Below are 144,179 nucleotides of genomic sequence, written 5' to 3' on the forward strand. Positions count from 1 at the left end.
ATCACCAACTCCTGGAATTCACTCAGACTCACGTCCATCGAGTCAGTGATGCCATCCAGCCATCTCATCCTCTGTTGTCCCCTTCTCCTCCTGCCCCCAATCCCTCCCAGCATCAGAGTCTTTTCCAATGAGTCAACTCTTCACATGAGGTGGCCAAAGTACTGGAGTTTCAGCTTCAGCATCATTCCCTCCAAAGAAATCCCAGGGTTGATCTCCTTCAGAATGGACTGGTTGGATCTCCTCGCAGTCCAAGGGACTCTCAAGAGTCTTCTCCAACACCACATTCAAAAGCATCAATTCTTCGGCACTCAGCTTTCTTCACAGTCCAATTCTCACATCCATACATGACCACTGCAAAAACCATAGCCTTGACTAGACAGACCTTAGTTGGCAAAGTAATGTCTCTGCTTTTCAATATGCTATCTAGGTTGGTCATAACTTTCCTTCCAAAGAGTAAGCGTCTTTTAATTTCATGGCTGCAGTCACCATCTGCAGTGATTTTGGAGCCCCCAAAAATAAAGTCTGACACTGTTTCCACTGTTTCCCCATCTATTTCCCATGAAGTGATGGGACCGGATGCCATGATCTTTGTTTTCTGAATGTTGAGCTTTAAGCCAACTTTTTCACTCTCCTCTTTCACTTTCATCAAGAGGCTTTTTAGTTCCTCTTCACTTTCTGCCATAAGGGTGGTGTCATCTGCATATCTGAGGTTATTGATATTTCTCCTGGCAATCTTGATTCCAGCTTGTGCTTCTTCCAGCCCATCATTTCTCATGATGTACTCTGCATATAAGTTAAATAAGCAGGGTGACACTATACAGCCTTGATGTACTCCTTTTCCTATTTGGAACCAGTCTGTTGTTCCATGTCCAGTTCTAACTGTTGCTTCCTGACCTGCATATAGGTTTCTCAAGAGGCATGTCAGGTGGTCTGGTATTCCCATATCTTTCAGAATTTTCCACAGTTGATTGTGATCCACACAGTCAAAGGCTTTGGCATAGTCAATAAAGCAGAAACAGATGTTTAGAAAGTGTAAATCCATATTCTGATCCAGGGAATAATATTTTCATGTAAAAGCTGTATATCTACTCTAAAACCTCTAAAATTGGAAAAAAACTCTTAAAAACTTCACGTGAAACTAAACGACTCAGAGCTGTTTGGCAGATGATGTAAATGGGTGAGAAAATGCAAAACAAGTTAACCTGTAGAACAAACTGACCTATAAATTGTTCTGCAAGTTAACACTGCATCAGCTTTAAGGGTGTTTAATATAATGACTTGTATTTGAAATAAGAGTTGTTCCTCAGTCACTTGAACCTTCCAGTCAAGTCTCATACATTTTGATGAACAATAAAGAGGATGACTGCACAAAGGATTCTCAGTCACTGCTGCAAGAAACTGAACCAAGTGGACCAGTTATCATAGCTGCCTCATCCCTAGTCATCACTCCCTTGTGGTGGGAATGGAATATGAGATTCACATGGTCTTTATAAGGCCCTAAAACCTCCTGGACATATAGAGTACGGGAGATGAGAAGGGGTGAAGAGAACAAGGGTTGGAGGACAGAAGTATGTGAGTACATGCTCCCGCTTTCAGTGGGATTAGGACGGGATACCATTTGAGCCGTTCAGAGTTGCCACAAGGTCCTCTTCATCTCACTTGGTACTTCAGGACCTGGAACATTCAACCCATAGGCAGTGCATATATATTTAGTTTCTTCATGTACTGGATGCCAGCCAAGGCATAATTGGCTGATTAAATTTGGCATTTTGTTGATTCTGTGAAGATAGCTTGAAGCTGTCTGAGTTTTGCAACTTTAGAGCTCTCTTGGCACGTGCAGATTGTGTCTCTTTAGCTTCCACTGTTGTTCATTGTTCAGTTGCTAAGTCATTTTTGACACTTTGCCACCCCATGTACTGCTGCACACCTGGTTTCCCTGTCCTTCACCATTTCCTAGAGTTTGCTTAAATTCGTGTCCATTGTGTTGATGATGCCATCCAGCCATTTTATCCTATGTCATCACTTTCTCCTCTTACCCTCAATCTTTTCCAGCATCAGGATCTTTTCCAATGAGTCGGCTCTTTGCATCAAGTGACAAAAGTGTTGGAGCTTCAGCATCAGTCTTTTCAATGAATATTCAGAGTTGATTTCCTTTAGGATGCCTGGTTTGATGTCCTTGCTGGCCAAGGGACTCTGAAGAGTCTTATCCAGTACCACAAATCAAAAGCATCAATTTTCCACTGCCCAGCCTTCTTTATTTCCAACTCTCACATCTGTACATGACTACTGGAACAACCATAGCTTTGACTATAGGTAACTTTTTTGCAAAGTGATGTCTCTGCTTTTTAATATGTTGTCTAGGTTTGTCATAGCTTTTCTTTCTAAGCAGAAAGCATCTTTTAATTTAGAGGCCACAGTCACTTGAAAATGTTTATTTCAATATAGGATGTTCCTTAAAAATTCAAAGATTTCATCTGCAGGTGGCCAATCTTCCAATATTCAGGAAATATCACAGATTAAAAGTATAACCTTGCTTTTAAGGATCTGTTTGAAAACAATTTGGTTATAAACTTGACTTTCTTTTCAGTGATTACAGTCTGAATATTGTTTATTGATTTACAGTAGCTGCTAATATTTAGAGAATTTTGTGCTTATACTCAGGCCATTTAAATTGTGACCCTTTAAAAAGTAATTCAAAAGCAATATCACAATAAGTTTTATGCAAATTCAGCTGTATCTACTATTTACCAGGTCTGTGAACTTGGATAATTATTCACCTTTCTGTGTCTCATTTACTTCTGTAAGATGGAAGTAAGAATACCTTAAGTGTGATTGTGAGAATTTTAGGAGATAATGTCACATAGAAAGTGGTAAATAAATTATGATTTTCATTTTCTCTATGTACATATAGAAATAGAATCTTCTGGTGCTCAATATAAGCACTTTTTTAGAAAGTGTGGAAGAATATTTCAATAGATATGATAAACTATTTATTAAGTATTATGGGATGTATCTCAATTCAGACATCTCAAAATCAGACAATAGCTATAGGTTATCATTGCTTCCAGAGTTTCACAATTAAGTATGACCAAATGGTGCCATTATTTGGCAAACAATCAGATAATTCATGCAATTCCTCATATATATCTATGCATTATTTTGGTAGGAAGAACATGATCTATCAGTTCTTGAAATGAAGATCTACTGATGAAGTTTGGTATTTCACATTTATTTTGAAATAATAGTCTATGAATAAAGACATTCACACAAAACATAATTCATGCTTATGATACATCTTCTATGATTGTAATTTCTCTCTTTTTTCTTTATCATCTTCCAAAATCTCTTCTTCCACTGAAGTTGAGTCTGTTTATAAGTAACATATTTGCAGTATATCCCTCATAGAAAAGAATTCATTGGGATATTGTAATATAACATTTTCAAGTAAATTATTAAAATTTTAATGCATGTATTATCATCTTTTTTATCTTAGTTTACCAGATTATAGATACAAAGCAGCAATGTTCCTGCTATTTAGAGTCAGGGTATGGAAGTTGATATCCCCACTGGTGCTGCTGCTGCTACTGCTACTAAGTCGTTTCAGTCGTGTCCGACTCTGTACGACCCCATAGATGGCCTCCTACCAGGCTCCTCTGTCCCTGGGATTCTCCAGGCAAGAACACTGGAGTGGGTTGCCATTTCCTTCTCCAAGGAAAAAGGAAAATATCTACTGAGGTAGATATCCCCACTACCTCAGTTAATTCACTCCTCCTTTATCCGTTCTCTGATTGTATATTTAGATACGTTGGTGTGATAATTTTAATCCCTCATTTCAACTGGACCTGGATGTCTTTTTTGTTACTCTTTTTCATTCTGTTTTACTTATTTAAGTTTTATTCCAAAAGTATAAGTGGCTCTATAATAGGAAATTTATCATTTGAATTTATCTCATCAAAAGATCTCAGAGAAAAATCAAATGATCAGCTGGAGAGATATGCAGAAGACATTTTATAAAATTAAAATTCATTCTTGATCCAAAATCGTAGTCAGCTAAGCATAGGACATACATTCTTAACTTGATCACACATACTTAACTTGAGTATATACTGGAAAGTAGCAGCCAGCATTACAATGAAGTACAATTTGTTATGTATTCCCCTTTACCAGAAATAGGAAATTAAGTCCTCGAACACCATTATTAAAACAGTGGTCAGGACTGCTCTATGCAGCGTGAGAAATCATGAACTGACAGGGAAAAAATTGTCATTATTTGCTTATAGAATAACTGGCTAGCAGAATCAACAATTTCACAGAAATCAGTTTTTTTTCATATATTTAACTGTTGTTTTGATGTACATGTAAAGGGACCTCATAGACCCCTGAAAAAGGAAAATGATAGAAATTAGGGGCATTGCATTAGAATTAGTACCCTACTATACGCGCATGATATTTTAGTTCCTGCAAAGCTTAGGTTTCCCACCCCCCCCCCCGCCACCCAAAACGTATCCATGTTTAAGCATGGAAGAGAATTTAGGTGCAAATTATTTTGACTCTTTAATATTACTAGCAACATACTTTTTATCCTTAATTGATTCTCATGACTTATCAATATGATCATTAAAATAAATAATGTTTTCTTCCTATTTATAGTCTTTTTCCAAGTTATTTTATGTAGTTTACAAATAGTTTTTAATATTGCTTTGATATAGTTTTTTTTTTTTTTACAAATTAAGACTGTAAGGGAATTCAATCATTATTACCTAATCCACTGTATCATCCTTATAAATGTTTAATAGTTTTCCCAACATAAGAAGAAAATCTCTAACTGCCCCACAAGATCCCCAGCCATCACTAACTTCTCTAGCCTTAATTGCATGAGAGTCCTGGTGGCTCTCTGTATTTTTCTTATTTCCATGTTTCCTCCCACTCCAAGGTATCTGCAAGTATGTCTTCTATGCCTGGAACTCTCCATACCCTCCCCAGTTTAACTCTCTACTTTCTTTCAGAACTTGGCCAATTTTTTATTATTATACCTCATGTCCTTTCAAGTTCAAATTACTTAAAATAGGCTCTCATTTCAAAGCACAATATTCCTAAATCACCTACTTCATGATTATCACAGTTGCAATTTTATATTATTTGATTAGTATTTATATCTACTATGTACTATAAGCTTATTTGTTTAAAAGATATGTGAATACATGCATGAACCTAGTTTACATGTTTCGTAGATCACTACTGGTAAGGACACACAGTGTCTCTTTTACCAATAAATTAGTAAAACCATTGCCATTTTATTGTAGGTCTTGGGTATATCACAAGTGAACTGAACTTTTTCATATTTGCACCCAGTTCTAAAATTCTTTAGTAGTAGATGAGCATCCATAAGTGTTAACTATTTTTTTTAAATGTGCTAAAACTTAACTGTAGATTCATTTGGAAGTTATTTGGACTATGGACAATAAGCTTAACTGACCTGATTTAAATGGTAAAGATTTTCAGGTCAGCATATGAATGTCTGATATCTCTCATGAGCTTTGAAATTTTATTCCCCAAAGATTACTAAACACCATTTATTAATATCCCATAGATGCTTTAATTCTATAATTTCCAAAGCCAATATTGTATTTCTTTTATTCCTCTAATTATTACTTTTCTTCATTTCCCTTCTTTACATCCTCACTGTGACTGTTGCATAGTTGCCCTTTTCCATTTTACCTGACTTATTCTAAAAACCTTGCAACAGATAATTTCTGAGCTTTTTTCCTCCCTGCCCCATGACTACTGAAAGTTATAACATGCTCCCATCAGTAAAGTGGGTTGTTAAAGCAGTATTTACAATAAAAGATGTCTCACTGGGATAGAAAAGGAACACACTAAACACCCACACATACAGCTTTAGAAAAGTCTCACTTGGATATTCATAAATATATCATAAAGAAATATCTACCATTATGAGCAGGGAGCGGCTTCCCCAGTGGCTCAGAAGTAAAGAATCTGCAAGCAGTGCAGGAGACAAACATTCAATCCCTGGGTCAAAAAGATTCCCTGGAGAAGATAATGGCAATCCACACCAATATTTGCCTGGGAAGTCCCATGGACAGAGGAGCCTGGCGGGCTATAGTCCATGGGGTTGCAAAAGCACTGGGTGTGACTTACTGACCAAACAACAGCAATGCGTAAGGAACAAAGAACTGAACATGTGATGACTTAAACAGGTGTTTGCATTTTGTTTTTAACATAAGAATCTTGGAAGAGAGCTTCTGTAAACTACGCAAGAACCTCAGCTCTCAGCAATTTTCTTGGATATTATGGACACACAGTTGTTAGGCCATTTCAGGGGTCACCTTCTTATTCCAGACAGAAAGAATTGGTGAAAGGAAACACAAACAGAATGTCCATTTAATGATGAAAGCCCTCCTAGAAGTCTTGCACAGCCTAATGTTTACATATTACTGGCCTGGACTGTCCGATGTCTTCCACTCATTGCTAGAGAAGCAGGTTCAGTGGGTATAATTTTTATTATCCACTATGGTGGGCTGCCGTCTATGGGGTCACACAGAGTCGAACACGACTGAAGCCACTTAGCAGCAGCAGCAGCAGCAGCAGCAGCATGGTGGATTTAGGAAAAAAGAAAGTGATTAGAAATAAGAACTGAACCGGCTAATTTGTGATATCTGTCGTGTCACTCTAGTGAAATGTGTCTGATTGATGTTGACGACTGCTGAGTGATGGTCTTCATTCCACTCCTGTAACTCACCAGTTCATTTTCCTCACTGCCACCATGGTGTCCTTTCTTTAAAATAATGTAATCATGCACAAACGTACCTAAAATCTTTAGTGGAGCCTTATTTTTAACACAGCAGCAATTTAGAGCACCATGGTTTTAATGGTACATCGATGTGATGATGTGTTAGGCTCACATGTATAGTATGAAAATTTTAGTGAATAGTTTACTTCAGTAAATCAACTTGTGGAGAATAAAAATTGTGGCAGTTCTACATTCTGACTTGCTTATTTTTGGACATGATTTCTTACGCTACCTAGTACAGGACCCACATAGATGAAGTACAAGGAATTACACTAACCTTGGTTCTGCCCACGGCACTGAGTCTTGTACGTAAATATCATCTGTCATAGGTGCCATGCAGAAACATGTGTTGAAAACTGCTAACTTGCAAGAAAACGTTCAAAAAGGTTCATGGGAACCAAAATATTCTTTGCGGCCTGAGACTTACCAATCTTTTCAATAACCCTGCTCCTGCAGGCCCCAGGCTTTTTACTTTCACAGTGCCCTTTGGTCTTTGTGGCCTTGCTTTCTGTTTCAATACATTTTTTTTTCCCTCTGTGTCATGGCATTTCCATAACCTTGTCTAGTCATTTTTAAGAATGACTCTGAGTCATTCTTAACCGTCATTCTTAAAAATGACTCTGAGTCATTCTTAAAACCTCAAGTTAAATGTAATTTCTTTCACAAGCTCTTGACCTCTCAAGTCATAGGTAAATTCTTTTCCTGTCTCTCCCAGGATACCTTATTCATACCGCTGTAAAAGGTTTCAATTAAATTATGTTATGCTTCCCCTCTTTTGACTGTGAAATCTAATGAAAGTTACAAACTATGTTCTATTAATCCATATATTTTAACCACTAATATTTTCTGGCACATAACAGGTGCTTAATCATTTATTCATCCAGTAAACATTTATTAAATCAAAACAAGAAATCTTTATTTTAAAAACCATTTTATTGTGATACTAAATAAGGAATTAACCCTTTAGAATTTCAAAGCTAAATTTTAGTTGTTGCCAAAATTTAGAACAGTTTATAAATGGCTTGATTACAGAGAGCAACACTAACAGTATACAGTTCCCATGTTGCTTCTCTATTCAAGGTACTATAAAAATAACTTCCACTGAATCATTTGTTGACCTAAGTATTTATAATATTGCCACTTGGAAGCTACATAATATCTGAGCTATTAACAGAAAAAAATCTTTATAAAATATAGAAAAAAGATATTTTAAACGTATAAAATATATATAGAAAATATATAAAATCTGTATAACATAAAAATTATATATGTATTATATATAATATATATAAAATCTTCACAATGTATATTCTAAATATCTTACAATTTTATTTGTCAATTATACCTATTAAGGGCTTCTCTGTGGCTCAGACAGTAAAGCGTCTACCTACAATGCCGTTCGATCCCTGGGTCCGGAAGATCCCCTGGAGAAGGAAATGGCAACCCACTCCAGTACTGATGCCTGGAGAATCCCATGGACTGAGGACCCTGGTGGGCTATAGTCCATGGGGTCACAAAGGGTTGGACAGGATTGAGTGACTTCGCTTTCACTTTTATACCTATTAAAGCTGAAAAAAAAAAAAAAGCCCAGGAAATTTTTATGCACATTGAAGCTTAAGAAATGCTGCTTTATTTCACATGCTGAGATGGAAAAGAGGAAACAACAAAAAGTAATCTGTATCTAAACTTTGTGAAGGATAGTCTAGACTGTTGCTTTCAAAATAAACCTGAGACCATACCAGAGGAAGCAGCAGAAGCCAGGAATGGGGCATGAGCATTCCAGGCAAAAGGATCACACGTAACCATCTTAAGACCAGAAGTTGCACTTTGAACTAAAAAATGGCCAGTTTGTCTGGAACATGAGTGACAAGAAATGTGGTTCAGTTCAGTCTCTCAGTCGTGTCTGACTCTGCAACCCCATGGACTGCAGCACGCCAGGCCTCCTTGTCCATCACCAACTCCCAGAGTTTACCCAAACTTATGTCCATTGAGTTGGTGATGCCATCCAACCATCTCATTCTCTGTCATCCCCTTCTCCTCCTGCCTTCAGTCTTTGCCGGCATCAGGGTTTTTTCCAATGAGGCTGTTTTTTGCATCAGGTGGACAAAGTATTGGAGCTTCAGCTTCAGCATCACTCCTTCCAATGAATACTCAGGACTGATTTCCTTAGCATGGACTAGTTTGATTTCTTTGCAGTCCAAGGGACTTTCAAGAGTTATCTCCAACACCACAGTTCAAAAGCATCAATTTTTTGGCATTCAGCTTTCTTTATAGTCCAATTCTCACATCCATACATGACTACTGGAAAAATCACAGCTTTGATTAGATGGACTTTTGTCATCCATGTACCATCTCTGCTTTTTAATATGCTGTCTAAGTTGATCATAGTTTTCTTCCAAGAAGCAAGTGTCTTTTCATTTCATGGCTGCAGTCACCATCTGCAATGATTTTGGAGCCTCCCCAAAACAGTCTGTCACTGCCTCCATTGTTTCCCCATCTATTTCCCATGAAGTGATGGGACCAGATGTCATGATCTTCATTTTCTGAATGTTGAGTTTTAAGCCAACTTTTTCACTCTCCTCTTTCACTTTCATCAAGAGGCTCTTAGATTCTTCTTTGCTTTCTGCCATAAGAGTGGTGTCATCTGCATATCTGAGGTTATTGATATTTCTCCCAGCAATCTTGATTCCAGGATGTGTTTCAGCTAGCCTGGAATTTCTCATGATGTACTCTGCACATAAGTTAAATAAGCAGGGTGACAGTATACAGACTTGACATACTCTCTATTTGGAACCAGTTTGTTGTTCCATGTCCAGTTCTAACTTGCTTCCTGACCTGCATACAGATTTCTCAGGAGGCAGGTCAGGTGGTCTGGTATTCCCATCTCTTTAAGAATTTTCCACAGTTTGCTGTGATCTACACAGTCAAAATCTTGGGGCATAGTCAATAAAGCATAAGCAGATATTTTCTGGAATTCTCTTGCCTTTTCGATGATCCAGTGGATGTTGGCAATTTGATCTCTGGTTCCCCTGCCTTTCCTAAATCCAGCTTGAATAATTATAGAAATTCTCTATTACTAAACTTTCAAAGTAAGAAGTTACTTAAGTGACTTTAAGAGTTAGCAGAAAGCCCGGGAAATCCTGGAGATTTATCCTACCTCATTTTCCTTGTGACTTTAGCCTTCACTGTGAGAGGGTTATGAAGTGAGTGTATGTAAAGCACATTTTGCAATGAGATCCTCTCCCTTTAAATGGCATCCAGTGTTCCTCAGTGTCTCTGGAAGGTATAGAGAGATGTTCTTTTTTCTCTGTTTATAATTATGCTAAAAAACACATATAATGCAAACTACTCTCAATTCATTTGTAAATGTACAATACAGAATTGTTAACTATCAGCACAATGTTGTAGAGTAGATCTCAAATTTAATCATGTTGTGTAACTGAAACTTTATATCCATTTGACAACTCCCATCTCCCCTCCTCCCACCAGCCAAGCAACCTCCATTCTTTTTTCAGCTTTGAGGAGTTTGACTATTTCAGATACCTAATTATAAGCAGAATCATGGAATGTTTGTCCTTTTGTCACTGACTTATTTCATTGAGTATAATGTCCTCAAGGTTATCTATGTTGCAGCATATTATAGCATTTATTTTTGTATATGGCTGAATAATATTTCACTGTATATATAACCACATTTCTGTTATCCATTCACCAATCAGTCGACATTTAGATTATTTCCACCTAATTTAGCCACTGCGAATAATACTTCAATGAATATGGGAGTGCAAATATTTCTTTGAGATCCTTATGTCAATTATTTAAGATTAATATCCAGAGTGAGTAAGGATTATTGGATTATATGTTCTATTTAAAATTTTTTTAAAAAAACATCTTTCTAGAAGTGACACCATTTTACATAACCACCAATGGTGCACAATGGTTTCCAATTTTTCCGCATCCAATTTAACACTTGTTTTCTGTTTTTGTTTTATATAATATTTATTCTAACAAGTGTGAGATAATATCTCATTGTGGTTTTGATGTGCACTTCTGTGACAATTAGTGATGGAAAGCATATTTTATATACCCATGTGCCACTTGCTTGTGTTCTTTGAAGAACTGTGTATTCAAGTCATTTGAATATTTTTAAAACAGGGTATCTTTTGCTAGTGAGTTGTATTGTTTTCTTATAGTTTTTGAACAATAATGTCTTATCAGATAATGGCTCCGTAGCATGCTTTTCACTCTGATTATTTATTTTTCTCTGCAGAAGACTTTGTTTCTTTTTTATTCAGTTGTGTGTGTATATATATATATATATATATGTTCATACCAAACTCTTAATTTATCTCTCTACTCTCAATCCCATATTCCCCTTTAGTAAGCATAAGTTTATTTTCTATGTCTCTGAGCCTATTTCTGTTTTGTAAATAAGTTAATTTGGATCATTTTTTAGATTCCGTATATAAGTGATACCATACCATATTTGTCATTGTCTGACTTCACTCAATATGATAATCTCTATTCATGTTGCTGCAAATGGCATTATTCCATTGCTTTTTATGGCTAATATTTTATTATATATATGCACCACAGCTTCTTTATCCATTCATATCTGAGGGACATTTAGGTTGCTGCCATGTCCTGGCTATGGTAAAGAGTGCTGCAGTGAACGTTAGTGTGCATGTATCTTTTAGAACGATGGCTTTCTCTGGTTGTATGCCCAGGAGTGGGATTGCAAGGCCATATAGTAGGGCTATTTTCAGCGTTTTACAGAGCCTCCATATTGCTCTCCACAGTGGCTGCACCAATTTACATTCCCACCAACAGTGTAGAGGCGGTCCTTTCTCCCTACAATCTTTCCAGCCTTTTAGGTTTTGATGATGGCCATTCTGATTGGTGTGAGGTGATACCTCATTTTAGTTTTGATTTGTGTTTCTCTAATTATTAGCAATGTCAATAATATTTTTCATGTGCCTTTTGGCCATCTGTATGTCTTCTTTGGAGAAACGTCTATTTAGATTGTCTGCCCATTATGGTGGTTGTTGCTTTTTGACATTAAGCTGTGTGAATTATCCATATATTTTGGACACAGACGTTTTTAAGTTTGTAAATTAATTACTACTGGAAATTTTTCCTTTGTAAACTGGGCTTTTGTTGTCGTATCCAAAAAATCATTGCTCAAAAGAATGCCATTATCATTGTTCTCTCCTATGTTTTATTCTAGGAGTTTTACAATTTTGAATTTTACATTTAAGTATTTCATCTATTTTGAGTTTATTTTTTGTGTATGATTAAGGTACAATTTCATTCTTTCACATGTAGATATCTAGTTTTCTCAGCAGCACTTGTTGAAGAGACTATGCTTTCTCCAGCTTTTATTCTTGGCACACTTGTCAGAGATCAACCTTCTGCATATGTATGGATTTATTTCTGGTCTCTCTGTTGTGTTCTGTTGGTGTATATCTTTATCTAGTACCATAATCCTTTGGTATAGCTTCATGATATGCTTTTAAATTAAGAAGTGAAAGCCTCCAGCTTTGTTGTTCTTTTTCAAGATTATTTTGGCTTTTCTGGGTCCTTTCGGTTTCATATGGATTTTAGGATTTTTTTTTTTTTCTATGACAAGGAAATTTGGAGAGGGACTGCATTGAATCTGTGTATTATTCTGGTTAGTATAGACATTTTAACATTAACTCTAATACTCAAAAAACACAGGATGTCTTCCCTTTATTCAGCTCTTCTTTAACTTCTTCCAGCAATGCTATGTAGTGTTAAGCATACAAGGTTTACACCTTCTTGGCTGAATTTATTCCTAAGTATTTTAATTCATGCCATGCTATTATAAATGGAATTACTTTCTTAATTTGATTTTTGGATAGTTCATTGCTAATGTATAGAAACAAAATTGATTTTTGCATTTTGATTTTGTATTCTGAACTGTCCATGAATTTTGTCGTTGTTGTTGCTGTTAATTCTAATAGGCTTTTTTTTCTTTTCTTGATAGAATCTTTAGGCTCTTCTCTATAAAAATATCTTGTCATAGATCTCTACTGTCAAACATTAGTAATAAGTTTAATTTTTCATTTCTGATTTGGATAACTTTCCTTTTTACTGCCCAATTGCTCTCTCTAGGACTTCTAGTACTATATTCAATATAATTTGCAAGAGTGGTCATCCTTGCCTTATTTCTTTTCTAATTGGAGTATAATGACTTTACAATGCTACGTCAGTTTCTGCTGTACAATGAAGTAAATCAACCATATATATTTGTTTACATACACATATCCCTCTTTCTTAAACCTCCCTCCCCATCCCACTCATCTAGATCATCACAGAGCACCAAGATGAGAGAAAGCTTTCAGTTTTTCACCATTGGTTATATTGCTGCTAAGTCACTTCAGTCGTGTCCGACTCTGTGCGACCCCATAGATGGCAGCCCATCAGGATCCCCCGTCCCTGGGATTCTCCAGGCAAGAACACTGGAGTGGTTGCCATTTCCTTCTCTAATGCATGAAAGCAAAAAGTGAAAGTGAAGCTGCTCAGTCATGTCCCACTCTTCGCGACCCCATGGACTGCAGCCTACCAGGCTCCTCCGTTGATGGGATTTTCCAGGCAAGAGTACTGGAGTGGTTTGCCATGGCCTTCTCCCCATTGATTATATTAGCAGTGAGCTATTCATATATGGCCTTAATTATGTTGATGTACTTCCTTTTTATTCCTACTTGTTGAGATATTTTATCGATAGGTTGTTGATTTTTATTTAAAGCTTTTCTGTATGTTGAGATGATTCAGTTCAGTTCAGTCACTTAATCGTGTCTGACTCTTTGCGACCCCATGAATTGCAGCACACCAGGCCTCCCTGTCCATCACCAACTCCCAGAGTTCACTCAGATTCATGTCCATCGAGTCAGTGATGCCATCCAGCCATCTCATCCTCTGTCATCCCCTTCTCCTCCTGCCCCCAATCCGTCCCAGCATCAGAGTCTTTTCCAATGAGTTAACTCTTCACATGAGGTGGCCAAAGTACTGGAATTTCAGCTTTAGCATCATTCCTTCCAAAGAAATCCAGGGCTGATCTCCTTCAGAATGGACTGGTTGGAACTCCTTGCAGTCCAAGGGACTCTCAAGAGTCTTCTCCAACACCACAGTTCAAAAGCATCAATTCTTCGGTGCTCAGCTTTCTTCACAGTCCAACTCTCACATCCATACATGACTACTGGAGAAAACAGCCTTGACTAGATGGACATTTGTTGGCAAAGTAATGTCTCTGCTTTTCAATATGCTATCTAGGTTGGTCATAACTTTCCTTCCAAGGAGTAAGCGTCTTTTAATTTCATGGCTGCAGTCACCATCTGCAGTGATTTTGGAGCCCCCAAAATAAAGTCTGACACTGTTTCCACTGTTTCCCCATCTATTTCCCATGAAGTGATGGGACCGGGTGCCATGATCTTCGTTTTCTGAATGTTGAGCTCTAAGCCAACTTTTTCCCTCTCCTCTTTCACTTTCATCAAGAGGCTTTTTAAAAAGTTCTTCTTCACTTTCTGCCATAAGGATGGTGTCATCTGCATATCTGAGGTTATTGATATTTCTCCCAGCAATCTTGATTCCAGCTTGTGCTTCCTCCAGCCCAGCAGTTCTCATGATGTACTCTGCATAGAAGTTAAATAAGCAGGGTGACAATATACAGCCTTGACGTACTCCTTTTCCTATTTGGAACCAGTTTGTTGTTCCATATCCAGTTCTAACTGTTGCTTCCTGACCTGCATATAGGTTTCTCAAGAGGCATGTCAGGCAGTCTGGTATTCCCATCTCTTTCAGAATTTTCCACAGTTTATTGTGATCCACACAGTCCAAGGCTTTGGCATAGTCAATAAAGCAGAAATAGATGTTTTTCTGGAACTCTCTTGCTTTTTTGATGATCCAGCGGATGTTGGTAATTTGATCTCTGGTTTCTCTGCCTTTTCTAAAACCAGCTTGAACATCTGGAAGTTCACGGTTCATGTATTGCTGAAGCCTGGCTTGGAGAATTTTGAGCATTACTTTACTAGCGTGTGAGATGAGTGCAATTGTCTAATAATTTGAGCATTCTTTGGCATTGAGATGATCATTTATTCTTTATTTTGTTAATTTATTATGTCATGTAGATTGATTTTCATGCATTAAACCATTCTAGTATCACAGGAATAAATTCCACTTGATCATGTTGTGTGATCTTTTAATTTGCTGTTGAACTTGGTTTGCTGATATTTCGTGGAGGATGTTTACATCTACGTTCGTCTAAGATTTTGGTCTATAACCTTTTTTTTTTTTTCTTGTATCTTTTAATGGCTATGGTGTCAGACTAATGCTGATTGCACAAATATGTTTGGATTTGTTCCTTCCTCTGTACATTTTGAAAAGACTTTGAATAGCATATGCATTGGTTATTCTTTAAATGTTTGGGAGAATTCATCAGGGAAGGCAGCCTCTGGATTTTGTTTTCTGAAAGGTTGTTGTTACTTATCCAGTTTCCTTACTCTTTATTAATCTGCTCACATTTTCTATGGTTACATATGTATAGATTTTGTTTCTAGAAATTTACTCTTTTTTTTCTAGGTTAACTAATTTCCTGGCATGTATTTTTAATAGTAATCTCTTATCCTTTATATTTCTGTGGCATCACAGTTGCAATGCCTTATCCTTCATTTCTGATGTTAGATTTAATTTAGTTGAGTCTTCTCTTTTTTTCCCCCGTAGTCTAGTTAAATGTTGGTTAACTTTTTTGATCTTAAAAAACAACCTCAGCTTTATTGCTATTTTTCTTGATTTTCTCTTTTGTTTACTTCTGCTCTAATCTTTATCATTTCCTATCTTCTGCTAACTTTGGTCTTGGCTTGTTCCTTTTCTGGTTCATTGATGTGTAGAATTAAGTTGTTTATTTAATTTTTTTCTTTTAATGTAGATTTTTTGCAATGAAATTTCCCTTTAGTATTGCTTTGCTATATCACAAATATTTTTATATATTTTCATTTTTGTCTCTAGATATTTTTAATATTCTTTTTGATTTATTCTCTGACTTACTGGTTGTTCAAGTGTGTGTTGGCTAATTTCCACATATTCATAAAATTTTCATTTTTCTTTCTCTTGATTACCAGTTTCATTCCTTTGTAACTGAAAAACATATTTGGTGTAGTATCAGTCTTAAATATATTGATATTTGTTTTGTGATTTAACACGAAGACTCTGATGCGGGGAGGGATTGGGGGTAGGAGGAGAAGGGGACGACAGAGGATGAGATGGCTGAATGGCATCACCGACACGATGGACGTGAGTTTGAGTGAACTCCGGGAGTTGGTGATGGACAGGGAGGCCTGGCATGCTGCAATTCATGGGGTTGCAAAGAGTCAGACACGACTGAGCGACTGAACTGAACTGATTCTGGTCAATTCCATATGTACCTGAGAAGATGATGTATTCTATTGATGTTGTATACAACACTGTGTATATTTGTTAGGTATATATGCTCGTTAGTGTTCAAAGTTTATTTTCTTATTGGTCTTCTGTATGGATGTTCTATTCATTATTGAAAGTGGAGTATTGCAATTTCTACTATTATTGTGTTAATGTTTATTTCTTCCTGCAGTTCATCAAAGTTGCTTTATATACTTAGGTGCTCTGGTCAGTGGAGAAGGAAATGGCAACCCACTCCAGTATTCTTGCCTAGAGAATCTTGTGGACAGAGAAGCCAGTGGGCTGCTGTCCATAGGGTCGGTTGCACAGAGTTGGACACAAATGAAGCAACTTAGCATGCATGCATGCTCTGATAAGTGCATTTACACTTATAATCATTATGTTGTTCTGATAAATTGCTCTTTTTATCATTATATGATGCTTTTGTCTCATGTGACAGTTTTTGATTTAAAGTCTGTTTTGACTGATATATATATGACTACCCTGTACCATTTTGTTTCCCACTTACATGACATATCTCTTTCCATCTGTTTCAATTTCAGCATTACATGGGTCCTTGAATCTAAAGACAGTCTCCTGTAGAGAACCCATGGTTGGATCATTTTTTTTTTATTCATGTAGCTTTGTTGTATGTTTTTAATGGGGAGATTAATCTATTTACATTTAAATTAATTACTGATAGGGAAGGACTCATATTGTCATTCTGTTCATTGTTTTGTGTCTATTTTGTAGCTCTTCTGTTCTTTTTGGCTTTTGCCACCTTTGTTTCTATTTTACTGTTGTTTTTTTTTTTTTGTAGTGACAGGTGTTAGTTCCTTTTTCATTTTATATTTTCTTTATGGTTATCACAGGGTTTACATAAAACATCTTTTGGTATAATAATCTAGTTTAAGGTGATAAAAATTTAAATATCTACATTAACTCTATACTTTTACTCCCCATCTCTGAACCCAGAAACACATTATATTTTTAATGGTATTGATTGCATTTTTTAATATAACTTTATTTATTTTAATTGGAGGCTAATTACTTTACAATATTGTATTGGTTTTGCCATATATCAACATGAATCCGCCACAGGTGTATGCATGTTCCCCATCCTGAACCCCCCTCCCACCTTCCTCCCTATACCATCCCTCCGGGTCATCCCAGTGTACCAGCCCCAAGCATCCTATATCATGCATCGAACCTGGACTGGCGATTCATTTCACATATGATATTATACATGTTTCAATGCCATTCTCCCAAACCATCCCACCCTCGCCCTCTTCCACGGAGTCCAAAAGACTGTTATATACATCTGTGTCTCTTTTGCTGTCTCTCACACAGGGTTATTGTTACCATCTTTCTAAATTCCATATATATGCATTAGTATACTGTATTGGAGTTTTTCTTTCTGGCTTACTTCACTCTGTATAATAGGCTCCAGTTTCATCCACCTCATTAGAACTGATTCAAATGAATTTTTTAATGACTGAGTAATACTCCATTGTGTATATGTATCATAGCTTTCTTATCCATTCGTCTGCTGATGGACATCTAGGTTGCTTCCATGTCCTGGCTATTATAAACATTGCTGCGATGAACATTGGGGTACACGTGTCTCTTTCAATTCTAAACAGACATTTCTCCAAAGAAGATATACAGATGGCTAACAAATACATGAAAACTTGCTCAACATCACTCATTATCAGAGAAATGCAAATCAAAACCACAACGGGGTACCATTTCATGCCAGTCAGAATGGCTGCGATCCAAAAATCTACAAGCAATAAATGCTGGAGAGGGTGTGGAGAAAAGGGAACCCTCTTACACTGTTGGTGAGAATGCAAACTAGTACAGCCACTGTGGAGAACAGTGTGAAGATTCCTTAAAAAACTGGAAGTAGAACTGCCATATGACCCAGCAATCCCACTGCTGAGCATACACACTGAGGGAACCAGAATTGAAAGAGACATGATTACATTTTTATAATAGTAACACATTTATGTTTATAGGTATAGTTATGTTTGGATTTGTCTTTTAACTTCTGTAACATAGAAAGATAATTACACACCATTATTATAGAAGTACAGTGTTCTGTGCCTGTCTATAAATTTATCTTTACCAGTGAACTTTATGTTTTCATTTGCTTCTGTGTGCTGCTATTTAGTGGTACTTATTTCAATTTGAAGAGCTCTCCTTTACAATTAATGTAAGCGAAGTCTACTGGTATGAACTCCCTCAGGTTTTTTTTACCTGCAAAAGTCTTTGTTTCTTTATTTTTGAAGTTTTACTAGATATAATATTCTTGGTTGGCAGTATTTTTCAGCACTTAGAATACATCATCTCATTCCTTTCTGCTGAGAAAGCCAGTTACAGTCTTAAGGGGCTTCCCTTGTATTTGATGTTTCTTTTCTCTTGTTGCTGTGAAAAAAAAATTTTTTTAACTTTTGATATTTTGATAATTTGATTGTAATATGTCTTGGTGTGGACTTCACTGGATTTCTCTTACTTGGTTATATAGGGCTTCTTGAATCTGAATGCCCATTTTCTTCTCCAATTTTGGAAAGTTTTCAGCCATTAAAAAAAAATAAACTTTCTGTTCTTTTCTCTCTCTCCTCTTGTTTTTAGGACTATAAAGTGGGTAGTGACATTCTTAATGGTGTCCCATAAATTCTTAGGTTTTCCTTACTCTTTTTTTTGTTGTTTTTCCTCTTCAAAATTTCAATTGAATATTATAAAAGTCTATTGATTCTTTCTTTTGCTTGATCAGGTCTGCTGTTAAATCTCTCAAGTGAATTTTTCAATACAGAAAATATATTTTTCAGCTTCAAAATTTATTGATCCTTTTTCTTTTTAATTCTAATATTCTATCTATTGAAATTCTAGCTTTGCTTATGTATCATTTGCCTGAACTCATTTCTTTAAGCCTGTTTCTAAGAATTATTTTTTAAAAAATAAGTAATTCACAAATTTCCTTCAGGGTCAAATTCCAGATTTATTTTAATGGACCTTATTTCCCTATTTCCTCATGTTCTTTGTAACTTCTCATTATTGATACCCTCATTTGTGAAAAAAAATACACTATCTTCCTATTTATTGACTAATTTCAAATAGAGAAAGACCTGAACCAATCATCCCATGTAGAAATTTGGGGTATTTTTCAAAACTGTTATGTGATGTTCTTTTTCTTGACTTGTGTATATAGATTCCTAATTAAAGAGATTTTCCAGTATTTTTTTTTTCCTTTAAAGAGCTCATAATCTCTTCTTTTGCTGTCTGCCAGCATATTGGGGATCATCTAAAGAAGCATATTGCCAGCTGTTTTCTCAGCAGTCTCTAGGCATCTGTGTGCATGCTCAGTTGCTCAGTCGTGTCTGACTCTTTGCAACCCCATGGACTGTAGCCCACCAGGCTCCTCTGTCCATGGAATTCTCCAGGCAAGAATACTGGAGTGGTAGCCATTCCCTTCTCCAGGGGATCTTCCTGACCCAGGGACTGAACCCAGGTCACTTGTGTCTCCTGTATTGGCAGGTGGATTCCTCACCACTAATGCCACCTGGGGAGCCCCCTGTGGGTATCTAGGTTATGGCAAGTCACAGCCATGCCCAGAGACAGGCTGGACAAAAATAGACCCTCAGACAGAATCACCAAAGCACCAGAATGTTGAACATGTCCTCCCTTTGTTTTCTGTTTCTTCACTGAGGGAGAGTCATCAAGCTGTACTAGCCTCTGTTTGCTATTCTTTAGGTCTCCTGGCCCTACAGAAAGATGCTGAACTTAGCTTTGTCCTCAGTGGTCCCCAGCCATCAAGAATAGGCTGGGTGCTGTCAGTGCTTTAAGACAAACCAATCCCTTAATCGGTAACTCAAAACACCGAAACACAAGACATGTTGCATTCTTCTCGTCCCCATCCTGAAGGAAAGGCCAGTGAGCTATAAAGTCTTTATGTGTAGTATCATGAGGCCTCTGGAACAACAGAATGCCACCAATCTCCTTTTGTTCTCAGGGTCTCAGGCATCAAGATTATGCTGGGTCCCTTCAGTGTTCTGAGATAGGACAGAAACTGGACTCGTAAGTAGCCTCCACCGCTGAAAATTATATGGACTAGTCCTCTGTTTCTTTCCCCAGGGAGAGAACCCAGGAGCTGTGATATTCTTCCTGTTCATGTGTTCTGTGCTGAGAGGAAGAATTTTGGCGAAAAAATTAGATGTATTTTCCTGATGGCTTCAATGAAGCTTATTTCACACTCACTCAGGATGCAGCAATCTCTTACCTAGTTTCTAGATGAATCATTCAAATAATTGTTCCAGTATTGTTATTAAATCAGTGTTTCCATAGGAGGAAGGAAAGTCTGAGGCTCCCTACTCTGTAATCTAGTTGCCATAACCCTGGAATGAAGAGTTTGTACTAACAATTTAAAATATTTATATTCTCATTTTGCATTATATTTATACCTAATTATCCCATCACTTTCCCCTCATTTCCAAAAAAGAGATGACTTTAAAAATGCAAACATCACCATAATGTAAGTTAATATTGCTGCAAGTTTAAAAACACAGTATGTCAGCTACACACAAATTCATTTCCAAGGTAACATAAACAGTACTTCAGAAAATTTTCTGGTATTTTTGATAGTTACACTGAAAAAGACCCCACAGAACTGTAACTTGTATGATGAAGTGAACCATGTCAAAAATATTTCTAGACTAAATATAATGTGGAATTTCATAGGGCATTTTTTTAAACATTTACCTATAGAGAGCAGAATCATCACTTCCAAATATATTATACTATATTCTTTCAGCTGTTTATACTTTGCTCATATTTCCAAAAGAATTTAAAAAGAATAATTAACTTGTGTATTTTAGATAGCTTAAAATTTACATTTTAAAAGGATATAATTTCCAGAAGCTTCAAATATTGACATTTAAAAAGTGGCTACATCCTTTTTTTAAATATGTCCTTTAGAATTTAACTATTCTAGCAATTTGATATTTTCATCATCTACTTAAAAATGTGAAGATAAACTTAGTAACAGTTGGAAATATTATAGCATTTCTCATTCTCCTAAAATTGTATTTTCACTCACCTTTCTCTCAAAATTTTATTCTAAAATATATGCATACTTTATTTTTAAAAGCTTTATTATCACTAAACATGCTTCTGTAAAAAAAGCAGAAGAATTCATATTAACCTTTTAAAATTTCTTTCCTTCTTAGGCTGTAAAGGTTAATTTTCTTTGTTATTGATTTCTTTAAAGGATTATTATATCATTTATTTCATAGATTATTCCATGTTTATTTCATACTTGAATAAGTAGGATTCACTAAGAATTTTATTCTTAAATGTAAACATGCATAAAATTTGTTTAGATAATAAGTACATTTTATTAGCAGCAAGATTTTTATAACACTGTGACTGAATTTTTAAAATTCATATAAAATTATGTATCAACATTCCCATTGGGATTATTTACCAAAAATTAATTAAGATTATCTACAAGTGAAGAACTCTACTAGTTTTTTCTTCACATGTTGTTATTAAATAATCAGAAACCAATAGGGCACAAAAAGATGTAATATTCAATTACTAAAATACTTTAGTTTTACTGCCTAACTCTTTCCCTTCTGAAGGTGCCCCATGGGATTTTCTATCATGAGCACTTCTTCACGGTAAAATTAGCATGAGGCCTAGGATTCTTCTCTTTGTGAACAGTTCCAAATATTACTAAAAAGGAAGAATGGGAAAGGAGAACATGATGGACTGGCAAGTCCCAGATCAGGATACATGTCTACATGGAAAAATCAGTCTAACTGCACATGGAAATGAGCCAAGAGAAAACTAATGTGCAGTTTCTAAAATATCCCCAGAAACTGTCCCATTTCATGAACAGATGGGAGTATTTAATGCAGAACTTTTCTATGTTGCTTTTATCGTGGACATTCAATACTATGGGGACTCTACCTAGGTCATTAAAAATAACTTCTACAAAGCACATATGACATTCAACATGTAATTTGTCTTCATTCAAACGTGTAATTTGTTATGGAATTCTGCCAAAAAAAATGACTACAAAGTGTTTGCTAAGTATCTGAATTTGTTCAGTTTTTAACAGCCTTTTAAACGTTATACCAGAGGACTTCTAACAGAAATGTTGACTTAAATTTCAGGATAATTTACCTTGAATTATTCTTTCTGGTAGAACTGAGAGAACAGACCCATTTAACTTTTAAGTTATCTGTATTTTTGACAATGAAACCATAGTCACACATAAGAAATCAAATGTCTTCTCTATAGAAACAGGCTTGAATCTAGTTCCTGTGAAATATATATAGTTATTTACTTAGTTATCGCATATAAATTTAGTTATATGTTTACCAGTGGGATTTCCCTAGTGGCTCAAATAGTGAAGAATCTGCCTGCAATGCAAGAGACCCAGGTTCTATCCCTGAGTTAAGAAGATCCCCTGTATAAGGGAATGGCTACCCACTCCAGTATTCTTCCCTGGAGACTTCCATGGACAGAAGAACCTGGCAGGCTATAGTCCATGGGGTCTCAAGAGACTGAGTGGCTAACACTTGCACTTATCAATAAGCATATATCAAATATCAACTATATTATAGAGACATAATTCTTGGCATGAGGATTGAGTTGTGAATACACTGGAGTCACTGTCTAAAAGTGACTTACACTTTAGTGGAGGAGACAGACAAAAGAAAACCAAAGACGAACAATGTAATGGTATGTAAGGACAAGAGAAAAAAGAACAAATAAGGGGATAGAAGAGTGAATGGAGAGGATCTACTTTATGTGGGGTAGTCAGGGATGGCCTCTCTTTGGAGATGCCCTTTTGGGCAATACTGCTGAAATTGAGAACCCACGTTCTACTTTCAGCTTTGAATTCCATACGTTGTGCTGTGCTTAGTCGCTCAGTCATGTCCAACTCTTTGCAACTCCATGGACTGCAGCCCGTCAGGCTCCTCTGTCCATGGGGATTCTCCAGGCAAGAGTGGGTTTGCATGACCTCCTCCAGGGGATCTTCCCAACCCAGGGATCAAACCGAGGTCTCCTGCACTGTAGGCAAATTCTTTACCATTGGAACCATCAGGGAGGCCCACAAGTCCTACCTATTAATATCTGCACATTGAGAAATGCTGCCTTAGTCTAATCATCCATCCCAATGAAATGCTATACCCCTGAGAAGGCACAATGCAATTACTTAAAATTTATCTGAATAAATTGCCATCATCTTGTAGCCTTATATGCGAGATCACATTTGGATGTCCTTAATTGAAGTTCTGGCTGTTTTCTAACTCATTTATGACTTCGTTTCACTAGTTGCTAAAGTATTATGGGAGGTGAGACAAGGGGATTAACTCACCTTCATGCCAGTGTATTTCATTACTCTTGTAAACAACAAAGCATCTCACATAAATGATGTTTTTGGCTACCTTAATTTTCAAGTTATAAAGTAACAGCTTTACTTAATGAATGACCCGGCTCAGTGCATAAGATATGAGGTCATTAAAATAGGTTTTAAAAAGGAAGATGGAGGACACAAATCTAATTTAATTGATTTGTCTAGAGAACTTTCCCACTAACCCTTCCTCTCGAGGTGGTATTAAGGTGAAGGTCCTGCATGAACACCAATAACCAGGGCCGATACTGATCTCATAAAGGTTAATCCATCACAGAATCCTGTCCATGAAGTCAAAAGACAAGAGAACATCAACAGAAGCTTCAAAACTGTTTATTTTGTCTCTAATATATTTCACTGCAAGTTGATAGAGGGTGCAGTAGGGGCCAATCGTCAAATAGTCATGCATGCAATTAATCCTCTCCTCACAGAGACTCGTGACTTCACAAGCACAGATTTGCTATTGATCAAAAAGGAAGGGCACAGACGTTAGAGAGCAAGCCCTTTATATGCCAGTAACTTTATAAATTAATTGTTCTTTTTATTAAAAAATAAATGTGCTGGCAACATAAAATTCCCTTTCCTTCCCTCTATAATTCTCTGAAAACATAGCTTCACCTTATATCTCACAGGGTGTTTGCATTTTCCTAAGTCGCTAAGTTACTTTTCACTCAGGGAATATATTTTATTGAGGTTTTACCCATCTCCAGTTGCTGCTGTAGGTGGTGAGGATACATTACTGGGCAAAAGACTGAGACTCTGACTTTAAGGTGGCATTAAAAATAGGGAGGCAAATACTCTAAATACTAATATACTCGAGAGTGGCAATTGGGGTAGGGAATAGACTGGGTATTCAAGAAAGTCCTCTTGGGGGAGGACCTGAGGTAAGACCAGGGGCTAGTGTAAATGAGGGGAAGAGCTTTGTGAACAATGGAAAGGTAAAGGTTATCAGATGGGAAAGAACACGTGTGTTAATAAGCCTATGTGAATGGAGGATGTGGGATGAAAAGCTGAGAAAGAGAGAAGCAGATTGAGACTGTATCATGTAGTCCTGCAACCCATAGTAAGGAGTTTATTGTGGTGGAAAGTGGGAAGCTTTGACTGGTTTTAATATTTGCATCATATGTTCTGATTTATGATTTAGAGAATCACTAGAGATAGTTGATACAATGGGCTTTTGTAAATTTAGTATGCATTAGAGGGAAATCAGAAAGAAAACGCCTGAAACAGTCCAGGAGAGAGAGAATAGATTGGACTTGGATTACTTTTGAAAAGGCAAGAATTGATGGGACTAAGGATGAATGCTACTGGTAGAGTAAACAGTACTTACTGTTCTATAAAATATCAGATATGAAGAAACTAAAGAAATGAATGAGAAGATAACCATATTTTTTTTCCCGCCTTGAGCAATTAACTAGATGTAGAGTTGCAACTAACTGGTTGATCAGTGGTGCCATTTCTAGGAAGCAAAAGTTTGGACAGTGGAGATAAGTTGGAATAAACTGTCCTGTTTCAGCTCTGTTAAGTTAAGAATAGTGTTTGTAAGTGTTGGTAAGATGATCTGAGACAAGATCGGAACTGGTGAAATGGAGAAAGAAAGTTACTCTCTGCCATTAGCATCACATGGATGATGGGAAAACACTGAGTCTTCTGATGGCAGCTGTGTTTGCCCTCTTCTGTTTTTGTCTATCTGAAAGCCTCTTTGCATTGAGTCCTGTGATGAAATGCCTTAGGATATCTGATTTTGGTGTTTTTGAGGACTCTTACCTCAATTTTTTAATACAGAAGTAGCAATGATACTTTTGTTTTTATTGATGTATACTGAAGCATATTTGATGTGCAATAAATTTCCAGTGTAGAAGGAAGGAAATGGCAACCCACTCCAGTATTCTTGCCTGGAAAAGTCCATGGATGGAAGAGCCTGGCAGCCTATAGTCCTTGCGGTCACCAAGAGTCAGATACGAATAAGCGAATTCACCTTCATTTTGCAAGTTTCATGTGTACACATGGTGATTTACATATATTATACTATGTTTAAATTTGTTAAAAACAATGCCTAATTTTTCTCTGTATACAATATATTCTTGTTTACTTTATACATAGGAGGCTGTATTTCTTTAAAAGAAAAACTTTTTATTTTGTACAGGGGTATAACATTAATAATGTTGCGATAGTTTCAGGTGAACAGAGAAGGGGCTTAGATATACAAATCAGTTCAGTGCAGTTCAGTCGCACAGTCGTGTCTGACTCTTTGTGACCCCATGAATCGCAGAACACCAGGCCTCCCTGTCCATCACCAACTCCCGGAGTTCACTCAGACTCACGTCCATCCAGTCAGTGATGCCATCCAGCTATCTCATCCTCTGTCGTCCCCTTTTCCTCCTCCCCCCAATCCCTGCCAGCATCAGAGTCTTTTCCAATGAGTCAACTCTTCGCATGAGGTGGCCAAAGTACTGGAATTTCAGCTTTAGCATCATTCTTCCAAAGAAATCCCAGAGCTGATCTCCTTCAGAATGGACTGGTTGGATCTCCTTGCAGTCCAAGGGACTCTCAAGAGTCTTCTCCAACACCACAGTTCAAAAGCATTAATTCTTCGGTGCTCTGCCTTCTTCACAGTCCAACTCTCACATCCATACATGACCACTGGAAAAACCATAGCCTTGACTAGATGGACCTTAGTCAGCAAAGTAATGTCTCTGCCTTTGAATATGCTATCTAGGTTGGTCGTAACTTTCCTTCCAAGGAGTAAGTGTCTTTTAATTTCATGGCTGCAGTCACCATCGGCAGTGATTTTGGAGCCCCCAAAAATAAAGTCTGACACTGTTTCCACTGTTTCCCCATCTATTTCCCATGAAGTGATGGGACCAGATGCCATGATCTTCATTTTCTGAATGTTGAGCTTTAAGCCAACTTTTTCATTCTCCACTTTCACTCTCATCAAGAGGCCTTTTAGTTCCTCTTGACTTTCTGCCATAAGGTTGGTGTCATCTGCATATTTGAGGTTATTGATATTTCTCCCAGGAATCTTGATTCCAGCTTGTGCTTCTTCCAGCCCAGCGTTTCTCATGATGTACTCTGCATACAAGTTAAATAAGCAGGGTGACAGTATATAGCCTTGACGTACTCTTTTTCCTATTTGGAACCAGTTTGTTGTTCCATGTCCAGTTCTAACTGTTGCTTCCTGACCTGCATATAGGTTTCTCAAGAGGCAGGTCAGGTGGTCTGGTATTCCCATCTCTCAGAATTTTCCACACATCTGTGCAAACTCCCCTTCCATCTAGACTGCAGCAAAACTTTGATCAGAGTTTAAGTGTTATACAGTAGGTCCTCACTGGTTATCCATTTAAAATATAGCAATGTATACATGTCTATCCCAAACTCCCTAACTATCCCTCTCCCCGTCCTCCCTACTCCATAATTGTATGTTCATTTTCTAAGTCTATGAGTCTCTTTCTGTTTTATAAGTAAGTTCATTTGTACCATTTCTTTTCAGATTTCCCATATAAGGGATGCCATACAGTATTTCTCCTTCTCTGACAATTCAGTCAGTATGACAATCTCTAGGTCCATCCATATTGCTGCAAATGGCATTATTTCATTCTTTCTAAGGGCTGAGTAATGTTCCATTGTGTACATATACTGCAGATTCTTTATCCATTCATCTGTTGATAAACACTTAGGTTGCTTCCATATATTGACTATTACCGAAAATGCTGATATGAACATTGGAGTTCCTATATCTTTTCAAACTAGTATTTTCATTTTCTCTGAATATACGCCCAGGAGTTGAGTTGCTGGATCATATGGTAATTCTACTTTTAGATTTGTGAGAAAGCTCTAAACTGTTTTCCATAGTGGTTGTACCACTTTGTACAGTGTACAAATGTACTGCAGTTCCTTTTTTTTAAACATCTTCTCCATTTGTTATTTGTAGACTCTTTGATGATAGCCACTTTGACAGGTGTTAGGTGATATCTCATTGTGTTTTTCACTTGCATTTCTCTGATGATTACTGATGTTAAGCATCTCTTCAGGTGCCTATTGACCATCTGTATGTCTTCTTTGGAAAAATATCTTTTCAAGTCTTCTACTCATTGTTTAATTGGGCTGTTTTCTTTTCAATAATGAGCTGTCTGAGCTGTTTATACATATTTTGGATAACAACTCCTTACTGATCATATTCTTTGCAAATATTTTCTCCCATTCAGAAGGCAGACTATGTTTTGTTGATGGTTTCCTTTCCTTGCAAAGCTTTTAAGTTTAATCAGCCCTAATTTATTTATTTTTGGTTTTGTTTCTTTTGCCTTAGGAGATTGATCCCCCCCCCCAAAAAAAAAATACTGCTATGATTTATGTCAAAGTGTGTTCTTCTTATGTTCCTAGGAGCTTTCTGGTTTCAGGTCTTACATTTAGGTCTTTGACCCATTTTGAGTTTTTGTATATGGTATGAGACAGTATTACAATTTTATTCCTTTCCATGCAGCTGTCCAGTTTCCCCAGCATTACTTATTGAAGAGACTGTCCTTTCTCCATTGTATATTCTTGCTTCTTTTGTTGTAGATTAATTGACCATAAGTGTATACATTTATTTCTGAGTTCTCTATTTTGTCCCATTGATCCATATTTCAGTCCTTGTGCTAGTACCCTGCTGCTTCAATTACGGTAGCTTACTTGTGTAGACTGAAATTGAGGAAGTAATACTTCCAGCTTTCTTCTTTTTTTTTTTTCTTCCCTACATATGAATGAGTTCCATTCTGAAAGCATGTTTATAAGTCCAGTATGTTCATAAGTCCAGCAGTTAGCCTAGGTACCAACTAACACAATTGGCTATATAGTAATAAACTGTAATAGGTTTATTATAAGAACTCTTAAAAGTGATATCTCTTCTTTTTAATATGCTGTCTAGGCTGGTCATAGCCTTTCTTCCAAGGAGCAAGCATCTTTTAAATTCATGGCTGCAGTCACCATTCACAGTGATTTGGGAGCCCAAAGAAGTAAAATCTGTCATAGTTTGCACTTGCTCCCCTTCTGTTTGCCATGAAGTGATGGAACAAGATGCCATGATGTTTGTTTTTTGAATGCTGCATTTTAAGCCAGCTTTTCAGTCTCCTCTTTCACCCTTATCAAGAGGTTCTTTAGCTCCTCTTCAACTTTCTGCCATTAGAATTAGTTTATACTTTCATGAATTTTTGTCAATTTTAATTAATTATTTTAAATAGTAAGAAAAGCAACTAAATGAATAAAATTTATAAAAGCTACTTCTAAACATTTTAAAATTTGGCTTGGAGAGACATGAAGCAGTCATTTATTGCATTTTAAGATAACTATTCCAGTTAATTTAAGGTAACCATTCTAGTTATTTCCAAAATAATGAATAAAAGAACAAATTTTATACAAATATGCCTCTAGGCTACCTAGCTTGTGAATAATGTATTAGAATATAACATTTCAAATAAGGAGTTTTGAGGTACACTGTTTCTTATGCATTACCAAAGAGTCGTGTGTGTATATGCTCCATCACATCTCCCCATGGACTATAGTCCCGCAGGCTCTTTTGTCCATGGGATTTTATAGGCAAGAATGCTGGAGTGGGTTGCCATCTTCCTGACCCAGGGATAGAACTCCTGTCTCCTGAGTCTCCTGCACTGGCAGGTGGGTTTTTTACCACTGTGTCACCTGGAAAGCCTGCCTAAATGCACTTTTAGCGGGCCTGTTGATTGGCTGTGGGTTTTGGTTGTCTGTTGTCATTAGTTTTTATACATGCTTTAGCAAAATGGTTTACAGTCTGCCTCCAGAAAAAGGAAAAGTAAATATGTTACTGAGCACATTTCTGTTGCCATTTTTAAGGTTTTTATTAAGACCTTATGGCTGCAGTTCTACAGAGGAGTTCTCTATAGACTGTCCTCAACATCTTTCAAGAAAACCTAATACTATTCATAAAAGATAATATAGTTTTTTATCTACTTTTTTGAGTGTGAATGAAATATTATTTGGAAATGGTTAAAATCAATATTTATTCCAATGAAATGCCAAAATATATAATTTACCTTCAATTTTCCACAAAAGCATAGGGTGGGAGTTCAAAATATCTAGGCCGATACTGCATTAGTGGCATTATGTTAGCAAGTTTAGTAGCATGAAACAGTTAAACATTAGCAACTATTGACATATGAAACATTTTGAAGTAGCCATTACCCCTGCATTTTTCAAGTGTCATAAAACCTTTGAATTGCACAAAACTCCATCAAGTTTGTGCTCGATGGTGTAGCTCAAGGCAAACACCTTAGTTTGTCTTAAATCTGGGTTGTTCACCCCAATTTTTAAAAAGGACAACCATTGTTGCAGTGTTTCCTGAAATTAGAGATCATGTACAGTATTCAAAAAATGACTATAAATTTTGGTATTGCTTTACTCTAATGGCACATGAATTAAAACTGCATTATAATGAAATTGCTACTGAACATTCCCATTAATATCAAATGAATTCATTATGACCAGCACAGTTACAATGAATACTAAATGAATTAATAATAATGAACCATTTAAAGTGTTGCCTAATTGTTTTATTTCATTTTTATGTATATTTTGGTCCTATTTTAACTGTTGGGTTAATAGAGAATGACATTAAATAATTCATTTTCTTGCCTAATATTGGATAATGTGTTCACACTGTTTTCTGATGATTTCTGTATTTAACCCTCTTTGTTTCACCTCAGACTTCCCACCTATTATCTCCTTATTTGATACCACTAAAGAAACTAGCTGCAGTCCATGGGGTTGCAAAGAGTTGGACACGACTTAGTGACTGAACAACAACAAGAGAAACTAGATGAGAAAATACAAGCTTTAATTTGATACGAAAAAGGAAGCATAAAGATAAAAAGTAACATTGGGCCCCAGTCATTTTCATGATGTCCCTTGGTGAGCCATACAGGTGCCTGAAAATGTGATCTGTTAAGTGATCTGTTTAGATGCTGAAAACAAACAAATCGCCACCAACAAAGGCTTTCAATCATGTTTGGTTTGTTAGTTTTTCTGTCTCTGCCTATAGGCAGAGACCACCATGCAAGGATAGTTAAGTGTGAGGAAATAATTATATAAAATTTCTATAGTTTAAGAAAAAGGCACAAGCTACTTAATTACTATTTATTATCAAATGTTTTAAACCTTGATTAATCATTTGTTTTCTAAAACATCTTTAAAAATGATTTCTTTTTAATTGGAGGATAAGTGCTCCACAACATTGCGTCAGTTCCTGCCATACATCAACATGAATCAGGCCTAGGTACAGGAGCGTCTCCCACCTCCCACCCCATCCCACCCCTCCAGATTATTATAGATCATCAGTTTTGAGCTCCCTGCATCATACAACAAATTTCCACTTGCCATCCAACTCCACACATGGCAAGGCACATGCTTCAGTGGCCCCCTCTCAGTTCCTCCCACTCCACCCCACGTCCTCAAGGCCACACTCCAGATCTCTGCCTCCACTGCTGCCCTGCAGACAGGTTCATCTGCACCATCTTTCCAGATTCCATGCATATGTGTTAACATACAGTATTTGTCTTTCTCTTTCTGACTTACTTCACTCTGTATGATAGGTTCTAGGCTCATCCACCTCATTGGAACCAACTCAAATGTGTTCCTTTTTATGGCTAATATTCCATTGTGTGTATACACAACTTCTTTATCCACTCATCTGTTGATGAACATCTAGGTTGCTTCCATGTCCTAGCTATTGCAGCGCTGCAATGAACGTTGGGGTACACATGCCTTTTTCAGTTATGGTTTCCTCAGGGTATATGCCCAGTAGTAAAATTGTTGGGCCATACAGTAGTTTTATTCCTAGTTTTTAAGGACGCTCCATACTGTCCTCCATTATGGCTGTGTCAATTTGCATTCCCACCAACAGTGCAGGAAGGTTCCCTTTTCTCTATACCCTCTCCAGGATTTATTGTTTGTAGAATTTTGTGTGTGTGTGTGTGTGTGTGTGTGTGATGATGGCCATTCTGACTGGTGTGAGATGATACCTCATTGTAGTTTTGATTTGCATTTCGCTAATAATGGCGATGCTGAGAATCTTTTAACCATATGCTTTTAAATTACTTAGAAGCTTGTTAAATTCACTATCAGCTGCCTTGTCACTGAGTAGCACTGTGTTGGCACAGACAACCTAGTTTCCATGACTTTGTGGGTTACGAGCTCTTGCCTTATGTCTGTCAAGGATCCAGTCTTCCTCAAGTCAAAATTAGAATTTTAACTGTTCATCACAGAAATGCCTTTCATATTGACAACTTCCTCAGAAAGAACGCTGGCCATAGGTATACTGTCTTCTGAAATGTTATGAACAGTCTTCACATGATGACATTTTAAGTAAGTAAATATTATCAACTGGAAAATTCACTTAAGACTCTAGATTTCTGGCATCTTTGATAAGTAGGAAACTATATTTACATGTCCTCTATAATGCTGTATGTTAATAATTGAATGGAATGGAATCACACTCTGAACATATTTATGGCACCTACATGGCCTTCATATATACATTTCGGTTATAATCTCAAAGGATATATTCTTCCCCCAAATCTTTCCTATCATCCTCCACAGTGCTTGAGATTTCCTTGGTAAAGAACATGTATATAGATAATTTCCAGTATGGCTTTAAGAACAGGACAATAAACAGTGTCTCATAAGCAAAGTGTTTCTAGTCATGGAGGTTCCTGTTATGGATATCACTGCATTTTAACAAAATACTGAATCAACAGAAACCAAGCAGGTGATTTTAGATAGAGATTTTAGGAGACAGCCCCCATCTAATGGCTGGAAAGAGACAATCTGAGGCCTGGATCCTGAGAATGATATATGAAAGCCGCAGACATTACTTTGGGGTGCTAGACTAAGATGAAGGATGTTTGGCAGAGAGTAAAATGGTACCAATTTAGAGAATATTTTTAAGAAATCAAATGTGTTCACTGAGCCTGTGATTCACTTACATTCAACATCATTTGTCCCAGCAGTCCTTTGATGTTTTCTTATCAGTCTCTTAAAACTGTTTCCTTAAAGAGAAAGCAATCTCTTTGGAATACTTTTTTGTACAAAAATTGTAATTTCATTCTGACTTTCAGAAATAATGGGTTTCAAAGGTTCTTAAAACTGAAAATGCATACCTACTCTACATCAATTAAATATTACTTGCTGTTATTGTGTTTTTGTAAGTGATATAGTTAGTAAATTACTAGGAGGGAAGCCTCAGTTTTATGATGTGTAATACTTTACTAAAAGCTGTAAGCTGTTTCTTTGATGCTTGCTGTTATTTAGAATTTTAGTGTGTTTTTCTGAGGCATGACTAAATGACCCTTTCATTCTATAAAATTAAAGGATGTTGAGTTGGACAAGGGGGACTTTCTTGGTCTTCCCTGGTGGCTCAGCAGTAAAGAATTTGCCTACAATGCAGGAGACATGGGTTTGACCCCTGGGTTGGGAAGATCCCTTTGAGGAGGGCATGGCAACACCCACTCCAGTATTCTTGCCTGGAGAATCCCATGGACAGTGGAGCCTGGTGGGCTGTGGTCCATGGGGTCACAAAGAGTTGGACAAGACCAAAGTGATTAAGCACACACACACACAAGCAGAAGTCTCAGTTTTACTGATGCATAATAATTTAGTAAAAGCTTGTAAAGGTTACTATTTGCTTGATGTTTACAGTTATTGGGAATTTTAGTGTAAGTTTTTCCAGGACATGACTAAATGACCCTTTCATTCTATACAATAAAAGGATGTTGAGTGGAGAAAGGGGGCATTTCTTATACTTATCTGAGAAGTATGGAGGATGAGAATTTGGCTTCTATGATTGGGTATCAGTAATGCTTACAATAATCTTCTTCTGTGGACTTTATTCCTTATAAGACTTTATGGAAATGTTATCTAATCAAATTGCCTAGTACAGTTGTCATTTTTATATTTGCTTTGGTGAAGGTCTACCTAAAAGAAGCAAAAATCATCCTAGACTAGGACCATCCCTGAACTCTTTCACTTAATTATCCAGAGAATTTCAGACTGCCTATATTCTTTTCATGACATGCTTTCTCTTTTGGGTGGCTAAATCTTTCTTTCTTTCTTTTGTAATAGACTTTCCCAACCCGTTTCTTTAACTTAAATTGAGGAAGAGCTCTTTGAAAAACCTTTCATCAAAGGGATGGCTGCCCAATCCCTGAGTATTCTCATGGAGGTTTTGAGAGTGTTTGATGCCATCTGTGCCTCGATTTTCCTTTCTTCTGATTTTTCTTCTTTTTTTTTTTTCTGCACTGAGGTGCCAGCCGAGCCAGCCTGTGCCTCTGTTTTCTGCCAAAAGGAAAAAAAAGAGAGAGAGAGAAATACCATGAACACTAAAATAAGAATATTTTTTTCAGTGTTTCTGGTACAAGCACTGTACATTTCCACTGAGTTTTCTGTAAGAATCTGTTTTTATCATCCTTAACAATAGAAAAACCACAAGAAAACTTGTGGTCTATTAGCAGAAAACAGAGGCCCTGGCAAGCTATGGAGCAGCTCAATCCTACAGTTGGGAGGCTGGGCAGGAACCCAAGTTTGTCCACGCCTAAGAACAACACTGTCTGCTAAAATTACAGTTTTCCCTTTTCACAAACCTCAAAGTTGTGAAACTTTACTAACTTTAAGAAAAGAACAGTTGGCCATACAAAAGATACACTTCCAAATCCATCGAACAACTTACTTATACTTGCAAATGAACCACTTGGAGTGAGTCTTAAAATGTATTTGTTCCAATTATTCTGCTAAGGTAGCAAGCAGAAAGTAATCATTTTCTATGTATACTGTGAAGAAGAGACTCCAAATGTTGGTTCCAAAGAAAGCATTTGACCAATAGTTGGTAAGTGGGAGTGTAAAAAGGAGTGCTGTGGAAATGATAGCCACATTTGCAAAAACTAAGTGTGTTTTTGCAGTCTCTTTATGCTCAGGATGATATAATAAAATTAGAAAAGAGTCTTTTTTGAAAACTCTGATACTCCCTGCTTCCAGTTTTTATAGAGACAAGTATTAGTAACTAAACATGGTCATGTAGCTCATTAGATCATATATGTTCATAGAAGGAAGATATAAGTCAATACAGGTTGGCATTCCATCAGTAAATTGAATTACATTGTAGAAGCTTTTTCTTTTTAGCAAACCTGGACCAATTACTATCTGTTTCAGTCAAGTTCCATTCAGGTGACTGACTATGCCAGTTATTTGAATAGGGGACATTTAATAAGAAGGACTATGTATTGGGAGAAAGTGGTTCACAAGGGGGTTCAAAAGTAATTGATCTCAGACAGTTACTGCCTCCATGTTGAGAAGAGGATAAGAAATGAGCTAAGGACAAGGTGAATTGCTTTATCCTGCAGCTGAGCTTCAGACCTGTTCAAAAAAACAAGGGTCTCACAGGAAGATGCAGCCTGCTAGAGGTGTGGTGCATCTTTTCGTAGGATGTCAGCTGGCTCTGATCTATAAAAGCAGTGCTCTGTTGCCCCCTTCACTGTGTAGGAGGTCAGAGCTGGAAGGAGCTGGAGATAGAGGGTAGTCTAGGCTCTAGGTAGAGCCCCAGGATCACAAGCTGAATCATAGTCACTGAGGGCAAGACCTGGAAAAGGACTGTCTTCTTGCTGCTATTGCCTTGCTGAGCCAATGCAGATTATAGTGGATAGTTTGGCCTTAAAGAAGAGTGGTAAATGTACATGAAACACAGTATGAAAATTAAGACTCTATATTCTGCTGTGATGGCAAAAAAAAATTTGTATTATAAGTAATTAAAAGATTTCTGAATTTCAGAATTCATTTTGCTAGCAACTTGTGCCTGATAATCAGAAATATATTTCTTATATTCATAATATTCTGTTTCAGTTCAGTTCAGTTCAGTCGCTCAGTTGTGTCCGACTCTTTGCGACCCCATGAATCGCAGCACGCCAGGCCTCCCTGTCCACCACCATCTCCCGGAGTTCACTCAAACTCACGTCCATCGAGTCCGTGATGCCATCCAGCCATCTCATCCTCTGTCGTCCCCTTCTCCTCCTGCCCCCAATCCCTCCCAGCATCAGAGTCTTTTCCAATGCATCAACTCTTCGCATGAGGTGGCCAAAGTACTGGAGCTTCAGCTTCAGCATTATTTCTTCCAAAGAAATCCCTATTTTTTGTTTCCTGCAGTAGAATTTAAAAATCACTTATCTTTATATGTTAATATTTTAAATTACTATTAAGAGTGTTTCAGGGTTTCAGTCTTCATCTAAATTACCCAAATTTCCTTCTACCCTTCACTAATCTCTTACATATAATTAATTTTCAAACATCTCACATAGAAATATTCATGGAGAGAATTATTCTAGTTGTGGCCTAAATAAATGAGGACCTGTAAAATAACATTTTTATGAGATTTCTTGATGCAAAATGCCACAAGCTATAATTCTCTACAAGAGAAGATTTTGTTCTGTGAGATGACCTATTTATTTCTAGTGTGATTAAAACAATCAGGTTTTAGTATAGCTGAATGATTTAATAAACACATTGAGTGGCTATTATCAGCAAAATTCTCTGAGAATCTGAAGCAGAAATATTTTCTTTACGTTTGTAGCCTCAGACAAGGGCAAGAAAAGTAAAAATATGCAAATAGGACTATATCAAACTAAAAAGCATTTCTACAGTGGAGAATACTATTGACAAAACAAGAAAGTAAAATCCTGAGTGGAAGATATTCATAAAGTATATAGCAGATCTGGGATTAATATCTAAAGTATAGGAAGAACTTATACAACTCAGTATCAAAAACACATAATGGATTAAAAAGTGAACAGAGTAAATGAATAGATGTTTTGGCAGCAAACTTTTATATGGTCAACAGGCATATGCAAAGATGTCCAGCATCAGTAATTATCAGGGAAATGTAAACAAAAACCACAATGAATTATCACCTGATATCTGTCAGAAAGGTGATTATCAAAAAGTCAAGAAATAACAAGTATTGAATGAGATATAGATAAAAGTGGGCCCTTGTGCACTGTTGGTATGGATATCAATTGGCACAGCCACTGTGAAAACAATGTGGTCATTGCTCAAAAAAATTTAAAAAATGACCTAGCATTTCACTTCTGGGTATTCATTTTAAAAACACAAAATTCCAAAAAATATAGGCAACCCCTATGTTTATTTACAATTTATTTATTTACAGCATTGTTTACAATAGCCAAGATATGGAAACAACTAAAATGTCCATAGATAGATGGCTGCATAAAAAAATGTGGTATATATTTTCAGTGGACAATTATTCAGTCAAAAAATTAAATCTTGTCATTTGCGACAACGTGGATAGATCTAGAGAGAAAGTAAAAAATATTGGTTGCTAAATTGTGTCTGACTCTTTTCGACCCTATGAACTATAGCCCACCAGGCTTCTCTGTCCATGGAATTCTCCAGGCAAGAATACTGCAGTGGGTTGCCATGTCCTCCTCCAGGGGATCTTACCAACCCAAGGACTGAACCCAGATCTCCAGCAGTGCCAGCAGATTTTTTGCTGTCTGAGCCACAAGGGAAGCCCAAGACCTACGGTGCAATACACTAAATGAAATTAGTCAGATAGAGGACAATTACCTTATGATATCACTTATATGTGGAATCTAAAAAGAACAGGCAAAACAGATTCATAGAAATAGCAAACTGGTGGTTTCCAGAGGGGAAGCAGGGAATAGGCTAAACAGGTAAAGGGGATTAAGCGGTAAGTAACTCGGCAGTGGCACCCGACTCCAGTACTCTCGCCTGGAAAATCCCATGGATGGAGGAGCCTGGTAGGCTGCAGTCTGCGCTAAGGGTCAGACACGACTGAGCGACTTCCCTTTCACTTTTCACTTTCATGCATTGGAGAAGGAAATGGCAACCCACTCCAGTGTTCTTGCCTGGAGAATCCCAGGGATGGGGGAGCCTGGTGGGCTGCCATCTATGGGGTCGCACAGAGTCAGACATGACTGAAGCCACTTAGCAGCAGCACTTCCAGTTACAAAATAACCAAGTTTACAATGATGTAATATACAGGATAGAGAATATAATACTAGTATTGTAATAACTTTGGTGGCAGATAGTAACTAGACATCATGGTGGCCATTTTGAACTGTATATAAATATTGAATCAGTGAGATATATGTCTGAAACCAATATGATATATGACAATCATACTTTAATAAAAATATCTTCACCTTTTTGAAAACAAAGGAGAATAGTTTAAAAACTGGCTGTTGTTTCCTAGAAAGTTTCAAGTCCTTAAAATATTTCTCTGTGATTTTGAAATAACATGTAATATAAGGGTGCTATCTTTAATATTAAAAGAAAGATTTATATGTTTACCTTCCACAATTCTTGTCTATATACAAGTATCAGTATAGAAAAACAAAATCACCAGCAAACAGCTTTATTGTTTTTATTTATATATTGCATGGTTTATATCATTGTCTTTCTATCTAATCAAAGAAAATATCTAGGAGATTCAAGAGACATTTACTGGACGGGGACTATGTAGGGACTGCTCTAAGAGATGCCTGGGGGTGTACGGATGAAACAAAGATCTTGATCTGAGGAGCCCATTCTTAGGGGAGATAGCCATGCAAATTATCACTATGAATTGAGCTATGTGTGTGTCACCAAGAACAGAGCCTGACTATCCTACACTCATGCTATAATGTCTGGGGCTGTAAAGGTTAACTAGGAGAACAAAGAGCCCTGAGGGATACTCCGGAGAGGCTAACTGTTGAACCTGATTATAAATGACGATGGAAAGATGTTACATATTGACCTAGAAGAGAAAGGTTGGGTGAGTAGGAATGTTTATAACTTGGTGGCGGTGAGATATAAGCATAATGTTGTTAAGTGTAGCTTTAGAACATATTGGAATTGGCCATGGTCTGTGGGGGACTATGGAGAGCTTCTTTGATATAGCATTATTCCTTTGAGATTTTTCCATGCTGTTGTATGGGCTTTCCTTGTGGCTCAGCTGGTAAAGAATTCGCCTGCAATGTAGGAGATCTGGGTTCGATCCCTGGGTTGGGAAGATCCCCTGGAGAAGGGAAAGGCTACTCACTCCAGTATTATAGCCTGGAGAACTCCATGAACTGTATATCCATGGGGTCACAAAGGGTCAGACAGGTCTGAGTGAATAGTACTTCACTTTCATGTTGTATGTGTCAGTAGTTTGTTCCTTTTTATTTCTGAGAAATATTTCATTGTCTGGATATACTATTATTTGTTTATAAGTTCCTGGACATGTGGGTTGCTGCCAGTTTTATAAGAAAACTACTATTTTCTTGCAAGTATTTACGCAGATACATGTTTTCATTTTTATTGCAAAATACCTAAGAGTAGAGAAAATAGAGCATATAATATAACAATTATATGGTTAACTTTACAAGAAACTGCCAAACTGCTTTTCAAGATGACTGTCCCACATTGCATGCTCTCAGCAAGGCATGAAAATTCTAATCATTCTGGATCTCTGTTAATACTTGGTATTGAGCATCAATTTCAATATTAGGAATTCAGGAGTAGTGGTGTTTTACTATCATCTAAATTGCATACAGATAATGATCTGTAATGCTGAAAACATTTATTTGTGCTTATTGGACATCTGCCTATTTTCTTTGGGAAGTGTATTTTCAAATGTCTTGTCTACTTAAAAAATACGGTTATTGGTCTTATTTTTTAATTGGAGGAGTTCATTATGAATAAATGGAGAAGGAAATGGCAGCCCACTCCAGTACTCTTGCCTGGAAAATCCCATGGATGGAGGAGCCTGGTAGGCTACAGTCCATGAGGTCGTGAAGAGTCGGACTTGACTGAGCGACTTCACTTTTCACTTTCATGCACTGGAGAAGGAAATGACAACCCACTCCAGTGTTCTTGCCTGGAGAATCCCAGGGACGGGGGAGCCTGGTGGGCTGCCATCTATGGGGTCACACAGAGTTGGACACGACTGAAGCAACTTAGCAGCAACAGCAGCATGAATAAATAAGGTTTATTCTAAATGAGTTTGAGCAAATTCTGGGATATAGTGAGGGACAGGGAAGCCTGGCATGCTTCAGTCCATGGGGTCACAGAGTCGGACATGACCTAGCAACTGAACAGCAAATTCTGAATACAAGTCCTTTAACTTGTTTGTGTCATGAATATATTCTCCTAGTCTCTGGTGTGTCTTTTTATTTTCTGCAAAGTGTAATGGAATTTGGGTAGAGAATACATTAATATGCATTTTTTTTCTTGTATGTATTTCTTAGTGCTTAATCCCTACACTACTCTTCAAGAGACAACTATTCTTCTCAGGTAGAATTATTATTTTTGTATCAGGAGTGAAAAATAAAGAGGATATCAGCATTTAGCTTTTCATATATGAAAGGAAATTGTCATTATACAGAAAAAATAGTTTTGAAAATCTGGATTTAATGAGAGAAAGGTCTTGTTTAGATTTTTTAACTTCTATTAATTTGTCAAAAGAATAAGTCCTGGACTACTATATGACATAAAGTCATGAATAAAAATCCTCTCTTCCTCCCATGAGAGTATATTTGAAAATATAAATAACTTCACCGAGGGTCCATCTAAGGCCAGAAGAGAGGAATCAGAGAGCTCATACCTACCATCTTGGCAAACTATGGGAAGAGTTTCAGGGAAAGCATACTGATAAACAAGAGCATCTTGATATCCTATCCAGACTGAAATCCTCTGGACACCAAAGTAGAGAAGAAAGCGATTATCACTGGGGATTTTGTCTCTTTTTTTCTTAATTAGAATTTAGGGACTATTTCATGGGTAGTTCAGTTCCAGCCTATGGCAATTACAGTGGAAACTGTAACAGTAGAATGTGCATGCCTGCTTGAAGGAGTGAAAAAGAACCCCAGTGATATCCCCAGTGATAATCGCTTTCTTCTCTACTTTGGTGTCCAAAGGATTTCAGTCTGGATAGGATATCAAGATGCTCTTGTTTATCGGTATGCTTTCCCTGAAACTCTTCCCATAGTTTGCTGAGATGGTAGGTATGAGCTCTCTGATTTCTCTCTTCTGGTCTTAGATGGACCTTCTGTGAAGTTATTTATATTTTCAAATATAAATAATGCCGGATTAGCATTCCTAGCATCCTTCTGTTCCTTTGATCATGAAAATGTCTTAGAAATTCTTAAGTAACTTTGGAGTTGGGATGGAGATTGGATATCAGAAATGCAGCAGAGATTGGACAAGGGCTGGTAAAGCTTGTCCAATCTTTGACAAGCCCCAGGGGCTACCCCAGCCTGAGAACAATTGAATTCATGTATAGAGAGTGTTGGGCTAGGGTCTGGTCTACACAGGAAATAGTCAAGCTCTTTAGGAGCTCTTCCTGTACAGAGAACACTTCCACTAACTGTAGCAGTGACAGAGGATTGTAGGTCTCCCCGGAAGGCTACAGTCTGATAGCACCTCAGATGTCATCATTATAGGAAGCAGCTCAACCACTCACTCTGCAGTCTAGACCAGCAAAGCTCAAAAATTCCATAAGCATCTCTAGTGTCCTTGCCTCCAACCACCCATGTCATCTGTCATCTCAGGTATCATTTTAGAGAGAAGTAAACGGATACGGAGAAAACATGGCAGATTCAGCATTTGTCTGAAAGACTCTGAGTCAACAAAGTGTGACTAAATCAGAGGCAGCAAAGTGGTTAGAATTCCTCCCACCCTAACATTATATAGGAGATGAAGTAGGTACAAGAGAAAGATTAGATTCGTAATTGGCTCTGATGGTTTGCTGGGTACTTTCTGAAATCTCCACATTTGCTTGGACAGCTATGTAAGTCTATGACTGAATTTTTAGCTCTTGAATTTTAACTATTAGAACTAAGCCAGACACAAAATGTAAAGAACAGCTCTCTGAGCTTCCTCTCTGATTGCTAGGCTTTCTCTTTTGATGCACTGCCTTCTGCTTCACACATCCAGCTTTCATAATATAAATTTTAAAATTCTAATTTGTTCTCTCCTTATCAGGGAGAGGGCGATGAGGTGTGAGACTAACTTAATGCAACTCTCGCATTGCTTTAAAGCACTTCTGATTCCTTAGCTCAGCTGCACCCACTCTCCTCATCATGGTGATTTCACTCCTTCCCTCAGTCAAGTTTCCTCTACTGTTCCCGGTGCACATTTGATTCCAGATTATCAACATGGATCAAGGTGCATCTCCATTCACATAAGATGATGCTTTTGCCTTCTGTTTAAATATTCCTTAACATTTTAGTAACACTTAATAACATTTATGAAAATGTTACTTATTTTCACAAATAACATTTATGAAATACATGAAATAAATAATATTTATGAAAAATAGCCAAAGGAGCTGTATGCTGAAATTACAGAGAAGACCACTAGGGTTCTATTAGGAATCTGGGTCTGGTCCCAGTCAAGTCGGTCTGTTACTGTTTTCTTTTGGCCTGGTCGCACCTCCTTTGGGGCTTCCCTTGTGGCTCAGATGGTAAAGAATTGACCTGCAATGTGGGAGACTTGGGTTCGATCCCAGGGCAGGGAAGATCCCCTGGAGAAGGGAAAGGCTACCCACTTCCGTATTCTGGCCTGGAGAATTCCATTGACTTTATAGTCCATGGGGTTACAAAGAGTCAGAGCAACTTTCACTTTCTTTCACCTCCTTTTGTCAGCAATAGGAAGTCAGATTGTTTTCCAAGTCAATGGAAAACTAACCCTGAGAAATCTGGGGTGAGGTCAGTTGATAGAAACAGATGTTAGTAGTAAAATAGTGCAGACCAGAAACTACCTAGGGAAGACACTTCCAACGTGGGGAAGCCCCTATTACATGCCTGTGATACTTAATATGGAACACTGCAGTGACCAGGTGTTCCTTCAATGAAGTCTCCATTCTAGACACATCCTTTTCCCAGCACTTTGATTGAGTTTCCTGGCAAGCATTCATGCAAGTAAATATATTGAGATTACTTTCACTGATGTGAAAGACTATGGGGAGACCCACTAATGGTAGGGTATTACCTTCTGATAACCACACTATTTACACTTATCATCCAGAAAGGCAGAGAACCAGACTGTTCCATTAAGCTGTCAATCAGAACTTATGAAGAAGCACAGACTGTATGTTACCAGTTTAAATGTAACAAGGCATGAAAATTATAGGATTTTGAGAATGCTAGTCATTCTCTTTCTCCAAAAAGTATACTCAGGAAATTATCTTTCTTTTTCTGAATTCTTGAATATTTAGGCTCCCACAGGCTCTTCATTGTTGTGCTTTTGCAGTCATGTATCCAGAAGAAGAGATATAGCTTGATATCTTCCATTTCTATAGCACTTTACAGTTTATGGGGGCACTTTCCTGCCCCACACACCTGCTTTCCAAATGATATTCTCTGCAAAATATTTCCTCATCTCAGAACCACAAATTCTAAAAATGTTTCTTAGAAGTCTATTAGTTAGCTTTCAGAATAACAAATCAAATTTGCAATTCTTATAATGTTGCAACAACATTTTGAATGTTTTTAGTGCATATTTGTATGACTTTGAAAAGAGCTGGAGTATTTTAAGTATCACTGTTAACTACCAAGTTTTGGAGAAAAACAAGTTAATGGAGCAATCGGTTTTATTTGGTATAATAAGGCATTTCTGTCTTTCATTATTTATAATTTTATTGGGAAAACATGTGCTAATGCAAAAAATTTTCATAAATGAATAAAACATAAGGCAGAGTAGTAATTAATATAAAAGGATTCAACAGCACATAAAGGTGGTTAATATATTTGCCTCTTCATATATCAATGCCAGTTATACTTCCTTAGAAGACACTAAAGATTGAAAATCAAGCAGGCTCATTAATTAGTCTTATTCTCAGTTAACTTGAAGGTTTGCTTAAAAAAGGAAATCAGGTTGACTGGGAGCAAGGATGGATAGTTCAGATAAAAAAGATCAAGAGGGAAAAGTATACAGGAAGGAAAGTGGAAATGTGTCAGCTTGCTTAGCAGCAAAACAGTCTCTGTTAATAATTCCAAGGGGAATAATGTCTCCTATCTTGTCACTGAACACAGTGGATGTTTGAGGGGAGGAGGTTGTACGATCTGCAGAAAATATGATAGAAAATAAAGTGAATACCTGGTGTGAGAGAGAGGAAAGGAAGAATGAGAAGAGTCTTCAAAGCTAATGTTCTTGGTAGCATTGCTATTTGTAGAGGCATTTTAATGAGATTCTTTTGGATGTATGGAAACAAGACTTACTGGTTTCTTCGAGAGGCAGACACAGATATTGTTCAAAAAGGGACAGAGTTCCCACGGGAAGGACAAGAAATACAGACGAACCAGAAAATCACCATAACTGGGTCTGGGGTCAGGTCCTCTTGATGGACCTCATCACAGAAGTATATGGATATTGTCACCCTGATGCTTCATCCCACATGATGTTGTCTAGCTGTGATCACACTGTTAATGTGCCTTTTCTTCCCCACTCCCCATCAGTCTTGATGTTTTTCTCTAGTTCATAGCTTTATTTTGTTCTAGTTATAGCTTCTCCATAGACACATGCTTTGCACATTTGTGAGAAGCCATTTTTCAGCTCTCTTCCACAAACTGCCCAATTAGCTGGCTGGATCAACTCATACCATCTTTGGCCTGAACAACTGTGACCTGGAGAGAGTGAAGACACATGGCTGTCTTGGCCTGGCTCTCCAACAAGGGCTTTGGGTAGGGCGGTTTTCCTTAGAAGGGCTGTTGGCATTGTGTATAGCAAGATGACTTCCCTGATGGCTCAGAGGCTAAAGCGTCTGTCTGCAGTGCAGGAGACCCAGGTTCGATCCCTGGATCGGGAAGATCCCCTGGAGAAGGAAATGGCAACCCACTCCAGTACTATTGCCTGGAAAATCCCACGGATGCAGGCGCCTGGTAGGCTACAGTCCATGGGGTCACAAAGAGTCGGACACGACTGAGTGACTTCACAATCAATCAATCAATAGCAAGATGAACAAATCTGAAAAAAGGCATACCTGAAAATACCATTGGCTTTCTTACTTGCCTGTGATTTATGAACTTCTGCTCATATCTCTTGTGTTTTTTTGAGTTTATTTCTTAATACTCTTCACTTCAAAGACTAGGAAATATTATATGCCTGTTTGTACCAAGAAGTTGGAAATATAAGAATGAGCTCATACGGATGAATGAACATTTTTCCACAATCTTTTCTAACAGATTGACTGATCATAGTGCTAAGTGACTCATTTGAGCACAAATGAGTGTTTAACATACAACATCCTGTTGTTGTTTACTTGCTTAGTCATGTATGACTCTTTTGTGACTTTGTGGAGCATAACCGACCAGACTCCCCCGTCCAAGGGATTTCTAGTAAAAATACTGGAGTGGGTGCCATTTCTCCCACTTCTCCAGGGGATCTTCCCAACCCAGGGACTGAACCCACATGTCCTACACTGGCAGGCAGATTCTTTACCACTGAGCCACAGGGAAGCCCATACAACATTCGACTGCAAACTTATCGTTATATGGTTGCTGATTCACAAGACTCTGAATTTCACATTGGGTGTTTCTTTTCTTGGGCATTCTGTGGTCATTTCTTCTATACAATTTACTGAAGCTAATTTGAAAAACTTCGTTTCCAGTTAGGTCACTTGTGTTCCTATCTTTGTTTTCAGTGATTAGCTTTGGTCTTGTGAATGCTGTCAAAATATTAAGATGTTGATATAGTTAAAATTAAATATAAAGTCTAAATCATGTCCAATTATTACAGTCAGGTGGAGTGGAAGCCCTTTGCTACCCAAGAAGGATATTTTTAAAAATTCAGTGAGAAACCTGTTTTCCTTCATTTTAGTGTTACATATAGGCAACTTTTTGAATAACCTGCATAATTGAGCTATTCTCTTAATGAGTCACAGTATGAGAGATATGCAGCATAGTGTGAGCATCTTCTTTTGGCAGCTGACCTAATCATCCTTTAATTGTGTTATCACTTCAGTTCAGTCACTGAATCATGTCCAACTCTTTGCGACCCCATGAATCACAGCACGCCAGGCCTCCCTGTCCATCACCAACTCCCAGAGTTCACCCAAACGCACGTCCATCGAGTCAATGATGCCATCCAGCCATCTCATCCTCTGTCGTCCCCTTCTCCTCCTGCCCCTAATCCCTTCCAGCATCAGGGTCTTTTCCAATGAGTCAGCTCTTTGCAACAGGTGGCCAAAGTATTAGAGTTTCAGCTTCAGCATCGGTCCTTCCAATGAACACTCAGGACTGATCTTTAGGACAGACTGGTTGGATCTCCTTGCAGTTCAAGGCAAGAGTCTTCTCCAACACCACAGTTCAAAAGCATCAATTCTTCAGCCCTTAGCTTTCTTTATAGTCCAACTCTCACATCCATACATGACTACTGGAAAAAACATAGCCTTGACTAGATGGACCTTTGTTGACAAAATAATCTCTCTTTTTAATATGCTATCTAGGTTGGTCATAACTTTCCTTCCAAGAAGGAAGTGTCTCTCAATTTCATGGCTGCAGTCACCATCTGCAGTGATTTTGGAGCCCCCCAAAATAAAGTCTGCCACTGTTTCCCTATCTATTTGCTATGAAGTGATGGGACCAGATTCCATGATCTTGTGCCACACTAAGTCAAAAATGGCTCACAATTTCTTGTGTGCCTTTCATGTAAGAAATGAAGAATTAGCATAGCATACATTTGTAGGATATGCTAAGAATTTTTCATGAGGTTGAATTAAAACAATTTCTGGGAGGATAGTTTACAGATATGGATTTAGACAAACAAATACAAGTATAGCAAGGGAATTAGACTTGTGTATTTAAAGGCTGCTACTCTGAAGTGGACCTTTGTGTCTACCAACTTACAATTTTCTTTGTAAGAGTTTTTGAGTTCTGCTTTATAGTTAAGATACTGCCATGAAAAAAATCAACACAAGTTTACTAGTGGAGTAAGTTTATTAACTATGTGATTATTGATTGGGAATAAAAGTTTTGGAACATTTTCAAAGATTCTGTCATTCAGAATATAATTGCACATTCAAAAATAATATAAATCACATGGTTTGTGAAATTCTTAGTAACAATAAAGCGTGAATCGTAGCCATTTTAAAACTAAGGCAAATTATGACTTGACCATTAAAACGTTTCTATTTATGTTTCATGCCATTTGAAATGCATAATTTTGCATCTAGCTTTAAAGTCCTTGGAAACTGATAGGAAAGTCAATACACTTTTTCCTTCTTCTAAAGAGCATTGCTTATTTTTGTTTCTTATGATCAGTCAAGGAAGGATTTGGAAATAAGTTCAAAATTATTCATTCTCTATGCTACAATACACTAAGCCAGAGATTCGGTGTGCGAAAGGCACATTATATGCCATGTAAAAACTGCTGTATCTCATGTTTTATTCTAGAAAATTATTAGACACAGATTCAGCCATGAAGCTAATATTAGGGGTCAATAATAGTAAGAGCAATGCCATTTCATTTCCTGGACTGTTGCTCCAAACACTAAATCAATCTCAGTAAAATGTCTTCAGACATTTCATGTGCCTGGGAGAAATATCAATAACCTCAGATATGCAGATGACACCACCCTTATGGCAGAAAGTCAAGAGGAACTTAAAAGCCTCTTGATGAAAGTAAAAGAGGAGAGTGAAAAAGTTGGCTTAAAGCTCAACACTCAGAAAACGAAGATCATGGCATCCGGCCCCATCACTTCATGGAAAATAGATGATGGGGAAACAGTGGAAACAGTGTCAGACTTTATTTTTTGGGGCTCCAAAATCACTGCCGATGGTGACTGCAGCCATGAAATTAAAAGACGCTTACTCTTTGGAAGGAAAGTTATGACCAACCTAGATAGCATATTCAAAAGCAGAGACATTACTTTGCCGACTAAGGTCCATCTAGTCAAGGCTATGGTTTTTCCAGTAGTCATGTATGGATGTGAGAGTTGGACTGTGAAGAAGGCTGAGCACCGAAGAATTGGTGCTTTTGAACTGTGGTGTTGGAGAAGACTCTTGAGAGTCCCTTGGACTGCAAGGAGATCCAACAGAGTTGACTCATTGGAGAAGACTTTGATGCTGGGAGGGATTGGGGGCAGGAGGAGAAGGGGACGACAGAGGATGAGATGGCTTGGATGGCATCACTGACTCGATGGACGCGAGTCTAAGTGAACTCCGGGAATTGGTGATGGACAGGGAGGCCTGGCGTGCTGCAATTCATGGGGTCGCAAAGAGTTGGACACAACTGAGCAACTGAACTGAAGAGGAATGAAAAAACTTTTGGCTTTCTTGAGATGAGAGTAAGTCCGTCACACATTAAACCTACATCTGATGTTTGAGTTGCATTTTTAAACCAACCAACCAAACCAAACCTGACACTACAGTAAATAGTGGAGAGGAATGATTGAATAATTCTGGTAAGGGAGATAGCTTCCTAAATTTCAGCTTTTGGGGAACAGAGTCTTTTCATAGGGTTCCAGATGCCAAATGTTTTTTCAAAATCTACTCTATTCAAGGCACAAAGCAGGTGTTATATAGAAGAAAGTAACTTAAAACAATGTAGCTGGGATCTAAACATATGAAAACAATTGAGTTACGGGATAATAACCTTTCTAATCTGCCAACTATAAAATTCAATGAGAAGGAATGCTTGCTGAATTGTTAGCCCCTTTGGTTGTTGTTGTCGTCACTAAGTCCTTTCCGACTTTTTGCAACCCCATGGACACTTAGTTTTCATATATAGAGAGCCATGTTGCACATACAGAATTGAAATCCTTCAATGTGGAGTTTCACCATCCATATAGCAATGACAAAAAGAAAAGCTACTTGAAATTATTTCAATTATAGAAGATCATTTTGCCAATATTTGAATGTATATTTTGTGGTCAGTAAATTAGCATCATAAATATATATGTATATATATAATCAAGTTGCTTGGAGGTACTTTTCATCAAACACAAGGGAATGATGTAATAAGGATATTATGTGATTCATTTTTTTAATGTTTTAACTTTTCACTGAGCCTTACTTTCTTCACTGAGTTGTTGTGAAACCTCCATGGAGCTGAACCCAGTGCCTGACACATAAAATAAATAAAAGTTTAGCTATTGTTACAAGGAGTCTCTTTCTCTCATATAAGTTTATGCATGTACTTTTATATTTTCATATGAGTGTTTCAATGCCCTCTAAGGTATGGATATTACATTGTTAATATTTTCTTCTAGTTTATTCTTAAGAATTGATAGTAATGATGAAACCAAAGAATGAGTATGTAAAGCACACAAAAAAATGGAAAGTGCACAAACTAGGAAAATTTATTAATATAGATACTTTGTCCTTTATTCTTGATTTTGAAACAGGATGAACTTATATCCATTAAGTGCCTGTTTTCTTTTTCTGGTTTATCTCTCTTAGCACAGAGTTGAGGTAAAGGTCAATCACTGAAAAGATATTGTATTGTTACCTACCAATCTGTTTGATACAGGTTGAGTCATGGTCTGGCATAATTTTAAACTAGATACAATTTTTCTGAAAGCAACTAATATTCTATTTGTTGGACTTAAGCTACATATAAGATATGGTGAAATTAAACAGGTTTTTGGAAGGAAGGATAAATTATAAATACAAAGCTTATGTAGTATTTTTTTAACAAAGTCATTTTGAAGTATTTGCAAAGTAATATTTCTGTACACTGAACATTTTCATATATTTATGTACAAAGCTAAACTTTGAAAAAGGTGAAAAATAATCATCACTAACAAGAATGAAGTTATTACAGCAAAATAACCCAAAATTTAGAGTAGTTAACTAAAGCTCAAACAAGGAAAATTTCATTAAAACATATTTTCTATGCATAAAAACTCTCAAATACTTATTTTAGTAAGCAAACTAATGCTGTTGAATTTTCATATAACATATAGTTATAAATAATTTGCATGTTTTTAGATAAAGCTATAATTCTACATGTGCAAAGTACAATTATTACTTTGAATGACTTCCTAAGTTTTAAAATGCAGTGAAGGATTTAACTTATATGCAGAGTACATCATGAGAAACGCTGGACTGGAAGAAGCACAAGCTGGAACCAAGATTGCTGGGAGAAATATCAATAACCTCAGATATACAGATGACACCACCCTTATGGCAGAAAGTCAAGAGGAACTAAAAAGCTCTTGATGAAAGTGAAAGAGGAGAGTGAAAAAGTTGGCTTAAAGCTCAACATTCAGAAAACGAAGATCGTGGCATCCGGTCCCATCACTTCATGGGAAATAGATGGGGAAACAGAGGAAACAGTGTCAGACTTTATTTTTTTGGGCTCCAAAATCACTGCAGATGGTGACTGTAGCCATGTAATTAAAAGATGCTTACTCCTTGGAAGAAACGTTATGACCAACCAAATAGCATATTCAAAAGCAGAGACATTACTTTGCCGACTAAAGTCCATCTAGTCATGTATAGATGTGAGAACTGGACTGTGAAGAAGGCTGAGCACCGAAGAATTGGTGCTTTTGAACTGTGGTGTTGGAGAAGACTCTTGAGAGTCCCTTGGACTGCAAGGAGATCCAACCAGTCCATTCTGAAGGAGATAAACCCTGGGATTTCTTTGGAAGAATGATGCTAAAGCTGAAATTCCAGTACTTTGGCCACCTCATGCGAAGAGTTGACTCATTGAAAAAGACTTTGATGCTGGGAGGTATTGGAGGCAGGAGAAGAAGGGGACAACAGAGGATGAGATGGCTGGATCTGACTCGATGGCATCACTGACTCGATGGACTCAAGTCTGAGTAAACTCCGGGAGTTGGTGATGGACAGGGAGGCCTGGCATGCTGCAATTCATGGGGTCGCAAAGAGTAGGACACGACTGAGTGACTGAACTGACTGAAAGATTTAAACTTCTGTTTCTTTAAAGGAAACTTCAGCTTGCATTTTTTGATCTAAATGGTTAGGCTTTAACTCAATAATTTACTGTATCAAAACAAGGATGCAAGTTGTTTCTGTAAATTGCATTTTAGAATTTATTGCAAATATAAAGAATCCTTAACTTTCTACAAAGAATTTGTTTTCTAATATAATTTAAAATTATGTTACTAATAAACAAAAGTACTTGATAAAATTGAATTCAATTATTTAGATTGTAAGATTCTTAGAAAACCCATTTTTGAGACATTTCTCACAAGAACAACAATAGCTGGTAATTTCCTTTACACTCAAATTGTTAAAATAGCTATTTTACTGTATTTTAATAACTGTTACTAGATGAAACATTTCTTTTATAGTTTAAGTGTATATTTTCATAATTTACCATACTTATGATAAATTTAGGTTTTTCTGCTAAAGACATAAAAGATAATAACTTAGAGACAACCTATTAGAAAGTAAATTAAAGTGAAATAAATGGAATAATATTGATGGCCTTGTTATTGATACTTTCAAGATCGGAATAAAATATAATATTCCATACATAAAAATTCTATTTAAGGTCATAACTCATGGATTACACTCTTATAAGACAATTTATTTGATTTCAGGAAGTAAGGATTATTATTTCTGAAGCAACAAATTTCATTTTTTTCTCCTCTGGAAAATTCTACATATGCAGATAATAAGCTACTCTAATTAAAAAGGGATATTATGACCTCAGTTTATCTGACTTATTTGACTTCTCATCTAAAGTCTCCAGCTTTTTTTTTTCCCCCCCTATCTCCTAAGCTACAAAAATATCATGAGAATTGGTTACAAACAAATCAGTAGTTTGAGAGCATACACTTTTAAGGATAATCCACTCTGTGGTGCTATATTTGGCAGACATTGTTTCCAATAAAAACCTTCTCACTTCTGCTATATATGCTTCTTTAAACTGTGTTTTGCATTCTAGATCTGTGATTTGCCTGTGTGATTTATGTGAAATATCTCTCTCTTAGTAGCATAGTTGTCATTGTTTGTAACATTGATTCCTCCTTGTAACTTAGTTTTGGTTTCGTTTTTGTTTTGATAAGCTTCCAATCTCATCTGTACTATCAGACTTCAGAAAAAAATCAGCCTGAAGATACAGATGTAGATTCTGGATATTCACGAGTGGTCTAGATTTTCTCAATTCCTAGGCAAATACCTTTTTCGTAGAGGTGAGTGAATGGATTCTATATACTAGGAGATAGAGCATAAATATTTTGAAAGGGATAAGCATTTGAGAATATATATATGGTGTGTGTTAGTTGCTTAGGTGTGTCCGACTCTTTACCACCCCATGGACTATGGCCTGCCAGACTCTTCTGACCAAGGAATTCTCCAGGCAAGAATACTAGCATGGGTTGCCATTTCCTTCTCCAGGGGATTGTCCTGAACCAGGGATCAAACCCAGGTCTCCTGCATTAAGGACAGATTCTTTACTGTTTGAGCCACCAGGGAAGCTCTGCAGTGAGGCATCTGATTACAGCTATGATGGGCAAAGTGGAATGTCAGTTTGAGTGAAGTTTCTCAGTCCTGTCTGACTCTTTGCAACCCCATGGACTGTAGCCTACCAGGCTCCTCCATCCATGGGATTTTCCAGGCAATAGTACTGGAATGGGTTGCCATTTCCTCCTCCAGGGGATATTCCTTACCCAGGGGTCAAACCCGGGTCTCCCGTATTATAGACAGATGCCTTACCATCTGAGCCACCAGGGAAGTCCCCCTCTAATTTTCTCTCTTCCTCCTTTGCATATAAAAAGAAGAAAACTATTAACTAATATTCCTAGAATAGTCCTCTAATTTATTTTAAATTGTTTATGTTAACTGGTATATTTGCCAAGTCAGGTTGCAGGAATGTAAACCAAAACCACTTGCAGAATGTGTATTTTCTGAGAATATTTAAAATTGCGAAGATATTAAATATGTAGTGCAGGGAGAGAAAAAAAATGGAGAGAGAGATGGCTTGAAGCTAAGGAAGGTACCCTCCCAAACATCACCGTGTACAGTCAAAGAAAAGGAATGACCCTTGACTACTTCCCCTCTCGTTTTCAGGAAAATCACTCACTCCTCATTTCTTTTCCCCGTGGTCAGGTTGGCTGCATCTCCAAACACTTGTAAGTACTGTATGTTCTGACATATCCTGAAGTCATGCATTAGCACCTTTTCATTCAGCAAAGGGTGAGAACAGATATCTTTTGGCAGCTGACAGCAGGGAGCAGGCAGAAAGAACGGAAGGGAAGCTGGAGGATGGGGACATGGCAGTGGCCTGGTGGCTAGCAGGACTAATGCACCAGCTGTGAATAACCGCCCCCCTCTTTTATTTTTTTGCCTCCCATCTACCTAACAGATGTCTCTCTGTCATTGTCATGTCCTCAAGCTATCCCAGTAAATGATTTGCGCGTTGCAACTGAGTCACCCATGGGGCAATCGAACCTCTTCACAGCTCAGAATTGTTGATGTGTGCACAGAGGAGGGGCCTGTGGTTGGACTGGCAGGAGCTGGGAGGGGCTGGGGCGGGGGTGGGGGAGGGCACCCAAGCAAGGGAATGCAGAAGAGGAAGCAGGAACCAGAGAGGGTAGTGAAATGTCAAGGTTACCTTGTTTTGCCCAGAGAATTAAAAAGGAGGACACATGAATGTCTGTCTCTACTTGGTCTTTTGACTCTCTTAGGCTGAAGCAGCCCCTTGCTGCTCTGCTAGGCATACATATCACTTTGAAAGATTAAAAAATGCAGAATGCAGTGATCTATATTGTATATATGGTTTATTCTGTGGAAAGAATGTTAATAAATATACTGAGAGCCTGCAAAGTTTGCCAATATAAATAACGTGGCATTTCAAAGTCTGTCAGTAACTGTAATTGAATTTTTCAAAGTAAAAATACAGTTCGGTTGTAAATTGGAGTCATGCTTGACATTAGTTGGGCATTAGAAGATATTAATTAGATACTGCTCACTTCTTCTCTCTGATTTCTTTATATTAGATGAAATTATCGGGAAAGAGAAATTTACAAGCATGCAATTTAGAGATTTTTATTCTCAAAAACAAGCTGCCTGGTAATTTTTAGTGGAAGAATAAATGCTTTTTTCAAAAACCTTGTCAGTGAGCTGTCTAAAACATGCCCTTCCCTATATGAACACAATATGGAAAAGCTAGTCCATTTTAATACTTTGTAATGATAATAAGCTACAGTGAACAAGTAGCCTAGGGAAAAGATAGTAGTAGTCACCTTTAAACAGAAAGAGAATAGCAAGTAATTGTACATTTTTACACTAGGCTGATGACAACATTTCCTGTGACTTTGAACTTACTTTGGCTGTCACCAGCCTGGCAAACATTCTGCATATCAATCAGACAGTTGTATTTCTTGCATGACATTTGCAGCCTAATGTAGACATTGACTTATGTGATCCTTATATGTAAGCAGACCGTTTATATGTAAATAATTGTGTTCCTTCATGCTGCAGATGCTGCATGTAGAACTGTTCAGACCTTTTAGGTCTCAATACCACATGCAGTTTTCATTTATTGTTGTTATTCTTGCTTAAATCTGTCTTCCTCCTTCTTTGGCATGGTTCACTCCTGAGTGTGTGGTTTATGTGATTGTACAGTGGTATGTGTGCCTGTTTTCCAGCAGTTAATTCTATTTCTGGAAACTCAATCCAAATAATTAACAGTGTTTGAATCTAAGTTTTCTTGAGGATTTGTCATGTTGATTTCTTGTTTTGTGTTTAACAAGATACTATAGTTAATTATCACAAAAATATATCCAGATATTGACTTAATTTACATAATTTTAATGTATTCTGGGCATGTTTCAGTATTTTCTTAGTTCCTGTTATCTTGCTTTGAGTGGACATATTTGGGGGGGGAGCAATCCTTTTGTTTTCAGTTTAAAACTTCTAAGTATCCAAGACCTACTCTTGTTAGGTTCTTTCCAAATAGCTTATTCTTTAAATACTTTGCTTTTTTATTAAATAAATCAGGTGCCCCCACACTGCATCATGTCTATTGTTCATAAGTATATTTATTTTCTAGCTGGTCTCATCTCCAAGGTAAGCATTTTTTAAGTTAATTTTAATTTTATATTGGGGAATAGTTGATTTATGATGTTGTGTTAGTTTGTTGTACAGCAAACTTGTTCAGTTATACATGTGTGCATTCATGTCCAGATTATTTTCCCATATAGGTCATTATAGAATATTGAGTAACGTTCCCTGCACTATACAGTAGGTCCTTGTTGGTTATCTATTTTACACATACAAGTGTGTACATGTTAATTCCAATCTCCTAATTTATCCCTCCCCTCTACCTTTCTCCTTTGGTAACCATAAGTTTGTCCTCTAACTGTGTGAGTCTATATCTGCTTTGTAAATAAGCTCATTTGTATCACCTTTAAAAATTCTATATGTAAGTGATATCCTACGATATCTGACTAAGGAAATGGCAATCCACTCCAGCACTCTTGCCTGGAAAATCCCATGGACAGAGAAGCCTGATAGACTACAGTCCATGGGGTTGCAAAGAGTCAGACACGACTGAGCAACTTCACTTTCACTTTCACTCAGTGAGACAATCTCTAGGTCCATCCATGTTGCTGCAAATGGCATTGTTTCATATTTTTTTGAATCTATGTACCACATCCTCTTTATCCATCCCTCTGTCAATGGACATTTAGGTTACTTCCGTGTCTTTGCTATTATAAATAGTGCTGCAATGAACATTGGGGTGCATGTATCTTGTAGAGTTATGGTTTTCTCCAAATATATGCCCACGAGTGGGACTGCAGGGACTGTGGTAGTTCTATTTATAGTTTTTTTAAGAAACCTCCATACTGTTCTCCAACCTACATTCCCACCAACAGTGTAGGAGGGTTCCCTTTCTCCACACCCTCTCCAGCAGTGTTTGTAGACTTTTTGATGATAGTTGTTCTGACTAGTGTGAGGCGATACCTCATAGTAGTTTTTATTTGCATTCCTCTAATAATTACCTGTGTTGAACATATTTTCATGTGCTTTGGGGCCATCCATATATTTTCTTTGAAGAAATGGCCATTTAGATCTTGAATTGTCTACTTTAAAAAATTCTTGGAAGTCTACAAAATTGACTTTGATTTGCTTGCCTTTATAGAAAACAAATACACTAAAATACAACTCCCAGGGAATTTATTTAAGAACTCTATCCAAGGAGAAAGGAGAGAGTCGTGACTTCACCAAGATGGTAACACAAGTTCTTCCTGACTTAGCTTTCCCTCACTAGAACAGCTAACAATTATAACTCATGGACAACACACCACTGAGAGAATCCTAGAAGATGGGAGTGAGGAAGAAGCACCTCTTTGCACCATAGAAACCAAGATGGGCTGCACTGGACAGGTAAGAGAAGTCACCCCACAATGTTGTCTTTTTCCTGAGGCTGTGGTTCTTCCAGTGGTCAAAAAAAGAGCCCAGGGCTTACTTCCAAGACCCCAGGCCTTGTGGGTCACTTCATGAAAACATTTACTCTGGACTTGCCTCAGGAAGATTGCAGGGGAATTTGTGAGGCTCAACTGCTACAAACCTGATTGTGGCAGAGAAGAGAAGGAAGGACTCCCAACAACCATCACTCAGCTCTTTACAGACCAAATTCCTATTTGCAAAACCCAAGGAGTAATGTCAACCAGCCCCTTTTCTCATCTGCAGAACCAAACTAGAGAGGCAGTCTGGCCAGGGAGTTCAGCAGGGCTCAGGTCTGCCTACTTGAGGTTTTTAAACAAGGAGTCCTGCTAGTGCCTGTGGGCAGAACAGGCTCCAAGGCTGATGAAAGAGCTGTGTAATAGCTCCACTTGCTGTGAATCTTGGCTTCTCTGCCCAACCAGAAAATTGGGGAGTTGCCTGAGGAGGGCAGAAGCCAGCCAGAGTCATAGTTTCACCCACTACAGGGTCTGACCCTTGTCTCATCTGACAGCAAAGGCTGGTGAGAACACCTGGAAAGATGTATAACTGAGTAACTTTCAGGCCAAGAGACAAGCAGAGCTGATCACCCCCAGAACAAAGCCCAAGGATGTTTGTTTGGGCAGGAACTGGGGGCATGGATCAGCTTGAGGCCTGGAGCTGTTTCTCTGACTGTGTCCAGGCAGGGAAGCCAATTTGTAGCCACAGTTATTTCTGAATAGAGCCTTTAGCCCTCCTGACCAGGGAACCTTACCAGAGAAGCTGCGTGTCTCATCCAATAGCTCTGCATACAGTGGTCTTGAACAAAGAACACAGGAGTGGCTTTTCCTGTCTGCAGAGCAAAACCAGTGGCTTCACCTGACCAAGATATTCAATATGTACCCTTGCTTTATTCAGGTGCCCAGTGATCCACATAGGCCCTTCTATTGTTGTCTGGCCAAGGCAGGGAAGCTAATTCATAGCTTTACTTACCGCTGCAAATAACACCCCGTCTTGACAGTCTAGTAAACCTTACCAGAGCATCCAGACAACTGTAGAGAACCCCTTCCTGTAGACTCACTTGGGCAGAGAACAAAACCAGTGGTACAGTTGACCCCCCATTTCCAACTGACCTCAGCACTCAAACAGTTGCATTGTCCCCAAACAGACCCTCATAGCAAGTCCAGCCTTCTTAAGGATATAACCACCAGACACATGCAGAAATCCAAACTGAGCTCACTAGTGAAGAACTGCTCTGCATAGGAAATCTACAAAATTTTGGAAGGGGAGTCCATTTATTCAAATGTGCAGATACAACAGAAGGAAACAGGGTCATGAAAAATCAGGTAAATATAATACAACCAAAGGAAACTGTAAAAGTCTTATAACTGATTCTAAAGAGATGTATATCTATGAGCTGCAAATTTCAGAATAATCCTCTTAAAAAAGTTCAGTGAACTACATGAACACATAGACAAAATTTCATGAATATAGTTCAACAAAGCAATTGTAAAAAAGAAACCCTAGAAATTCCAGAGCTGATAATATGATAAGGATTGGCAGAATTTAATAGAGTTGCAATTTGAGAACAAAAGAAAGAATCAGTGGGCTAAAAGGCAGGACATTTGAAATTATCCAGCCAGAGGGGCAAATAAAGAAAAAAAAATGAAAAAGACTAAAGAAAGCTTATGAGACTTATGGTATAGAATAAAAAGGACAATATTCATACATTAAGAGAATTCAGAGGGAAAAGAGAAAGGAACAGAAAGTATATTTAAAGCAATAATGGCTTAAAACTTCTTAATGACACGGAGAGAAATAAACCTCCAAATCCAAGAGGCCCAAGAGATGCTAAATATAGCTACACCAGAGTACCGAAAGTGAAAGACAAAAAATATTAAAAGCAGAAAGAGAAGAAAGAGATGTTATGTACAAGTGAATCCCCTAAGACTATCAGAGGATTTCCCAACATACATAAACTTTTCAGGCTATTAGAGAATGAGATGATATATTTAAAATATTGAAAGAAAATACCTGTTAATCAAGAATACTATACCTGACAAATCTGTCCTTCAGAAAGGAGGAGGGATTAAGATGACCTTACATACACAAAAGTTGAGGCAATTCATTTCCACTAGACTTGCCTTATAAGAAATGCTAAGGAGTGTTTCTTAAGTAGAAATAAAAGGATGCTAATTAATATCACAAAAGTATAAGGCCATGCAAAACTCACTGGTAATGATAATTACATAGTTAAAATTGGATTCTATAGTCAAAGTTGGATTTTGTAATATATGGTAATGGTTGTGTGTAAATCACTGTAAAGAAAAAAAAAATAGTAAAAAATAACCAGAACTACACAATTTTGTTATTACACAACTTAAGAAAAAAAGATAATGTAACATGAGTAATCTAAAATGTGAAGGTAAAGAAAATTAAGATATGTCTTTATAATTCTGTTTAAGTTGTTACAAGTTTAAAGTAGGGTGTTATAATTTTAAGATATTTTATGTAAGCCTCGTGATCATCACAAAGGAGGAACCTGCAGTAATTACAGAAAAGAACATGCTAAAGATCAAAGCATCCTGATATCATAAGACATCAAAGCTCAAGAAAACACTGAAGGCTAAGAAACAAGGAACAATGGATCTACAAAACAGCAAGTGCTTACTTAGCAATAATTATTTTAAATGTAAATGGATCAAATTATCCAATAATATGCAGTCTGGGGCTTCCCAGGTGGCTCAGACAGTAAAGAATCCACCTGCAGTGTGGAATACCTGAGTTCAATCCCTGGGTCTGGAAGATCTCCTGGAGGAGGGCATGGCAACTCACTCCAGTATTCTTGCCTGGAGAATCCCCATGGACAGAGGAGACTGGTAGGCTCCAGCCCATGGGGTCACAGAGAGTCAGGCACTACTAAGCAACTATGCACAGCAAATACACTGTCTAGTTTAAAGGCACACACAGACTGAAGAGATATTTCAAGCAAATAATAACCAAAAAAAAAAAAAAAAAGGGATAGAGACACTTATATCAGACAAAATAGACTTTAAAAATAGTAAAGACAAATAATTTTACTACACAATGATAAAGGGTCTTTTCATCACGAAGACACACCAATTATAAATATTTATGCTCCCATCATTGCAGCATCTAAATACATAAAGCAACACCTAAGAAGATTAAAGAGCAATGCAATAATAATTGGGGACTTTGATCAGTTCAGTTCAGCTTAGTCACTCAGTGGTGTCCTACTCTTTGTGACCCCATGGACTACAGCACGCCAGGCCTCTCTGTCCATCATCATCTCCCAGAGTTTACTCAAACTCATGTCCATTGAGTAGGTGATGCCATCCAACCATCTCATCCTCTGTTGTCCCCTTCTCCTCCCTCCCTCAATCTTTCTCAGCATCAGGGTCTTTTCCAATGAGTCACTTCTTTGGCCACCTGATGCAAAGTATTGGAGTTTCAGCTTCAACATCAGTCCTTCTAATGAATATTCAGGACTGACTTCCTTTAGGATGGACTGGTTACATCACCTTCCAGTCCAAGGGACTCTCAAGAGTCTTCTCCAACACCACAGTTCAAAAGTACCACTTCTTCAGCTCTCAGCTTTCTTTATAGTCCAACTCTCACATCCATACATGACTACTGGAGAAACCATAGCTTTGACACTCTACTCCAAATGATGGATAGTTTATCCAGACAGAAACCGAACAAGGGAAGAGCAACTTTGAACAACATAGACCAAACAGACCTAACAGAGATACATAAAAAATATTCTATTCAACGGCATACACATTCTTTCAGGTGCACATGGAATGTTTTCTAGGATAAACCATATATTGGCCACATGTCTTAGCAAATTCAAGATTTAAATCATACCCAGTATGCTCTCTGACCACACTGGTCTGAAACTAAGAAATCAATCAGAAGATAAAACCTGGAAAATTCCCAAATAGTCATCCCATGGCACTGGTTTCAGGAACCTCTGTGGATACCTAAATCTGAGGATGCTCAGTTCCTTTATATAAAATAGCATAGTGCCATAAATACAGTTGGCCATCTGCAGACACAAAACCCGCAAATACAGAAGGCTGACAGTACACTGCTGAAAAAACAAGGTATGAGAGAAGAAATTAAAAGGGAAATAAAACAGCACCTTGAAACAAACATGGCAAAATTCATAAAATGCAGCAAACGCAGTTTTAAGAGTTCACGGTCACAAACACCTATATTAAGAAACAGAAAAATTTCTTCCTTCAGAAAAAATAAACTGAGCCCAAATGGAGAAGAAGGAAGGAAGTAATAGAGATTAGAGCAGAAATGCATAAAAAAGAGAACAGGAAAACTATAGAAAAGATGAACCAAAAAGTTGGTTGTTTGAAAAGATGAATGAAGTTTACAACTTTTAGCCAGAGTAACCAAGGGAAAAAGAGGACCCAAATCAATAATAATATAAATAAACAAGGAGACATTATGACTGATACCACAAATACAAAGGAGCATAAGAGGCTACTATGAATAAGTGCACATCATCAAACTGGATAACTTACAGGAAATTTTAAAAAGTCTTAAAAACAGTAAATTCTTAGACTGAATCAGGAAGAAACAAAGTCTGAATATACCAATCTATAAGAAAAGAGAATTAGTAATCAAAAACCTCTCAACTGAAAAAAATAAAATCCAGAACTGATTCCTTAACTGGTGAATTTTACCAAATACCTAAAGAATACCAATCCTCAAAATATTTCAAAAATACTGGACAGGAAGGAACATTTCCAGATTCATTTTATGAGGCTGGCATCACCCTGATATCAAAAACAAAACACAAAAATTATAACAGAAAACTACAGACCAATATCCCTGATAAATACAGATGCAAAATTTTCAGTAAAATATTAGCAAACCAAATTTAGCACATAAAAAACATCATTCACCATGATCAGTTGGATTTATATCTGGGATGTAAGGATGAACAAAGGAAAGGGTTAGTTGCTCAGTCATGTCTGACTCTCTGTGAGCCCATGGACTGCAACTCACCAGGTTCCTCTGTCCATGGGATTTTCCGTTCCCTTCTCCAGGGGAACTTCCTGAACCCAGAGATGGAACCCTGGTCTCCCACATTGCAGGCAGATTCTTTACCGTCTGAGCCACTAAGGAAGTAAGGATAGTTCAACATATACAAGTCAGTTTATGTGATTTCATATTAATGGAATGAAAGACAAATATCATGATCACCTTAATGGAGGCAGAAAAAGTCATCTGACACAATTCAACATCCACTCTTGATAAAATCTTTTTAATAAATTGAATATATCAGGAATGAACCCCCAAATAATAAAGGGTATAAGCAAGCCCACAAGTAATTTCCTACTCAAGTAATTTCCTACTGTAAAAGACTGATAGCTTTTCCTCTAAGGTCAGAAACAAGACAAAGATGCACACTCTCAGAATTCCTATTCAGCATGGTCCTGGAAGTCCTCACCACAGCAACCAAGCAGGTAAATATGAATCAGAATTTGAAAGGGAAAAGGTTGTCTCTATTTGCAGATAGCATGATTTTGTATAGAAAACCTAATGATTCCATTACAACGCAGATCTAATCAATGAGTTCAGTAAAGTTTCAGGATACAAACAACATAAAAATAGTAGCATTTGTATGGTGGTGGTGGTTTAGTAGCTAAGTTTTGTCCTATTCCTGAGATCCCATGGACTGTAGCTTGCCAGGCTCCTCTGTCCACGGGATTCTCCAGGCAAGGATACTAGAGTGGGTTACCATTTCCTTCTCCAGAGGATCTTCCTAACCCAGGAATCAAACACTGGTCACCTGCATTACAGGCAGATTCTTTACCATCTGGGCTATGAGGGAAACATTTGTATACACTAGCAAATTATCTGAGAAATAAAATTATTCCATTTATAGTAACATAAAAGTACTTAGTACGAAACACAAAATGTCAAAGCATGCCTGAGAACAAAGCAGGAAGAATTACACTTCCCAAACCACAAAAATAATCAAAACAGCCTGCCAGTGACATGAAAAAAGACATACAGGTCAATGCAACAGAACCAAGAGCTCAGAAATAAACCCAAGCATATATAGTTGATTACTCTTTGACAATGGAAACAAGAATATACAATGGTAAAATGACAGTCTATTTAGTAAGTGGTGTTTGGAAGAGTAGATATTTACATGTAAAACAATGACACTAGGCAAAATGAAGGACAAAAATGATAAGGACCTAAGCAGAAGAGATTAAGAAGAGGTGGCAAGAATACACAGAAGAACTATACAAAAAAGCTTTTAATAACTCAGATAACCATGATGGTGTGGTCACTCACCTAGAGCCAGACATCCTAGAGTGTGAATCAAGTGGGGCTTAGGCAGCATTGCTACAAACAAAGCTAGTGGAGGTGATGAAATTCCAGCTGAGCTATTTCAAATCCTAAAAGATGATGCTATGAACGTGCTGCACTCAATATGCCAGCAAATTTGGAAAACAGCAAGGGCCACAGGACTGGAAAAGATCATTTTTTCATTCCAATCCTGAAGTAAGGCAACAAAAAAAAGGTTCAAATTACTATACAATTGCATTCATTTCACATGCTAGAAAGATTATGCTCAAAATTCTTCAAGCTATGCTTCAGCAGTATGTGACTCGATAATTTTCAGATGTACCAGAGGAACCAGAGATCAAATCGCCAACCTCAGCTGGAAAAGCAAAGCAATTCCAATATATACATATATCTATCTATCTACCTACCTACACATATACATTTCTGCTTTATTGACTATGCTATAACCTTTGAGTATGTGGATCACAACAAATTGTGGAATATTGAAGAGATGGGAATATCAGACCACCTTACCTGCCTCCTAAGAAACCTGTATGCAGGACAGGAAGCAACAGTTAGAACTGGACATGGAACATCAGACTGGTTCCAAATTTGGAAAGGAATATGTCAAGGCTGAATATTGTCATCCTGCTTATTTAACTATATGCAGAGTACATCATATGAAATGCTGGGGTGGGCAATTCACAAGCTGAGATCAAGATTGCAGGGAGAAATACCAGCAACCTCAGATATGCAGATGATACCACAGAAACGGCAGATACCACTTTATGGCAGAAAGTGAAGAGGAACTAAAAAGCCTCTTGATGAAGGTGAAAGAAGAGAGTGAAAAAGCTGGCTTAAAACTCAAGATTCAAACAACAAAGATCATGGCATCCAGTCCCATTACTTCATGGCAAATAGATGGGAAACAGTAGAAACAGTGTCAGATTTCATTTCCTTGGGCTCCAAAATTGCTGCAGATGGTGACTGCAGCTATGAAATTAAAAGACACTTGCCCCTTGGAAAAAAAGCTATGACAAACCTAGACAGAGTATTAAAAATCAGACACATCACTTTGCCAACAAAGATCCGTATAATCAAAGCTATGGTTTTTCCAGTGGTCGTGTATGAATGTGAGAGTTGAAATACAGAGAAGGCTGAGCACTGAAAATTTAATGCATCCTAATTGTGGTACTGGAAAGGACTCTTGAAGGTCCCTTGGACTGCAAGGAGATCAACTTGTCAATCCTAAAGACAACCCTGAATATTCATTGGAAAGACTGATACTGAATCTGAAACTCCAATACTTTGGCCACCTGATAAAAAGAACTGACTCATTGGAAAAGACCCTGATGCTGGGATAGACTGAGGGCAAGAGGAGAAGGGGATGACAGAGGATGAGATGTTTGGATGGCATCGCTGACTCAATGGGCATGCGTTTGAGCAAGCTCAGGGAGATAGTGAAGGACAGGGAAGCCTGGTATGCTGCAGTTGATGGGGTTGCAAGTAGTCAGACATGACTTAGTGACTGAACAGCTGAACAACAATGAAACTAGACTCCTATCACACTATACCTACAGGCATGTCATAAAGCACAATCAACAACGTAAAAAGTGAAACTGCAACAAACTAAAAAAGGTTCATCAAACTAAAAAGGCAAAGAAACAGCAAAATAAAAAGACAACCTGCTAAATAAAGAAATGTCTGCACACCATATATCCAGTAACGGTTAATATCCAAAATACATAAAGAACTCATACAGCTCAATGGTAACAAAAGAATCAATTAGAAAATGGGTGAAAGTTGTTTATACAAAGTATTTATATGAAGGTCAATGAGTATATAAAATGCTCATCACAATTCATTTAGTGAAAAGCTAATCAAAATCACAATGAGATACCACCTCTAACATCTGAGCAATGTACTCAGTTCCTGCCTACAAAAAATGAGTGGTAGCAATGTGTATTGATTCGAAGCCAATGGAGTTAAGAAGTGAGTGTGCCTGCTCTCTCATCTCTTTCTATAACAAACTTGGTTCTAGTTATTAGAAACAGCTCATCCAAAAGATGAAAGAAAAGAGAATCAGTAGGAGGAATCCAGCAGAATGTACAATAAGTATGGAACTGTTGGGATGTGAAAAATTATCTATTTTTTGGTTAACTTCAACTGATTTCCATTATGTTAAGCCATAGGCACTAGGATTTATTACAACAGTTAGCATTCTATTATTAGTATTATTATTATTGAAAACATTGCCTAAACTTGGAACAAAAATCTAAAATGCACTGGCTTAGCAGTCAGGTAATAGGTGACAAGGGAATTAATGTCAGAAGGAAGACTTTCCTCTGAATCCTCACATGAGAATTATTGAAGAAAAGATAAATTACTATCTTGCTAATCTGTAGGGATTTCAGGGTAACAAGCAACACTCATTACCTCAATTGTGTGAATGAAGTAATGAACAGAGAAAATAATACATTTCTGAGTTTACATCGCTCACTTATAAAACTAAATAGAAATCACCCTATGAATGAGCAACAGTAGATTGTACCTTTGGCATAGATTCCAGAAACACCAAGTGGGCAAACACTGAAATCGTGAAGAATGTGTGGGCATACCAGCACACTTGGTCACAAAATAATGAATAGAGTGATTATAACCACAGAGAGAAGTTACCATGGCCTTTCATGTAGAGTTCATGATGAGTTGCAAATGCTAGATTATTACAGAACACCACCTCTGTACCATCTGAATATTATACAACCCTTAGGCAGTAAAAGAATGTATGAACAGTCCAGATCCGAAGGCAAAGTAGCTGCAGTAGTGTCCTTTCTTCCATCAGGATTTCAGAGGCAGATTGGTTTCAGTGCTCATTTGCATTCTATGTCCATAGATTGGAGCAGATGTGTTGGAAAAGGAAAAAATCTGAGAAGAGAAGAAACAAGCATTCCCTGAGAAGCACTTTTACCTATAACCTAAGCAAGAATCCGTTGCCACCTTTCTGTATGTCTTTTCTTGAAAAGTACATGAAAATATAATGAGATTTTATTCCAGTTCATTTAGGCTACTTTCTTCTGAGTTTAATGACAGTAATAGAGGGAATCTCATCTTGAGTTTCTTCTCTGTTCTCAAAATCCAAAATTAAGCCATATGCATGTATAAAATTTTTTAAGAAAGCAGTTCGGGTTCTTGTCAAATGTACTAATGCAAGAAGCTCCTGAACTCACCTCCTTCCACAGACAAACCAAATCGATAGCTATATATGGAACTATTTCCTGTGAAATAAGCCCCCAAACTAGATGAGCAATTAATGCTTTCAAAATGTGGTATTGAATAAGAATCTTCAGTCCCTTGGACAAGGAGATCAAACCACTCAATTCTGATACCCTGGATATTCACTGGAAGGACTGACACTGATACTTTGGGCACCAGATGTGAAGAGCCAACTGGACATGAGTTTGAGCAAACTCTGAGAGACAGTGATGGACAGGGAAGCCTGACATGCTGCAGTTCAGGGGGTCACAAAGAATCAGACATGACTGAGCTACTGAATAATGAACAACAATTCCTATACATTAGGCAAATAAGAAAAACACCCACGTTGAAGCAGATATTAGTGGCTGATACACAGTCTCACCATAAACCCTACCATTGGTTTGGCAACCTATAATCAAGAGGGAACTCCATGTGTTTCTGAGCTTTTTCCTGGAGTGAAGGGTTTGGGTCCTTCATCTGGCACCCCGACGTTAAGACTTATAGCTGAGAGATCACCTCCTTCAAAAGAAAACATCTTTGAAAGCCAATGGAACTTGTGTGTTCAACACCCACAAAGCTATAGTGAACTGAGCAACAGTTCTAAAAGGGCTTGCATAGACTCACCATAATAGCTCAGTTGGTAAAGAGTCCACCTGCAATGCAGGAGACCCTGGTTTGATCCCTGGGTTGGGAAAATCCCGTGGAGAAGGGAAAGGCTACCCACTCCAGTATTCTGGCCTTGAGAATTCCATGGACTCTGTAGCCCATGGGGTCACAAAGAGTCGGACATGACTGAGTGACTTTGGTTTTCACTTTCATAGACTCACAACAGCTATGCAATGGCAGAGGCAACTCACTGAAATGACTCTTTCCATTCAGAGAGCCACTGGAGCCATCTTAAAAGCTTCAGCCTGATAGGCAGGCATCTAATTTTACCTACATGAAGAGCCCATTGAAATACCTGCTGAAGAACACAGAGACTGGTAGAAGCCATTTTTATGCTCCCCCTCTGCCTCATTCCAAGTCACAGCTGTCTCACAGAAGAGCTTCTGGACCTGTCTGGTACCCTGAGTCTTGCAACTGCTACCCAGGGGTCACCCCTTGATCACATGGCTCTGGTGGGCAGTTAGGCTTAAATTTCCAAGTTCCACACGTCAGTAACAAATGGAGGACACAATACAGAGAGTCTTTTCAAGAAAGAAGCCTGTTAGCTTGTCTTAACAGTGGTGATCTCAGAACAGGCTTCTAATTAAACATACATCTGGTAGCTAACCAGAATCATCTCTAGAGACCAAGGAGGCCAGTGGGTCCCACCCTCACAGTCTGTCTCTGCCTCACTCCAGGTTACCAGTATCTCTGAGAAAGGAGCTTGTACACATATCTGGTGTTCCAGCTTTGGTGTTTACTGCCCAGAGAAGACATCCCTTGATAACCTGGCTCTGGTGGCCAGTGGGGCTTATGTTCACAGGTCTAATAGCAGCAAACAAACTATCCTTAACTAGCTATTGGCCCAGGGCTCGGTGAAGAGGGTTAGACAGAAATACCTCCTAGGATTCCTCCAAAAGGGTATATTCACATATTTCAGAAGGTGCTGCCTGTAAGTCCAGTTTACAACCAGCTTGAACTTAGGTGCTGATTGAGATCTTCCATTTAGTACAAGGAGCCACTGAGAAAAAAGTACGGTGCTGAAGGACAACCAAAAACCAGGGAAGGATTGTATAATAAAGTTCATCTCCTGCATGAGGCTACACATACAAGTCTGGGAGCAGTGGCTACTGTGTCTACTACATAGAAACCAATACATAGAGTAAAGAAACAGAAATATTTTCCAAGCTAAAGAAAAAGATAAAACTTAAGGAAAAAAGCCTTAATGAGATGGAGATGCGTGATTTACCTGATAGAGTTCAAAATAAGAGTTATAAAGATACTGAGGTGAGGAAATAATGTATGAATAAAGTGAGAATTTTAACAACAGGATAGAAAATGGAAGAAAGTACCAAACAGAAATCACAGAGCTAAAGAACGGAATGACTGAACTGAAGAAAATACAATAGAAAGAGTTTGTAAGAAGGCTGGATGAAACAGAGGAAAAGATCAGTGAATTCAAAGACAGAGCAGAACTCATCCAGTCAGAGTAGGGAAAGGAAAAGTGAATGAAAAAAGATTGATGATAGGATGATAGGAACATAAGGAACCTATGTGACCACAAATGGAATGATACACTTACCAAAAACAAGGTGAGAGAAAGGGAGAGAAAACTTATTTGACTAAACAATGGCTATAAACTTCTCTAACTTGGGGAGGGAAACAGACAGACATGCAGATCCAGGAAGCTACTGAAGTTCTAAATAAAAAGAACTCATACCCATGGCAACATTACATTATGAATCACCTGTCAAAAGTTAAAAACAAGGAATCTTAAAAGCAGCAGGGAAAAATCAGCTTGTTACATCCAAAGGGACCACCACTAGACTATCAGCAGACTTTTCAGCAGGAACTTTGCAGGTGAGAAGGGTGTGATGTGATATAGTCAAAATGCTAAGGAAAAAAGATTCCAACAAGGAATGTCTATCCAGCAATTTTTTTTCCAGAACTGAAAAAAAGATAAAGAGTTTTCAGGCAACAAAAGCTAAAGGATTTCCTCATCATCAGTATTCTTGCCTTGAGAACCCCATGAACAGTATGAAAAGGCAAAATGATAGGATACCAAAAGAGGAACTTCCCAGGTCATTAGGTGCCCAATATGCTACTGGAGATCAGTGGAGAAATAACTCCAGAAAGAATGTAGGGATGGAGCCAAAGCAAAAACAATACCCAGTTGTGGGTGTGACTGGTGATAGAAGCAGGATCCGATGCTGTAAAGAGCAATATTGCATAGGAACCTGGAATGTCAGGTCCACGAATCAAGGCAAATTGGAAGTGGTCAAACAAGAGATGGCAAGGGTGAACGTCGACATTCTAGGAATCAGCGAACTAAAATGAACTGGAATGGGTGAATTTAACTCAGATGACCATTATATCTACTACTGTGGGCAGGAATACCTCAGAAGAAATGGAGTAGCCATCATGGTCAACAAAAGAGTCTGAAATGCAGTACTTGGATGCAGTCTCAAAAACGACAGAATGATCTCTGTTCATCTTCAAGGCAAACCATTCAATATCACAGTTATCCAAGTCTATGCCCCAACCAGGAACGCTGAAGAAACTAAAGTTGAACGGTTTTATGAAGACCTACAAGACCTTTTAAAACTGACACCCAAAAAAGATGTCCTTTTCATTATAGGGGACTGGAATGCAAAAGTAGGAAGTCAAGAAACACCTGGAGTAACAGGCAAATTTGGCCTTGGAATGCGGAATGAAGCAGGGCAAAGACTAATAGACTTTTGCCAAGAAAATGCACTGGTCATAGCAAACACCCTCTTCCAACAACACAAGAGAGGACTCTACACATGGACATTACCAGATGATCAACACCGAAATCAGATTGATTATATTCTGTGCAGCCAAAGATGGAGAAGCTCTATACAGTCAACAAAAACAAGCCCAGGAGCTGACTGTGACTCAGATCATGAACTCCTTATTACCAAATTCAGACTCAAATTGAAGAAAGTAGGGAAAACTGCTAGACCATTCAGGTATGACTTAAATCAAATCCCTTTTGATTATACAGTGGAAGTGAGAAATAGATTTAAAGGCCTAGATCTGCTAGATAGAGTGCCTGATGAACTATGGAATGAGGTTCGTGACATTGTACAGGAGACAGGGATCAAGACCATTCCCATGGAAAAGAAATGCAAAAAAGCAAAATGGCTGTCTGGGGAGTCCTTACAAATAGCTGTGAAAAGAAGAGAGGCGAAAAGCAAAGGAGAAAAGGAAAGATATAAGCATCTGAATGCAGAGTTCCAGAGAATAGCAAGAAGAGATAAGAAAGCCTTCTTCAATGAGCAATGCAAAGAAATAGAGGAAAAGAGCAGAATGGGAAAGACTAGAGATCTCTTCAAGAAAATGTGAGATATCAAGGGAACAGTTCATGCAAAGATGGGCTCGATAAAGGACAGAAATGGTCTGGACCTAACAGAAGCAGAAGATATTAAGAAGAGGTGGCAAAAATATACAGAAGAACTGTACAAAAAGATCTTCACGACCCAGATTATCATGATGATGTGATCACTAATCTAGAGCCAAATATCTTGGAATGTGAAGTCAAGTGGGCCTTAGAAAGCATCACTACGAACAAAGCTAGTGGAGTTGATGGAATTCCAGTGGAGCTGTTTCAAATCCTGAAAGATGATGCTGTGAAAGTGCTGCATTCAATGTGCCAGCAAATTTGGAAAACTCAGCAGTGACCACAGGACTGGAAAAGGTCAGTTTTCATTCCAATCCCAAAGAAAGGCAATGCAAAAAATGCTCAAACTACCGCACAATTGCACTCATCTCACATGCTAGTAAAGTAATGCTCAAAATTCTCCAAGCCAAGCTTCAGCAGTATGTGAACCGTGAACTCCCTGATGTTCAAGCTGGTTTTAGAAAAGGCAGAGGAACCAGAGATCAAATTGCCAGCATCCACCGGATCATGGAAAAAACAAGAGAGTTCCAGAAAAACATCTCTTTCTGCTTTATTAACTATGCCAAAGCCTTTGACTGTGTGGAGCAAAATAAACTGGAAAATTCTTCAAGAGATGGGAACACCAGACCACCTAACCTGCCTCTTGAGAAATCTGTATGCAGGTCAGGAAGCAACAGTTAGAACTGGACATGGAACAACAGACTGGTTCCAAATAGGAAAAGGAGTATGTCAAGGCTGTATATTGTCACCCTGCTTATTTAACTTATATGCAGAGTACATCATGAGAAACGCTGGACTGGAAGAAATACAAGCTGGAATCAAGATTGCCGGGAGAAATATCAATAATCTCAGATATGCAGATGACACCACCCTTATGGCAGAAAGTGGAGAGGAACTAAACAGCCTCTTGATGAAAGTGAAAGAGGAGAGCGAAAAAGTTGGCTTAAAGCTCAACATTCAGAAAACGAAGATCATGGCATTTGGTCCCATCACTTCATGGGAAATAGATGGGGAAACAGTGGAAACAGTGTCAGACTTTATTTTTTGGGGCTCCAAAATCACTGCAGATGGTGACTGCAGCCATGAAATTAAAAGACGCTTACTCCTTGGAAGGAAAGTTATGACCAACCTAGATAGCATATTCAAAAGCAGAGACATTACTTTGCCGACTAAGGTCCGTCTAGTCAAGGTTATGGTTTTTCCAGTGGTCATGTATGGATGTGAGAGTTGGACTGTGAAGAAGGCTGAGCACTGAAGAATTGATGCTTTTGAACTGTGGTGTTGGAGAAGACTCTTGAGAGTCTCTTGGACTGCAAGGAGATCCAACCAGTCCATTCTGAAGGAGATCAGCCCTGGGATTTCTTTGGAAGGAATGATGCTAAAGCTGAAACTCCAGCACTTTGGCCACCTCATGCGAAGAGTTGACTCATTGGAAAAGACTGATGCTGGGAGGAATTGGGGGCAGGAGGAGAAGGGGACAACAGAGGATGAGATGGCTGGATGCATCACTGACTAGATGGATGTGAGTCTGGGTGAAGTCCGGGAGACGGTGATGGACAGGGAGTCCTGGCGTGCTGCGATTCATGGGTTGCAGAGAGTCGGACACGACTGAGTGACTGAACTGAACTGAACTGAACTGAACTACAGGAAATAATAAGGGATCTTCTCTAAGATGAAATGAAAGACTGCTAATTGGTAACAAGTAACACATAAAGGTATAATCTCACTGGAAAAGGTAAATAGATAGTAAAACTTAGCATAACCTAATGTAAAGTTCGGAGAAGGCAATGGCACCCCACTCCAGTACTCTTGCCTGGAAAATCCCATGAGTGGAGCAGCCTGGTAGGCTGCAGTCCATGGGGTCGCGAAGAGTCGGACACGACTGAGCGACTTCACTTTCACTTTTCACTTTCATGCATTGGAGAAGGAAATGGCAACCCACTCCAGTGTTCTTGCCTGGAGAATCCCAGGGACGGCAGAGCCTGGTGGGCTGCCATCTATGGGGTCGCACAGAGTCAGACACGACGGAAGCGACTTAGCAGCAGTAGCAGCAGCAGCAATGTAAAGTTGGTGGGTAAATCACTTATAATGCTAGGTAAGGTTAAAAGGCAAAAGTAATGATAAGTATAACAATAATAATTTGTTAATATGTATACAAGACAAAAAGAAATAAATGATAATGTCAAAAACATAAAACTTGGTGAAAGTTTTAGTCGCTCAGTCACATCTGACTCTTAGCAAGCTTATGGACTGTAGCCTGCCAGGTTCCTCTGTCCGTGGAATTCTCTAGTCACGAGTATTCAAGTCGGTTGTCATTCCCTTCTCCAGGGGACCTTCCCAACCCAAGGACTGAACAGGTCTCCTGCATTGCAGGCAAATTCTTTATCATCTGAGCCACCAGGGAAGCCCCATAAAACTTAGTGGGGGTGTAAAAATGTAAAGCTTTGGAATGCACTCAAACTTAAGTTGTTGTAAACTTATAACAAACTATTTTGCTATTTTATATATATTTCAAGGTAATCACAAAGTGAGAACCTATACAAGCATATTTCAGAGATATTCCAGGTCACTTCAATAAAGCTAGTCACACAAATTTTTGGTTTCCTAGAGTGTATTAAGGTCATGTCTATAGTGTGTTCCATTAAGTGAGCAGTAGCAGTATGTTTAAAAATATTTATAAACCTTAATTTAAAATATAAAACAAAAATATTACAGTAGTGACATAATAGATCAAAGTACACCATAAAAATGTAATAATAAAAAAGTTTGAAATATTGCAAAAATTACCAAAATGTGGCATGGCAATATGAAATGAGCAAATGCTGCTTGAAAAATGGCACCGGTTTGCTTGTGAGATGTAGACTTGCCACAGATTTGTATTGCTTATAGCAGTACAGTAAAGTGCAATAGAGTGAAGTGTGTCTATATTACATGCACAGAAGACAAAGAGGAAGAAATCTAAGCATACCACTCCAGAAGATCATCACATCAAAAGGCAGAAAGCAGGAGAAGAAACGAACAAGGGACTACATCACAGCCAGAAAACAACTGCTGCAAAGCTAATAAGTCCATGGCACAATTACTTTAAATGTAAGTGGACTACATTATCTCATCAAGAGTAGAGTGGCTGAATTTACACAAAATCTGTACGCTGCCTAAAAGAGACTCACTTCATGTATAAGGCCACACACAGACTAAAAATGAAGGAATGGCAGAAGGTATTCCATAAAAATGGAAACCAGAAGAAAGCTGGGGCAGCGATACTTTCATTAGGCAAAAGAGACTTAAAGCCTATAATAAGAGATAAGAAGGTCACTATATTAATGATAAAGCAGTCAGTCCAACAAGAAGATACAACATGTGTAACTATTTATGCATCAAGCATAAGAGCACCTAATATATAAAGAAATATTAACAGACCTAAAGATACAAATAGAAAGCAGTCCAATAATAACAGGGGTATCCCAGTTTAATACCCTGACTTGCATCATCGACAGAAAGCCCAAAAATAAATCCACCCAAATATGGTCAATTGGTTTATGACAAGGAGCCAAGAATATATAATGGAGAAAAGGCCATCTCATCAATAAATAATGTTGGGAAAATGGAGCAGCCACCTATAAAATCATGAAACTGAACCAGTCTCAACAACACACACAATAATTAACACACAATGGATTAAAAAGATTTGAGTGTAAGCCCTGAAACCATGAAACTGTAGAAAAAAACATAGTAAGCTTCTTGACATCAAGCATAGTGATGAATTTTGGAGCTGATTCCAAAAGCAAAGGCAACTAAAACAATAATTAACAAGTGGGATCACATACGCTAAAAAGCTTCTGCATGAGGGCAAAGGAAACAATCAACATAATGAAAAGGCAACCTTAGGGGAAAAAATGCAAATATATGATACGAGGTAAATATCCAAAATAGATAAAGAACTCATAAAACTCTAAAAAATGAGCTAAAAAATCCAATTATAGAAATGGGCAGAGGATCAGATGGACAGATGGCTAACAAGTATATATGAAAGATGCTTAACATCATTAATCATAGGGAAATACAGTCAAAACCACAATGAGGTATCACTTCATACCTATTAGAAGAAATATTATCAAAAAGACAAGAAATAAATGGTGGTGAGGATGTGGAGAAAAAGAAATACTTGAGCTTTTTTCATGGGAATATAAATTGGAGCAGTTACTATGGAGGACAGAATAAAGACTTCCCAAAATATTTAAAATAGAACTAATCTATAATCCCACAGTTTCACTGCTGGGTATTTATCTGAGAAAACAAAAACACTAACTTGATACCTTCACCTGTACATTCGTTTCAGCAATACTTAGAGAATCTAAGACATGGAAGCAACCTAAGCATCCAGTGATGGTTGAATGAATTAAGAAAATGTGGTATAAAATGTAAAGCTGATGTGTACTAGAATTTTATTCAGCCATAACAATGAATAAAATCCTGCCATTTGCAACATGGGTGGACCTTGAGGGTTCTTTGCCAAGTGAAATACATTAGACTGAGAAATACAAATTCTATACGATCTCATTTTATTTCCGTGCCTGCTCAGTCATGTCCAACTCTTTGTGACCCCATGGAATGTAGCCCGCCAGGCTCCTCTCTCCATGGGATTCTCCGGCAAGTATACTGGAATGGATTGCCATTTCCTTCTCCAGGGGATCTTCTCGACCCAGGTATTGAACTGGCATCTCCTGTGTCCCCTGCATTGGCAGGGGGATTCTTTACCACTGAGCCACCTGGGAAGCCCCCAGAATACTGGAGTGGGTAACCCTTCCCTTCTCTAAGGGGATCTTCCCAATGTAGGAATCAGACCAAGGTCTCCCACATTGCAGGCTGATTCTTTACCAGCTGAGCCACAAGGGAAGCCCAAGAATACTAGAATGGGTAGCCTATCCCTTCTCCAGCAGATCTTCCTAACCCAGGAATAGAACTGGGGTCTCCTGCATTGCAGGTGGATCCTTTGACAGCTTAAAAAATGAAACAAAACAAAACATTCATAGATACAAGGAATAGATTATTTCTTGCCCAGAGTCAGGGGATGGGTTGGGTAAAGTGGTGAAGGGAGTGAAAGGGTACAAACTTCCAGGATGTATTGTACCACAATGTGATTATAGCTAATCATATATATTTATGATTGAAATATAATTATATTTCAAATATACTGTGTTATATATTTGAAAGTTGTTAAGAGAAAAAAATCTTAAAAGTTCTCATCACAAGAAAAAATTGTATCTATGTGATGGATGTTAACTAGACTTCTTGTAGATTTTGCAAGACATGCAAATGTTGAATCACTATAAATCTAAGATGAATACAATATTATATGCCAGTTATACCTCAATAAAAAACAAAGTGGTCCTATACAGTATCCTGTGAAATTTTTTTTGGCCTTCATATATAAAGCAAGGACACTGAGGTGTTTACAAAACAAATGTAAGGCTCTTTAAACAATGCTGTGTATATCTAGATTGTATGTATGTTTATATGTAGGAGGTTTTATTGTTTATTTGACTTAGATACTTATAGTTATTTATAACATGTTAGAAAGCTATTATAATCATATGCATTTTAGAATGTATAGTCTTATTAAAATTTTAATCATGTGTTAAACACACCAGTGTTCTTGGACAAATCATATTTCTTCCATACCTCAAAAGTGATTGGCCACCAGATGTTTGAAAATCAATCAGAACTTTTGAATAATATATGACAATATATGTTCAAAGGTTCAACATTATGAAAAACATTGCTTAAACATTTAAAGTGAATCTATATGTAAAAGATAATTGAGAGATATTAGATCAATTCATAAAATTAACTATATATCCAGTTAAAAGTCCATAGAAAATACTAAATATATATTTTTATAGAAATTAAACCACATGACTAATGATATAGCATAATTTTAGCAGCTATGATACAAGCTAAGCAATATTTCAGTGGCTTCATACAACTGTTTTGCTTCTTGTATATGTAGCAGTAGAGTGCCAGTGCACATGTTCTGGGTTGGTTAGTGACACTGCCCCATTAGATAAGTCAGGTAACTTGGTTCCTTCTACCCTGTGGCTCTGCCATTCCCTGGAGCCATTCTGTCCTCTGCAATGAGCTGTTAGGTGCAAACCGAAAAGATGGGAAAGATGCGCCTGCTTCATAACTGTCATTGTAGCACATCATTTCTATTGACATTCCTTTGGAGAATGGTATGATCCTATTAAATGGTTTGAGAACAGAGTTCTCTGTTGGCAGCTGTTTCACAAAATATCAGAAATGATGTGAAAGTTGCAAAAGGCAGAAAATGGACTTAATCAGTCTGAATGGAAAAAACCAAAGTCCAAAACCTAACTAGGAGAAGACATTGATTACAGAAGATAGTAGTTACAGAGGGCTCAGAGTGAGGTGGTAGACATAAGTCAGACCTGGTATGGTGACCAGTGTGAGTTGGTGAGAATCACAATAATGATAGCCAGGTCATTTAACCCCCAGAGTTGAACAAGTGATGATCCTGGGAAGGTTAAAAGGAACGGAAACGGGATTGCAAAAAGATACCTGCACTCTCAAGTTTACTGCACTACACACACTACACACACGCACTACACACACTTCACACACACACTACACACATATACACACACACACACACACACACACACACAGAGTGCAGTGTTATTCAGCCGAGAAAAAGAAGGAAATTCTGCTATTTGTGGCAAATGGACAGAACTTGAGAAAATATTATGCCAAGTGAAATAAGCCAGAACAAGAATACAACTACTATATGATATCACTAATATGGATAATCTAAAAAGTTAACTATGTAGAAACAGTAGAACACTGGTTGTCAGGGGCCAGTTGACTGGAGGATCAGAGAGATGTTGGTCAGAAGGTACAAACTTGCAAGTAGAAGATAATTAAGTTCTGAAGATCTAATGCACAGCACAGAGAATAGTCAACAATAACGTACTATGTACTTCAAAGTTGCTCAGAGATTAGATTGCAAATGTTCTCAGCACAAAAATGAAATGATAATTGTGTGACATGATAGCAGTGTTAGCTAAAAGCATGGGGTTAATCATATTGTAATATAGAGATGTATCAGTTCAATGCCTTTTAACATTTTAAACTTATACAAGGTTACATGTCTATAACCCAACGAATAAAATTTAAAAATATTAAAAAGTTCACAAGTCATCATAAAAATATATATTGACAATTTGAATAGAAAAAAGGTAGCTATATTGTGTATTTAAATAAGATAAATGACAAGCTAGAGTTAATAGATAATAAATACTTAAGAAAGCTTTACCAAGTAAGTAAATGTATGCGTATACATGTATGCATGCACATACACACACACACACACATATACCTACACATACACTTGTGTTATGTATACTTGTATATAGATAGATCTTGGATCTCTATCTGCACAGATACTTCCATGTTGAGGAAAATAATCTAAATTAGTTGTGAATTATAGAACAAATTAAAATGAATTACAGAATATGGGAAACAAAAATGACATGAGAGTATTATGAATCAAAACCTGTCATGTGTGACCAAAGCAGGAAATATTTAAAGCTACACAATCTCTTAAAAATAAACTAAATTTTCTATTAATGAAGCTAAAAACAAAATTAAATCAAATAAGTTAGAAAAATAATATTGGTTTGGCCAAAAATTTTGTTTGAATTTTCCATAAGATGTTGAAAAGACTAGTAAATAAGACAAATCTTTGGAAAGTCTGAAAAATTGGTTTAGAGAAGAGACAGGCAAAAATTAATGTTAAAAAACATTAGGGTACATATTATATATTCAGTTTGAGATTAGTATGTATAATTTTATATACATATATAGAACTGCTATGCTTGAACACACAGATAAAACTTTTTATTTTCTAGGAAAACTTAAATCACCAGATTCAAGAAACACAGATGTCTAATAGACCAGTAACTATAGAAGATATTATGTACGAGATAGATATTTTTCTATCAAGGACTCTAAGCCCAATAGTTTAATTCTAACAAAAATGGCAATGAGCAAATAATTCTTTGTTAAGTTAATATTCTACTGCAGAGACAAGTGGTGGGATGGGGTTGAGGGGAGAAGGAGAGAGGAGGAGAGGGAGGGTGAGAAAGGAAAAGGGAGACAGAGAAAGTTACTTAGCATTTTTTATGAAACTATAATAATGCTAAAATTAAACCTGGGCAAGGATAATAAGCAAGAAAAGCTAATTTTATACAAAGAAAGATGTGAGAATCCTCAATACAAGATTATCAAAATAAAATAGTGTTATTAAAATGATATTGTTGTTTATAAAAATATTATTAAAAGAATAATGCATTATGACTATTATAATGGGATTATCTCAGTTTAATATAAGAAAATTTATTAATATAATTACTCATATAAACAGATTAAAGAAGAACAATTATGATCGCCTCTATAAATCTCACAAAAGAAGTTGATAAAGCTCAACACTTATTCTTTATTAAAAAAAAATAGTCTTAGCAAATCAAGAATAAAAAGAAAATTTCCTTGATTTATAAGCTACTCAACAGAAATCTCCAACATGTGTCATTTTAATTAAGATTCATTATAAGCATTACAATTCAATGCAGTAACAAGATAGAACTTCTCAGTTCAAAGTTACTTTTTGAGATTATATTAAAGGGTTTAGCCCTTGCAGCTAAAGAGGTTAAAGAAATCAGATATATAATACTCAGAATGGTGTGATTTTCCTTGTTATAGATTATAAGATTATCTACTTGGAAGATCCAAAAATGTAATCTTTTAAAACTATTATAATTTATAGAAATTTAAGGAAAAATCTACTATCTACAAAAAATATAGAAAGTTAACCCCAAATAAAATTTTAGCCTATTCACAGCATCCTGGTTTTCTCTTTATTCACTTAAACTTTTTTTAAAAACATTAATTTGTAACTGATAATAAAATGTTTAGCTTCCAAATTTTATAGGTATTGTGAGTAGTAAGAAGCTGCTTATGTATATTAATCATTAGGAGATGATTGCCAGTAATGAATAGATTTTAAAACACATTCTGAAACACATTTCATACACTGAAAAAAAAAGAAGAAAATCTATGGGTACTACTATATTGGAATGGAAAAATACAAGTGATGTTGATAATGCTGCTTTAGAAATTTCACATGGTCAGTTCCAATTTACCTGCTCTCAAACAGACTTGAAATATATTTTAAAATTCCCTACTATAACAACTCATTTTAATACAGTATAATTTCTCTGTAATCTAAACATTGCAACTCTCTTTTATCTCTGAAAAATATTGTTATAAAACAGAGATCATTAATCTGCGTGTGCTTATGTTTACGTTAAACAATGGGCATGTATTAATTTTATAACAGTATTCTAGTAATTTCTAGGGACATCTTATTTCGTATCACTCACAAACATAACTCCAAAGTTTTAAGTGTAAGACAAAGCATTGCCCTAGAAAGTTAGTACTGATTAAAGTCACAATGTGGTCTTTTGTGCTAGTGTTTTTAATAAAATATTACCAGTGGTAAAATGTAAATAAAAAAGCAAATTGCTTCATTCATCATGCATTTTAAGCAGTTAAAATGAATGAACTCTCCTTTGAGAAAACATCTGACTAAGCAAAATAATGGTTATGAGTTGGAGAAAATGTTTAATGAACTTCCTTGTTAAAATGCAGTTATTTTAGAGCCCATTATTGTTTTAAATTAATTGAAGTTTCTTTGCTCAGAGACTCTTTTCTCTTTTTTCTTTTTCCACTTAATATACCAAAAGAAGTGACCTTAGTAATTCATGTGGATGCCAAGAAGTTACTAAGTGGGGAATGCTGGTTGACATAACAGCATGTGAATGGAAGAGTGTAATCCATGAAGTTTCTTATTCACTTATCTGGTGTCAATTTTAAGGCAAAGATGTTGCCAATGATTGAGTGCAATTGTTCTTCAAACAGCTCATACTGTAAGCTTTCTGATTGATATTCACATCCTATTTCTTGTTCTGAAAACACACCTATTTACTATATATATGGAAGCTGAAATTATATTCTGTCTGCAGCATATATGTGTATATATACACACACACACATACATGCACACATACATACCCATTTGTTTAGGGCAATGGGAGTGAGTGTTCACTCCCACTTACAATGGGAGTAAGGGTTCACATAAACCTTATAGCAGCTTTATTCATAACTTCCAAATCTTAGAAGCAACCTAGGTGTTCTTTAGTAGAATGGATAAACTGTGGTACATCCAGATAAAAGATTAAGTGCTAAAAATAATGGAGCTATCAAGCTATGAAAAACATCAAGGAAACTTAAATGCATACTATTATGTGAAAAGAGCAAATATGAAAGCTATATATTATATAATTCCAACTAAATGATATTGTGAAAAAAGGAAAACTATAATAAGAGATAGTAAAAAAAAAAAAAAAAAAGATCAGTGATTGCCAGGAACTAAGGGAGAGAGCGAAATATGTAGGTGGGGCACAGAGGACTTTTAGAACAATGAAATTGGACTGTTTGATACTGTAACAATAGACATATGACACACATTTGTCCAAGCTCATGGCATGTACAACATTTAGAATGAACCTTAAACTTTGAACTTTGGGTGAGAATGACGTGTCAAAGTAGGTTCATTGATTACAACAAATAAAGTACTCTTTTGAGAGCTGTTGGTAGCAAGGGAAGCTGTGGGAATAAGGGATATATGACAAATCTCTATATATTCTACTCAATTTTGCTATGAACCTAAAACTGCTTTTTTTAAAAAATTATTAAAAAATGTAAACCTAATTTAATAATGGTTCTAATATTTAAAGTAGGCCAGTATTGAAAAGTAGATAGTTCTATACCATGGTGAACCAATAAGATGATTCAATATGAAATGAATTGATAATGTCAGGTCCATGCTTTTATAAGGAATATATTGTTCCTATACACAGTAGAAATTCAGTAGATATAATACAGTGTTTGCTTAAGCTATAGAGTAAGTAAAGTAGAAGTTTAGATAAAGATAAGAGGAAAATTTATGGAAGAACTAATCTTTTTTTTTTTTTAGATTTTTATTTTTTTAATTTTAAAATCTTTAATTCTTACATGTGTTCCCAAACATGAACCCCCCTCCCACAAAAACGACAGTACTAACAGATCACAGCTAGAGACATGTTGAGTGAGCCCATTCATAGTAGAACAGTGAGATAGCACATAACGTGGTATCTGATAATGAGAGATAACAAATATGGAGTGTTTGCAATTATAAGGATGGGTTTGAATCCAGAGCTGACTCTTAAGTCTCTTAATAGTTTTGTGATCTTGGCCAAGTTAATTTATGTCCTCACCAATCCATGTCTCTACTTCTTCATTTATGGTGAGGTGGGAACAAGGTAAACATGAATAAGTGAGCATAACTGGAAGAAGTACACAGACAAAATTTCACCAACATCATCAGGATTCCTGAACCATGAAGCTGGCATTCCACCGCAGCCCAGATCCTATGGTACAAGTGATAGAAGCAAAGAAATACGTGTTGAGTGAATACATAGGAAAATGTGGAGATAAGAAAACACATAATTGTGAAGAATTAGGATCCTTTCTGTGATCCTTCAGGAGGAGGGATGAAAGAAAGAAATGAGAGAGAGAAAGACTTATTTATACCTACTGTGTATCTTTGTATACAAATTCTGCAAACCATATACACTCTTCAGACGTGTGTTTGGTATTTGGATAGTGATATTAGACATCTAATATATTCTGGCTATGATCCTGCACCATTAGGTACACAAGTTATTCATTCATTCATTCATTATGGTCATTTAAATGACCATAGTATGCTAGGTATCAGGATAAAGTCTTAAATAAGACAATCTCTCTGTCTTCCCGAAACTCATATTCCAAACCAAAAGGGGGAGATTGACAACCCAGATTTCACATTTCTTTTATCAGATAGATTTTTTAAAAATCAAAATTATACAGCAGTATATTCAGAATCTTGAAAAACATATTTTAGATTTTTATTTTTAATTTATGAATAGCAAAATTCACTCTTTTTAGTGAATAGTTCTATGAGTTTAGACAAATGCATGCAGCTGTATAACCATAATAAAGACACAGTTTTATCATTCCCCCCAAATCCCTTGTAAAAGCAAGCTTTTCATAAGCTTTTGGATTTTTTCAAAGGAAACAAACTTAATACAAGAACAGCCCAAGTGATTCACTTTTTTTTTTAACTATAAGTTTCATAAGTAATCTTAAGGCGTATTTAGCTTCAAGACAAAGAGATCATTGCAAAGTAGCTTAAATTAAAACACAAAAACATGCAATACAGTCCTTGTTAGTGAATACAGGAGTGTCTTATATAAGTAAAATGTAGTATCACTACCTATGAGAACCATAGAATCATTTCTTACTCCATCTTCTTATCCTGCTCTGCATAATCTCTTGTCTTTGTGGCTTTCTGAGCAACTGCTCACCCTGTGACCGTGGCTGCTCTAAAAAGGGCACCTTCAAACCCTCTGTCCACATGATATCACAGACTCTGCACCCACAGAGAACTAACATGCACAAATTCAGGCCCCAAAATCCAAGGAAAAAGTTAGATGTAGCCAAGGAGGTGAATCATATGATGAATCATATGATGCACAGAGTTACTCATTTTAGAGAACGTAGAATGGCTTTGTCCATTTCCTACTTTTGTGCAATGGCATGTCAGAAAGAGTTGTAGTGTTAACAGAATTAATATTATTAACAATAATAGAAATACCAGAATTCCAAAAGTCAGAGGATCTATTAATGTAAAACTAAAAGAAAAGATGGATTCCAGAATACTGATTAATGTTGAAATAAACTGCCCAATATTTAGAATCTTGAGCACTGAGGAAGACTTACAGATTTCCTGAAAGAAGTTTTGCAGCTAACTCTTACCCTAACTTATTGTGATTAACTTAAACTTATTAAGAAATAAACACCTTCTATTGCATGGCATTGACAATGCAAATAAAACATTAGTGTTTATGAGTGACTTCCTGGACAATCAAACTTAAAATTCTTGATAGACTTTTGACACTCTCCACAGCAGTTGATAAAAAATAATCTGTTTATATTCCTATAATGACACAGCAGTTGATAAAAAATAATCTGTTTATATTCCTATAATGACACAGCAGTGATATTGGACTAGCATGTTAAGATTATATACAATTAAAGTTGCATGTACAATAACTTTTGCTCCTAAATGTCCTGATAAGGAAATGGTATAAATTCGGTTACCAGTTACATTATCAAGTATCTGGGAAATAAAATTAAAACCTGAAATTGTAAAAATAAAATAGAAAGGGAAGATTGTTTTACTTTTGTTTTCTTTTCTATGAGCTCCAAGATGATAAAGAGATATGCAGAATAATCTTTTCCTCATACTGAAGCCTAAAAGAAAATCAATAATTTTATTTGAAAGCCAAAAATAAAGAAATAAAAAAGAGTGGGGAACAATGCAAACTAAAATGTTTAGAAAGTATGTTTTCAGAACCTAAATTCTATCTAAAAGTTTTACATTATTAGTTTAGTGAAAATGAATTCTGATTCAGTAAAATAGGAATAACTCATTACCAGTGAGTTGCTTTCCATATTCATACTTATATTCCTTACATAGATAAAAAGTTATAAGCTATCTTCCAGGTTCTCCTCTTTGGTGTCAATTGTTCTTGGTATCATGAAATAAAATCTATTCAGGTGCATTAGCATGTGAACACATACACTCCCACACATATTAATACATGGCACCAAATTTTGTTTTGCTTTCTTCCAAGCAGAAACTTGATGATTATTGAAATCAATCATGGACCAAGACGTCTACTACAAAACTTGCTACATAATTGACATATGTATACTACTATGTATAAAGTAGATAACTAATGAGAACATACTGTATAACACAGCTCTGTGGTGACCAAAATGGGAAGCAAATCCCAAACCAAAGCGGGGATATATGTATCTGTATGGCTGATTCACTTTGCTGTATAGCAGAAACTGACACAACAGTGTAAAGCAGCTATACTCCCCCCCCCCAAAAGATGTGGAACATATATACAATGGAATATTTCTCAGCTATAAAAAAGAAAGAAACAATACCATTTGCAGCAATATGGATGCAACGAGAAATTATCATAGTTAAGTGAAGGCGGTCAGAAAGAGAAAGACAAACACCATATGATACCACTCATATGTGGGATCTAAACAATGACACAAATTAAACCTCTCTACAGTGCAGAAACAGACTCGTACACATAGGAAACAGACTCTGGCTGTCCAGGGGGAGGGCCAGGGTGAACTGGGAGATTGGGGTTAGTAAATGGCAGTCCACTCCAGTGTTCTTGCCTGGAGAATCCCAGGGACAGCGGAGCCTGGAGGGCTGCTGTCTATGGGGTCGCACAGAGTCGAACACGACTGAAGCGACTTAGCAGCAGCAGCAGCAGCAGATGGAAACTATTATATTTAGAATAGATAAACAACAAGGTTCTGATGTATAGCACATGGAACTATTTTCAATATTCTGTGATAAATCATATCACAGGATATTGAAAGGAAAATGATATTTTAAAAGAATGTATAAAAACTTGCTACACCATATGATACCACAGAAAATAATCAAAATTAGTACAATAAAAATCCTACACTGATGAGAGGATTGGGCTAAAGCATCTAAAATCTTGGTGCAGAATGGACATGTATCTATCCAGAGAATGTATTCTACATTTGAAATAGTATAACCTGCAAAAATATATTTGCTCTATCATCTAATGATCCATCTTTCATGGAAAAAATGGCTGTGTTCTCCATCTTCAATCCACCTGAGGTCTCTGAGAAGATACTCTCAGTTGTAGTTAAAGTAATGGACACAGTCCTTAGAACTTCAGAAAATGGATTTTGAGCTACATTTCTAGCTAGTTTTGATAGAAAATACATGCAGCAGATAGAGGTTTAATGTAGTTGAATTCCCCATTATTCAGTGACTAATTACTCATTTTGTGGTGATCCAGGTCTGTGACTTCTCTCTTTTTTTCCCTCTGGCTGCCTGCCTTTGGCCATTTCACAGTTCATTAGCACCTTCAAAATCTAATAGGCAAGTGAAGAATAAAGACATGACTCAAATCAGTCAATTTTACAGTTTTGTATCACTGGGACTACAGTTTTGGTGAGATGTACTATTGAAACTAATACCTAAAATGGAATTCAAAAGGCTTTTCTGAATTTCAGATAATCGTTTTCCATCATCAGAAATACTCAGATTGATTCCACTGACTTGGCATAACTAAGTAATTTTTTTAGGATTTTTTTTCTCTGTTGAAATCACTTCTCTTTCTTCTGTAATTACCCAGGATTCACTGGTTTACTGCATAACATAGACACATGACAGACATAGAATGTGCTTGATTAAAAGCATGGGAAGAACACACTGCATTAAATTAAAAAATCTGCCTTACATCACCTTGATCCCCCATCTTCTTAATGGCTTTTACTTGAAGTAAATTAATCTAATAAGCAAATAGAATCATCTAAATAATATTATTATAAATACATGACATATATCCACATCTAAGTATATAGTTAAAATAATATGTAAATAAGTATGTGGTATACCTACATGTCATAGTTACAGCATTTTGTCTAGTGTATTTCTTCACATTTTTGCAGGTCATTTTTATGCTATTTGCATATATATTCTCATATTTTAAGATTCATATCTTTTTATTACATATTTTTAATTAAGATGAGTAGATAATCATACTTAATATAGTATTGCTTCTTTTTCAGATAATAATTGTATATCAAGACTAATAAAACAACCAAAGCCCAAGTGACATCACTTATGTAAACTTTTTTTCCAATGAAGTTACTGTGAGACATAAATTGGAAAATGTATAGATTATATATTGTCCCAACACCTAGGGCACAATAAACTATCAACAGACAGCATCTTACATTAGGATTATATACATAGTTATATGAGGTTCCCTGATAGCTCAGTTGGTAAAGAATCCACCTGCAATGCAGAAGATCCCAGTTTGATTCCTGGGTCAGGAAGATCTGCTGGAGAAGGGATAGGCTACCCACTCCAGTATTCTTGGGCTTCCCTTGTGACTCAGCTGGTAAAGAATCCACCTGCAATGCGGGAATCCTGGGTTTGATCCCTGGGTTGGGAAGATCCCCTGGAGAAGGAAAAGGCTACTCACTCCAGTATTTTGACCTGGAGCATTCCATGAACTGTAGAGTCCATGGGGTCGCAAAGAGTCAGACACTCAGTGCCTGAGTCAAACTGAGTGACTTTCACTTCACATAAGTATACGTGTGTGTTTATTTGCCTTTGCTTACACTTTCAGGGTGAGAAATTTCACCTCGGTGCTACTTTGCCTATTACATACTTGTCACTCTAACAATCTCCCAAAGGATGCGTGTTCCATTTGTACTATGTACAGGGTTTACCTATGCATTTCAGAGGTCTGAGGAATCTTCTACATTTAAAAGGGCCAGAGTCTAAATACCTGAGTTCTAGTTTTGACTATGCTTGAATGAACTGTATATAACTGTGAATAAAACATTTGACTTTTCACACCTCCAAAAATGGCCACAGTTCTTGATGAGGAAGAAAGAGGAGAGTGAAAAAGCTGGCTTGAAACTCAACATTCCAAAAACAAAGATCATAGCATCCAATCCCATCTCTTCATGGTAAATAGAAGGGAAGAGTGGAAGTAGTGACAGATCTTATTTTCTTGGGCTCCAAAATCACTGCAGATGGTGACTGCACCCATGAAATTAAAAGACGCTTGCTCATTGGAAGAAAAGCTATGACAAACCTAGACAGTATATTAAAAAGCAGAGACATAAATTTGCCAATAAAGGTCCATCTAGTCAAAGCTATGGCTTTTCTGTAGTTATATATACATGTGAGAATTGGACCATAAAGAAGGCTATGCCAAAGAATTGAAGCTTTTGAACTGTGGTGCTGGAGAAGGCTCTTGAGAGTCTATTGGACACCAAGGAAATCAAACTAGTCAATCCTAAAGGAAATCAGTCCTGAATATTCATCGGAAGGACTGATTTGAAGCTGAAACTTTGATGCTTTGGCCACTTGATGTGAAGAGCTGACTCATTGGAAAAGACCCTGATGCTGGGAAAGATGGAAGACAAAAGGAGAAAGGGGTAGTGGAGGATGAGATTGTTAGGAGCACAGATCCAATGAACATGAATTTGAGCAAACTCTGGGAGATAGTGGAGGAGGACAGATAGTGGACAGAGGAGCCTGGTGTATTCTAGTCCATGGGGTCACAAACAGGCAGACACAACTTAGTGAATGAACAGCAGCTGTGCAATATAACAAGGATATACAATATCATGATGTCACTGAAGATTTTGTAATCCATCAAAGGATATTAAAGTAGAAATATTGGAAAGCAGTTTAGATTCCATTCTATAAGCCTCCATAAAGTCATGAACACTGGAGAGTCAAAGGTAATAATAAAGTTTAAGACAACAAGGATGGCATTGACTTGCTACTACAGGGATCTAGCCTGTTTAATAAGAAAGGGGCAAGTGCAAAGAGGTGATGAAGCTTAGCACAACAAAGCCTCAGGAATGCATCTAACATAATGATTTCAGTTAAGACTTACTCATATACGAAACTCAAATGTCTGTATCCATTTTTGTCATATTGTAATTTGCAATTAATTATAGGATGCAGCCACTTGCATATCCAGTCTCATATCTGATTTTCTACATGACAGATTCCTGAACACCAGGGTCTAAGGAAGTGTTATGATCAAATATAGTATCAGATTCAAGCTCATTACATATAGTTTTAACTGGTTCTCTCCCAATTCACTAATTCCATTTCACACAATTTTATTACTCTGCAACCCCATTAATATATTTTAAAATATTTTCTCCCCTTCTAAGCCCTACGCCTCATGTCCATACATCATATTCCTGTGTCTGATATGAAAAGGGAAAGTGTTAGTCACTCAGTGGTGTCCAACTCTTTGCAACCCCTTGGACTGTAGCCCACCAAGGCTCCTCTGTCCATGGAATTCTCCAGGCAAGAATACTGGAGTGGGTCGCCATTCCCTTCTCCAGGGGTTCTTCCCAACCCAGAGATTGAACCTGGGTCTCCTCCATTCCAGGCAGATTCCTTACTGTCTGAGTCACCAGGAAAGCCCTATGTCTACCACTAGACAAAGAGTCGTTTTGACTGTTTGTATTAGCTCACAGAAACAATTTATATAATGGTCAGCAATGAATTTGTATCATTTGGGAGATCTATTGCTCAAACATTTTGCTACCAGCTTATCTTGAATATTAGAGGGGTTTTTTTTTGTTTGTTTGTTTGTTTTCATTAGAAAGTCTTACTTTCTGTAAAGGAGTAACCCAAGTTAGACGTTTTCTTCACACGCCACTAACCTTATTTTATGTTGTAGGGTTTTGGGTCCCATTTTTTCTTATAAGTTTGATAAAATTTGATAAAATGAGACTTCTTCCTGGGTATACCTCAGGATATATTAAGGTAGTCACCCTTCTGTGGTTTACTTATCCAGTGTTATCCTCATTCTTCTCTGAAACTGTCTCTTTCTAACCCAGTTCATGTATCTAATTTGTCTTCAGAAATATACCTTGTCTCTTACCCTTTAAGAATTTAATAAATGTTTCCTCCAATTATTTTGTGTGTGTATACATCATATTTACACTAAGGCAAGAATGATGTCATGGATTTCCTGAGTAATTTGCTTTTTTCAGTATCCAGGAACTTCTCACAAATAATTAGGAATATATTAAGCATTTAATAAATATTAGTTGAATTGATTGAATGAAAATGACTAAGTGCTCTGAGCCAGACTAGGTATGAAAGTATTTAGATGAAAAGCTACACTGATAAATAATTCAGTTCAGTTCAGTTCAGTCGCTCAGTTGTGTCTGACTCTTTGTGACCCCATGGACTGCAGCAAACTAGGCCTCCCTGTCAATTGCCAGCTCCTGGAGTTTACTCAAACTCATGTCCATTGAGTTGGTGATGCCATCCAACCATCTCGTTCTCTGTCGTCCCCTTCTCCTCCTGCCTTCAATCTTTCCTAGCATCAGGGTCTTCTCCAATGAGTCAGTTCTTCGCATCAGGTGGCCAAAGTATTGGAGTTTCAGCTTCAGCATCAGTCCTTCCAATGAATATTCAGGACTGATTTCCTTTAGGATAGACTTGTTGGATCTCCCTGCTGTCCAAGGGACTCTCAAGAGTCTTCTCCAACATCATGGTTCAACACTTTTCCAACATACTTCTCTAACACCACAGATAAATAATTGGATGACCAAAAAGAACCCAGCAAGTGAAAGACTGTAGGGGCGATTGACAGAGAGGAATTGAGGATCATCTGGAGGAGAAAAGGAGAATAAAAGACATTGAGAAAGAAGTATTCTAATAAAGGGCAGTATTTTCCAGAGGATGATGTACTGTTAGACACTCCGTGTACTTCCTTTGTATTTCTGTTTTTAAAATAGAGCATCTTTGTCCAGACTATTATTTTAAACTTCGTTGACTAATACAGACTATGTTCAAAAAATTGTAATAAGAAATGTTTGAATAGCAGCTTTTGTTTTTACAAAAGAAAGGCCAATTGGGTTAATTTTGTACACATGACATTATTATTATTGTTTTTCAAGAAGGAAAATTAACATAAGACTCTTTATAAAAAGTCATTGACAGTCTCATTTTGTGAATGGAAGTAAATTACTGGACACTGGTAAATATTACTACAAAATGGAGATGCTCATTTTTATAAAGATCTCCAAATGATAATGAGAGACAGAGAGAGACAGAGTACATGCACACACATACATACATGTTTACATATTATACACATACCTTAGAGACTTTAAATAGACTTTATAAAGTTTGTATACATAAACTTTATAAAGTTTATATGTATACATATATATGTAGTTCAGTTCAGTTCAGTTCAGTCGCTCAGTCATGTCCGACTCTTTGCGACCCCATGAATCGCAGCACGCCAGGCCTCCCTGTCCATCACCAACTCCTGGAGTTCACTCAGACTCATGTCCATCGAGTCAGTGATGCCATCCAGCCATCTCATCCTCTGTTGTCCCCTTCTCTTTCTGCCCCCAATCCCTCCCAGCATCAGAGTCTTTTCCAATGAGTTAACTCTTCGCATGAGGTGGCCAAAGTACTGGAGTTTCAGCTTTAGCATCATTCCATCCAAAGAAATCCCAGGGTTGATCTCCTTCAGAATGGACTGGTTGGATCTCCTTGCAGTCCAAGGGACTCTCAAGAGTCTTCTCCAACACCACATTCAAAAGCATCAATTCTTCGGCACTCAGCCTTCTTCACAGTCCAACTCTCACATCCATACATGACCACAGGAAAAACCATAGCCTTGACTAGATGGACCTTAGTCAGCAAAGTAATGTCTCTGCTTTTGAATATATATACACTTTATTTTATATATATATAGTATATATGTGTATATGTAGTATGTATATGTATACACATATATGTAGTATATATGTATACACACATACACACTTTATGTTAAAAAGATACTCACAAATGTATACATATAAAGAGAGAAAACTACAAAGTAAAAGATTGGTAAATCTGAAACTCCAAACTCAGTAAGATGCTGTTACTGTAAGCCAATGAGAAAAAAAATAAGCTAAACTACCATTGATCCTTGAACAATGTGGGGATGAGGAGTGCTGGTTATCTATGTCATGGCCCTTCCTCACACACATGCTTCCTCCTTACTCTAAGTTTTCTTCCATATTTGCATCTGCAGATTCAACCAACTGCAGATCATGTAGTACTGTGGTATTAACAGAAAAAAAAATCAAGTATAAGCATGCAGTTCAAACCCTCATCGTTCAAGGCTCAAGTGTAATTATTTCAATGCTATAGTAGTATATTTGAAATATTTCAACAGTGATTGAGCATGTTAAGAATGACTACTAGAACACAGAGACATTTTCTTATTGAACTCTTTGCATGTCAATTTATTTAAAATAAAATTATTTTCTATCCTATGTTGAATATGAATTAAAATCTTTGTTTATAGATAGTGATACATTATGATTATTAGGTTGCAGAATAGCTAATTTATCCAGATATCCTAAGCCTACATCTGGATGTTTTCCTACAATTTAAAACGGAAGTAATATAAACATATCTGAGTAATATATTACATGAAATCCTCTGTTACTGAAGTCTCATTATACAAATAAAATAAAAAATATAAAAAATCACTCTACCAATGATGAATTAACTCAATGTAAGTATTTGCTTGCTTTTTGCTGTTTTTGATATGGTCTTAAAAACAACCGTAGGTGGGTAAAATTGCATACGGTTCTCTTTTATTTGAGGGGGTGGTTCCATTTCCAACATTATTATGAAAACACTTGCATAATTAAGCTAATATCTTGGAATCATCATTTGATTCAACAATTACCTTCTTATGTAAATACCCAAGAGAACTGAAAACATATTCATACAAAATTGTGCATGAGTGTTTATAGTAGCAAGATTCATAATAGTCAAAAAACGTAAACAACACATACTTCCATCAACTGATGAACAAATATACTGGTTAATCATATTCATGCAATGAAACATTAAAAGGAATGAAATGCTGATATTTTCTGCAACTTGGATAAACTTTGAAAATACTATGTTTAATGAAAGAAATAAAACACAAAAAGTTACATATTACATGATTCTGTTATACAAAATATGCAGAATAGGCAATTTCATAGAGACAGAAAGTAGGTTAGTTACTATCAGAGAATAGCAGGAGGGACTGAACAACACCTAACAGCAGGTGTAAAATTTCTTTTTAGGGTGACAAAAATATTCTGGAATAAGTGGTGATGGGTTTGCAACCTTGTGTGTGTATGAAGACTATGGATATGTATACTTCCTAACAGTTAATTGTATGGTATGTGAATTATATCTCAAGCCAAAAATATTCTAAAAGACAATAATATTTTAGATTAGTCTTATTGCTTGATTTGAACAAATTATAGAGTAAAGGTTGTAATATTTCCTACTTTGGAGATTTGTCAAAATTAGGAGATTAATTTTATTATTCATAACATTTATTCTCTATAAACAGTTGCTCCATAGCCTTTACTATTGTCTGAAAGCAAGTATGATTATTTCTCTCATGAAATGTTGGATTTCTAATGGTAGTAAAAGACCTTGAATATGAGAATTCCATGTGTTCCCCATCCCCCACAAGAAAGTAAAAATATCAAACATTATCTGAATTTGCAAATCAAAAGTATAATCTCCAGGATGTTGGACCAAGAAAAAATAATTTTAAATATACATATTTCAGGATATAGAAATTAGAAATTTAGTAAGATTCCTTCCTAATTTTGTTACCTTGATATCTCATTTATTTCTATTTTAAAGGAAAGAAACTATATTTGCTTGCAAATTTCTAACATAGAGAGAATTTCTGAAATTATACAAAATTATCCTATAGCTCATTACAAATAGGTTACTGATAAAAATAAAATAATGAATCCACATTGAAGATCTGAAAAATAGCTGTGTACAATTTTCCACAAATTTTTACCTACTACCATTCATCCAAAAGCAATCCAGAGTTCAAAGAACCTGGTATACTATAACCTAACAAAACAATCAAAAGAGACAATTCTAAAAGACTTTCATTTTTAACTGGATGATATTAACCAAAAAGTAGAAAAAGATAAAATAATATAACCCAATATGGAATGTAGGTATCAATTTGAAACTCTATTTTCCTGGCAATTAATCACTTCCTATGAGTGTCTAAATACCCAAAGTATTTTCACAAGTTTCTGCCTTCCATGAAAAAAAAAAAAAAATCTCATCTCTCACTGCTTCCCTATGAAAATCTTCCATTCCAGCCAGGTTTGTCTTTCAGCAGGAATCTAAGAACTCAAATGAATCAGCAGCCATGAAGCAAGAAGGCCTGAAGATTGCAGAATGGTGAAAAGTGATTGGTTCTCAGGAACAAAGCCAGGAGCGCAAGCAGGTGATACTCAGAAGGAGCAGATTGTGCTAATGTGGATATATACATGCCTAAGATTATGAAATCACATCTTTAAGATGCCTCATTACTAAAACACTTTAGACTACAAAGATATATGGCATAAACAAAAGACAGAGTGCTAAAGATTAAAGAAAGAAATTAGGAATATAGAAAGTTATAAGAAAGCAACAACATAATTTATGCAAAAGAGGAAATTTCAAAACAAATGGTGTAAAATTGAAAAAAAAATTCCTGCTATATATATGTGCCTATGGTTTTAACTACTGTTTTAAAATAAAACTTAAGTTGTATTGAGCTATTTCTAGCAATTAAAAGACATTTAATTAGTTATATTATGTGAAGAGTTTTTATGATTGGCTATTAAATTCAATTATTTAAAAATTAAGAAAAAATTGATTTGATATTCTTTCTTGTGTTAAAAATATGAAGGTGATTTTAATATTCCATGTTTTTAGGTTTGAGCCGGCAGCCAGCAGTTGAAATTGACATGTGAGAGTTCTTCTAAGTCCCAGATGCTAGCTGCCAACTGCCTTTTTGTTCTTGTTTCCTTGGAAACGGAGGTTGGTTTCGTGAAAACAAGGTAAGTACAACTTTTACAGAAGAGAAATGGAACACTCCTTTGTCAACTTGCTGGTTGAGACCTATGGGGGCAGCTTTCCAGAAAACTGAAGTTGGAAGCCAGTTGAGGCATAGAGATGTGTATGACAAAGTCTCAGTATCCATGTTCTTCCTATTTAAATTGACTGTAGGAAAATGACACAATAGGATAGTCAAAATGACCAAATCAAAATAGTCAAACCTTTATCAAGAAAAAAACATTTGTGCCTAGGTTGAAAAACATGAGATAACAGCACCTCCAACAATGAAATGCTTTTAAATGTTCAGTTATATTAAATAGGCCTTTATTGAGAGACATCCTGTGTCAACATTTCTCAGAATTCACAAGGTGACCCACCCATAGAGACTGAGGGGACAGGCAAGGTAAGAGGAAGCAAAAGAAGACATTTTCTGTCCCAAAAGTGTTTTACCAAAGTTCTTCATGTGACTCTGATTCTCCTTATCCCTTCTGCCTTTATAAATCACTGGTCTGATCTAGCTATTTTCTTTTTTGGGGAAAAGAGGCACAAAGGCACAGAAAGATATAGTTATTTGTATAAAAACTGAAATCTAGCTAGTGGCAGATTAGACAGAGAACCTAGCATTCTTCTTGTTCCAAACACGTCTATTTTATACAGTGTTACAGAATGCTGCTATAGTTATGATTTCAAAATTCTCTTGATCATTTATTTTTCTTTAGGTACCATCAGGTGAATATAAAGAAATGTAATCATGGTATGTTAGGATCTTTCAAAAAGTATAAGGATTTAAACAGTTACCACTTAAAAGCTAACAGTTACTTTTTTAATATCATGGTTTACTTGTGGATGCTATACATCCTAAACTGGAAAATACAGCAAAAATTAGGAAAGGATATTGCTTCATTAAAAAAAAAAAAAAACTTAATCAGAGATGATCCTTTTAGCTTAAATTTAAATAACAGGATTATTTAGAAAAAAAGATATCCACTAAGCGTTGCACCATATTGTGTGGAGAGTCTTTGTATCACTGAAGTGAATTTCAGACCAAAACAAAGGCTATAAAAGCCCATGGCTACATCTGTTACCTGTTTAGGTGTCTTAAAAACATACTTACGTTTTTAAAAATTGGAATTCTTTGCTGGTATCACAGTAATGACTTAGTAAATTGTTGGGTGTTGTCTGCTATTTTAAGAAAAGAACTGTCTCTTTAAAATCATGATAAAACCCAGAACTTAAAAAGCTAATTTCTATTTCAGTGAATCAAAGAACAGTGATTAAACACAAGGTTCCTTCAATGATGTTCTATCACAGCCTTCCTGTTTCCCATCACACTACATATGGTCCAATTGTTTACAGATTACGAAAAAAAATCCCTGCTCAGATGTTAAAACAAGATGTTTTCTTCACTTTCAAATGGCAGGCTGACTGCCAATTTTTACAATTAGTTATTCTGTGCAAAGAAAAAAAAAGTTTAATTATCACGACTTCTTATGTTTGGACATTACTCTTGTGATGGCTATCAACCTGAGGCCTGACAGAAATGAACTCTGCTCCATGACATGGGGGGAAGCCTCTTGGGATGACAGCTTTTTGTCAGGGAGAGGGAGTAACAAAATAAGGAGAGCAAAGCATCTTCGCCAGAAATAGGTATCGCAACATCAAGGCAAACCAGCCACCTGCCAGTGACGACATTTCCCTGTGGCACCGTCTGGCAGACAGAATTTCACAGTGTTAAGCAACAGGGCTGTGCACACCATGAGTGCACCTATCAATGGGTCACTGATTCTTTAAAACAGCCTTGCTGAAGAGGGTAGAGTGGTGATGGCAGGGCAATACACTGGCAGCAGAAAGACCCTCTTTTAGAGGCTAAATCCCTGTTTAGGATTGCATGACCTCAAAGCTGGCATTCTCATTCCTTAGAGGGATTGTTGGCATCCACATTACATTGTCAGAGTATGGTTAGCTGGAAGTTGAAGAAAATGGATTAATGAATTTATGTACTTAGGATTATATGTATTATACAGTTCAGTGTCTATATACCCTCAAACCTCCAAAGAGCCTAGTTTTGGATAGAGCAGTCGATTGAAAAATCATATGATAACAAGTGGCTCCAAGAACAAGGATCTCGGCAGGTGGAATTAATGGAAGGGGTCTGAAATGTGTTATATGATTTTGCTCCATTGTGTTTGGCTTTAATAAGATTCTGCATGAAGAATCAGCCATTTAAAAATTACTTAAGAAAACGATAATGAATATATGTTTCAGGAACAGCTGTGCTAGTATGGTGTCTAGTGATACTTCCTTTATGTTTCATGTTGTCTGTTTAGAAGTGGAAATAAGGAGGAGCCAAAGGCCAACTTTCTGAGGTCTGTCCAAACCTGGATGACTTTGCATGCTATTCAAAGATTTTGTCAGTGGATTAGTCAAAACCTCTCATGTAAGACCTTTTGGCTATCTTGAAAGACATGCCTCTAATTAAAATTGTGTAAAAATTATTACTAGTTTCACTGTTGATAACATATTGGTGACAAAGGGGGATATTCAAATGGCAGTGGAAGTTTAACTGAAATTCTCTCATCTCACCCCAGTCTCATTCCCAAGGGTAACATTGCTAGTCCCACAACAGTTCTAAATAACAGGCTTATCCCTCTGTTTCTTGTTTTATCATTGTTAGACCAGATCAATTTGCTCTCCTCTAGGAAACAACCGGGGTTCTGACAGCTCAGTTGGTAAAGAATCCTCCTGCTGTTCAGGAGACCCTGGTTGGATTCCTGGGTTGGGAAGATGGGCTGGAGAGGGGATAGGCTACCCACTCCAGTATTCTTGGGCTTCTCTTGTGCATCAGCTAGTAAAGAATCCGCCTGCAATGCAGAAGACCTAGGTTCAATCCCTGGGTTGGGAAGATCCCCTGGAGAAGGGAAAAGCTACTCTCTCCAGTTATTCTTGCCTGGAGAATTCCATGGGCTATATAGCCCATGGGGGTCACAAAGAGTCAGAGATGACTGAGCAACTTTCACTTTCAGAAAACCACCGAGGACTTTACCTCAAACCTACCCACTTCTCTTTCACACCCGAATTTTGTTAGTTTTATTACAAATTTTTCTTTCTACTAGTGACTCTCATTTTAAATTTCTTTGCATGAATTTTAATTACTTAAGGAATATATCTCCTCCTTAAAAATCTAAAATGATACAGGTAAGACTGTTATCTTTACTCTCTTTCAACGTGCACAAATAACTGAATACATATAAGGCTGTGATTCAGCAAACAAAGAAATTTCTCATTGGTCAAGTGTCTCTAGTAATCATGTATTTGTCGTTTTTAGTCAGTAAGTCGTGTCCGACTCTTTTGCAACCCCATGGGCTGGTAGCCTGCCAGGTTCCTCGGTCCGTGGGATTTCCAAGGCAAGAATACTGGAGTGGGCTGCTATTGCCTTCTCCAGGGGATCTTCCCAGGGATCAAACCCACGTTTCTTGCATTACAGGTAGATTCTTTAACACTGAGCCACTAGGGAAGCCTATATCAGGTATCCCCACAAAATACAACTGTATGTGACATATACAGCTTATATATGAAGTTGAGAGAAGTCACACCTAGCATTTACTTTTTTAAAAAAAATTGGGGTATAGCTGATCTATATATTGTTAGTTTGTGTTGTATAATGAAGTGAATCAGTGATATATATACATATATCCCCTCCCTCTCGGACCCCTCTCCTTCCCCCTCCCATCCTATCCATCTAGGTCACCACAGAGCACGGAGCTGAGCTTCATGCACAGTATACAGTAGGTTTCCACTGTCTTACACATGGCAGTGTACGTATGTCAATGCCAATGTCCCAGTTCATCCCACCCCCAAGCCCCATGTGTGCACATCTGTTCTCTATGTTTGCATCTCTATTCCTGCCCTGCAAATAGGTTCATCTGTACCATCTTCCCGGTTTCCACATATATGTATTAATATTTGATATTTATTTTCCTCTTTCTGACTTACTTCACTCTCTTCAATAAGTTGTACTAGGAAAACTGGAGAGCTACATGCAAAAGGATGATATTAGAACAGTCTCTAACCCCATACACAAAAGTAAACTAAAATGGATTAAAGACATAAATGTAAGGCTGGACAATATAAAACTCGTAGATGAAGACATAGGAAGAACGCTCTTTGACATAAATCACAGCAGGATGTTTTTTGGCCCATTTACTTTTAACATGCTACTTAAAAGTTCACTTCAGTTTAAGAGGATGAAAATAGAAACTGTCTCAAAATTACAGTGATCCTATAGTAAGAAAAATTCCATAGCATTTTTATATTATTGCTCATTCATTCTTAATTTATTCACTCATTAAATTATTCCTTCAGAGTCAGATATTATGGATACTTGGGCTTCCCAGTTGGCTCAGTGGTAAAGAATCCAGCTGCCAATGCACGAGACACAGGAGACATGGGTTCAATACATGAGTCAGGAAGATCCCTTGGAGGAGGAAACAGCAACCCACTCAAGTATTCTTGCCTGGAGAATCCCATGGACAGAGGAGCCTGGCTACAGGCGATGGGTTGCAAAGAACTGAGCACGCCCTCAAGCACATTATGGGTACTCAAAAGATTAACAGCCAGATATTATTCTAAAGATTTCACAGTGTAGTAAAGAGAGCAGTGGTTCAATTCAGTTCAGTGACTCAGTTGTGTCAGCCTCTTTGCGACCTCCATGGACTACAGCACGCCAGGCCTCCCCATCCATCGGCAGCTCCTGGAGTTCACACAAACTCATGTCCATCGAGTCGGTGATGCCATCCAGCCATCTCATCCTCTGTTGTCCCCTTCTCCTCCTGCCCCCAATTCCTCCCAGCATCACAGTCTTTTCCAATGAGTCAACTCTTCTCATGAGGTGGCCAAAGTAGTGGAGTTTCAGCTTTAGCATCATTCCTTCCAAAGAAATCCCAGGGCTGATCTCCTTCAGAACGGACTGGTTGGATCTCCTTGCAGTCCAAGGAACTCTCAAGAGTCTTCTCCAACACCACAGTTCAAAAGCATCAATTCTTCGGCACTCAGCTTTCTTCACAGTCCAACTCTCACATGCATACATGACCATGGAAAAACCATAGCCTTGACTAGACGGACCTTTGTCGGCAAAGTAGTGTCTTTGCTTTTTAATATGATGTCTAGATTGGACATAATTTTTTCTTCCAAGGAGCAAGTTTCTTTTAATTCATGGCTGCAGTTACCATCTGCAGTGCTTTACGAGCCCCCAAAATAAAGTCTGTCACTGTTTCCACGGTTTTCCTATCTATTTGCCATGAAATGATGGGACTGGATGCCATGATCTTACTTTTCTGAATGTTGAGTTTTAAGCCAACATTTTTACTCTCCTCTTTCACTTTCATCAAGAGGCTCTTTAGTTCTTCTCTACTTTCTGCCATAAGAGCAGTGGTTAGTCTCCAGTTATTGATTTTTAAGCCAATATGAGGTCATTCAAACTAAGTATTAAATCTCTTTTCCAATTGTTGCCTTTGGTAACAATAGAGCCCCCTATTTGGAGGGTGTGGGTACAATATATGCTTTTCTACAGTTTCCTTTACATCTCTAATGCTTCTGCAACCCCCTTTTCATATCTGGTTTATTGTTTCTACTTAATTCTTATACCAAGAAATATATTTATACAAAAGATCTTCGTTAACTTCATTAACAAAGCCATGCTTCCTTTTACAAGGTTGCTAAATCCTACTTTTTCACATTTTTCATTATTATTTTGAGAAAAAGTTAGAATTCTAGTAAAGGTCATAATTTACATAAACTTAATAAAATGTGACCTGACTCTTGGGTTTACTTAATGTAAACCTCCTTAAGAATCTCTTTAATTCTAAAATATTAAGCCTAATTAACCCAAACAAAATTTGACACTCTGACTATGATACTGAATATAGTTCTCTACAGTATTTAAGTTTGGAGGGTCAATCTACAACATGAAGCCAACACTAGCAATTACTCATGCCAGAATCTTCAATAATTTCATCTCTGAAAATAGTAGCCAGAAAGTATTCATGATTCTTTTTTGAAGGAATGGATAGGAGCTGGGCCAGGTCACAGGAAACCAACTTTGGTCAAGACTCCAGTTCAATAAGTGATTTTGGATTTCTGGGCCCAGTTATCTCATTTGTAGGGTAAGATGCTCAGATACGTGCAGTTGTAACCTATTTTATGTATACTTCCTGTATACTGATGAGGAGAAGAAATCAATTATTCAATTATTATTATTCACTGGGAACATAGTGTTAAAATATTATGGTGTGTCAGACTAGCTCATAGGAGAGTAAGATATATATATGGAGATTAGAGAAGTTATCACAGAAGATACTAGATACATTATGAAGGATGGGGAGAAGAGCATAGAAATAAATTTGAAATCGAAGCAGATGACATCAGCTCAAGACAAGAAAATCACACAGAGAGTGTCATGGAGTGTGAACAAAGACCAACCCAGAGGCTGTTTAGATAAAACATATGTTTTCCTAGGCATTAATTTTAAACATTGTACTTTTTCTTTTCTTTTTGGGTAACAGAATCCTTCTTTCAAATGATACCTCACATAATAATTCATTATCATGTAAAAACATTAAATAAAATTATAGTAATGAAATATCAATTTTAAGAAAAAGTTCTTTATTTTACCATCATTAATGGCAATAAGAAATATACTTTTAAAAATCAATAATCTGGAAGTTAGATTTAGTATCAAAATAAATCTTAACAGCTAATATATTTTTAAATGATTAGGTTTTAGTGAGATTGCAAATGAGAAAACAAAGGTCTTCTATATACTTAGGTACCATTTCTGATGCTCTTAATTCCATTCTAAGATCCTGATTTTTCCTTCATGCATTGTACCTTTTATCACTAGATGCTATATTTGGGTATTTTTTATATTTGTCATTCATCATTTTAAAAAGTGTCACATTTTCCTCTGTCTCTCTGACCATATGAAGTCTATTTTTAATAGCTGCTCTTATGGACTGAATATTTTTTCCTCCCCCTCTAACCTATATATTGAAATCCTAACCTCCTAGTATGATAGTATAAACAGTGAGGCTTTTGAAAGGATATTAAGTCATGGAAGGAACTCTCAGTTATGGAATCAATGTCCTTATAAGAAGAGACAGGAGAACTTTCTCTTTCTGCTGTTTCTCTCTGCTGTGTAAGCATGTAAAGAGAAGATGAACATTTGCAAACCAGAAAAGAGTGCCCTAATGAGTATCTGCTGCTGCCTTGCCCTTGGAATCCCCAACTGCTAAAATAGTGTTTCATTGCAATGCCAAAGAATGCTCAAACTACCACACAATTACACTCATCTAACACGCTAGCAAAGTAATGCTCAAAATCCTCCAAGCCAGGCTTCAACAGTACATGAACTGTGAACTTCCAGATGTTCAAGATGGATTTAGAAAAGGCAGAGGAACTAGAGATCAAATTGTCAACACCGTGGGATCACTGAATAAGCAAGAAAATTCCACAGAAACATCTACTTCTGCTCTACTGACTATGACAAAGCCTTTGGCTCTGTAGATTACAACAAACTACGGAAAATTCTTGAAGAGATGGGACTACCAGACCACCTTACCTACCTCCTGAGAAATCTGTATGCAGGTTAAGAAGCAACGGTTAGAAGTGGACATGGAACTACAGACTGGTTCCAAATTGGGAAAGGAGTACATCAAGGTTGTATATTGTCACCCAATTTATTTAACTTATATGCAGAGTACATCATGAGAAATTCCAGGCTGGATAAAGCCCAAGCTGGATTCAAGATTGACGGGAAAAATTTCAATAACCTCAGATACACAGATGATACCACTTTTATGGCAGAAAGTGAAGAGGAACTGAAGAGCCTCTTGATTAAAGTGAAAGGAGAGAGTGAAAAAGCTCGCTTAATTCAACATTCAAAAAATGAAGATCATGGCAGCCAGTCCCATCACTTCATGGCAAATAGATAGGGAAACAATGGAAACGGTGACAAACTTTATTTTTTTGGGCTCCAAAATCACTGCAGATGGTGACTGCAGCCATGAAATTAAAAAAAAGAAAAACAAAAAAACACTTGCTCCTTGGATGAAAAGCTATGACCATCTTAAACAGCATAAGAGCAGAGACATTACTTTGCCAACAAAGGTCTGTCTAGTAAAAGCTATGGTTTTTCCAGTAGTTTTGTGTGGATGAGAGAGTTGGACCATAAAGCTGAGCGCCAAAGAATTGATGCCTTTGAACTGGGTTGTTGGAGAAGACTCTTAAGAGTCCCTTGGACTGCAAGGAGATCCCACCAGTCCATCCTAAAAGAAAATCAGTCCTAAATATTCATTGGAAGAACTGATGTTGAAGCTGAAACTCCAATACTTTGGCCACCTGATGCAAAAACACTGACTCATCTGAAAAGTCCCTGATGCTGGGAAAGATTGAAGGCAGGAGGAGAAGGAGACGACAGAGGATCAGATGGTTGGATGGCATTACCAACTAAATGGACATAAGTTTGAGCAAGCTCTGGGAGTTGGTGATGGACAGGAAAGCCTGGAGTGCTGTGGTCCATGGGGTCACAAGAGTCAGACACGACTGAGTAAGTGCACTGAACTGAAAATTGTGAGAAATAAATGCTTTCTGTTTAAGCCACCCAGGCTTTGGTATTCTGATATAGCTGGCTAAACTGGTTAAGAATGTTGTTTTAATGTCCTCATTTTCAAGTCTGTCTTTTTTTGTCATCTCTGAGTCTGTTTCTGTTGATTGATTCTTCCTTTGAATATAGGGTCCATGTCCTACTTATCTGCATGACTAACAGCTTTTTATTTAATATTTGACATACAATTTTATATTGTTGGTGGCTGGATTTGTTGTAATCCTTTAAATAACTATTGAGCTTCCCTGGTAGCTCAGCTGGTTAAGAATCCACCTGCAAGTCAGGAGACTCAGGTTTGATTCCTGGTCAGGAAGATCCAATGGAGAAGTGATAGGCTACCCAGTCCAGTATTCTTGGGCTTCACTGGTGGCTCAGCTTGTAAAGAATCCACCTGCAATCCAGGGATACCTGGGTTTGATCCTTGGGTTGGGAAGATATCCTGGAGAAGGGAACAGCTTACTACCCACTCCAGTATTCCTGCCTGGAGAATTCCATTGACTGTTGCAAAGGGTCAGACATGACTGAGCGACTTTCACTTAAATAACTATTAGAGTTTGTTCTGATATTCTACCAAGGTGCTTGGAATCAGTTTCACCCTTTTGAAGTTTTCTTTTAAGTTTTTCTATCATAGGTCCATAATACCCCTCAATCTATAGCTCATGTGTCTCTAATACTGCAAGTGCTACTCTTGATGACTCTACCCCCTACCCTGTGCATTAGGAGTTGGGCCCATTTTGGATTACTGGAACACAAACCACTCCCACCCTGCTGTGATCCCTGGAGTTTAATCTTTCTAATTTTTTCTGGTCATTATTTTCCTATTTTCAGTAGTTACCTCACATGAAAGTGCAAATAAGTACTTGGCAGAAAAACTCAAAGGGACTCTTCTGGAGACCTTCGGAGTATCTCTCTCTCCTTCAATCTTTCTGAATAATATTTTATACTGCAAATTCTAGCCCCTTGTGAATGATGAACTCTGGACTACTCAACTTGGAGAAACTGCTAGTCTCTTAGTGGGTTCTCCTGTCCAATAATATGGCTGGGAACTCTCTCAAAACAGTGAGCTTATATGTCTAGGGTTCCTCTCATTTGCTCCTTTTCTCAGGGATTACTGTACTCAGCTGCCTATTGTCCATTGTCTAAAAAAATCATTGCTTCATATATTTTGTTGAGGTTTCTAGTTACTTAAGGTGAGATGGTAATTTTTATCCCTGCTATTCTATCATGGCTGGTTTGCAGAAATCCCTGATGTATTTCTGTATTTGTTTTACTGAGAGAAGTGACAGAGAGAGGGAAGAAGGTAAAGAAGGGGTGGGGGAGAGGGAGGGAGAAAGAGAGAGAGTAAAGAAAGTTAATTATGAATCACAAATAACTATAGTTATAAAGCAGATAATCCTGATTGACCTGAAAATTATAGGATTTTCTTAAATTAAAATGATCTAGAACTTTTTATTTTTAGTAGATCATTTAAAGTTAAATCACTGAAATATCTAACTGCTCACATTTCTTTTACTAAATATAAAAATAATATAGTTGTTAAACAGAATACAATGTCTGCATCAAAATATTCTCAGAATACAGCATATTACTTTTAAGTGCCATTGTGCAAATTTCTGTGATTCTATGGGGTGAGAACATGCCATTCTATCTGACATTTCATTGACCATGGCTTATATGTGGACAAGCTGAATATTCATTAAATTTAAATGAGTGGCTGTGCATACATCTGAATTAAGGAATGACAGATGGAGGAAGAGAAGGAGAGAGAAGAAGATTAGTGGGAGAAGAATGAAAAATATAATATTGACAATTCTTTAAAAAGTTCAGATTGCAAAATTCTCATGGTGTATTTAGAAGAGCTTCAAATATATCTATAGAGGGAGCCAAGGATGTTTTATATAGAGTTCTGAATTATATTTGCAAAACACTTGTTGAAGATATCATTTTTTCTATTTAAATAGCTAATATAAAATTTTTGAATAGTTATTTTTTAAAAACTTCACATAAAAATGAATGAAATAATATAGTTTGCAGTAACATGGATGGACCTAGAGATTATCATACCAAGTGAAGTAAGTCAGAAAGAGAAAGACACACACCTTATGATATCACTTGTATGTGGAATCTAAACTACGATACAAACGAACTTATTTACAAAATAGAAAATAGAAAAGAAGGTGAGGGAGGGATAAATTAGGAATTCAGACTTAAACTACTGTATATAAAATAAATATCAAGGTCCTAGCATATAGCACAGGAAACTACATTCAAATCCTACAATAAACCATAATGAGGAAATATTTGAAAAAGAATATACATTATTTTTGGGGGGTTGTGCACCAGAAACTAACACAACATTGTAAATCAACTACACTTCAATTTGAAAAATTCACCTCAAAACAGAACTTCAAAATGATTTATACAGAAGGATAATGCAGAGAAGTAATGGAAAATTAGTAGGGAAGAAACGGAAGAGTCATCACCTGGTCCTTGAAAACCTGGATACAGGGTTTGGACTCATTCTTTAAGCCAGTGATGTCCAACATGAGGTGTGTCCCATTTACAAATAATGAACCATGAGGAAGCAAATATAAAAACAGTTTTTCCTTTTTAAAATTTATTTAAATATTTTAATTAATTTTAAAATTAATTTATTTTTAATTTATTTATTTTAATTGGAGGCTAATTGCTTTACAATATTGTAGTGGTTTTTGCCATACATTGACATAAGATTTTTATAATGTTGTATTGGGTTCTGCCATACAATTATGCAAATCAGCCATAATTATGTATACATTCTCTCCTTCCCTAGCTTCCCTCCCCTCCCCTCATCCCATCCCTCCAGATCATCACAAAGCACCAGACTGGGCTCCCCATACTAGACAGTAACTTCTCACCAGCTATCCACCTTGTATCTAACAGTGTGTATAAGTTGATGCCACTCTCTCCAGTCTTCCCACATTCTCACTTCCCCACTATAAGTCCATTCTCTACATCTGTGTTTTATATTTTCCAAAACATAAAAATCATAGGATAAAACTTCCAATACTGTGTGCATATCTAGTAGCTACATGAGTATGATAGAGATATAAATATGCATATGAGCATATGTTAATTATTTTCCTAAACAAAATTGTATAATTAACAATTCTGGAGATTATTGTTCTAAGCAAATGGGGCAGAGACAATAGGAACTTCTTAAAGAAGTAACAGGACCAGAGTGGTGATTTATGAAGACTATCCCAGTGTCTTTGTGTAGAGTTGTCCCAAGTATCAGTATCCCAGGAAGATAGAATGAGTCCATCTTTGGAAGTCTTATCCTTCACTAATAGTCTTTCTTATCTCTACTGATGCAAAACAATTATTCTGTACTAAGTGGCCATTTGAGATCACTTTAAAGGGTGAATAACTTGGAATATTATTTTGTTAGTGCAAAATACCCAAGAACAGACATTTGCACCATTTACACAGGCAGTGAGGGAGACCCGGGTTTGATCCTTGGGTCAGGAAGATCCCCTGGAGAAGGAAATGGCAACCCAATCCAGTATTCTTGCCTGGAAAATCTCATGGACGGAGGAGCTTGGCAGACTACAATCTGCGGGGTTGCAAAGAGTCGGACCTGAGTGAGCAACTTTACTTTCTTACAACTTGGCCCTGAGAATTCCAGAGGATAATTAGGCATTTGCCTGTGGAAGAAACTACCAACTACATTTTGCGCTTCATTCTGGGTAGAGCAGGAGGAGGCAGGGTTCTTTGGCTTCTGAAAATGCAGCCTGAAGGCACAGTGTTAGAGATTTAAGTGTAAAAGGAAGGGGTGTGTGGGTGGGGGGTGGGGGTGGGTGTGTGTGTGTGTGGGTGTGGGTGTGGGTGTGTGGGTGTGGGTGTGTGTGAGAGAGAGAGAGAGAGAGAGAATGAAAGTTACTTTGGCGAAGAAGAATCTTAATTAGCAAGCCTCTGTGTGTGTGTGTGTGTGTGTGTGTGAGAGAGAGAGAGAGAGAATTAAAGTTACTTTGGCGAAGAAGAATCTTAATTAGTAAGCCTGAAAAGACTTTAAATATCAAGAAATAAAAGAAATGAATCAGCTTTTTGATGCTGCTAAAAGGGGATAAATATAAATACAAAGACCATAAATCAAAGTTATCCTTTATTTTTTAGGTGCTAGCTACAATTAAGACATAGTATTTTAAGAATGTGTTATGAAATTAAAAACTAAATATATATATATTTAAATGTATATATATTTTAAAATGTAATATTTTCAATTATTTTAATTGAAAGATTTCATCAAAAATTCTTATTTTTTAATGAAATCTTTAATAATTATATTTTGAAACTTAAGTAGTGGCAGTATACATTTATATAATGTATAATAATTATAGGCCTGTGCTGTCCAGGAGTTACATCTAGCCATAAGTGGCTATTTAAAATTATATTTAAAATAATTAAAATTATATAATATTAGAAATTTAATTTTTCTCTAATACTGGCCACATTTTAGGTATGGACAAGTGCTACTGTTTTTGACAACTCCATCACAGAATTGGTGTAGACTATTACATTTAAAATAAATCTGAAAATAATTTAAGAAATCACAATAATAAAACACTGAAGATATTTTTTCTGTATTTACATTTGTGTGTGGAATACATAACGGATAACTATTTCAATAGTTTAAAAAGGCTACTAAATTATTTTTTTTATTTTAGGGATGCTGAAGTGAAACCATTTTGATAGGCATTTTATACACAAAAATGGAGCTGTAGCTAGTAACAAGTGATTGTCATCCATGTGATTAATTCACAATGCGTACCACTTACAATTAGGGAATCGTTACAATGGCCTGTTATCATTCCTTCAATTAAACAGGGAAATAATACATTTTACAAGAATAAAAATTAATATGCATTTGGCAGTCTATCAAATTAACTCATAATCATTGTGAATTTCTCAATTAAAGCCTTAAACCCTTGCCTTACTCAGAATAACATTAACAGAATTTTTGAAATGAAAGTATAAAGTTGATCTTTTAAAACACATCTGCACTAAGTTTGATAAGTAATTATTATAATTAGTGCTTTTGGTGAATATTTTATTAGATGAATTCAGTTTGCTTCTTAATAAAAGAAACGTATCTAAGATGGGTAGATTTCATAATAATCAAAGTTTAAACTTATGAAATCTAAGGTACGACCAAAAGAATCACAGGATTTGATTTAGCAGTTTAGTCCTAGTGTGCTTTAGGTGTAACTTCATTCTATGTTAAAGCTCTAGTGTATTTAGGTATAATTTAATCCAAACACAAATTTACAGATGAAGTGATGAAAATGCAAATACATATGTGTAAATTAAGAGACAGATCCAAAATAGAGCCCAGTTTTCCAGAGTACCAAGGCAAGAGCATACCTCTTTTTGTATTCATGTCAAAGAGGCATGAAAAAAAAGGGGCATTAGCTTAGCAAAAGCAAATAGAATCCAATGCCTTATCTTATCATTAACCATTTGAATAAGGAACATGATAACTTCCAAGGTTACACATAATTCATATCTGACATTCACGAGGATAGGAATAAATGTCCACTAAACTGCACATAAATCATGATAGAATAATTCCTCTAGACATTAACAATTAGAGTGGTAGTCAAAATGAAAACGATAAATCCAAAGTCTTGACTTAGCATACCAGGCCCTGATTGATCTGGATCCAACTGAAATTCTATCACTTGCAATAGTAACACATAGCTTTGCTTTATTTAGTCAGTAAAATTTCAGCCCAACACACATTTACTACAGTTGTCTTCTCTCTATCTCGAATTATTCCAGACATTAAGGTTCACTCCAGAAACGAGGCAGTTTTTACTATCTTCAAAGAATGGAGAAAGATGGGAAAGCAAATCTTTCTCTATTAATTGAAGACATTAATACTGTAATAAAATAAAATAAAAAATTGAAAAAAAAGGTATTAAGATCTCTGACAAACACCCATGCTATGAAATACTTAAGATGGGGTCAATTCATGCTTTAAGGAGATAATCCATGATTTGAATTTCTAATTGCCATTTCCACATTTTTGATTTTCTAGTTTCTTCAAATTTTAACATATGTAACTGAATAAATAACCTATTTTACTAAAAATCTGAATTTCTCCTTGTACTCTATTGAACAAGCTAGACATCTAGGGTTATCCTTGATTCTTACATATCCTACTTCTATTCAGCTACCAAATAGAATACTTCCAATTTAATCTCCCAAGGGTCTTTCAGGTCCATGCTTTCGGTGTCCATCTTCACTTTCACTAATCTTGTTCAGGCCCCTATCATCTTTCCCTTGGATATCTTCAGTTATCTGCTAGTAGCCCTCTCTTATTTCAGTGTTATCTCTCCTCCATCCACTTTATGAAGACAGAGGAGCATTTTAAAAGGCACATATGAACATGTCACCCTCTTGCTTAAAATCTTTTTAAGTTAAAAATAGTTTAATTTAAATGGAAAATATGCTTGTCATATTATTATTTCCAACTTTGCTCTGAGTACACAGATTTTCAAGATAAAACTTGGGGGGAAAGTGAACCTAATTTTTTTTCACTCTGTATAACCAAATATTTACATTACTATATAACCCTTTTTATACCTCCTTCCTAAAAGAAATGGGGAAGAAAACAAAACAAAACATTTAATGCAATCACAGTTTTACAGCTTTTAAAATATTAAATGGAAAGTGTTCTCCTGGCTTAGCAAGCAAATCTTTTAAAAGTTCTTCACTGCCCTGAATAATATGAGCTGATCTTTTTACCTCATCTCAGGAACACCTTTATGATACAGCAATGTGGCACTTCTTTCAGTTTCTCCAACCTACTTGGCTTGAAATCTCACCATCACCTTTTTTCCCTTTGATAGAAAGCTTCTATTCAACTCTCAAGATTCAACTTAAATGTCACCTCCACCAGTAAGTACTCCCAAACCCTTCAAATCAAGGTAAGTGCTCCTTTAGTTTTCTTGACTTCCTTTTGCACAGCATTCATCACATATTTTGAAATGACTAGGAGCAGTGAAGCAGGACCTAACTTATATTATCTGTGGTATTCTCTGCTCCTGGCATGTAGAATAGGCTCAGTAATTATTAAATGGAAATTTTAATTTCTGGGACACATTTTTTTCTATCTTAAGATGAATCAGTTAGTGTAATAGATTCACTTTAAATACTCTTTCAGTTTTAAACTTCTCTAAGATTATAGATACCTTAGGTTCCTAAACTGAATAGACAATTCTTGGTTTCACAGATTGCTACTGTACTGTTTCTTTTATACATTAGATGTCAGTGTTCATTTTTTAATTCATCTCTGTGTTCCCAGTCCCTGGCTATCCATATTCAGTCTTTATCAGATGAGTAAATATTAAAGTACCAAGTAAGAAATACAGTATTTTCCAAAAATTTGTCATTTTAAATTTCTCAAAATTACAATTACAATTGTCCCTTGATATTTGCAAACCTGACTCATTGGAAAAAATCCTCATGCTGAGAAAGATTGAAGGCAAAAGGAGAAAGGGACAACAGAGGATGAGATGGTTAGATAACATCACCGACTCAATGGACATGAACTTGAGCAAACTCAGGGAGACAGTAGAGGACAGAGGAGCTCAGCATGGGATCCCACAGGCCATGGGATCACAGAGAGTCGGACATGACTCAGAGATTGGACAACAAGCAACACCATCCATAGGGTGCTGGTTCCAAGAGTCCCTGCAGATATCAAAATCCATGGATACTCAAGGCCCTTATATAGAATGGCGTGGTGCACTTGACCCTCCATTTTCACAGATTCAACCATCTGTGGAGTCAAACAACTGTGGATGGTCCTCGGTTGGTTGAATCAGGGAGATGTGAAGCCCTTGAAGGAGCATTGTTTGTATATGTATTTTAAAAATACGTGTAGGAGTAGACCTTTGCAGTTCAAACCCATATTTTTTTTAGGGGTCAGTTCAGTTCAGTCACTCAGTCGTGTCCGACCCTTTGCGACCCCATGAATCACAGCACACCAGGCCTCCCTGTCCATCACCAACTCCTGGAGTTCACTCAGACTCGCATTCATCAAGTCAGTGATGCCATCCAGCCATCTCATCCTGGGTCGTCCCCTTCTTCTCCTGCCCTCAATCCCTCCCAGCATCAAAGTCTTTTCCAATGAGTCAACTCTTCCCATGAGGTGGCCAAAGTATTGGAGTTTCAGCTTTAGCATCATTCCTTCCAAAGAAATCCCAGGGCTGATCTCCTTCAGGATGGACTGGTTGGATCTCCTTGCAGTCCAAGGGACTCTCAAGAGTCTTCTCCAACACCACAGTTCTAAAGCATCAATTCTTTGGCACTCAGCCTTCTTCACAGTCCAACTCTCACATCCATACATGACCACTGGAAAAACCATAGCCTTGACTAGACGGACCTTAGTCGGCAAAGTACTGTCTCTGCTTTTGAATATGCTACCTAGGTTGGTCATAACTTTTCTTCCAAGGAGTAAGCGTCTTTTAATTTCATGGCTGCAATCACCATCTGCAGTGATTTTGGAGCCCCCAAAAATAAAGTCTGACACTGTTTTCACTGTTTCCCCATCTATTTCCCATGGAGTGATGGGACCAGATGCCATGATCTTCATTTTCTGAATGTTGAGCTTTAAGCCAACTTTTTCACTCTCCACTTTCACTTTCAACTTTTAAGTGAAATTTTAATGCATTGTGAAACACTAGATTCAGAAATATCCTAATTTTAACAAGTTTTAAATAATTTTTTTAAAGCATGCGATATGGAGCACATTCAAGTTTTGCTAACCCCTTCTTTCCTCTCCCATCTCTACTAGAAACATATTCAAATCTCAGAAAGTAACTTTTTTATACCTATAGGAGACTCCATGTTTTTATGCTTTCTTTTGAGTAGAAGGGAAATGGTTCTATTCAGCAGACAACAGTGATAGATAAAACTGTGAAAAGTGAAAGTGAAGTTGCTTAGTCATGTCTGACTCTTTGCGACTCCATGGACTGTAGTCCACCAGGCTTCTCAGTCCATGGAATTCTCCAGGCAAGAGTACTGGAGTGGGTTGCCATTTCCTTCTCCAGGGGATCTTCCTGACCCAGGGATCAAACCTGGGTCTCCTGCATTGCAGGCAGATGCTTTACTGTCTGAGCCACTCCCTATTACCTTCCACCCCGAGCTGCTATTCATAGATGAGGCTGAAATCTCCCTCTATTGCAAAATCAGGAAAGAAACAGACACATCCCCCAAAGAAAGCTCACATTTCCACATAGTCACAGTGCCTTCTGTGCATGAAAGAAATAGTCACTCCAGAAAATAAATGAAAAGACCTATTAACTGGGTGTTCTAAGAAGTTAGTACACTGGATGAAATTGGGGCTTTGTCAGAGCAGGGAGTAAAAATCAGTTGATGTTAAATATCAAGTGGACTAGAAGGGAGGAAGTAGGAATGTGACAAGAAAAAAAATATGATTTTTTGTTCTATTGAGCATATATACCTCATATATGAAAGCATCTGATATACACAGATGTTTATTTGTAAATACAGTCAATTATATTTTGTCCCAGGATACAATTTTTTGTTCCCTTTCAAATTGTATTTGTATATATTTGGCTAGGCTAAGTACTAAACTTACATTCTGCTAAAAGAAAATACAAATTTAATGGTATAATATTATAGATTGAGAGTAATCCAGAAACTTAGAATCATGTCTCTTCCTAGATATCTTGAAATGTTCTTTCTCTGTACACTACATGCATCTGTCCTGGCTTTGCTATCAACTTGCAGTAGCATATGGGAGAATCATGTAAGTTCCTTAGATCCCATATATAAAATGAAGTACTTCATCATTTCACTTATAAAGTCCTCTGTGCATACACCTGATAAATTTATCATGCCCATAGGATGTGAGGTGCTCATGATAGAGATGTGAAATTAGCCTCATATATCCTGACATGTTTATAGTATCAACCTTTAAGTACATGTCTGTGTATTTATTCTTGTAGCAACAGTAGCAGAGTATCCATGTCTTTCAAATAAAGATGTTCTTGCGTTACAAAAAGGTTTGAAGCCAACAAGTTAAATAAAACTAATGATCTGGTAACTGTATTCAACATAAAATTAAAATAAATGCTACAAAATTATAAGGGGTGGTTCACATGTTTCTTTCCTAGTCAAACAAATCAGTCTTTAAATAGGCCTGCTTAAAAGTCTGAATGTTTTTTTTGTAGTACACTCACTCATTAGTTATGATTATCACAGTATCATACATTTAACTATGTGTTAAATTTATTAATAGATTAATGGCAGGATAATTACTTTTACCCTAATGAGAGCAAGTTTTCTTTTTTTTCAAATTCTCCCAAACTGCAGTTTCAAAATGTTTTGCTTATTGATCAAATCAAAAGAATATATCTCATTGAGCATGGACTCTGATCAGAGTGTGCTTACATGTTAGTTATTTCCTGTGAATCCTTAATATTTTTTTCTGCGTTAGGACTGGATCAATGAGTACTTGTATTGTCAGAGTCTCTCTTTGAATAGCTCAATTATTCTTATATGTGTTTGATCCTAAGATGCCAAATTGTTAAATATAACATTCATTTATTAATGACATTTCTGGAGAAAAGAGACACTACTTTAATAAAGCAAGCATGTACATTGATTCTAATAAGCACTAAAATGTATAATATATGAAAATATAGAAGGAAAAACTGAATTAGGGAAAATATGATAAATATGTATATTTATTACTATATGTGCATATGAAATATTTTATCTGTATACAAACACACACATTTTCTTTATGCACTCAAATGCAACATATTACTTTATGGTTGTAGGAACTAATGCCTAAAGTAACCAAACTATGGAAAGGAGTACAACAGAGTGAATTTAAGGAAAAGAAAATTTGAGTTCCAGATTTTATTCCAAGCCTGCCATTTTTTCCAAATCTATGTGATCTAGGCAAGTTATTTAATTCATCTCATCTAGTTTCCTCATTTGTAAAATTGGAATATTCATAAAACTCCACATAGGACAAAACCAATACCACCATATAGGACTATTATCAAATAATGGATATCGAGTGCTTAGAATAGGTAATGGTTCATAAAATTGCTCATATAAATAATACAGTTTTAGAGTTAGGCCCTTTTTCTTCCTGTTTCAGCTGAGAACTTTGAGATACTAAGTGGCATCTGTTCCAACACTGCAAAGTGAAAATCTGGATCACTTAAGGAAGGCTAAGCAAAAGAAGCAGCCTAGTTCCTTAGCTGAGCTGACCACTCACTTTCAACCTCTAGAGAGGTGAAGAGGATTCACACAGTCATTGGGTATTAGTGGGTCTTTCAAGGAGCTGTCAGTTTGAAATGGTACCCAACTTCACCCCCACCCTTCTTTCATACAAGGAGAGTTTACCTTGTGGTCTCCTGGAGTCTGTGGGGCTTAAAGCTTAGACTTGATCCCGTGTTTTTAAAAAGTGGGTATGTGAGAAGTATGGTTCCCCATGCATGGGAAGAGGATCCAGAGAACCAGGTAGCTTCAGAAGCTTTCTACATTGCCGTTTGATAAAGGAGCAAGGATGTGTGAGTGTTTGTCAAGAACCAGAAGGGAACAAGTGGAACAGAGTGGGCTGGAGAACATGAGATGCTAGCTGTATTCCACCTGAGAAAGACTACATAGCAGTTTCTCACAGACTTTAGTGAAGACTACGAGAGAAGGTCCAGAACCAATACAGGTCTTCTGTAAGACAACCGCATGGAGAGGCAGTGATTCCCTCCAAAAGAAAGAGGAAACCACTGGATTCCCAAGGGAGAGAGAAGGAGTGTAGTGGAAGAAAAAAATGTATTGCTTCCATCATGGGGAGCACTGCAGAAAGTTTCGAAGTTTCACTGGTAGTTTCAAAGTTTCACTTGTAGTTTCAAAGCCACTCCAAGAAAAGGAGGCAACATGGATCACCCAGCCAAGAAAGAATCGGCTATAAACATTGTTCAGAGCCAGAGGTGGACAGTTCTCCATGGTGTGTCTGTCCTTACTCACATGCTCTTTCCCCACCCTCCTGACCCTCAAGCTTCCTTTCCCATCACAGCAGATAAGACTCTTGGGTCGGGGGTTGAATCTGACCAGAAGATAGGATAAAGGGAGAAGCTGACTGAAGTTGCTAGCCTTGCCACAGGCTACTAACCTCCAAGGACCCTGGACTGGGTAAGGAAAAGATGCTTTTTAAAATAAAGTTTGGAGGTTTTGAAGATCACCTGGTTTACACCCGTGCTAGCCAATACAGAAGCCACTAGCCATGCTTGACTATGTAAGTTTAAAATAAGTAGAATTAAATAAGACTAAAAATTCAGCTCGTTGATCATACTCTTCCATATTTCAAGTGCTTGATAACTACATGTGGCTGCTTTACTGGACAGCAGAAATATAGGACATTTCTAGTAGCATTGGCTCTAGCTATTACCAATTTCTGAACTGAGAATTTTGCTTGCTTGTTTGTTGCTGAAAGTCATCAGGAGATTATTTGTTATTACCTGAGTACAAGCAGATAGCCTGACTTCACAGAGAAGAGTGAGATGGCTAGGAATAGAGAAGAGTAGTTGATATTTGGATTGCACACTGAGTTATAGCTTTTCAGTATATCAGTTTTACATGGAGGCAAAACTCTCAGCCCTATTTTAAAGTATCAGTCATCATTTGCAATAATACAAATCAAATGTATTGTCTGTGACTCTATCTCCATTTTTTTTTCTTTCTTGGAAAACTTTAGGTAAAGTGAGAAAAGAATATTAAAGAGTCAGTAAAGGGATTTGTTGTTGTGTTAGTCACTCAGAGTCATATCCAACTCTTTGCAACCCATGGACTGTAGCCTGCCAGGCTGCTCTATCCATGAAATTTCCCAGGCAAGAATATTGGAGCGGGTTGTCATTTCATTCTCCTGGGGCTCTTCCTGACCCAGGGATTGAACCCAGGGTCTTCTGCATTGCAGGCAGATTCTTCACTATCTGAGCCAGCAGGGAAGCCTGTAAAGGAACATTTAAACCAAATAAAATAATGACATTTGTAAGGTTCTGAAATTCATTCTAAATTTTTTAAATGCTTCTGAAAATAAAAGTATTACTTAAATGTTGTAAATATTGTAAAAATGTCATTTTATAGGACCAAGAATCTGAGAATTCATGTTTTTTTCAACTTTCGTGAATTTGAATTGCTGTGATAATAAAATGTGTAGTCATGATAATTTAGTCATTAATATAAATAATGCAGACACTTAAAAATCTTGGATCCTCATGAGTTCCAATAATCACTATGGTTTTATTCTTAGCCATGCACCCAACCCAAGACAGAAGGCAAGTAGATTTAGTCTACTTATAAACATATTTGTTCTCTTTTTATCCACTACTTTCGGAAGATTTAATGTGACATATTAAAACATAAAATCATATGAAATACTTCATCATAAACACCAACCCTACAAAAAATTCTTAGCACATTACTCCATGGGGAAATAAGTGTAATCTTTCTGCTGAAAACATATGGCAAATTCACAAATAGTGCTTTTGCAGGTGCTTTAGATGAGAATAATGTTGCTTTTAAATCTCCAGGACAGTGATAGCATGTTAGTGCTGGAGATGCTAGAGCACTTCAAGTCCACCCCTCACCCTTGACAGATGCAGAAATTGAGGTCCATTGTCATTTGCCTTGGGTAGCAGGTGGACTTTACAAATGTTACCAACAGGCGATTTAGAATGGGAAAAACAAAATTCATGCATTGGCCCTGACAAGTATTTGTTGGCAAATTTGGGCAAGGTGCCCAATATCTCCAGACTTCATATTCTTCCTGTGTAAACTGAGAATAATAATAGAACATGTATCTCATAAATTTCTTACAAGATATATTTGTAACATACATAGGTTATTCTAGCCATCATTTTTCTTCTTATTTAGTGCTTTATTCCCTGTCCATCACTAACTCTTGGAACATACTCAAACTCATGTCCATCGAGTTGGTGATGCCATCCAGCCATCTCATCCTCTGTCATCCTCTTCTCCTCCTGCCCTCAATCTTTCCCAGGATTACAGTCTTTTCAAATGAGTCAGCTCTTCACATCAGGTGGCCAAAGTATTGGAGTTTCAGCTTCAACATCAGTCCTTCCAATGAACACCCGGGACTGATTTCCCATAGGATGGACTGGTTGGCTCTCCTTGCAGTCCAAGGGACTCTCAAGAGTCTTCTCCAACACCACAGTTCAAAAGCATCAATTCTTCAGTGCTCGGCTTTCTTTATAGTCCAACTCTCACATCCACACATGACTACTGGAAAAACCATAGCCTTGACTAGACGGACCTTTGTTGGCAAAGTAATGTCTCTGCATTTGAATATGCTTTCTAGGTTGGTCATAACTTTCCTTCCAAGAAGTGTCTTTGAATTTCATGGCTGCAATCACCATCTGCAGTGATTTTGGAGCCCCCCAAAATAAAGTCAGCCAGTTTCCACTGTTTCTCCATCTATTTGCCATGAAGTGTTGGGACCAGATGCCATGATCTTAGTTTTTGGAATGTTGAGCTTTAAGCCAACTTTTTTCACTCTCTTCTTTCATTTTCATCAAGAGGCTTCTTAGTTCCTCTTCAATTTTTGCCATAAGGGTGGTGTCATCTGCATATCTGAGGTTATTGATATTTCTCCTGGCAATCTTGATTCCAGCTTGTACTTCTTCCAGCCCAGCGTTTCTCATGACGTACTCTGCATATACGTTAAACAAGCAGGGTGACAATATACAGCCTTGAAGTAATCCTTTTCCTATTTGGAACCAGTCTTTTGTTCCACATCCAGTTCTAACTGTTGCTTCCTGACCTGCTTACAAATTTCTCAAGAGTCAGGTCAGGTGGTCTGGTATTCCCATCTCCTTCAGAACTTTCTACAATTTATTGTGATCCACACACTCAAAAGCTTTGGCATAGTCAATAAAGTAGAAATAGATGTTTTTCTGGAACTCTCTTGTTTTTTTGATGATTGATCTCTGGTTTCTCTGCCTTTTCTAAAACCAGCTTGAACATCTGGAAGTTCACAGTTCACGTATTGCTGAAGCCTGGCTTGGAGAATTTTGAGCATTACTTTACTAGCATGTGAGATGAGTGCAATTGTGCAGTAGTTTGAGCATTCTTTGGCATTGTCTTTCTTTGAGATTGGAATGAAAACTGACCTTTTCCAGTCCAGTGGCCACTGCTGAGTTTTCCAAAGGGGAAATGTTAAGGGAAATAAATACATCTCTCGTGTATGTGAAAATAGATCCCACTATATCAAGAGCTCCAAACAGGTAAAACACATTGCCAGAAAATATTCAGTTCAGTTCAGTTCAGTTGCTCAGTAGTGTCTGACTCTGCGACCCCATGAATCGCATCATGCCAGGCCTCCCTGTCCATCACCAACTCCCGGAGTTCACTCAGACTCACATCCGTTGAGTCAGTGATGCCATCCAGCCATCTCATCCTCTGCCGTACCCTTCTCCTCCTGCCCCCAATCTCTCCCAGCATCGAAGTCTTTTTCAATGAGTCAACTCTTCACATGAGGTGGCCAAAGTACTGGAGTTTCAGCTTTAGCATCATTCCCTCCAAAGAAATCCCAGGGCTGATCTCCTTCAGAATGGACTGGTTGGATCTCCTTGCAGTCCAAGGGACTCTCAAGAGTCTTCTCCAACACCACAGTTCCAAAGCATCAATTCTTCGGCACTCAGCCTTCCTCACAGTCCAACTCTCACATCCACACATGAACACTGGAAAAAACATAGCCTTGAATAGACTGACTTTTGTTGGCAAAGTAATGTCTCTGCTTTTGAATATGCTATCTAGGTTGGTCATAACTTTTCTTCCAAGGAGTAAGTGTCTTTTAATTTCATGGCTGCACTCACCATCTGCAGTGATTTTGGAGCCCAAAAAAATAAAGTCTGACACTGTTTCCACTGTTTCTCCATCTATTTCCCATGAGGTGATGGGACCAGATGCCATGATCTTTGTTTTCTGAATGTTGAGCTTTAAGCCAACTTTTTCACTCTCTTCTTTCACTTTCATCAAGAGGCTTTTTAGCTCCTCTTCACTTTCTGCCATAAGGGTGGTGTCATCTGCATATCTGAGGTTATTGATATTTCTCCCAGCAATTTTGATTCCAGCTTGTGCTTCTTCCAGTCCAGCGTTTCTCATGATGTACTCTGCATACAATTTAAATAAGCAGGGTGACAATATACAGCCTTGATGTACTCCTTTTCCTATTTGGAACCAGATATAATTCTTTCTATAACATTAGGCCCCCTGATACTCATTTGCACCCAAATTTCTAAAAGAAAAAGTATAACAGAATTTATGAAACAGAATCAGGGCTTTGGAAGACATATTATGTTAAGGATAAATGTTTCTATATTTTATAGTTATCAGCAAAACTCTACAATGTCCATGTTAAGAAAGGCAACAACTTACTGACCTCCCTGGTAAGTCTTTGTCACCAACTTTCAGAGAGCTTGGTATCAGAAAGACTTGGAAGACACTTGCCCTATATGGTTGTACTGTATTCCTTGGGTGACTTTACTCAAAAATCTCACCTCTTGGCCTCTTGACAAGCTGCCCTTTAATAATATTTTCCCATGTTGCTAATTCAGATGCTCTCAAGATCCCTCTCAAGATCATCGCTTAGATTTGTCATTAGCAGCAATTTGCCAGACCTCAAAATTTCCATTTCTATCATCTACTGATACACCCTTACCTTTTCATGTTTTATAACTCAACTGCAACAAATCAAGGTCTCCACTGAAGTGAAAGTAAGCCAATCTTCTCTTCCACTTTTACTTTGAGTCCCATCCCCTATTTGCTCTTTCATTTCTCTCTCTCTCGGCATCATTATCTATCAACAGCTATAGCAGCTACATGTGTTTATTGGAAATATATGCTCTAATGTCGCCTGTGCTTAAAACTGTCCACTCATTTTTCTGTTTCCCTTTTAATAAATATTCTATTTCCTACTAATTAGTCAGTCCTCACAGTCGCTTCTGTTTGTTCTTCCTATCACTGTAAAACTACATTGTCAAAATCACCAATAACCTCCATCACACCAAATCCAATGGATAGTTCTACTCTCTCATTTTTTCTTGATAGTTGAGACTTGCTCTGCTTGGCTTCTCTCCCATCCATTGGCTTCACTGTCCTACCACTCTCCTGATTTTTCTTCCCACTACACTGCTTTCTTCCATTTCCTTTGCTTACTCTCTCTTTTCTACCCATCTCTACTTGGAATCTCTTTTGTTGTTTATCTATACCCTCTCTTTAAATAATCTCAAGTGCCTGTAAATTTTAATTGCCTCTTATATGCTGATGACGATCAACTCCATCTCCAGTATCTCTCCGGAGTTCCAGTCTAATGGATCCCACTGCATATATAACTTTAAGGTTGGATGTCTAATAGTAAATTCTCAAAGCAGGCCCCTTTAATACTCTTCTCCCTATTAGAAAAAGGCACTAACTTCTAATGCATTTTTTTTTAAGAAAAACTCCAAGGAACTCTGATCAAACAGCCTCTAGAATGAAAGCCACAAACAGAGAAAGCTAACCAAATTATCACAAAGATCACAGCCTCGTGTTACTCAATGAAACCATGACCCATGTCGTGCAGGGCCACCCAAGATGGATAGGTCATGGTGGAGTGTTCTGACATCATATGGTCTGTGGAGGAGGGAATGTATGATGTGAGAACTCCACGAATGAAGTTGAAAAGGCAAAAATTTATGACACTGAAAGATGTCATAAACCCTACAGGTTGGTAGGTGCCCAATATACTACTGGAGAAGGATGGGTAGCTCCAGAAAGAATGAAGAGGCTGGGCCAAAGAAGAAACAAGGCTCAGTTACAGATGTATCTGGTGGTGAAAGTAAAGTCTGATGTTTTAAAGAACAATATTGCAAAGGAATTTCGAAGTTAGGTCCATGAATCAAGGTAAATTGAACATGGTCAAGCAAGGGATGGCAAGAATGAACATGAACATCTTAGGAGTCAGTGAATTAAAATGGATCAGTTCAGTTTAGTTGCTCAGTCGTGTCTGACTCACTGTGACCCCATGAACTGCAGCACGCCAGGCCTCCCTGTCCATTACCAACTCCTGGAGTTTACACAAACTCATGTCCATCGAGTTGGTGATGCCATCCAGCCATCTCATCCTCTGTCGTCCCCTTCTCCTCCTGCCCCCAATCCTTCCCAGCATCAGGGTCTTTTCCAATGAGTCAACTCTTCGCATGAAGTGGCCAAAGTATTGTAGTTTCAGCTTCAGCATCAGTCCTTCCAACGAACACCCAGGACTGATCTCCTTTAGGATGGACTGGTTGGATCTCCTTGCAATCCAAGGAGACTCTCAAGAGTCTTCTCCAACACCACAGTTCAAAAGTATCAAATCTTTGGTGCTCATCTTTCTATGAGCAAGAATTCCTCAGAAGAAAGAGAGTAGCCCTCATAGTCAACAAAAGAGTCCAAAGTGCAGTACTTGGGTGAAATTTCAAAAACAGCAGAATGATTTCAATTTATTTCCAGGGCAAACCACTCAACATCACAGCAATCCAAATCTATGCCCCAAACACTAATGCCAAAGATGAAGCTGAATGATTCTTTGAAGACCTATAAGACTTTCTAGAAATAACACCCCAAAAAAGATGTCCTTTTCATCATAAGGTATTGAATTGCAAAAGTAGGAAGTCACTAGATACTTGGAATAACAGGGAAGTTTGGGCTTGGAGTACAAAATAAAGCAGGGCAAAGGCTAACAGACTTTTGCAAAGAAAACACACTGGTCAGAGAAAACACCCTCTTCCAACAACGTAAGAGATGACTCTACAAATGGACATCATCAGATAGTAAACATCAAAATCAGATTGATTATAATATTTTGCAGCTGAATATGGGAAAGCTCTATATAGTCACCACAAATAAGACCTGGAACTGGCTGTGACTCTGATCATGTGCTCTTTATTGCAAAATTCAGGCTTACATTTAAGAATGTAGGGGGGAAATAGACTATTCAGGCATAATATAAATCTCTTATGATTGTATGGTGAGGGTGTCGAATAGATTTACGGGATTAGATGTGATAGACAGAATGCCTGAAGAACTATGGATTGAGCTTTGTAATATTCTACAGGAAGTGTACAAAATCATCCCCAAGAAAAAGAAATTCAAGAAGGCAGAAAGGCTGTCTGAGGAGGCCTTACAAATAGCTAAGAAAATAAGAGAAGGGAAAAGCAAAGGAGAAATGGGAATATATACCCAAATAAATGCAGAATTCCAGAGAAAAGCACAAACAGACAAGAAAGCCTTCTTAAGTGCATAATGCAAAGAAATAGAGGAAAACAAAAGAATGGGAAGAACTAGCGATCTCTTCAAGAAAATTGGAGATACCAAAGGAACATTTCATGCACAGATAGGGTCAGTGAAGGACAGAAATGGCAAGGACCTAACAGAAGCAGAAAAGATTGAGAAGAAGTGGCAAGACTACATAGAGAACTATACAACAAAGGTCTTAGTGACCCAGATAACCACCATGGTGTGGCCACTAACCTAGAGACAGACATCCTAGAGTGTGAAATCAAGTGGGCCTTAGGAAGCTTTACTACAAACAAAGCTAGAAGAGGTGATGGAATTCCAGCTGAGCTATTTGAAATCCTAAAAGATGATGCTGTGAAAGCGCTGCACTCAATAGGCCAGCAAATTTGGAAAATTCAACAGTGGCCATAGGACTGGAAAAGGTTAGTTTTCATTCCAATCTCAGAGAAGGGTAATGCAAAGAAGGTTCAAACTACCATATGGTTTCACTTGTTTCACATGCTACCAAAATAATGCTCAAAATCCTTCAAGCTAGGCTTCAGTAGTACGTGAACATAGAAATTCCAGATGTACAAGCTGGAATTAGAAAAGGCAGAGGAGCCAGAGATCAAATTGCCAACAGCTGTTGGATCATAGGAAAAGAAAGAGAATTCTGGGCAGGGATGGGGGCATCTACTTTTTCTTCATGGATTATGTTAAAGCCTTTGACTATGTAGATCACAGCAAACTGAAAAATTCTTAAAGAGATTGGAATACCAGACCACCTTACTTGTCTCCTAAGAAACCTGAATTCAGAAAAAGAAGCAGTAGTTAGAACCAGACATGGAAGAACAGACTGGTTCCAAATTGGGAAAGGAGTGCATCAAGACTGTATATTGTATCCCTTTTTATTTAACTTACATGCAGAGCACATCATTTGACATCCTGGGCTGGAAGACTCACAAGCTGGAATCAAGGTTGCTGGTAGAAATATCAACAACATCAGATATGCAGATGATACCACTCTAAAGGTAGAAAGCAAAGAGGAAACAAAGATCCTCTTGATAAGGGTGAAAGAAGAGAGTGAAAACGCTGGCTTAAAACTCAACATGCAAAAAAACTAAATCATGGCATCTGATTCCATGAGTTCACTGCCGATAAAAGGGGAAAAAGAGGAAACAGTGACAGATTTTATTTTCTTGGGTTCCTAAATCACTGTGGATGGTGACCACAGCCATGTAATTAAAAGATGCTTGCTCCTTGGGAAAAAAAAAAAAAAAACTATAACAAATCTAGACAGTGTTTTGAAAAGCAGACAACACTTTGCCAACAAAGGTCCAGGTAGTCAGAACTATGGTTTTTCCAGTAGTCATGTACGAATGTGAGAGTTGGACCATAAAAAAGGCTGAGCACTGAAGAATTGATGCCTTTGAACTATGGTGCTGGAGTAGACCCTTGAGAGTCCCTTGGACTGCAAGAAGATCAAACCAGTCAATCCTAAAGGAGATCAACCCTGAATATTCATTGAAAGGACTGACACTGAAGCTGAATTTGCAATACTTTGGCCGCCTGATGAGAAGAGCTGACTCATTGGAAAAGACCCTGATGCTAGGAAAGATTGAGGGCAGGAGAAAAAGGGGGTGAGATAGGATGAGATAGTTGGATGCCATCACTGACTTAACGGATATGAATTTGAGCAAACTCCATGATATCATGAAAAATAGGGAAGTCTGGCCTGCTGCAGTTCATGAGGTGGCAAAGAGTCGGACATGATTTATAGACTGAACAACAACATCTTCTGCTTCATATGATGCCTTTAAGAGAAGGAAAACATTAATGACATTTTAAATTCTGTCTTTAACCATGAGTGTCCTGGAATAACACCAATAGTACTGCCAAGAAGCTGCAGGTATTTAGCACTGGACAGAAGAAAATATAATTTTGGATGACTCATTGACAGTTCTTCACTGCCTCCACTACTGTACGGTAAGATTAAAAGTTGGTAGCCATATAAACCCTATAACTACATAATGTTTGGTTCATTTTCCTTTCAGGTTTATAAAGAAATTTTTGTGGTTGTTGTTCTTGTATTTTTAGGGGCATGGAAAAAACAGAATGAAAAAATATTACAGATGCTTTTTCCTGTCCTCTTCTCCCTGGAATATTTTGTTCCAGGAAATTTCTGCCTATAAAGATCATATTCAACTTCTAAAGACTACCTCAAACGATGCCTCCTTTATCACTATTACCCCATTTCTCAGCTGAAACTGATCTCTTTCTCCATTGAACTTGAACAGTAGCTTTGTTTAAAAAGTGTTTTTTTAATACTATTTTTAATTTTTTATTTTTTTTAATACTGACTGAAACTCTGTTTAAACGTGCTTCCCTGGCAGCTCAGCTGGTAAAGAATCTGCCTGCAATGTGGGAGACCTGGGTTCAATCCCTGGGTTGGGAAGATCCCCTGGAAGAGGGCATGGCAACCCACTCCAGTATTCTTGCCTGGAGAATCCCCATGGACAGAGGAGCCTGGTGTGTTACAGATGGTGGGGTCACAAAGAGTCGGACACGACTGAGTGACTAAGCATAGCAAACTCTAAACACAGATTTGAAGGGAAAGTTTTAATACTTTTCTGGCCCACAGACCCTCCTTTTGCAGGGTTATCTCAAGATCACCTAAGAAAATAAATTCAGAAATATACTCCACACAAAGCAAACAACAAAAAGTCTTTACATGAAGCCAAAACCAGAAAAGTTGCTATTCCTCCCAAGAATAAGCCAAAGCCATTTCCATTATTTTGAAAACTAAAGTCGTCATAATGAGATATTGTCCTGTGTAAAAGGTGAAAAACACAACCTTGGATATATATGATGTTCCCTTTCATCTAATAGAGTTAGTATAAATCTTTGCAGCTGCTTTCCTGAAGAAATGAAATTAAAATGATGAATATAAACTGCTGAAGCTCCTCATATAGCCCTGACCCTTTGTGGCCTTTCATTTCTCCCCCTGCCCCCACCTTACTTTTACATATCCCTGAACATAATAAGCCTGCCACCACTAATGTTATAAAGTAGTAATTGTTCCTAATTGGTAGGGAGGCGACAGACCATTCTGGTAATGTTGTGAAACTGTAAGAAAGGAGGAGTGAGAACCTTCACAGGCCCAGCAGTAATTATCCACTAATTTGGGCTGTTTGTGTGGGGACAGCTCATTATAGCCCTTAAGAAACCTCAGAATAAAGAGGGAAAGTAGGTAGGAGGCAAGGTTAAATAATTAGTGTTCCGCAGGTTTTTTCTTTTTTTTTTTTTTAAGATTCAAAGAATAGGATTGAAGGTGGGAAATGTGATGAGAGTAACAATTAAGAAATGGTAGAACATTCTGAACTAAGTGAGCTTTATGTTTTTGTGGGAGTAGGGGTATTTAAGAATCCTATAATATGGCATAAAAAATGACATATCACTTTTATTGCACACTTTCAATTATGACCCTGATCATCCCTTTACATTTTACAGTGCCAATCTCATGCTTAACAAGAGATTTATTCCCATGAGTTCTGAAAAGATTTTCAGTTTTCATAAAATGGTATATAAGAAAGTTTTCATACCATTTTATCTTTAGCATTTGTAGATTTGCTTTGAGGGTTGAAAACATTTATGTGTACACATATGTGCAAGTAGCATATAGACTTTGCAAAGAAATTGTTATTCAACTACAACTTTCTTAGTAAACCAGAGTTCCCAAATTCCTCACCTCTGTTTATCTAATACCCCTATTTCAAGGCCAAGTATGCTTACTCTTGGCTATCCACTTGTATCTATCACAGTTGTTTAGTCCCTAAGCCATGTCCAACTTTTTGTGACCCCATGGATTGTAGCCTGCCAGTCTCCTTCGGCCCATGGGATTTTCCAGGCAAGAATACTGGAGTGTGTTGCCATTTCTTTCTCCAAGGGATCTTTCTGACCCAGGATCAAACCCACAGCTCCTGTATTAGCAGGTGACTTTTTACCACTGAGCCACCAGGAAAACCCGTGTATGTTAGGCACACATATTTGATAAATAATCGGTCTGTACAAAAGTTTTTCAGAAATTTTCTAAGGACATCATTTTTAACACTCTTTTTAAAGAAAGCAACATTATTCTAATCAACTTATGTGATTGCAATTAAAGTCGTCTACCTAATAGAAATTGAAATGCAACAGATGAATGATTTTAAGTTAAATGATCTCTATAATATGATTCACTCAGCAAAGAGCTATGTATGGCTTAAATATATTCACACTGAAGGACTTTGGGAGAAGTTCTAGAATGTTATGTATCCCATCCCTTTGCTAAGTGGTAAGAATATAGCTAACCAACCATAATAATAATAATAAAAAATAGAAGCAAGTGACTGATCTAAAAAATTTAAGTGAGAATGTGATGTTAATATAACAAAGATTATATATTTTATCCCTATATGGATTAGATAATTTTTCCATATTGCAATTCAAAATGAACTTCCCTGAACCAAAGTTGGGTTGGAAATGTATTTTGACAATAATGGGGATTGTATGGTGGTAATATGAGTAAATTAGTAAAGATTATTACCAACATTTGAAAACAATTCCAAACAAGCCACAAGTGCTATCTACTAACAATTAAGAATTGTCTTCATTTATGAAGAAAGAACTACAGTATATAAATGATTGTATTCGTTACAGTCATATTCCTTCTCTTTGAAACATTTGTTGGTATCTGTCACTGAATGGCATGTTTTTAACTACTTTACAACTCTTGAAGTTTATGTCATACAAAATGTCAAAAAAAATTATTTCTATATTGGCTTTTTAAACTTTTTAATTTGCATTCCATTAGACTAGTGGTTTTCCAAACTGTTTTTCTCAAGATTAATTTGAAGACTATCAATAACTCCATGCCATTTTCTCAATTTGCACTTTCACTCTCCTTAAATATCCTCCCTCCCTGTTCATGGTCATATCTGACTCTTTGCAACCCTGTGGACTGACTGTAGCCCTCCAGGCTCCTCTGTCCATGGAATTTTCTAGGCAAGAATATTGGAGTGGGTTGCCATGCCCTCCTCCAGGGAATCTTTGAAACCCAGGGATTGAACCTAGGTCTCCCATATTGCAGGCAGATTCTTTACCAGCTGAGCCACAGTGGAAGCCCAGGAGTACTGGTGTGGGTAGCCTATCCCTTCTGCAGGGGATCTTCCAGATACAGGAATTGAACCAGGGTCTCCTGCACTGCTGGCAGATTCTTTACCAACTGAGCTATCAGGAAAGCCCACCTGGGAATCCCCCAAAACTATTAATACTTACTGCTACTGAAATCCAGTTTCTATGGATACAATAGATTGTAGATGCTCAATCTACATTTCTGAGCAACAGCATCTTAAAGAATTAATATTTGAACATTTTCTTAGGTTCTTACGTTTGCTAGTAATATTTCCTCTGAAATTAAATGAGCACACAGATTTATCATGATGTTTTATCTGATCCATTAGAATTCTCACTTTTATTGATCATCGAATAAAGTCTTTACACTTATTATAATCTCTCTTCTAAATATGTTCAATGTAGTTTTTAGTTCTAAACTGCTATATTTTAGATGATTACTACAGAATATGCCAATTCTCACGAAGTATTCTGTGCACTGCCTTTCATTTTCTATCCTTCCTTTCAGGTGTCATGGGATCACATGCCTAGTTCTGGCTACTGGGCTGAAAATGAAAATTGTAAGTGGCACTTCTAAAGAAGTTAAGAGAGGATATATGTAATACACACTTCATCATCCCCTAAATTTGAAGACACTGGAAAGTACATAGAGATACGACAGCAACACAATATAGAGCAATGTAGAGCAACTTAATTTCACATCAGGAATATTAAAAAGAAATGTTTCCATTTTTTTCAATTTATGATAATTACTTTTAGCAGAAATTTAGGGTATTATGAATGTTGAAGAAAATAAATACTTCTACCAGTATAACTAAAAATCCAAATCAAGAAATAAAAATATATCTGAAAACCACTGAAGGATCAGTACTGAAGGATCCTTTAATCCAGAGAGAAGGAACCACAGATGAAGAACTGACCTTTTGATGATAGTTTTCCCCCTGGAATCTTTTCTTTATTTTCAATTAATTAATTATTACTATTATTATTTTTGGTGACGGGTAAGAGACAAATAATTCATCCAGATGACTAAAACAAAGAGGCAGAAAAAACTGATGGGTCTTTTTATAATCTCAAGGGGCTAGAGAGACAAAATTGTAGTTTGGAGTTGTTTAGGTAATAAATGATTTAAGGAGTCAAAATCCTGGAGAGAAATAGACATGTAAATTTTAATGGGCAGTAAGATAATACCTAGGTGACTTAATAGAAATGATGCATGGCAGAAGGCAAAGGAATGTTATAATCAAAGTACTAAGGGGAAAATAGCTGTCAACCTAGAATTTTGTACGTAGCTACACTATCCCTTATAAGGAAAGCAAATAAATTAACAAACAAACAAAAATTGGGAAAAATTTGTGACCAGAAAATCAAATCAAATTATATGAGATACTTAGTGGTAATCGCCAAGCAGAAGGAAAATAATCCTGAAGAAAAAATGGTTATGCAGCTTTATTATTTTTCAAGATTATTTTTACTATTGTGTGTGTATTTGTGTGTGTGTATTATAGAAATGTTGAAATTATTTGTTCTAGTTCTGTGAAAAACACCATTGGTATTTTGATAGGGATTGCATTTAATCTGTAGGACACTTTTGGGTGTTATGTTTATTTTAACAGAATTATTCTAAGCCATGAACACAGTATAGCTTTCCATCTGTACGGTCTTCAGTATCTTTCATTGTTGTCTCATACTTTTCTAAGTACGTTTCTAAAAGTACACAACTTTGACTTCCTTAATTAGACTTACTCCTAGGTATTTTTTCTTTTCGATGTGATTGTAAATGGAATTGTTTTCTTAATTTTTCTTTCTGATAGTTCGTTGTTAGTGTATAGAAATGCAATGGATTCATGTATAGTAATTTTGTATCCTGCAACTTTATCAAATTCTTTGATGATCTCTTGTAGTGAGTAGACGTCTTGAGGATTTTCTAGGTACACTATCATATTACCTGAAAACAGTGACCGTTTTACTTCTTCCTCTCTAATTTTGGCTCCTCTTGTTTCTTTTTCTTGTTTGATTTTTGTGGTTAGGACTTCCATGACCACGATGATTAAATGTGGCTTTAGTCTTTTAACCTTCCTACTAACTTTTTATGTGGTCAATTTCCTATATTTACTGTATATTTGCCTTTACCAATTAGCTTTTTTTCAAAAAAAAAAATGTTTATAGTCATGACCTTTGATTTTTCACTTAGAGAAGTCCCTTTTTTCCTTAAAACTGCTTTGGTGGTGCCAAACTCTTTTAGCTTTACCTATCTGTAAAACTTTTGATCTTTTCATCAGATATGAATGAGAGCCTTGCTGGGTACAGCATTCTTGGTAGCAGGTTTTTTCTTTCATCACTTTAAATACATTGTGCCACTCCCATATGGACTGCAGAATTTCTGCTTAAAAGCCAGGTGATAACCTTATGGGAGTTCACTTATATGTAACTTATTGCTTTTCCCTTACCGCTTTTAATATTCTCTCATGTCTTGCCACTTTGATTATAATGTGTCTCGGTGTGATCCTCTTGCAATTGAATGTGTTTGGGATTCTCTGTGCTTTCTGTACCTGCGTATTTGTTTCCCAGGTTAGGGGGCGGTTTTCAGCTATTATGTCTTCAAATGTGTTCCGTAGCCCTTTCTCTCTCTATTCTGCTTCTGAGAGTGCTGAAATGCAACTGGTAGTATGTCTGATCTTGTCTTAGGTCTCTTAAACTGTCCACAGTTTTTCTTTTTACCTTTTTTCCTTTTTCTGTGCAGATTCAGTGATTTCCAGTACTCTGCCTTCCAGCTTGCTAAGCAGTTCCTCTGTATCATTTAATCTACTGTTGATTCCTTTACTGTATTTTTCACTTCAGTTCTTCTTAATCTGTTTTTTTTTTTTTACATCTTCTAACTCTTTGTTAATCTTCTCATTGTATTCATTTATTGTTCTTCATGATCACTATCTTAAACTCTTTATTGAGGAGATTGTTTAGCCCCACTTCACTTTCTTCTTCTTCTGGGGTTTTATCTTAGTCTTTCATTTTCATGTTTCTCTGTCCTCATATTTTACCTAATTTCCCATTTTTATTTCTATGTATTTTGTAGGCTCGTTATGTTTCCTGATCTTGAAGAAGTGGCCTTTTGTAGCTGATGCCCTATGCCTCCCAGTAGCACCCTACCCTCTGCTCATCTGAGCTATATGTCCTACCTGTGGGACCCACAGTTGGCATTTTGTTTGGCTTGTGGGTAGTACCAGGATCCAAGATTTCTTGGGGCTGGTGCCTACCCACTCATGGGTAAGACTAGCCCCAGAGCTACTGCCAGTTCACTGGTAGGCAAAGCTGGGTCTTAGGTTTTCTGGTTGCAGGGCCCTTAGGGTCTCAGAATTATGTTTTGGCCTGCTTGTAGGCAGGGTATAGGCCCAAGGTGTGTTAAGGATGGTATGTACATGCTGGTGGGCTAGTTCCAGGGCTAGTGGTCAGCTATTGGTGAACTGTCAGGTCCTAGGTCTTTGCTGCAGGACCCTAGAGGTCCAGAGACTAGAGCTGGTGCACTGAAGTATGGGGCCAGGTCCTAGATTCTCTGCTGGACAGGGCCAGATCATAGGGTGGCTATAGGCTCCTGTGGTTTTGAGCAATAGACCTGCTGGAGGGTGGGGGTATGTCTCCTCCTAGCTTGTTGCTGGGCCTGAGGTTCTTCAGTACTGGTGCTGACAGTCTGGTTGGTGGAGCTGATTCTTGGTGCAACTAAGCTATGTGCTGTGCTTAGTCACTCAGTGTTGTCTGACTCTTTATGACCGCATGGACTGCAGCCTGCTAGGCTCCTCTGTCCATGAGGATTCTCCAGGCAGAAAACAACAAAATTCTGTAAAGCAATTATCCCTCCATTAAAAAAAAATTCACTAAAAAAAAGAATACTGAAGTGGGTTGCCATGCCCTCCTCCAGGGTATCTTCCCAACACAGGGATCAAACCCAGGTCTCCCATATTGCAGACAGATTCTTTACCAACTGAGCCACCAGCGGAGCTACAGGAAGGATTCTAAAATAGCACTTGCCAGCATCAGTGTTGTGTGGTAAAACAAATTCCTCAAAATAGCTTTGATGCTAGTGTCTGTATTCCCATGGCAAACCCCAGCTGCCTTTTGTCTTTCCAAGAGGTTCTTCAAGATCAGCACGTGTGTCTTTCCCATGCGTCTTTCAAATGACTGCTTCTGCTTTGATCCCAGAGCATGTGAAGTTTTGTGTGTGCCCTTTAGTAACGGAGTCTCGATTTCCCATAGCCCTCTGGCTCCCTCAAAAAGTAAGCCCTATTGGCCTCCTTCAGAGCCAGTGATTCTTGGGATTCATCTTCTCTGGGCAGGATTCTCAGGCTAGGAAGTCCAGTGCAGGACTTCAAGCACTTGTTCCTTGGGGAGAACCTCTAGTAATTATCTTTCTGTTTCTCCTGTTTGTGGGTCACCCCTCTTACCTATCTTGTGGTTACTTCTTTACATCTTTAGTTATAAAAGGTCTTTCTGCTGTTGCTCTGATCTTTCACATCAATAATTTCTTTGAAATATTTGTAATTTTGCTGTTCCCATGAGAAGAGGTAAGCTGATGGTCTTCATACTCTACCATCTGGGACATTCCTATTTTACTTTCATGAACTATTTCTCTGTAGCATGCAATGCTGTTGGATAGCATTTTACCTACAGTGGAACTTATTTCAAAATCAGAATCAATCCTCTAAAATCCTGCTGCTGTTTTATTAAGGAAGTTTAGGTAATATTTTAAACCCTTTGTTGACATTTCAAACATCTTCAAAGCATTTTTGGCCAGGAGTAGTTTCCATCTCAAGAAACTACTTTCTTTCCTCATCTGTAAGAAGCAACTACCTATCTGTTAAAAATTTATCTTAAGATTGCAGCAATTCAGTCCCCTCTTCAAGTTTCATTTTTAATTCTAGTTCTTTTGCTATTCCCCCATATTTGCAGTTACTTCCTCCACCAAAGTCTTGATCCCCTCAAAGTCATCCATGAAGGTTGGAATCAATTTCTTTCTAATCCAAGTTAATGTTAATATTTTGACATCTTCCCATGAATCATGAATATTCTTCAGTTCAGTTGCTCAGTCATGTCTGACTCTTTGCGACCCCATGAATCGCAGCACGCCAAGCCTCCCTGTCTATCACCAATTCCCGGAGTTCACTCAGACTCACGTCCATCGAGTCAGTGATGCCATCCAGCCATCTCATCCTCGGTCGTCCCCTTCTCCTCCTGCCCCCAGTCCCTCCCAGAGTCTTTTCCAATGAGTCAACTCTTCGCATGAGGTGGCCAAAGCACTGGAGTTTCAGCCTTAGCATCATTCCTTCCAAAGAAATCCCATGGCACCCAAAATGGTGAATCCTTTCTAGAAGGTCTTTAATTTACTTTTCTCAGGTCCATCAAAGGAATAACTATCTATGGTAGCTATAGCCTTATGAAATGTGTTTCTTAAATAATGGGTTGGAAGTCAGAATTACTCCTTGATTCATAGGCTGCAGAATAGATGTTATGCTAGCAGGTATGAAAACCATGTGAATTTTGCTGTACAAGTTGTTAGAGTTCTTGGGTGACTGGGTATATCAGTGGGAAATCATATTTTGAAAAGAATCTTTTTTTTTCCCCCCTGAAATTTAGGTTTCAACATTGGGCTTAAAATATTTAGTAAACCATGTTGTAAACAGATTTACTGTCATCCAGGCTTTGTTTACCGTACTGAGAGCACTAGTAAAGTAGATTTAGCATAATTCTTAAAGCTTTATGGCAAATGAACATAATTGTAAATTGGCTTCAACTTAAGGTCATCAACTACATTAACTCCTAACAGCATCAGGTCAGTCCCTTGAAGATCTGAAGCCAGGAAAAGACTTCTTTCTAGCTATGAAATTCCTAGATGGCATATTCTTCCAATAGAAGGCCATTTCCTCTACATGGAAAACCTGTTGTTTAGTACAACCACCTTCATTAATTATATCAGCAAGATCTTCTAAATAACACAGCAGCTCCTACCTCAGCATTTGCTACTTCACCTTGATCTTATATGGAGAGAGCTGCTTTCCTTCTATCTCATGAACTGACCTCTGCTGTCTTCAAACGTTTTTTCTGCAGCTTCCTCATCTTTTGCAACCTTTGTAATACTGAAGACAGTAAGGGTGCTCCCCTAGATTAGGCTTTGGCTTAAGGAATTGTAGCTAGTTTGACCTTCTCTCCTGATCACTGCAACTTTCCCCATATCAGTAATCAGGCTGTTTCAATTTCCTATGATCCATGTGTTCACTCTAATTGGACTTTTTAAGTTCCTTCCAGCACTTTTCCTTTGCATTCACCACTTTGGCTAACTGTTTGGCAAAGAGATCTAGCTTTTGCCCTGTTTTAGCTTTCAACACATCTTTCTCACTTAGTGTAGTCATTTTTAGCTTCTGATTTAAAGTGAGATATGTGCAACCCTTCCTTTCACTTGAGGTCTTTGTAGGGTTATTAACTGGCCTAATTTCAGTATTGTTTTGTCTCAGGCAATAAGAAGACCCAAAGAAAGGTAGAGAGATGGGAACAGTGGGTTGCTGGAGCAGTCAGAACACACACAACACTTATCAACTAAGTCTGCTATCATGTATCACCACAGTTCATGCAGTTTCAAAACAATTATAATAGCAACATCAAAAATCACTGATTGTAGGTCACCATAGCAAATGCAATAATAATAAAAAGTTTGACATTTTGTAAGAACTACCAAAATGTGATGCAAAAACATGAAGTGAGCAAATGTTGTTAGAAAAATGACACCAAGATGTCTCCTCAATGTGGGATTGCCACAAACCTTCCATTTGCAAAATTGTGATATCAGCAAATATTATAAAATGTAATATTTCACAAGAGTCATACATGACTTAGCAATTGAACAACAACATTATCTGCAAAGTGCATTAAAGTGAAGTCAGTAAAATGAGATATGCCTATAGTCAGATTATAGACATAGGATCAAGTAATTTGGGCTTCCCAGACTGTGCTAGTGGCAAAAAATCCTCCTGCCAGTGCAGAAGACATAAGAGACAGGGATTTGATCTCTGAAATATAAGCAATTACATTTTAGGCTAAATATTCCAGTTAAAAAATGAAAATTTTAAAACAATTAAAATAGAGATTCTGATTGCATGTTATTTAAAGAGATGTCTGCTAAATAGCCCCACTCCAGTACTCTTGCCTGGAAAATCCCATGGACGGAGCAGCCTGGAAGGCTGAAGTCCATGGGGTCGCTGAGGGTCGGACACGACTAAGTGACTTCGCTTTCACTTTTCACTTTCATGCATTGGAGAAGGAAATGGGAACCCACTCCAGTGTTCTTGCCTGGAGAATCCCAGGGATGGGGGAGCCTGGTGGACTGCTGTCTATGGGGTCGCACAGATTCAGACATAACTGAAGTGACTTAGCAGCAGCAGTTGCTAAATAGGACAAAAGTACATTAAAATAAAGCTGTCAAGAAAAAAGAAAAAAATACACAAGCCAAGAGAAATGGCTGCTGACACATTAATGTCAGAGAAGAATACTGAAAAGGAGTATCACTAGGTTTAAAGAGTAATTTTGTGATGATTAACATATTAATTCACTAGGTATATACAATTGCATATACACTGAAAAACAGAGCTAAAAATTCTAAAAAACAAAAAGTGTCAGAACTAAAGATTAATAAATTAGTCTATCATGAAAGTGGTAGAATTCTTCATGTAACAATTGATAAAAAAGATAAAATTTCCAATAAGGTAAAGATAAAGATATGAAAAGGAAATTGATCAGCTATGCCTTTCACTGCAGGGAAATTAAAGTGATCACAATTAACCAAAAGAGTGTATCCCCCTATGTTTGGAAACATATTGAATGACCATATGGCTAGAGAATAAGTCATAACAGAAATGTAAATTACTCTGAACTAAATTATAATAAAATATTAGATAACAAAGTTATAGGATACAACTAAAGCTAGTCTTAAGTGGAAACCTATAATCCTTAAACTCTGTAATAGAAAAACATTTTAAAAAGGCTAAAAGTCATGTGTGTTATATAAGAAAGACAAAAAGCCATGTGAAATTTGGAAAAGATGAGCAAAATGAACTCAAAGTTAAAAGAAAATAGTTAAGATCAGAGAAGAAATGAATAATACAGATAATAAATACATATTAGAGGATTTCAAAAAATGGAAGTTGATTTTTAAAGCATGATAAAGTGATAACCATTGCCACAAATGTTCAAGAAAGGATGATAGCACAATTTATCAATACCAGGAATAAAATAAAAGAGATAGATTCTACAACAAATAGAGTGCAAACGAGATAATATTGTGAACAAAATTATGCCAATACACTTGGAAAATAACAGAAAATGGACAAATTCCTTAAAAACCAATCTGAAAAAGTGACCCAAAAGTTAAATTAAAACATTTCCACAAATAAAGCCTTGAAAACCACTGCCCTTTGTCAGTAAAATGTACAAGTAAATTATAGCATTTGACAATAACATAAAAACAATTGCTATGTGCCATATGAATGAATCTCATAAGAGTAATATTGACTGAAAACCACAAAGGGCTTTCTGTGTTATTCCATTTATACACAATTCAAAAGAAGAAAACCAATCTGTGATCTTAAAAAAACATAAAGATATTTACTTTGTGAGGAAGTATAGGTAGGGAGAAAGTAAGAGGGTGCTTTGTGGGAGGCTGGCGGTATTTTCTCTCTTGATCAATATGTTCATTATACTGGTGCGCTCACATCATGAAAATTCATCAATTTGTTAATTCATAATTTGTACAATTTCTGAATAAATCATGGTTCTCCACCAGTGCCCCCTGCCCTAACACACATATTCCCAGAGGACCTTCTACAATGCCTGGAGCTATTGTGGTTGTCACAACTTGGCAGGAGTGCTACTGGCATCTAGTGGGCAGAGGCCAGAGATGCCGGTAAACAGACTACAATACAGAAAACAGCCTCTCTCCGCACAAATTTCTAGTTCAAAGCGCGTCAACAGATCCAAGTTTAAGAAATCTTGATAGATATAAGTCAATATCAAAAAAGAGAGAACTACACTGACGTAGAGTTTACTCTGTGTGGAAATTTAAATACATAAACGACCAATTCCATCAATAGACAATGTATATAGGGAATGCACAAAATGAATTGAAGTTAATAAAATGTCAGTGCAAATATTTATATTTGAGGAAGACTAATAATAAACCAGAATTTTAATCCCAAGTCCACTGTTATATATTCATGTGTAGGATTTTAGGAAGACTGCAACTAAAATCATGCATACTGTAAGTCCAAAAGTTTAAAAAACTAAGGTAAAATAAATGTGCCCTAAAGCTTACATATATAAGGATAGAAGTGAGTATTTATTATAAACCCATATTTCCTATAAGCCAAGTCAAAAAGGGACATGATGGGATGCATGATTTTAATTTTCTGATAAAATGAAGCATACTAATTCAGCATAAAGGGGGGCAGGGGGAACCCAAACTCTACTGACACAGTTTTGAAGGGGATTTGTAATGTGAATAATTTACAAAAGTCCATTGAACAACAGAATGTTGTACACTGAGCCAAGAAGAGTTTTAAATAAAGTATAGCAGTTTGTAAGACATGCCTATATATTTTAAAAATCAAATATCAATGTCGAGGGCATAGCATAAAATGTACACTGTACATGAGTGGCACTCTCTGAATGGCAGATGGGAAATAAAATGGCTGGGATGATCATGAGAGTTCAGCACAGAGACACAGAACTCAAGTCGTCACACCAGGAGTTCGCAAACTAAGCAGCCTCCATTTCTCACCATGGACCAAACCTGTAAACAAAATTGTATTGGAATATATTCATATCCACTCATTTACCTATGGTCTACCCCTCTTTTCATTATACAGTGGCATAGGTGAATGGTTGTGACAGACAGCACATGTTCCCAAAGTCTAAACTATTTACTATGGTGCTCTTTAAAAATTAAAATAAAATAAAGCTGACCACTACAGAGGAAAAAACTCAATACTTAGTCCATCCTTCAGGTTTCAGTAATGCTGTGTAAAATTTTTGGAAGAAGCAGTATAGCAGATAGTTTGAATTCTTTATTAAGCCTTGGAGTAGGAATATTTCAAGTTATTGATTAGAGGGAAACATAATTATAATGCAACTTATTATGAAAATCGGATAAGCTTCCATCTATTCTTTCCTATGCAGATAATCTAACAGTCTTAATAGAAGAAATGTAGCCTCCCTTATCTTTAATACAGCAACAAAGCTGTGCGTAAGTACTTGGATAATACTCCTTATCCTAAATTTCTCTATTTTAAAATCAGAAATTTGGACTACATCAGTACTATGGTAGGCAAAATTCTAAAGAGACCCCCCCCCCCAATACTTTCATTGATAGGTTATTCAAACACTAACCTAGGTACTGCTGCGAAGGCACTTTGCATATATATAATTAAGATTACTAGTCATCTGACCATAAAATGGAGAGATGGTTCTGGTTTCACATAGGTTCAATGTAATCTCATGAATCCTTAAAGGAACCAAAGGAAACAGAGAAGTCCTTCAGTGAAATGTAATGGAGGAGGAAAACATAAAGATGAAACAGGAAAGGAAGTCAGAGATATAGAAACATAAGAAGGACTTACCCACTATACCTGGCTTTGAAAATCGAGGAAGGATTCAAAGAAAAACAATTATTCTTATTAAGTTCTGGATATATCTCTATAAGCCTTTAAAAAAATCATTTGGCTGTATACTGTTTTTCCATAGGAAAACAATTTTATAATGTTTTTCAGAAATATAGAGGAATAGTTTACTACTTTCCCTTGAAATATTTGATATATCACTTTATTATTGTTACTATTACTAGACCAGAAAAGTTTATTTCAGTTTGGCAGCTAATTAGTAACGGAATATGAATTTTAGGATTGCCGTCACATTGTAGAGGAACTTTATCAACGTTCTTTTGTATATGAGTAGTACAATCTATAACATTTTTCTGTGTGTGCTGCGGTAAGTCACTTCAGTCGTGTCTGGCTCTTTGTGACCCCATGGACTGTAACCTGTCAAGCTCCTCTGTCCATGGAATTCTCCAGGCAAGAATACTGGAGTGGGTTACCATGCCCTCCTCCAGGGGATCTTCTTGGATTTTTCTAGAGACTACATTTTCCCAACATGCATGTGAGACTTTTTTTTTTTTTTTTGTCTTCTACTACACACATATTTTTGATACTGGGTGCCTAGAATTTGTCCATATGACCTCTGGTCCCTATGCCTTTGGGTCATGATATTTGGAATAATTAGTAATGGCTTACCTATACGCACAAAGGATTGCAAACCACTGAAGTCCATAAACCAAAAATAAATGCATCTACATCTCAATATTTTCCTAGCAAAATATCCCAAATATTCATTCTTAAATGCCAAATCTAATGGAGAGACAGGGTGAAAGAAGACAGCAATCTTAGCTGATTACAATGAAAAGGTTCTACCTAATTTTACAAAATAGCATGACCAAGTGACAGTGTTATAGGCTTTCTCCAATGGCCTTGAAAGGGTAAATGAGACTGAGGGTCCTTGAAGCTGAAATAAGCATCACTTGCTTTACAGTAAAACTACTTCTGACTACATTAGATTATAATACAGTCATTTTTCTTTCAAAGATTTATGGTCAGTTGATATTTATGATGAGCTGTCCTAGTGTGGTGATAAATTTCAGCTAATCCATTCTTTTGAATAGTGTTGGTGAAATGGCTAATTGAGATTATTAGCACAGTCTGTGAACATATTGCCTTAATTTAGTGCTCTTAATAAATGAGTTAATTGGTCAAGGATAGTATATTTTAGTGATGAGTGGAATTTTGTTAAAGGCATAATATTCAGAATGGCAAAATATCTAACTGCTTTTTTATATACTCTAGTTAGCCTATTATATCACCTCTTCTTCCTAACATCTAAAGTTATAACAAATCCAACTTTTGGTAATATTTTGCATAAATATTTTCCTTACTCCTAAACTAGAAGACATGTGCCTTGGTTTAAACAGAAAATGTCAAACATACGTGCTAGTCAATGTTACCTCTATGAACAGATATTAGAAGAATTTTGGGTTACGGAGTTTAGAAACTATGTTAGTTTGACAGTAATGTGGTCAAGTGGAATAGAGCAGATTCTATAACTTCAACATTCTAGCTTCAATTTTTACTTTAAAAAAAATTCCGTCTGACATCAGCATGAGGACAGACGAAATAACCAAAGGCGCTTATAGGATTGAGACTATGGTGCCTGAAGCCTTGTGAATCTAGTAAATTTTCCCTTGGAGTGATTCACATCTAAAAGTGAGAGCTTCTATGTTCCTGTGAAAAGTGGAGTTTGGTTTGTTTTTGCTTAAATTGCAGCAAATAAAAAAATATTTAAAATTTTGTTCTCAAGTTTTCCTGTTAAAAATATACCCCAGGAATGTAATAATGTAATGTTTCTTTTCAGTGTACTTTGAATGTATTCTATAGGATGTAGATATACTCCATCCCCCCCCCCCAAAAAAAAGAGGAAGAAGAAAGGGGAGAAGATGGAAAAACAAATGGCCCTCTGACTTTTAGTTAACTGAGTAACCAAGGTGGTTTTGAATAGATGTGATAGAAGAAACTGTATACATACAGCATCCTGAGTTCAGAGAATTTTCTCCAAGGGAATGATCAAGCAAACATAAAGAATAGCGTGAGACAGTATTTTGAAAACAGAAGCACTTGAGAAATATTTTCCATTTTTAAAATAGGATAACTATTTGCCAAATGTTTAAGTTGGGTGACTGCTACAATATTTAAATTTTTGTATGAAATTAGCAGTCTTTTGGCAAAAAAAAAATTATACAAGACAACTGCCAGATTAAAATACATACACTCAATCTGTCCTTTAACTCACCACTCATCCTCTCCTCCTGTTTTTCTCTTTTTTCTTTCTTACTCCTTTAATCAGAGAAAAGAAGGGTCTCTTTTTTCTTTGTAATCAGAAATGGAAATAAATCCTGCATGTGTGAAGACTGAACAAAGTGATTAATCACAGACCATTCTGAGCTTATTAAAAGCATTCTGGAACAATATTTTTAATCCAGAAGAATATATTTCTTGTTTATAGAGAATCCAAAATAGCTGAATAGGAGCATATGTTCATGCATCATGGACATTTAAAAAATGTCCACATAACAACTGTTCATTTGCTAATATTCTAATTAGTTATAACATTAGTTATAAGACCACTGAAAGAAGAAATTTTTATAAATTAAATCTGGTCCTCTGACAGCAAGTGTAAGTGGCTTTGAACAAGTTGACCTTTTCTATCTGTCTTTTCCCTGAGAAGTAGGACACCCATTCTTTCATGTGTGTGCGTAGTTCCTCTGTCAACCATTCTTTTAAATAAAAATGGTGTTTCATAAAAAAAGTATCTACAACACCCATACCACACACAAGAGCTTTTCTTCAAAATATCTATTGAACTTTGTATGCAGCAAAGTGCTTTGTCTACTTTCCATTTTCACAAATGCGATATAAAAGATCTGTACTCAAAGGCTGAGATGTAACAAAATTATTTTTAGTGCTTAATTGGGGCCATTGGCAAGGAACATAGGCACGTCTCTATCTGTGAGCATCCACTGATGAAGAAACCAATTTTAGCGTACTTGTTACTACTGCCTTGATTTACACTGAATTACCAGTAGTTTTCCCTGTCATCCTATTGGCACTATCAGTGCCCGTATCGACACAGCTGATAGGATAAATCATAAGATTCATAAAGGTTACTCAATACTGCAACTATTTACCTTTTATGCTCATTAGACATTTACATAAAAATCATATTTGATGATTAGTTGGTATTGGTAACAGAGTCCAGCCACAACTAGAGATTTATTCATTTGTAGGTACTATTCTCCAAGTGAGATATTGCTGATAAACATTCTTCATGGGTTTGCTGATAAATCTTTAATTCAATGAGTTACTGAATCATTGGAAAATGGCACTGCTGTGATTTCTTTTACCGACTCTTCATCCAGTAAACATTCAATAATGTCAACTGTTCAAGGCCTTAGATTTTTAGCTGTTGTATTAATTCTCTCCATTAAATACGATTCAATAGATTATAATAAACCTCTGTGGTTTATTTTTAATAAGAATATGTAATAAGAGCTTATCATATCCATATTTAAAATAGTATATTTCCCTTTCAATTGTGAATGATTGGTCTCAATATTACATCTGTGTGGCACTGTGGCGCTATTCAAACATGTTCTGTTGCGTGAGACACACAAGGTATTGATATCTACAGTCCCCCAGTTGTACACCTTTTATCAGACTTTTATTTCCTATTTATAGTTTTCACTATTTCTTTTGAATCATTTTCCCTCTCTTGTGAGTCAGATAATTCTCTGGCATTTAAGTTTCATCTCTTTCAGCATCTTTAGAGGTTGTCAGTGCAGCTAAGTGTTGATCAAGCGAGTCTTCCACCTCCCTTGTGCTATGTAAATAATCTATTTTTAAAAAGAAAATGAACGTATTGCAATCTTTTCTTTAAAATAAAATTCTTTAAATTTCCAAACTAAATGTTGTAGATAACTTAAAAATTCAGTAAACTTTTAGGAAAAAGTTATTTTTATATTATGCAAAGCTAAATAGCAAATTGCACTTATTTACTGTGTTTTACATCTGAATGTAAGGAAAACTTCAAGATTCAAAATTATTATTTTTTTGATTGACAAGAGGATGCAGAGACTAGAAGAGGTATACGTGAAAACAACTAGTAACATCAAAAAACAAGCTTCAAGAGAAAGTGAGCTACTCTCTGAAAATGCACACGTTTATACCTTAAATTTACCATGTTAGAAACTTTTAGAAAACATGAGAACATAAGCACATGTTCTATGTCATGAGAGCAATGATATCATCATGTATCATGTAGTATCTGGAACACTGCATTAGAGACCAATCAGAGAAGGAAGTGATGAAGGCAAATGATATCTTAGGATTTTATGAAAATAATTTTGATCTTGTGACCTTTAACTTATACTCTGACAGTGTCTCAAGGTAACTCACTTTTGGAAACACTAGTCTAATGGGATAATTGGATACAGAATTAGTATTTATTCATTTTTGCCATCTCTTTTATCAAATCTGTTCTCTTGTACACTCCATGCCTATCCTATGCATTGCTTTAAAATTTTCAAACACCTATTATCATAACAGTTTTAAATATCCCCACATTTAGCTCAACATAGGAACTAATTCAATAATGCAAAATTCACTCTTACAATTATAAAAAATGGAAGAACTTTAAACAGCCAATTGGATTTTTCAGTTATTTAGAAAATATATGAATTCATATTTTTTAAAATACAGGAATGAAAATATTTCTCACATATTTAAATGTGTTTTAATGTTAACCACAGGTGACAGGTATTGTTATATATAAACATATCTTAATCCTATACTAAAAATAAAAAAGCAAGGATGTGAAATAATACTTATTTTTTAGAAGTATGCTTCACAATGAGTTGGAAGGAAAATATATCAAAGAAGAAGAACAACCTATAGTTAGTTTGACAAAATTTGGAAGCGGTAAAAGCAAAAATGAAAGAGTGGAGAAGAGATGCAAGAATGAGGACAAATTTAACAAATAATTGGAACAAAAGAATAGTCTTAACCCATAAAAAAACCAAGATCATGGCATCCGGTCCCATCACTTCATGGCAAATGGAAGGGGACAAAGCGGAAGTAGTGGCAGATTTTATTTCATTGGACTCCAGCATCACTGTGGATGGTGACTGCAGCCATGAAATTAAAAGACACTTGCTTCTTGGAAGGAAAGTTATAATAACCTGGACAGCATATTGAAAAGCAGAGACATTAAAAAAAAAAAGCAGAGATATCACTTGGCAGACAAAAATCATATAGTCAAAGCTATGGTTCTTCCAGTGCATCATAAATAAGGCTAGGGGCTGAAAAACTGATGCTTTAAAATTGTGGTGCTGAAGAAGACTCTTGAGAGTCCCTTGGAAAGCAAGGAGATCAAACCAGTCAATCTTAAAGCAAATTAACCCTGAGTATTCATTGGAAGGACTGAAGCTCCAATACTTTGGCCACCTGATGCAAAGAGTCAAGTCCTTAAAAAAGACCTTGATGCTGGGAAAGACTGAAGGCAACAGGAGAAGAGGATGAGAAGGTTAGGTAGCAATATCAACTCAATGGGCATGAATTTGAGCAAACTCCAGAAGGTAGTGGAGGATTGAGGAGCTGGCATGTTGCACTCTGTGGGGTTGTGAAGAGTTGAATGTTACTTAGCAACTGAACAACAACAACACTGATACTTTAATATGATGATTATCTAGGTTAATATTTTTGTCAAGCAGTAGAAGTAGGTAACAATAATTTTTAATTTTATGTTTATAGTGTATATAGTACTTTTTTACCAATATAAATTTAATAGTACAGATAGAAGATATAGGAATTTGGTGGGAGGTCTGAACCTCAGCAGAAGTCCTTGAGAACAAGTGTGAGTCAGTCACAAAACTGAAAAACAAAATGAATATGTCAACCATTCTTGAGGGAATTGTGGTCTGGTAAGCTGTGATTTCGGGTTTTCAGCATCATTCTGCCAATTTTAGAGGGACGTCTAATTGCTGAAATATCACACTCTAACACACCACAAATTATGATTGTGGATGACTTCATAGTTCAGGAAACAAATGAGATCTTATCTTTTCTTGTTTTCTTGTTGTAAACTCTTCATTTAAACTTCTGAGTGTGATGGTATTTTATAGTCCTAGCAATTTCCTACCTGGGAGAGGGCTTCCCAGGTGGTGCTAGTGGTAAAGAACCCGCCTGCCAATGCAGGAGACATAGGAGATGCAGGTTTGACCCTTGGGTTGGGAAGATCCCTGGGAGAAGAGCATGGTAACCCATTCCAGTGTTCCTGCCTGGAGAATCCCATGGACAGAGATGCCTGGCAAGCTACAGTCCATAGAGTCTCAAAGAGCTGGACACAACTGAAGCAACTTGGCATGCCCACACCACATGGAGAATATGAGCCTGAACTGTGAAGTCCAGCAGAAGCAAGAAGAAAGCAGAACAGTGACATGCAGAAATTAACAGAGCTTCGGTACAATTCTAACTGATATGAGCCTCCATTTTCAACTTCCATTTTATCAGAGTTACTAAATTTTCACTTAAGCTAAATTGGATATGGTTTCTGTTACCTGCAATAAAATAATCGGGACTAATACAGTAATTCATTTTATCTATCTCCCATGGAAAACATCCCAGTAAAGTTATAAGGCAAATTTAGTAGAAGATAATTTCCTTTTGACAGTTGGAGGTTTAATTAATACATGTTTTCCCCCTTCTGACACCAATTTTGAAATCCCTGCACATGAAGTCTCCCATTAAATTTCAGGCTATTACATTGGATGTAGGGTGAGGAGCTATACAAGGAATAAGGCTACTTCAGCTAAAATTGTTTCACTAAATACTGGAGGGAAAATGTGTTAAACATAGGTGTATCTATCTATCGATAT

The sequence above is a fragment of the Budorcas taxicolor genome, chromosome 7 (assembly GCF_023091745.1).
Source record: "Budorcas taxicolor isolate Tak-1 chromosome 7, Takin1.1, whole genome shotgun sequence".
In the NCBI taxonomy this organism is placed as follows: domain Eukaryota; kingdom Metazoa; phylum Chordata; class Mammalia; order Artiodactyla; family Bovidae; genus Budorcas; species Budorcas taxicolor.